Source organism: Chaetodon auriga, chromosome 13, assembly GCF_051107435.1.
Source record: "Chaetodon auriga isolate fChaAug3 chromosome 13, fChaAug3.hap1, whole genome shotgun sequence".
Taxonomy (NCBI): Eukaryota; Metazoa; Chordata; class Actinopteri; order Chaetodontiformes; family Chaetodontidae; genus Chaetodon; species Chaetodon auriga.
In genome coordinates, this window is record NC_135086.1 from 24620200 (window position 1) to 24764378 (window position 144179).

General features: G+C 41.1%; 4 protein-coding genes across 8 annotated transcripts; 1 reads left to right on the forward strand and 3 right to left on the reverse strand.

The window, feature by feature from the left end:
• Positions 1-13991: 13991 nt before the first annotated feature.
• Positions 13992-31265, reverse strand: ndp (norrin cystine knot growth factor NDP). 2 transcript variants are annotated; one of them, XM_076747170.1, is made up of 4 exons: positions 31216-31265; positions 29971-30054; positions 17916-18416; positions 13992-15471 (listed from the first exon to the last, which is right to left on the reverse strand). In XM_076747170.1, exons 3-4 carry the CDS (start codon positions 18120-18122, stop codon positions 15247-15249), a joined length of 432 nt encoding a protein of 143 aa, XP_076603285.1. In that variant the 5' UTR covers positions 18123-18416; positions 29971-30054; positions 31216-31265; the 3' UTR covers positions 13992-15246. The 2 variants fall into 2 exon arrangements, with proteins under 2 accessions (XP_076603285.1, XP_076603284.1); XM_076747169.1 differs by lacking the exons at positions 29971-30054; positions 31216-31265 and adding an exon at positions 29251-29458.
• A 4383-nt stretch (positions 31266-35648) lies between these two features.
• efhc2 (EF-hand domain (C-terminal) containing 2) lies at positions 35649-49924 on the reverse strand. Its single transcript, XM_076747648.1, has 15 exons — positions 49883-49924; positions 47022-47210; positions 46493-46643; positions 46100-46323; positions 45254-45505; positions 44354-44461; positions 41988-42126; positions 40060-40225; positions 39832-39974; positions 39253-39449; positions 38842-38975; positions 38423-38617; positions 37432-37524; positions 37064-37163; positions 35649-36007 (listed from the first exon to the last, which is right to left on the reverse strand). Exons 1-15 carry the CDS (start codon positions 49922-49924, stop codon positions 35882-35884), a joined length of 2259 nt encoding a protein of 752 aa, XP_076603763.1. The 3' UTR covers positions 35649-35881.
• Positions 49925-50334: 410 nt separating this feature from the next.
• fundc1 (FUN14 domain containing 1) lies at positions 50335-53261 on the reverse strand. Its single transcript, XM_076747649.1, has 5 exons — positions 53136-53261; positions 52492-52645; positions 51962-52037; positions 51726-51854; positions 50335-51114 (listed from the first exon to the last, which is right to left on the reverse strand). Exons 1-5 carry the CDS (start codon positions 53209-53211, stop codon positions 51037-51039), a joined length of 513 nt encoding a protein of 170 aa, XP_076603764.1. The 5' UTR covers positions 53212-53261; the 3' UTR covers positions 50335-51036.
• Positions 53262-55009: 1748 nt separating this feature from the next.
• Positions 55010-108935, forward strand: kdm6a (lysine (K)-specific demethylase 6A). 4 transcript variants are annotated; one of them, XM_076746167.1, is made up of 31 exons: positions 55010-55131; positions 55305-55446; positions 55589-55652; positions 59834-59942; positions 61451-61500; positions 65105-65163; positions 76586-76706; positions 81998-82052; positions 82485-82519; positions 86914-87007; positions 89775-89901; positions 94130-94228; positions 94555-94774; positions 95213-95353; positions 96619-96711; positions 98018-98095; positions 98902-99009; positions 99176-99559; positions 99862-100748; positions 104187-104316; positions 104494-104599; positions 105292-105497; positions 105862-105911; positions 106014-106088; positions 106255-106403; positions 106487-106601; positions 106698-106885; positions 107091-107232; positions 107351-107477; positions 107597-107767; positions 107917-108935. In XM_076746167.1, the coding sequence occupies exons 1-31, from the start codon at positions 55116-55118 to the stop codon at positions 107941-107943; spliced, it is 4368 nt and encodes a 1455-aa protein (XP_076602282.1). In that variant the 5' UTR covers positions 55010-55115; the 3' UTR covers positions 107944-108935. The 4 variants fall into 4 exon arrangements, with proteins under 4 accessions (XP_076602282.1, XP_076602281.1, XP_076602283.1 ...); XM_076746166.1 differs by lacking the exon at positions 55010-55131 and having other exon boundaries at positions 55162-55446; XM_076746168.1 differs by lacking the exons at positions 55010-55131; positions 95213-95353 and having other exon boundaries at positions 55162-55446.
• The last annotated feature ends 35244 nt before the right edge of the window (positions 108936-144179 follow it).

Genomic DNA, 144179 nt, shown 5'->3' on the forward strand with positions numbered 1-144179 from the left:
GTTATATAATATGTATTACAATGTATAGTACATATTATATAATATTAAAAGTGATAATAAAAATACAATATAGCTAAGTATATAAACAAGTATTAACAGTAAAAAAATTGTGCAGTTTCAGACGATAAATAAATGTAAAAGGTAGACCATGTGCAATATTGCAGTGGTGCAGATAATAGATAGATAGATAGATACTTAATTCATTCCTGTGGGAAATTCACAAATTCCAGCATATTCCACTAGAATTAAAAGTTAAAAGTAAAAATGTCCAGTGCAAACAGAATGCAAGTTAAGGAACATTGAGAAATGCTGACATTAATGTTTAATGTTTCCCCTCGAGTCGAGTTAAAGAGCCGCATGGCGTGGGGTAGGAACGACCTCCTCAGTCTGTCAGTGGAGCAGGACAGTGACGGCAGCCTGTCACTGAAGCTGCTCCTCTGCCTGGAGATGGCGCTGTGCAGCAGATACAGTGGATGTCCATGATTGACAGGAGCCTGCTCAGTGCCTGCCGCTCTGCCACAGATGTCAGGCTGTCCAGCTCTATGCCCACAACAGAGCCAGCCTTCCTCACCATTTTGTCCAGACGTGTAAGGTCCCTCTTTTTGATATCCAGCATCACTGCTGCATAGAAGAGGGCACTTGCCACCACAGTCTGGTAGAACATCTGCAGCATCTTTTTGTAGATGTTGAAGGATGCCAGCCTTCTGAGGAAGTACAGTCGGCTCTCTCCTCTCCTGCACAGAGCATCTGTGTTGGCAGTCCAGTCCATTTTATCCTTCAGCTGCACTCCCAGGTATTTGTAGGTCCGTACAAACTCCATACAGTCCCCTTTGATGGTCACAGGCTCCGGATGAGATCTGGGCCTCCTGAAGTTCCTGAAGTCCATCACCATCTCCCTGGTCTAGGTGGTGTTGAGGTGCAGGTGGTTGGAGTCGCACCATGTGATAAAGTCCTGGATCAGTGTCCTGAACTCCTCCTCCTGTCCACTCCTGATAAAGCCTATGATAGCAGTGTCGCCTGCGAACTTTTGCACGTGGCAGGACTCTGAGTTGTACTGGAAATCCGTACAGGGTGAACAGCACTGGAGAGAGCACGGTCCCCTGTGGTGCTCCTGTGCTGCGAACCATGCTGTCAGACCTGTAGTCCCCCAGTCTCACATACTGAGGTCTGCCTGTCAGCTTGTTTGTAATCCAGACCGCCAGGTATGAGCCTACTCCTATCTCTGTCAGTTTATTTCTGAGGAGCAGAGGCTGGATGGTGTTGAAGGTGCTGGAGAAGTCCAAAAATGTAATCCTCACCACACCGCTGCTCCTGTCCAAGAGAGGGATCGGTGTAACAAGTAGACAATGGCGTCCTCCACTCCCACCTTCTCCTGGTAAGCAAACTGCAGAGGGTCGAGGACGTGGCACACCTGTGGCCTCAGGTGGTGTAGCAGCAGCCGCTCCTTGGTCTTCATCACGTGTGATGTCAGGGCGACTGGCCTGAAGTCATTCAGCTCCTCAGGGGTCTCTTTGGGACTGGGATGATGCAGGATGTTTTCCGCAGCTGAGGGACCCTCCCCTGCTCCAGGCTCAGGTTGAAGATGCACTGTAGGGGGTCTCCCAGCTCCAACATGCAGGCCTTCAGCAGTCAAGTGGATACTCCATCTGGACCCGCTGCCTTGCTGGGCACCCCACTTCAAACTGCAGCCGGTGATGATCTTCATCCCATCCCATACCTCCTTCATGCTGTTGTTCTGCAACTTCTGCTTCAGCTTCCTTTCGTACTGCTCCTTCGCCTCCCTGAGCTGGACTCTGAATTTCCTCTGCATGCACTTAAGTTCCTGCTGATCACTGTCCATAGAAGGCCCTCGATGTCACTCGTGATCCAGGGCTTGTTGTTAGCATAGCAGCATACAGTCCAATCCACTTCTGAATGAACATGTGGTTGTGGGTAGCCTCCTCACTCTTGGTTTGTAGTGAGGCAGAATCAGGTTGTGGTCTGCTTTCCCCAGTGCAGGCAGTGGGGTGGCGCTGTATGCGGAATATGTCCTGCATGGTTCCTGTTCCTAAGAAGAAATCTCCATCTGGCCCCAATGACTACCGACCCGTTGCCATTACATTGCTCATGATGAAGGTACTGAAGAGGCTGGTCCTGGCCCACCTTCGACCCCAGGTGAAATCATCACTGGACCCTCTACAGTTTGCCTACCAACCTGATCTGGGTGTGGATGACGCCATCATACACCTGCTGCAGCGTGCTCACTCCCACCTGGATTGTAGTGGCAGCACTGTGAGGATGACCCTCTTTGATTTCTCCAGTGCATTTAATACCATCCAGCCGCTGCTCCTGGGAGAGAAGCTGCAAGTGATGGGAGTCAGCGTGCCCACAATCTCCTGGATTACTGACTACCTGACCGATAGCCCGCAGTTTGTCCAACTGGGCAACGTTCTGTTTGAGACTGTGGAAAGTAGTACAGGAGCAGCACAGTGGACTGTTCTGTCTCCTTTTCTCTTCACCTTGTACACCTCAGACTTTTAGTACAACTCTTCATCATGCCACCTACAGAAGTTTTCAAACATCTCAATGGTGGTGGGGTGTATAAAGGATGGACAATAGGAGGAATACAGAGCAGTGGTGGACGATTTTGTGGAATAGTCTGGTAGAAATCACCTGCTGCTTAACGTGGCCAAGACCAAGGAGATGGTTATTGATTTGAGAAGGAACAGGACAACCACACAACCACTGTGCATTCTGGGGGAGAATATCACAGTGGTTGAGGATTACAAATACCTTGGAGTGCACCTTGACAACAGACTGAACTGGAAAACTAACGTCAATGCTGTTTACAAGAAGGGGATGAGCAGACTCTATTTCCTGAGGAGGCTCAGATCATTCAACGTATGCAGCAAGATGTTGGAGATCTTTCACCAGTCTGTTGTTGCCAGTGCACTCTTCTTTGCTGCAGTGTGCTGGGGGAGCAGCATCGGAGCCAGCGACACCAACAGACTGAACAAACTGATAAGGAAGGCCAGCTCCGTTATTGGCTGCAAACTAGACACTGTTGAGGAGGTGGTGGACAGACTGTTATCCATCATGGATAACCCTGAACATCCTCTTCACCACCTCATGGACAGACAGCAGAGCTCCTTCTCCAATGGACTGCTTCAGCTCCGCTGTCACAAGGACCGCTTCAAGAAATCATTCCTGCCACGAGCCATCACACTATACAACAGTAACTTAAACAGTCAATCCACCAACTTCACAACCCCAATACTTTACATTTTTATCTGCACTATTGCAATGTTGCACAACGTTTATATTTACTGTATATTTACATTTACATTTAGTTTTATCTTGTATTCACTGCTGCTTTTTCTATATATATTTTTTTTTTTATCACTTTTTTGTTTACTTTTTTAAATTCTTGTATATATTCTATGGTTGTCTGAATGTTTTAGGATCAATAAAGAAGCAGTCTAAAGTCTAAAGTCCTCACTGTTCTTGTGGACACAGGCTGCCTCTGGACAAGAGGGACATACATACATACAATCACAGCCAGGTGTTAACAACACCAGGCTGTGTTCAGCTCTACCTGGGGGTAGCCGGGTACCTCCACACTCCAGTCTGGGATGTCTGAATGCAGCCACGACTCAGTGAAGGCCATAAGGCTGCACTGTCTGTATTCCCACTGAGTCCTGACCAGCGCTACAAGCTCTTTGGTCTTATTTGCTTAGGAACTAACGTTCCCCGTGATGGTCACCGGAACGGACGGTCTGTATCTCCGTGCCTTCTCCCTCCGTTTAGCTCTGGCTCTGCAGCCCCGACATCGTTTCTTTAGCTCGTCATGGACTACAATCCTCTCTCCGAGCAGCGTGGGTTTACACAACTGCTCGCATTTGTAAACAGTGCCCACACTCTCCTCTGTACGGCTCTGTTACAAAGAGTGTAAAGCGTAGCAGAAAGGCCACCAAGATAGTTGTAAAACTGCGCTCGAATATCATGACACAGTTACCAAAAATGCAGTTAAGAAATAGAAATGAAAAGAAACAGAAAAACACACTAAATGAACAAAAACAAACAAAAACGACAGAGGTACTGCAACAGGCTGCCACCTAACACAGCGCCATCTTGCAAAGCAAGATATCCTCCATATCCTATCTTGGACATGCACTGGCTTCACAGTTGTATTCTTAAGTTTCTGTTGCCCTCTTGTGGTTGGTGACAACCAGCCAATAGCTGATCTTTGCACATGCCCTATGTGCCTATGGCCTGCTCATGTGCTGTCACCTGGCCAGCATCTGGCAGTACAGCTCAGATTGTGAGCTGTCACAGGCATAGTTCATAGTTCCCATGCCACTACACCAACAAAGGCTCCAAAGCCAAAGTTTTTGTGAGGAGATACATTTGCGACATTGCTCGAATTTTAGCCTAAACTGAGAAATAAGAGCCTCAAGTCCAAAGTCATACATGTAGAGGGCCAGCACAGTCTGCATGCTATTGACCTGACTGATCTATTAACCAAAAATGGGTTTGTTCTTTAGTAAAATTATCTGTTTACATTGTAAATGATCAATTGATCACCTGATTGTGAGAATGTGTAAGAATGGATAAGATGTGATTTACAAACATCTTGCCGATTCAAGTTTTCAGGTGGGTTGACATTAAATTAATACCCTCTAATGGGTTAATCTGACTGTGATTGTGGTTAATCCTAATCCTCATTTGATCTAATCTATGGAATAAGCTACTAAAGTCCCACGCTAGCACATCCCTATCCTTACAGGGACTATAGGGCAGTGTGAGACTGAGGAAGAAGGGGGAAGGTTAGGGTGTAAGTGATTACATACACAGAGTTACTAGTTGAAACCTGTACAGTCTAATATCCATTAAAGCAACTCAGCAATACATCCTAGTGTTATCAAGATCTGAGTGTCCGATTTTGGTCATTTATAAGACTTTACTTGTTTTTGTTTTCCAAGTCTAATTAGAAACATATGACAATGCATCCGGTGTAACAGTGTGAGGAACGAGCAAATCTTCATTTTTTTTGACAAAAATCCTGGAATCAGTCCTGAGAGTGTAATATACAATAAGTGATATGTTAAAATTCTGCAGATTTTCTAGTGGAATGTCCCCTGGTAATGTATTAGCCAGTCAAGCAGTTTCAAGCCTTTCCTCTGAATTTGAGGTGTTTTTTTTCCTCCTCAATCCTTCTATTTGTTTCTTTGTTGAGATGCATACTGGAGGCATATCATGTTCTTGTTGATGATCTAAAGCAAGGGTGTAGTTTGCAGTTGGGGGGTACGTATGCCTATCACTTTTCAAAATTCTGTTTTGGACCCCTTTGTTCTTAAGGCTTCAGTTTTATTCACTCACTCTGTTAAGATAGTAGAGGAGTAATAGTAGTCTAAATTTGCTCCACATCCCCCAATTAAATTCTGCTGCAACATGAATGTATCAATACATAAAATGATAAAATAAATAAGAAATAATAGAATACGATATTTAATGATAACATTCTAAAAGGGGACATTATTTGTAATTTTACATTTAATACTCAGGTAGACCCACACTTTGCTGATAATACTTCTGTAAATATAAATACAATTAAATAAAGTAGTTTACTAGGGGCTGTGGGGACATAAAACAAAAACAAATTTCCAATTTTTTCCAAATTTACAAGTTATTGGCAAAAAGAAATTTGACTGATTTTCCCAATATTACTTCAAGGATGTGATTGATGAGGAAGTGAGGGGATGCAGGGGATTAGGTGAAACCAGTGCATGTGTTTTTACATTTTCAATACTGACATCCTTATTAGATTACCATATCTCTATAATGTCTTGCTGCTTCATTATCAAATCACATGTACGGTATGTACTTCCACACACACATGCACACACACACACACACACACACACACACACACAGACACACACACACGATTGAACCATTTACTTGAACTATTTACTTGAACTATTTATTATGCTCGTAATATGTCAGTTTTATGTGCATATCTGTGTCTAACCGTCTCTGTTTCTTGTGCTGTTTGACTGCTTAAATCCACGCCTTGTGGATCAAAACAGAATACACGTGGTTATGAGTGAATAGAGAACCTAATACTGTACATGTCTGGGTTTTTTCTTTGGCAGAGATTGTCCCCTCCTCCTTTTATGTTCATCTTTGTTGTGCGATAGTGAGACCATGATGGAGATAATGAGGTTATACTGTTAAGCATGTTAGTGTTCTAGCACAATTGTCATTATTGTATTCATATTTTCTTAGTAAAGCATGTGCTGACAGCTTGATCACAAATCTTAGCACTATACAAATCTATACAAATGGGAAGTCAGTGAAAAGTAAACCCAGCCACAGGTGTGTAAAGTGTGGGTTGTCAATAGAGGGCAGCAGTAGCCTGAAAGTATTTTATACTTCAAGTTTTCTATGTCTTTACAACTTAAAAAACATGGCCGGAAAAGTTTAAGTTACCTCGACTAGTAAATGATGTGTGTCTGTAGTTATACCAAGATTTTCCTGTCAACATGTACAGTAAAATGAAATAAGTGAATAAGTGATGTAAAATTTTATAGAAACACAGTAACAATGATACACCTTTCTGTACAGTATTTTCATTGTTTGCAGTTTATAACATATATTAAATGGTACTCTGCACTTTCAGTCGTGCATTGTACCTCTGTTTATTTATTTATATGTCTACTTTATTTCACAATTATATGTGTATAAAGTATATATACTGTACATGAAGTTTTATAAATAAATTCAGGAACAAAGACCACGCCCCGAACACATCCCACTTCCGCACAAGCATTGAAGCTCACCTGCTCCATTAATTTCCCCTTCGACTCTGTCTCCCCAAGCCCCTTTTTCTTCTCTCTCTCTCGTCTCTTGCTTGAATACAGGAACAACAGCAGGTTTTTACTGAAAATCTGAGCTCACTCTAGTCGATCATCACACTCCATCAATCCATCCACTGCCCATATCTCTCCCTTCATTCTCTCATCCCTTACCCTTCTTCCCCTACTCCGTCATCCCTGTACCCTCATCCCTCCACCGCTTCATCCCTTGACCCTTATCCCTCCTCCTTTCATCCCTCGACCCTCATCCCTTCATCCCCTCTTCCCTCAGCCCTCATGCCTTCATCCTCTCATCCCTCCATCCCTCACCCCTCAGCCCTCATCCCTTCATCCCTTGACCCTCATCGTGTCTTCCCTCAACCCTAGACCCTCATCTCTTCATCCCTTTATCCCTCACCCCTCACCTTCCCACCCCATTCATTCATCCCTTCATCCCTCCTTCCCTGCACCTTGCCTTCCCCTCGACCCTCATCCTAATGTATTATCATTCATCATCTATGCTCTCCTCCATCCATAATACGCATTAATCCATTATCACTCTGTATCTTATCAGCATGGTCTTTGTTAGTGAACTTTACTAAACTGAGCATCTTTGGCACAAAAAATTCCTTTAGGATAATAAAGGTCAATCTTATCACTTGTCAACAAGGATCAATGATCAACACAACAGCTCTTTGTGCTGAAATATTTTTTAGTCTTAAATGTCCTCAGTTTTCACCTTTTTTCCCAGCTCTCTCTCAAATGGTATATTAGACAATTCAAAAGCAAAATCAAGACTGGCCTAACTGTACAGACAGGTCTATCAGATTGTCAGATCAGACAAAAACTCTTGCTTTCTTGTTCCCTGCTCCACAACAGTGTTGACAAGCAACAAACTAAGCCTCATTCCCCATCTTTACCAGTTGTCATTGACTGTTACCATGGAGACACAACTTTAACCACTTTGATGACAAACATGGTCAGTTTTCATTTGCCTGTAATTCACATTAGACCTATCGAGTAACAAGATTAAGACTGGCCTATCTATCAGACTCTTGTTAAATGAGTCTACAACAGACAACGGCAGTTTTTAATGAATAGACCTTGTGCCTGTTGGCTGAAGGTCATCAGTTGCACAAAGCTTTTTTTTTTTTTTTTTTTTAAATATAATAAGTGGGATTCAGTTGTTGTGAACATTGGGTAAATTAGGATTATTTTAGAATAAAAAAAATGGTAATAAAGCTGCACCTCATGTTAGCATTCTTGCACAATTGTCATTATTATATTATTATAGTATTGTAATGTGTGTAATGTGCTGACAGCTTGATCACAAACCTCAGCATTATACAAATGGGAAGTTAGTAAAAAGTGATACATGAATTTTTCTTTAACAAGGAGGAAACTATAGTGCAGTCCAATAAAATGCCTCTTTTCTGTGACTTCAATTAACTGCTTGGATGGCTATGATAACAATCATGGATGAATAAACATGTGTAATGTCTGTTCACATGAGAGTTCTAAAAAGACCACATCTGCCTGCCTCACACACTCAGAAATTGACTGAGGTGAAAAACTGCATTTGATGGGTGATATATATTTGCTCTTTTAATTAGAAAGTCTGGAACTTTCCAGGCATCTCCTCCATGTTTCTCAGCTAGTGTAACAGATATATATATTTAATTGTAGGAGAGAATAAATCCCCCCACTCCTGGTTGGCAAGAGAGAAGCTGTCCTTGCCTCCTTTCTCATCCCACACAACACAACGCAAGGTTTTTGTTGCAACAGAGTATTAGGCCAGACTGGCTACACTAGGACTCCCATAAAAGAGTGCAGTTAGCATCAGCTTCACAGTCATTATCTTGCCCCCTGTCATTCTGTCATACTGGTACCCCAAAAAATTATACCTCCTACCACATGTCATAAAATGCCTCATCTCCACTAATGTTGTGTGGTGTTGTGTGTGTTGCATTGTGTTGATAAAGGAGAGAAACAGTGAGAGGAGACAGTAGAGAAAGGCCCATTAATCTCCTGAGTCAAAGGGAAATTATTTTATTAGGCTCAGGTGTGAAGCAGCCGGCCATGCTGTCAGTTGTAATTGGGCCTGAAACGTCCACAGAACAGGATATTGTGCTGTTTCACAGAGGAGGGGAAGACATCTGTACAGATCACATACACTTTATGTGTGTATGAAAACCATAAAGAGTCTATGAGTCATAGAGCTCTGTACCCTGGCTGTGCTGAACACTGTCACCCTTTTGCATACATTTAGAAAAGGATTTTCAATAGGATACTTCATTCATCTACACAGAGAGATCCAGGTTGTGGTCAGATTGTCTTTTTGGAAGTTCCTGAATGAGTGATATGATCTGCTTCTTTTTGTGTCCCCTTTATAATAACATACACTGGACCCTCCAGTAGAAAGGGAAAGGAAATAATGCCATCCCACAATTCCTTAAAAAGCAGAAAAGCACAATCTGACCATTCATGAAAATAAATGATCAACATGGCTGACACGCGATGCATATCATAATGTAAATTATCCTTGCTTATTAAGCATTTACCATCTTATGCCATAACCTGATAATATGCTTAAATGTGTTAAACCGATGGGTGATCTATTAACATTATACTACTTTTGTTGCAAAATCATCAAAGTGAAGTTAACATTGCAGTGTAACTTATGCTCAGTTTGCAAGGAAAATCACTCTTAATTTTAATTCAATTCTATTCTATTTATATAACACCAAATCACAACAGAAGTTGTCTCAGGACACTTTCCATATAGAGCTGGTACAGACCAAACTCTTTATCTACAGAGACCCAACAATTCCCTCATGAGCAAGCACTTGGCGACAGTGGCAAGGGAAAAACTTCCTTTTAATAGGCAGAAACCTCAGGCAGAACCAGGCTCTGGGTGGGCGGCCATCTGCCTTGACCGGTTGAGTGAGAGAGAGAGCAAGAGAGACACAGACAGACAAAAAGAGACAGACAGACAGACAGACAGAGAGAGACAGACAGAAATGCAATCACAGTAACAGTGACAGTGGATGTAATAAGAATGGAACTATGACTTGCAGTAGTAACAGTTGCAGTGGATGTCAGGCAGGGCCATGGCAGGAGACGTAGCTGTAATCCACAATCCAGATTCAGCTACTATCCATGGGAACCTGCAAGACAACAAAGCACAAAGACTCTGGGAGGAACGAGTTAACAAGCTAAGTTAGTAAGATGCCTTGGTGGGACATAAAAGTATGCAGAGAGGAAGAGGAGAGGGAGAGAATGACAGAGGAGATCGGTGTATCTTTTGAGGTCCCCCAACAGTCTAATCCTGTAGCAGCATAACTAGGGGCTGGTCCAAGGCAAGTTTGACCCCTAGACTCGAAGATGGTTCCACAGGAGAGGAGCTTGATAGCTAAAGGTTCTGGCTCCCGTTCTGCTTTTGGAGACTTTAGGAACCATAAGTAAGCCTGCATTCTGGGAACGCAGTGTTCTAGTGGGGAAACAAGGTACTATAAGCTGTTTAAGAAAAGATGGTGCCTGAACATTTATGGCTTTGAAAGTAAGAGGATTTTAAATTTTACAGGGAGCCAGTGCAGAGTGGCTAATATCGGAGAAATATGATCTCTCTTCCTCTCTTTTTGTCAGGGCATGTCCTGCACATTCTGGAGCAACTGGAGAATATTGAGCAACAAATATGGACAGCCTGATAGTGAGGAATTGCAATAATCCAACCTGGGAGTTACGAATGCATGGACTAGTTTTTCTTGCAATGTTAGGTAGATGAAAAAAGGCTGTCCTTGAAATTTGTTTTACAGGGAAGTTAAAGGACATATCCTGATCAAAGATAACTCCCAGATTCTTTACAGTGGTGCTGGAGGCCAGCACAATGCCATCCATAACTGCTATATCATCAGAATGTGAGTTTCTGAAGCAATCAGGTCCTATTGCTTTAACATCAGTTTTGTACCGGTAATCCAGGTCTTTATGTCCTGAAGACACACTTGTAATCTAGTTAACTCGTTGGTTTCTTCTGGCTTCATTGATAAATATAGCCGGGTATCATCTGCATAGTAATGGAAATTTATTGAGTGTTTCCTCATAATGTTCCCTAAAGGAAGCATATATAAGGTGAATAGAATTGGTCCAAGCACAGAACCCTGCGGAACTCCGTAGCTAACTTGATGCTATATCCAAAGTGTGTGAAAGAGCGATATCGCAGGTCATTCCTCCCTGCAGCCGTCAGACTGTACAATAAAAACTGCTCCAAGTAATCACTACAATAGTCTGTGCAATAAGCTGTGCAATAAAACATGTACATAACAGTCTGTAAATACTATTTACAATTTCTTACAATTTTCTACAATTTCTTTCTTTTTATTTTTATTTAAAATTCTCACTCTTTTGTATATATACTGAGGTTGTTTTTGCATGCACTTCTTATATTACTCTATCTTCTCTACCGATGCTGCTGTAATCTGGAATTTCCCCTTGCGGGACTTATAAAGGAAAATTGAATTGAATTGAATTGAATTGTATTGAATTGAATTGAATTGAATTGAATTGAATTGAATTGAATTGAATTAAGAACTGTTCCATTATTGGTCAGTGCATTCTTCCCCAACTGTCTTTTCAGTAACATTCTGTTATCTCTGGTGTTAGGAGTTGAAGAAAACCCTCACCCACACAGGCACAGACAGTGGTGAGGCATCAGCAGCCACTTGGCTTGGTTCAATGCCATGCATGAGGCGCTTGAGGAAATGTCATCCAAAGAATAAATGAATAAACTTGTAAGGAGTCCTGTTGTGTTAAATTCAGTCAAATAGTCAAATACAAAGCTCTTCAGTTGTTGAATGGATGTAATAATACTGAGCGACACATTGCTTCAATCCACGAATAAAAAATCTAGCCCACCTGTGTGAACTGTCCCTGACCACTGCTCTCATCCGTGCTTAACTCAATGTACTGCACAAGCTCCTTCCTCACACCTCCTGCAAGATGGCCAGTAGCACCTTTTCAGAACTGTCTCCTCAAACACATGACATTTCTGCTGTACATACAACATGATATAGCCATTTAGTCACTTTGCAAAATGAAAGAATACTGCTTTTACAGAGGTGGGGGTCATTGATTTGTGGCTGTCACTTGTTGCCAATCTGTTCTTGTAACACTGACCTCCATGTTCATCCCCTTGCCCAGGTGGTGGTCGTGGTAGCAAACTGGTGTTGTGAACTGAACCAGGGCAACCAACAAATATGTTTAGAAATTTGCCAGCGCTGTCACAGATTGCCTGAAGCTGGAGAGAGTGGAAGAGTTTTGTGTTGCACATCTGATGTACAACATCGAATACAGTCATCTTTGGCACATTAAAGACCTGTGAGACCCTGCATGTGACAGCCATTAGACCACCAAGAGGACCTCAGTATATTGCTCCCAAGTTGCCCTTTTATAGGCCACAAATTGAAAAATGGCTCATCAGGATATAGACTACTCAGCTGGGGAGATGACCTGTTGGCCATTCACTGAGTGCAGCAGTGTTGGGCCCTTGAATATCTGATAGTAATATCTTGTATTTTGTCACATTACACATCCAGCCTGAGTCAGTCATAACAACTCCAAAGCACAATAAGCCAACATTTCAAGGTGTTCATGGAGTTGGTTCTTAAGCTATTATGTACATAGGTTTATAATCAGGTCATCAGCATGTTAGCCAACACAGAAGTCTGTCTTTCAGGAGAGAAAGATTATGTTTTTAGTTCAACATAGTTGAAACTTGAGAATGATTAAGAATGATGATTTACAGTAGTAGATTTGTAGGCCAAATCTACTACTGTATGTGGGCACTGTGCAAAGTGGGCACTCACATTAAGTTTCTCATTGATTTTTGTTCTACATTCAGTCTTATTTTACCAAGACTAGGGAGTAACAGGCTGGTTTTCAGTGGGCCAAGTTGGTTACAAGTTTCAGTAAGGTTACAAAACAACCACAATTTCGCAAATGAAACCTTCATTAGCAGTGTTGCAGTCATTTAAATGAACTCCACTCATCAATTTTTTTTGTCACCAAAGAGAATTTATAGCTTTTTATTTATAATTTATAGCATTTTTACAGGTACAGTCACAGATTTGTTTGAACTAATTAAAATTGTATGGAAACAAAGATTAATAATTTGAATTTTTAGGAATAACTGTACACCTAATTGTGTGTTTTTACCACTATTGAATATCTAATGTCTAATCCTAAAGACTTAAATGAAATCAAACCCCACTTTGATACTATTTATGGTCCACTATTTAATGTATTTACATTCTGCTTACTGTTTGTTGACTTTTCTACAGCTATTTCAGAGATGTAGCAACTGCTTTTACAAACTCACCATTTCATACTATTGTTGCTGATTCCACTGATTACGCAGAAAAAATAACTTTGAAAACCTGAATTTATATGGTTTGAATTGCCTTCTTATGGAAAGTATTTCTGAAGTGGTGCAATTCCAAACTTCTTTTTTAAGTTCACATTTTTGTCAAATTCGATTGTACATCCTTCATCAGATTGTTTCTTTCTTGGATCATATGACTGAGAGGATGTAGCCTGACAAAGGTCTGATTGACTCCATCAGGCTCAACTCATTATCCTTGTTTTGAAATTTTCATCTTAAATGTTGGTGTGTGGATATAACCAGACCTCACTTGAGTTTTTGATCTGAACTGAATTGAATTTGAGGAATTTTGTTTTTTTTTTTTTAAATATGGGATGTTTGAATTATTTATCTGCAATCAGCTGGCGACCGGTTCAGGGTGTACCCCACCTATCGCCCATTGCTAGCTGGGATAGGCTCCAGCCCCCCGCAACGCCGAAAGGGATACGCAGGTATAGAAGATGAATGAATGAATGAATGAATGAATTATTTATTTGAATTTGTGCACAACGTTAATTGACCTTCTGTAAATTTCAAATGGGGGAATTCAAACCACATAGTCAGAAAGGTGAATTTCAAAGTAAAATATGTCAAGCAATAAACACAGTTGTATCTGAATTTCAACATTAGATATTGGGTTGTGGTAAAATGGTTAAAAAAAAAACAAAACAAAAAAAAATACGTATTCAGTTGCTTATAAAATCTTTTTTTTCCTCATTCTTTTTTCTTTTTTCTTTTTTTTTTTTATACCATTTTTGCTTCTGTAAAGCAGTTATAATTCAAAATGTATGCACTGAAATTTCTGTCGTGTAAGACAATTTTTGTCAATTTTTCTGATAGAAGAAACCACAATTGGTACAACAGGACTTAGTTGTTAATCTTTTAATTCAAATAAACTGACCACAAGTACTAAAGGTCAATGACGTCTTATAGCCTGGCACACACATCGAATTACTTATATGTGAGTTTGAAGTTTAGTATTCATCATGGTGGACTATGAGGAAAATGTATTGAGGCATTACAGACATGCAAAGCAACCACAGCACTTTTGGTTTGGTAGGAGTGTTTCCTCTAAGTCAAAACATTCGGCATGTCATAAGTAACAATATGCAACAGGCAAAAGCAGAAGTTTCATGAATCTGGCATGACAGTAGCTACAATTTCAACAATGTTGATATTAACATCACAAAGATTCATATTGAATAGATTACATTTGAAATGAACACTGATAGCCTTGACAGTCTTTTGACAGTCTGCATAACCACCCATGCTGGCTTAACCTTTATCCTGGGTCATCCTCAGAGCTTGTTTTACATTGTCTGCCATGACTCCTTTATTGTTCACATGACAAGGTCTCATGTCAGCATGGCGTATGTTTTTCACAGCTAGATGAAAGTCTGCAGGGAGTGTGTAAAATGTTATTGGGTGAATAAGCACAGTGCAGGTGCTTCTCTATAGATCCACCACATGTCAGGACTCATGTGGACCCGCTTGTTCTCATCACGCCTCATCCTTTCCCATGCTGCTTTTTCATGAGGCGTGCTGTTTTGTTGTTAAATACATGGTGGGTTTTTTATGGAGTTCTCATACTGTGGCTCATGAGCATGTGTGTTTTGATTTAGGGAGGCCTGTAATGAGCGCAGGGAATCTTCACAGTGGGGGAGGTCTCCATCAAGCCCATGGGAGCTGCAGTTTGTGGTGTCTGGCCATGTGTGCTGGAGAAATATGCTCTGTATGTTTTGTACTAATTGAATGCACATAATGGAGAGGGTATCACCCCAAGGGCTACAGGTCAAATTTTAAGGCCTATGTGATAGTGGTATGATCGTTCCAAACTATCACTCCCAAGGCAACAACAAGCATCTTGAGCTGTTGTCCTCCGATTCAATCCAATAATCAACCAAAATGCTCTGGATAGCTTTAGAGAGAGGCCCAAGGCCAAGAGGGCCCTGTGTCTTGACAGTCTTGAGGGTTTGGGAAGAAGCTGCTCCCTGCTCAGCTGCACTCCTCACAGTTACAGGCTAAGATGTATCTGTAAGTGGCTGTAATGCGAGTCCCGCCAGTGCAGCGCAGCCTCACTGCCTTCAGCTTGGAAGTGTGCGGCCGGCAGCAGAAGCAGGTGCTCTTGAAGGGCTGTTTGAGCACCGAGCTGAAGGAGATGAGAGGGTCAGAGCGAGTCGTGTGGCTGCAGTGGCCTTCGCAGCGTGCCAGCAGCACCATCTGGAACATAGCATGCAGAAACAGTGAAGAAAGTACAGATAAGTAATTCCCACAGTTTTTAATGATGCTCAGGCTCTGTTAGAGAAATGCATTTCTGGGTACAATGAGTGGGCCATCTGTTTGGGCTCAGAATGTCTCCCAAGTCTCGCAGCCTCAGTCTTGTACCTGCAAACTAAGAGATAGTAACGAGAGCAGTCACTCACTCTTACACCTGCTGCAGCTCAGAGCTCAGGGTCACACAACAATCGAACAACGTCTACATTTGAAGTCCATTCTTTTCATCCACAGTGACCTATGTGGCCAACGATCCTGTGCTGATACTTGTAGAGGGAACAAAACCACTGTATCAAGTTTTCCCCATGTCTGACCAGTCAGCTCACAAATACTCACACATGCATGCACATACAAAGCACAGGCCTGATTAGTGTTGTAACCGTCAGACTGGCATTCCTCTGAGGGTCACTACATTCCTGTCACCTCCCTAAACAGACTCCTGTGTCATGTCCTTCTGTCAGCTGCTGTGTGTCGCCACCCATGTACCCACTTCGACAAAAGCCTGTCTGGGGCCATGGCAGGGTGACACACACACACACACACACACACACACACACACACACACACACACACACACACACACACAGGACTGTTGTCGCCACTTTAAGTCCATTTGTCTTTGTCCTAGCTGAGAATCAAGCTGACAAACAGCGACAGTTCCTCTTTTGTAATGCCTCTCTCCTCCTCAACCTGTCAGCACATTTTCTGCTCCTTCTTTCATTCATGACCAGTTAGATTTAAAAAACAAGCTGATGTAGTGAAGGATTATTCACCTCTTTATGTCTTTACTAAGCCAATAGCTAGCGAAAAACTCACTAGTGGTGTTGTGCAAGCAGGATGTGGCAGAGAAAATTAGAGACTCAGGGGAACAGATTGGCATTAGGGTGGAAGGGGGGTCAGAGTTTCTCAGAAATGCACAATGTTAGGTGAGTGAGTCTTTGTTGAATTCATCAGTGCAATTGATTATTTTAGTCAATTACCAAGCTCAAATGCTAAACAGTATCTATTTTGAGCATCTCAAATCTGAGAATTAGCTTTATTTTCTCTGTTTTATGTGGTTTTCAATGTAAATTAAATGTTTTGTTGCCTTAGGCTGGGAAAGTATGAAAGCATTTCCCCCACGATTTTCTGACATTTTATCATTTATTTTTGTCACTTTGACCCATTACTTACTGTCCTACAGACATATCTGTACACAGGTTTGTAAAGACCACTTTTCTTAAGGTTATTAGAGCAAAAGCTATAGAGTTATTTATAACGGGAGACCTATAGAATCATTAAACCTTTAGAAAACCTAAGTGCAAATTTTCATGTCGTGAGAATGCTTGTAAGAAGAACCTACTCTGCACATTGTGAGCAGATGAAAGCACATAGATATCACCTCACCTCATGTACCATACACAGCTACCTCTCCAAACATCCCCTTCCATACACACACACACACACACACACACACACACACACACACACACACACACACAGAAAAATTAAGTCATGGTGCAGGTGACTTCTGTGCGAACTGTACATACTGAAGTGTAAAACAATCACTCAGCCTGGCGGCCGGTCAGTTTTCTGTGTACTGTAATAGAAAGCCCAAATCATGCTGTGAGTGTGTTCAGCCCTTCCTCCCCTGAGCTGAGCTGTGGTCTGGCCACCTGCTCTATGCACTCAGTCAGAATATTAAAAAAAGACCAAAGAATTGACCACTCACGCTAGCTGAACAACTGCAATGGTGACAACAGCATTCACATGTTTAGCATGATTCCATAGATCATCTCTTTACGTAAAGTGCTAACACTTCAGAGAAAGAAATGCCTTCATATCATTTGGTAACTCTCCATTTTTCTTTTTCTGTCTTTAGCCCATCTCTCTCCCTTTCGCCTGTGGCAGAGGCAGGAGAGAGCAGGCTGACAGGAGGATGTCCACTTCAGCCAACACTGAGTCCCAGCTGAGGTGCAGAATATGTCTGCAGTGTGGCCCGTGTCCAGCACCACACACACACACACACACACACACACACACACACACCACACACACTGTCTGAGAAACCAAGCATGACTTGTCAAAATGATGACGAGAGATGGAGATAAAGAAAGAGAAGGAAAGAAAGAGACAATGGAGGAGGCTTACCAGGGGCAATGAGAGTAATAGTAGAGGAAAGAGAAAAAGTTGGTGTCTTAGGATATTTTTTGGCCGGTGCCCTGAGGTTTTCTGTGTCTCCGATGCTTGGCCTGTAACAAACTGTTTGCCTGATATTTGTAACAAATTAGTTCCTTTGTCAGGTGCACTGGCCCTGTTACCTTACACAACTTGTTACCAAAAATGAGCACGTGACCACATTGAAGCATAGTGGCTTACAGTGTGTGTGTCTAGGTCTGGTTCTGCCTTACCTTGGAGTTGCACTTATAAATCGGGTGTGTGATGGTCTCCACAAAGTGGTGCCTCATGCATCTCTCCGGGTCACTCTCTCCCAAGTGTGGGTGTCCATTACTGCTGGCCTTGTTGCTGCTGGCAGACTCGACCAAGGCCAGCAGGGGGCAGCACAACAGGACCAGCAGAAGGCCAGAAGAGGAGCCCACACAGATAGAAGGTTTCATGATAGGACCACGCTAAGGCCCTCGATCCCCCTCAGGATCTCAAACACGTCACGTTGTCACTGTTATTCTGTGTTTCCTTCTATTTCTCTGTCTCACTATCTTTCTTGCAGTTCTTTCCCTCTTTCACCCAAGTTGTCTTCAGGAACTCACAAAGGAGAAGGGAGATGTCTTTGTCTCTGTACTGTTCCTGCTAGTACAGTTGAGATTCGAGGTCAGTAAGTTGTAGTGAGAAAGGTAGTAAGTGGGCTGCTTCGTCAGGCAGCTCCATTCCCCACTGTCTGGATCCACCACAGTCTGGAAGGTGAAGATAAACAGGAAGGCATCAGCAGGAACATGAACTGATAAAGGCAAGAAAAGAAACAATATTGTGTGTAGGCAGTAGAAAAAAAATTACACACTTCTGTTTGTGTGTGTAAGTAGTAGATGGAGCTATCTCCAGACAGCTTCTCTGATATATTTTGGCCAGTATTGCTGATTGACTGTTCAATGAGTGTGTGTGGGTCTCCAAACCTGGCTGCCTACTTTGTCTCCTTTATTCCATGGTCGCCCCTGTACACCCACACACTGCACACACATAAGTCCTGGTGCTTTTATTACAGAGGAGAAACTTAAGTCATGCACAAACAGCCTGCAGCCAGGCCCTTTCCTCTCCTTAGGAATGACTTTTTCATTAAAACAAATCGCTCTCCCAACAAGCCCTCTCTTGACTGCAAGCCTTCTGCCCGTACCACAGCATATTTTCACATGTATTTATGTAGTTGTTTTTTTTCTTTTCCAACTTCATAGTTTTATTGTCCTCCTGACAATAGGGTTCATGTTAAGAGGGATCTTGGTGCTGGCTGAGGCAGGTTTGCTAACAGGCAATGTGTTGTGAATTAGGCAGAGGCGTGTGTACGTGGGGGGTGAAGGAGTGAGAGAGGAGCGTAATGATCTGGGTTTTTGGTTCAACATTTTGTTATATGGTTAGAACTTTTTACCTGGTCTTTTCAGAAATATGAGTTCAAGGCTTTTTGTGCTGTGATGTCTAAAAATGCATCTACCTATCTGGAGTTTGTTTTGTGTAGCTTGAATACTGGACTGGTTTTCCACAAGCTGCTCATAAATGTATGGATTAGTTTGTAAGTTCTTAGGCTTGGCTTATTCTTGTGCTTCAAGAGGTTACAGTGAAACTACAGAACATATACACATGTAGCTGTGCATCAGCTAAAAAATCTACCAAATGTTCGATTCAAATTAGTGATTTAATAATCTGGTTACACCATTGAAACTTAAAAACTAGAAATGTCTTAAGATGTTAAGACTTTAGTAATGTGTAAATTGGTGTATAGGAAACATCTGCAGTAATGTTCAAGCAAAAGAAATGTAGACGTTATTTGGTTTACAAGTCAATACACAGTGAAATGTGTTTCAGAATTGGTATTGATATTGGTATTGTATTGATTCAGTTTAGATGGTATAATGTTTTGTATTTGAGGTATCTGATAATAATAATAATAATGATAAATTTTAGTTGTATTTCACCTGTCATACAAGAAATGCAGCTCAAAATGTGTTTCAACTAAGAAATCTCATGCACAAAGTGCTTCACCTAAAAAGTCCTAGAATGAACATAAAACAGGGATAGAAAATTAATGTAAAATAAGATGAATAAAACCCACTTGATAATAATAGTAAAGAAAAACGAAAGCTAGAATAAGGGTGACAATACAATAAAGACAATGCATTCACATAAATAAGAGTTGTAAAATAAAGTTAAAAATAGAGTACATTGAAAGAGCAGCAGTGCATAAGTGCAAGGCAAAGCGCAAACATTTCAGGCCTTTATCAGGAAAATCATAGCTAGTTAAGGGAAGAGATAAGTTTTTCGCTTTCCTTTAAAACTATTTAGTGAGCTGGCTTCCCTGATATCTATAGGTGATGTGTTCCAGGGCGTTCCATCCCTGATTTTCTTTTGACTGTTGCTGGGACCCTCCAATAGACCAACAGCAGATGATCACAGTGTTCTTGATGGCAAACAGTCAATGAGGGAGTTAGCAAGGAGGAGGACCTTGAAATTCAAATTTCACTCTTATACTGAAGCATTGTCAATGTTTGACACTGCTGGTATTAACAAGTCCAGAATGTTACCATGTTGATGAGTGGCTTAATTCATGTGCTCGTTTTTAATCTATTTACAAGTTCCATAGCTTTGGAGTCATTATTTTTGTTGACATTTGCGATCATTACCCAAAAAGGATTTGTTTGCCAATGATCTGACATAAAAAGAGCTCATTTCAACTGTAGGGTTTCTGTGATAGGAGAGGAAACTGGCTGTGGCTGAACATAGACAGATTTAAGATTATGGAGACAGGTACCAGACGGTCTGGGATTCTCAAAATGTGTTTGTGTTTAAGATCACTGGTATGCTTATGGAAGCAAGATGGGGTCCTGAAATTTAATGTATTTTATTATATATGGTGTTGTTTCTCGGAAAATGTCATTTAAAATCTATCCAGGTTAAATCATTATTAAAGAGCATTTTGATCAGGTGTTGGGCCAGATGTGTTGACTTTTTTCCATATTACTCCTCAGTCTAAATGGATCATACATTAGCATACTAACATTAGTTAGTTAGTTGGTTCAATTAATTATGTGACAGTTACACCTGGCAGTTACTTGGTGTAAATAATTAGTGACACATTTCTTTGTAAGAACTAGTTTGTGAGATGCAACCCGTTCTGGGTGAATGGTCTGGTTGAATACTGGATTTTGATTGGCTGCAAGGCATTTATTATTATTCCTTATTATTCCTGATAATGGACACCTACTAGTAGTTCTAAGTGAATGCACTGGCTGCATAGTATCAGCCTATATCTAAAAGTGAGTGACCATAGCATGTATTGCAACATGTTAACAAGATAAAATCTAATTACAACAAGAGAGATAACATAAGACTTAATTGATCCCACACCAGGGAAATTAAGTTGTTACAGTCAGCAAGTATTAAAAAGACTTCAACATTTCTTTTAACCAATTTGAAGAATACGACAACTTTGATGACTGGGATACAGCAAGAAATAGAATTCGAAAAGAAAAGGGAGAAAAAGCACAAGGAATTAACACTGGGAGAATGACATTAAAAATAAAAATTAAAAAAAAAAAAAAAGAAAAATCTATTTTATTTACAACATTGAATGTAGTCCTTCAGTGGTTCATCCTCTGAACACCTCAGGGTGGTGACTGTAATGCGCAAGCTGCAAGATGTACACTGTCCTTTTGAAATTACCAATACTTTGTATCACATAAGCGATCATCTCACATCCGACTGACTGTTCAACTCTCTACTTTAGACTGTGGCCAACAGTACACATGGCCAATCATTGGTTTGTGAAAATCTTCATATTGATTTAGAGACAATGACATAGCTAGGTAGCTAGCTGGTTACTGTCAATTTACTGTCAGCTGTATGTTATTGACTTTGGATCTTGCAGGTATAACATTAGTTTTCTGGCTCATAGTTTAACCAAAGGGTTCTATGAGCTGAGTGGAGTAGAAATATCTACTGTTGCCAAGTCATATCTAAGGTTTGGTCTATTTGCTGGAGTAGTGAACAACATTTACATTTCATAAGGACCTTATGGAATGGTAATGAATGTTCCAGGTATTCGTCAAACCCTCAAGTGTTGCCATAAAGTTATGGGTTGTGGCTTGTGAAATTGTCTTTTACCATTGTCACCATAGCAAGTGACTATGGTATAAACAAAATAATTCCCTTTGAGGGGTCAATAATCAGGAATTAACTGACTCTGTGGTGGCACCTCTTTGAGCAATATCCCATAGAAAAACTCTTCTGGAGCAGGAGTGTTTGGTGTAGTTAAAGCAGTGGAAATTAATAAAATACTTACAAAGCTACCTCTTTAGCAACTATCTTTATTGCTGCTTGACTCTATACTGATTTATTCATTTCAACTGAAATGACAGAATGCATCAAACTAACCTGAAACCTTTATACACTTCCTCCCGTATGCTTCATCTTCAACCCCCACCATTCCAACCCATGTTTTTCTTTCTAAGGGGAATCATTTAACCTTAATATTCCACTTGAGAGAAATAGAAGTATCATTTGGCCTGTTAAAATAAATACTCCCCGAGATGTTTTGTTGGCCCGTCGTGCATGTGCTGCAGGGTTTACACAGCAGACGGCCCAGTTTTCTCGGAGCAGCAGGCTGCCTTATTCAGCCAGCACCCATCAGCACCTCCAGCCCTGCCAACCATACCTGGCCGAGCATTACAATGGTGACTGTTATCCCCATCTCTGCTGCTGGTATCACTATCAGGATCATTAGTTCACTTGTCTTTGGCATTACACATGCAAGCTATTTAGGATAGAGTGTAGACTATAGGATCATTTAACAGATTAAATCAATGAGAGGTTTTCCATACAAGACAGAATGAAGGAGGACAAGTAGAGGCGTGCTATACAGATTCACCCAAATGAAGATAAGACTACTGGTTTTGGATATAGTTTTTACAAATATCTACATGTTTACCTCCACCTCCAAACTCCACGTGGAAGCATGGCCAGATTAACCTGTGGAGGGGCACTGTTGGGCCAGAGTCCCCCCAGAACCACTACCTACCACCCTCTGTGTTCCCATTAAGTACAGTTCATACAGCATACTACACATGGCAGCTTAATTATATGCCCTGAGACCCAGAGAACAAACATTACCTCTATAATGGAATAATAGTAATTGGCCCCAGGTTTTCTGCATATGCCAGTTTGTTAGTTAGTTTGTGGTACTGTGTGGTTTGTGCCCAACTTTATTAAGAGATACACATATGATGTGTATAAAACATGTGAGCATATTATAAACCAAAGTAATAAAAACAAGCGTTTTGCACAGTGCTCCTCTTCTGTCATTCCCCTCAGTTCCTCAGCTTCAACTTCTTTCAGTTTATTGTTCTGGTTTTGTGGATGAAAATTTTACAGTTTTACTTCACTTTGATTGCTCTCATACTATCATTTTCAGGTGCAGCAGACAGCTGCTTTTGGAAAAAAGTCAAAAACTGCTCAGCACCGAACAGCAGTCAAAGTTAGCAATGAGCTGGTGAACGTAGTGTAGCACTTGGCAACCACTGAGTCACATATTTCCCTCAGGAGTTTGTGGAGACCAAAAACAGAACTAAAAGGGGAGTAACTATTATATGTGCAGATCAAGCATTAACCTCTGCAGCTCAAAAATGAAGCCTAAGCAGAAGTGCCAACAATTGCAGTTCCTTGAATAGCCACTTGAGGTTGGCACTTGAGGTTATGGGTGTCTACCCCTACATTCCCATATCAAAATGTCCAACTTTATAGCAGAAACAAAGCATGATACAAAAAATGGTTTTGGTCTCTATAGCTAATTTCTTGATTCATAACAAATGTACATGGGGGATATTTTTATATAACTCACTTGTTTAAATTACATCAAGGCTTAAAGATATGCATAATTATGGGAATGGCTGCATTGAGTGGCACCTAGCTGCTACTTTTCAGCAACCAGGCATCATTCAGCCCACCTCAGATCCACTCATGCCTCACCTCTGCCAAATTTTGGATTAGCTAGGAGTCAGGCAGTGCTAAGATGGTGAACAACTGTCATTGAGCTTAACAGTGGTTCTTCAGAACCCTATGGGTGACATCACAGAGAATATGGCCATGCATTACACCACCTATGGTGAAGATGCAGTGAATGTAAGTCTGGCACCCAGAGGCAGATGCCCAGATGGTAATCCAGCTTTTAATGGAGGAACAGACAATATGTGTGGTCGTAACATAGTCTACACTCAGTAAAAGGACTTTATAAAGTGAAAACATCTTAAAACAATTCAGATCAAACATGACAATGCAACTATTTATGGTCAGACAAGAAAAACATCCTCCATATTTCCTCGTAAATCCTCCTAGAACATGTGCTTTTCTGACAAAAGGTTGGTGTCCTACAACAAAGATAATGACAGGATGATCCACCTTGCAAATACCTGGACAAGCTAAGTAAACTTTAATTTATCCCAAATATTGTCATTTCGGTCCACAGCCAGCTCTGCTCTCTCTGATTAATTGAGTTGGACATTCATTCTCGCCGTATTCATTTTTTATGTGCAGCAAAGAGATGATTTTCTCTTGATTGTCACTTGCCTGTAATGCTGGCAGCTGAGGCAGCCTTGCTCTAACTGCACTGTTATGTGAATGGGGGTATCCCTCACTACAAGTGACCACAAATTACTGTCTCTTTTGGAGACTCATGCTTAAGCTTTGAAAGCTGGTGATATCAATACATCGTTACAAATGGCAGCTGGCTGAGATAATCAGGCTTTTAGGATAATATGGAGATAGTATCTGTATGAGTGAGTTAATTGTGACTATTACTGCACTGTGTGTGTGTGTCAACTGAGCGCTTATCCCTGTGTGTGATGCCTGGCTGCCTGTTTGTGCTGTAGGTTGAAAAAGAAGTAAAGGGTCAGGAGGTTTTGGGCAGGGTAGGGCTGCACTGTGCCATCCTCTCTCCCAGCTCACCCACATCTGGAATCCTCCTCATATCATCCAAATATGTTGACCAGAGAATCCAAAATGTTACAGTTCTTTCATGGATCTGTTGTTTAGAATCTACCTCATCATCCAGTCAAACCAATCTTTTTACTCTTGATATAATTACAAAAGCAAATCATTAATTCAAAGTGTTCCCTTCTTCCCCTATTAGTATCCTCTCTAAACCTTTCTAGCCATGTTTTTGCTTTCATCACATCATCCTCAAGACAGATCAAGCATTTGTACCCCCCCCCCCCCCCCCTCTATTGTAAGTCTATGATCTACAGTGATTATGTCTGGGAGGAGTGTTGTATCAAAACTCACTATATCACCTTGGGTCCTTACTGCTTTCTTTACAAAAGGCAGCTATGTTGACAGTTGAGCTTAAAAAAATACAACAAGTCATTCATTTTGAATTACCCATGAAATTTTAGCTCAATTAAAGTAAACTTCACTTGATGAAAATTGTAGAGAAACAGCTGTAAGGCCAGGGTCCATCCAGTAAAACATCCATTTGACAAGGCGAGGGATTTTTTGGAATGCAAAACCACCTTATTTCTGTTGAAATGTAGCATAGTTGAGGAATAGTATGGGGTCTGGTACAATAAACTGAGTGAGGTCATTGTCAATGTTTTAGGTACATCAGGCTTAAATGGCTCCAGTCAAGGTTCTCAGTTCTGCCACCTGTACAAGCTTGGTGGAGTGGGAATACTGTGCAACTGGTAAAAGACTAGAAACACCTAAAAAGGTCTTTTAAAGTCACAGGAGAATTAAAAGAACAATCACCAAGATGTTTGGTGTTAATCCAAACACCATCATCAGGTGTAAAGTGACAGGAAGGAACTCTGGCAAGAAACACACACAAAGAAATCACATGATCAGCACATGATTGGAGTACTAGTACCACTAGTCATGAGACTTTTACATCTTAGGGCTAAATACAAAATACACATTTCAACTACAAATGAAAAAGTCCTTATTTCAACAACAACAACAAAAAAAACTGCCCTGTGGGGTCCCAGGAAGCAAACAAAAGCACTCACGCCTGGGAGCCAAGTGGTCCAAGCGTGGCTTACAGGCTGGATCCAGTTTGACCTGCCAATCGGTTCAGATGCAGATCGAGGTCCAGAATTTGAGAAGCCCTGACATACAGTATGTCATACAGCAAATCAAATAAATCAAATCAAGGTAAATTCCACCTCATTTTTGTGGATACAGCTTTAGCAGCATCACAAAGGGGCAGATCATTCAAGAAGGGCCCAGTATCTGCAGAAAGATCTAGCCTGGGTTAAGAATATTCGAGGAGCCAAACCACATAACCACAATACAATCCCTCTTCACATACCACAATCTCTCTGGTTTGAAGCTTTAGGATTTTATGAGACGGTGATGCCAAGGTTAAGGAGTGCAGATATTGTGATGTCTCTTTTAGAGGTTACAGTGGGAAAAATGCCTCCTGCACGCACACCAAAATGCACGTGCATGCACATGGACTGACCCGTGAATGAAAATTGGTCTAATGATCTCATGCCTTCCCTCAGTGTTAAGAAAATACACTGACACACTGAAGCAAGGTCCAAAAGATCTGAGGTGCAAAAAAAAGTCAGAATGAAGACTTTTGTCCAAGATGTAAAACTGAAGCAAGTATTTCAATATCTGTTGTGAAAAGTGACACACCATGAAGCCTCCACACTGTTCTGGCCATATGTTGTGTAGAACAGAATTTCTCAGTCCACATCCACCAAGTTTTGTTCTTAGCAGTGGGGTGCATGTATAAATATCCCCTGCCCACCTCACTTATGGGTTTTGTTGTCACACAGGCAAACTGGCACAAATATCCACATACAGTACATGGGGGCTGTGCAGTGTGGTATTCTCATAGCCATTGTGCTGCTGCTCTGGGGCTCTAAACATTGCTGAGATGCTGGTGTGTGATGGCACATGGGCCTGGCTGAGGAGCCAGATCTTCAGAGGGATCCTCGCTTTATCACCCAGGCCAGCCAGCAGCTGAGCCACTGATGCCATGCACAGAAAACAGGTGCATCAAAGGACACCAGAGGAGGGGGGATTTAGGAAGAAATGACAGGTAGACTTGGGGAGGTGTCATTTTTTGAGCCACCATCCCTCCCTCTCTTCTTGTTTCCAACTACATCATCACACTCCTTTCTGGTTTGCTCCAGTACTGCTTCATCATGCCCACCCCCACTCTTCAACCTCACCTCCCTCCATTGTTTCACCAGCTTTTAATAAACTAAAGGGCAGATTCCTGAGTGGAGCCGGGGGGTGGCAGACCCACAGACCCATAGACCTGTCCTCCAGCCACACATACAGTATATGCACACACACTCACACCCATACACACATACAGTATATGGATACACACACAGTTTGGCATGCAGAGTGCCAAGCTCTTCCACTGTCTACTGACGCCAGCTCCTGAAATGCACACACAAACTTACTCTTTGCCCTCTCTCTCCCTCTCTCACACACACACACCCACCCTCTCTTACCCTCCCCACGTGCCAACCTCCTAAAAGCTAAGCTCCTCACTAAATATATCCCCCCCAGTAAAGATAAGACAAACAGTGTGGATTTGAGAGCAGTGTACAGCCAATGACAGAGAGCCATGTGAGCCGCAGCTAAGCTTTTGTTAGCTTTACAATTTAGGCTTCTCAGAAACAGTGGAGAGACAGAGACAGAGGGAGAAGACACAGAGGACAAGTAGGAATATTCTCAGATTTTTATTTCTTTCTGTTTCATAGTGTGGGAGCCACACTATGAATGTATAGAGTGTGGTTTTAAATTTACTTTGATAGAACAGAACAGATAACAGAACCCCTAATCTTACATGCACCTCAAATCCTACATTTGCCTCCTCTATTCTCTTCCTCTTCATCAGAAAGACAAAACACTGAAAAGTAGTGAGCTGCAGGCTACAAACAGTGCATGAAATTAGATCAATCCTCCATTCAGCTCCAAGGCCCTCTCAAAAAGCGCAAGCAAAGGAGTCAGACGCATGTTTGTTTTATCACGTCAGGCAGCAGAGATCTGCCACATGCTTGTCTGGAAGGGCTGTGTTGAGGATCTTCTCGATGGCCTGCAGTTCATGCAGAACATCAGTTATCAGAAGAGCATTCCTGCGGTCGTGAGACATTGCGAACTGCCTATCAGAGCTTCAACACTGTCCAAATAAATACACTCACAATGGGCTCCTGTGTGTGCATGTATGATTGCATGCATGTATGAGAATATGAAACATGAGCGCACACAAAACCAACCATGCACTGCTCTGTCAGAGCATTGCTGTCTATCTGCACCTGGCTGAATGTAGGATCTCTCAAACACACCTCCTACTCCTCTTTCTTGCCTTTCTCTCCTAATAGTTCAAAGGTGATTTTTAGTTTGAGGCGAGGATGCAGATGCAATCAACGCAGAGAAAAAATGCAGAGATTGTCTAACTATACAAACTGTTTCTCATCTGGTGTCACTGGAAGTGGACAGGGATGTCTGGAGGGATGTTTGCATCACAGTCTCGATCTCTTTCTCTCTTTTTTCCTCTTGTGTCAGACTCTGTCACTCTCACCTCCTCCAGCCCTATTTCTCTCTCCCCCTTGCACACATCTCAGTTTCATTCTGTTTCTCATATTTATTGTCTTTCTCTGGCACTGCCTGTCCTCCAAAGGGTTCACTGTTCCCTTCTTTTTCTAAGATGTTTTTCCTCCTTCTTGGACTTTTTGTCTCTCCCCCTCATTATCCCCCAGACTTTTGTACTCACTTCATTTTTCATTTAAACACCTTCTCCCTCTCTCTTTCTCACACACATGCCTCTACTTCTCAGTTAGATGGAAGTGGTAGTTCGTCTCCACCTCCTCCTCCTCCTACCTACCACAGAGTCTATTATATCTGTCATCATCTCCTTCTAGCATAAGCCAGCAGCCTCGGGGTCCAACAGAGCAGGCCAACTCAATCATACACTCACAGATATTAACACAGACACCTGTAAAACACATATCCATACATATCCAAAGTTATTCACACCACTATTAACCTCATGCTCCATTACACACACTCCCTACAAGCCCTGCGAGGTCCGCTATCCTTCCAGCCTTGCTGTCAGTGCCTGATTAGCAAATACACCAGCGCCAACACAAACATGTTTCCTCCTATTACACATCATGTCACACTGTTTCCTAATCATAACCACTTGCAGTTTCTGGACATATGTGGAGCAGAAAATACCTGCAATAGATGAGAATGTGCACCTGAGCTAAGGGATGTGCAATTGAGAAAAAGTGAACAGAACTTACACTCTGCATGTGCATGGTATCATGTACATACAGCTATGTAACAATGCATACATGTAAAACAAACATGCACATGAACTGTAGTAGTTTATACTGAATTACACATTTACACATCTGTCAAAAAGTAACTCCAGGTTCGGTTTTGATAGAATATATCTTAAGTGGATTGGGTATCAAAAAAACAACAAAAAAAAAAGACGGGAAGACAGGATTTCCATGCAGCTGTTGTTGTGCTGATGCTGAGGTGTGACACACAGGCTGTTGGTCTTACCTTCAGTGCCTGGCAACAGAAAGACAGCAAAGGTATCCAGAGAGACGCTGAGATCCTGCACGCAACACTGGATTTGTTGTTCAACTATTGTTTCCCAGCCAGCACCTCTCTCCTCCTGTTTCTACCTCTCTCTCACACACTGATTGTCTGTGCTCTATTCTCTCCTCCTCCCCCTCTCTCTGTCTCTCTCTCTCTCTCCCTCTCTCTCTCTCTCTCTCTCTCTCTCTCTCTCTCTCTCTCTTTTCTGTCCCACAGTCACACTCTCTTACTCTTTTCTTTAACAGGGAAATCACCAGAAATAGGGAGCTGCCTGGATGCTCTGCCTGTGAGGACGATCATCACATGTGGATCATGACACAGCAATCATATATCATACGCCCTTTCCCTCTTTTTCTCTCTCTCTCTCACACACACAAACACACACACACACCAGCTGACGCACCACCATGCTCCACAGCGGCAAATGGGAATTCCAGTCCTGGACGGTTCTGCTCGCCCCATTAGGAGAGAGCTGACCAAAAGCTGCAGCCAGTTTTACGAGGTCAGGGTTATAAAACTGTTAGCAGATTTAGTTTATTTAAAAACAACTGGCCCCTGTGGCCTTCCTCTTCACACGCTTTCTTCTACCAAGACATGAGGGGTGGGGTGTGCGGGTGGGGTGAGTGAGAGGGAGGAAGTGAGGGAAAGAAGAGGAGTTAAATGGGAGGTGAAATAACTCACCTCAGCAATCTTCTCTTGATGGGAACATCTTTGTTGTAAATGCAGTTAATGCAGTTGAGATTGTGACACTGGGATATCATCCACCTGCAGACAAAATTAAAATGATATATATTTTGAATATGTCATGAGAGAAAACAAACAGCACAAAGCATGTTCATTGTCACTCATCATGAATACTTGTGTATTGTGTATATGTTCAAAATTATAACCAAAGGAAGAGACCATTTCTCAAATACTATACATGAATTTGAGTTAAGAAATAAACAAACAAAGCATTCATCACTCACTTTTTGTAAATACATAGGACCCAGTTGGTCAATTGTTAGTGGTAGGCTTTTGTTAGATATTTCATTTTGGATTACTTGTCTTCATCTGTAAACAATTATATGATGGTGCTGTGCCTGTATGTTTGGAAATGATGAAAACAACAACAATAGAGCCCAGCACAGAGCAGATCCAAACTGTAATGACCTCATCTGTCATTCTCACATGGATCAACATGAAGACAGACACATTGAAGATATAAAGGGGACAAACGGTGATGAATGAAAAGCTAATAAAGAGGGAGGCACCACTATTACCCTGAGACAAGAATGGGCATACCTTCTCTGAGGCTTTGCTCACAACTGCTGCCAAATTATTGCGATATATTTCATCAGTCACTTTGCTTCTCTCGCAGCATTTCTGGAATGTTAGCGGTTGTGGCAGATTATTAAAAACTTTAAGTTACCAAAATGAGCAGTGTGGTATCAAAAACTGGCACTGATGGTGAAGGTATAATCCTCTAATTGGGGTGTGGAAAGAATTCAGAGGAAAAGAAGAACATGGAGCCAAACAAATCAGTCACATCATCCAGTACTCAGGATGCATTCCTTCAGCATGTTTCACACAGACAGAGAGGGAGAGCAGGTTGGGGAGGGCACACATGACAAACAAATGTATTTTTCATAGCCTGATTAAATAAGAAAAGGGCAGTCAAACAGTAGGGGAACAACAAAGAGCGCAATGCCATATGTGAAAAAGAATAACATAGCTGTGTCAGGCTTACAACATATGTTCAGATACTCATTGTATCTCTCACACACAAACACAAACACACACACACACACATCCTGGTATGCAGAGTCAAAACTCTCTGGGGAAATAAGGGGAGCAAGCTGCACCACACTAAGTAGGGCTTAGGGGGTCAAGAGTTTAAGAAGCACAATTACCTGAAAGACCTCAGCTGACCCCCAGATTTCTTACCTTTTGTTCCCTCACACATGCACACAGACCTTCGACAGAGGTAATTTACAGCCAGCAGTAGGAAAGGGTGAAAACTTATATACCACCAACTGGCTCCTAGAGAAAAAAAGAGAGAGAGACCCTCATAAGCACAGTTTGTATTTTGTTTGCACTTTCAGATATTGTAAATGATCACCACTGCGAACAGTGTCAAATTAAATGGTCATAACTCACCTGGGCAAAATCTGACCACCTCTCCATTGGCTTACTCAGCTTGTGTCCACATTGGAAGTGGTGACAAGGAGTGAATGGCTTCAGATAATGTATCATAATATCATATTAACAAAATGTTCAGCAACGCCAAATGTGAATCCCATATGTGGAGAGGCACAGAGCGGGGGGAAAAGCCAGAAGATATATTAAGCAAAAGGAGGGGACACACCAGGATGTGACATCCCGCCGTAAACGCAGCTTTCTGACAACTTGTAAAAACACTTTCACTTTCCATCGCAAAGTTAATGTTATCCCTAAGTGAAAGCTGTTGACAGGTAACTTGGTTTTTAAGATTATGATTAACTCTTTACTCCCTCCACGGTTAACCCAAATCTCGACTTGGATATAAGCCCATCTCACTGATGTGCTATTGCCTTGTTAGCATATTGGACCATACATTGCTCACATTAGTGAGTATGCCGTGGCAGTTGTCCCACCTTGGCTGTAGGCAGTCTGAAATGCTGTCGCCATGAGCACCAGCAACTGAGATGTGACTGGACCTGACTTGACATGAGTCATCTCCTCCATCTCTGCTTATCCCGTTAGCAGGGCAGGGTCACATCACAGCTCAGTCACACCTGAGTCACACATTCACTGGCCTATGGGCATGGTGTCCTAACACCAACCATGTCTATCTTTGTTCCATTGTGTTGTCTGTGAGAGGCACAAAGCTGTAAACTGACTGGTGGTGTGCAGACATATTCGGTATTCATTTGGATGATTGATTTCCAGCCTTTTTTTAAGCTACATGAAAAAAACTGAAAGAGGTTATAATTTTGGGAGATTTATGTGGGCCGGAGTGCAGCAGAAAAACAAGCACATTTGCTTCAAAAATGGTTTCTGCTTGGAGCCAAAAGCCTAACAAAACAGTCCCACAGTTGTAATTTACCGCTGATGTAGAATAATTTTTTCTTTTCTTAACCAGGTCAAGTAATGTCAGAGCAGCTTCCAATGACAACTGATGAATACACCTGGTCTGGGTTTGGAGGTCAGGAGGAAACACAGTTAGACAGTACAAATGCTCAGAATCAAGGAATAATGTCTAGTACAGAATAAAACACTGTTATCAAAGAGTGACTACACTTCTCAGATGGCACTAAGGACACAGTGAGTGCAGACCACAGTGCAGCTCATGATCTAAACACAAATTTACACACAAATACACAAAATCATGTGCATGATGTTGCATGGGGAATGAGAACAGCAGCCCTGGGGTGGGGGTTCATGGGAAAAGATGGAATAAAAGAACGAAAGTGAAAAACTTTGAGACAGAGATAGAGGGAGATATGGAATAATGAGAGAGCAGCCAAGTGTTTCCCCATGTGCACCCGGGGCAGGTGCTGACCCTGTAAAGCAGGGTCTAAGCCTTAGCCCTCTCTCCCTCCACCCCCTCTCTCAGTGCCAATGCCCATAGGCACTGAGGAATCACTGGAATGAGGCAGAGCATCCAGACACAGTCTGCTAAACTCTCTTGATCTCTATAGCAGTGCGGTCCCAGTTTGGTCCAGATTGAGAACACTTAATAGGCTGCTCTGTCTTTTATACAGCCCTCCTTGGAAAGTGATGGGTTGCAGTTCTAACTGACTTCTTTCTGATAACAAGCCAACAGGTAGGTAGGCAACAACTAAATGTTTGTCTACATTGGAAATAACTATGAAACAAACCTATATTATCATTTAAATTAGTAAGTAACACATGATGTATATTTTTAGCTAGTAGCATAGCTTTAGGAATAGCAATGACAGTTCTCAACGACTGGATGGATTGCCATGAAATTTAGGACAATCATTATTGATGGTTTGCAGAAGATGAATCCCACTGACTTTAATGATGTCCTAACTTTTTGTTGAGCACCACTAGGAGGTTGACATTTTTGCCTTTTCGTCTTGACAACTATTGGATGGATTGCTGTGGAATGTTTAACAGATAGTCATTATTCCCAGGCAGTGTATCCTAATGACTTTGGTGATCCCTTAACATTTCATGCAGCACCGTCATCAGGTCAAAATGTCTTTTCCTCCAATACTTTCTGACCAAATATCTGCAAAACTAATAACATTTCCATCAACCACCAATGTACTTTCTGTTTAGTGTCAGTTATCAAATATTAGCATGGTAACATGTTTGTGAACATGGAACTGCTGTGTTTCACAGAGCTGCTAGCATGACGGTAGACTCATAGTCTTGTTCAAACATCAAAGCCTTTGGTTTTCAATGGGGAAATACATAGAATACTAGAATAGGTACTCAAAAACAATCTCAAATTCAATTGTAATTTGAAATTGTGTAAAACAATTGAAGCAAACAAAGTAAACATGAGATTTACACAGTGATATCAATAACTAGAGGCCTATTCAAAGTGAACTGTGGGGCCAGAATTTGCTGCTCTAAGGGAACAGTCTTGAGAAAAACAACATCTGAACGCAGGTTCTCTGTGATGTGTGTGTGTGTGTGGGTGTGTATGTGTATGTGTGTGTCTGTGTGCTTCCAGGTTTAAGATTTGTTGTCATGAGAAAAGAAAGGCACGCAGCCAGTAAACAGAAACTTTTCCCCTCCTGTTCTCAAATGTCTGTTTAGACTTCATAGATTAGCCATGACTCCATCAGACTTGCATTAAGCCCATCATGCACATTCACATGCATGCACACAAACACACATGTACTTGCATGTGCACAAAAACACTACAATCCTCTTAACCCCAGAGACATTTATGTGTATCCTGTGGATCAGTTTTTACAGTGCAGTGCTCCTGAGCAGAACAGCAGTAAAGTGAAAAGAGGACAAAACAAGAGATCCAGATTCTTTACAACAAGCCTCCATGTTCTGTTTCTGCTGAGTGGAGACAGAGACAACAGAAAACACTCACTCAAACCACATCGACAAAACATTGCATGCTCAGAGGAGACATCATGATTCACAATAATTTTATCCCCATGTTTGGTCCAAAGTTCAATTTACAGGTTAATCAATGTGGTGGTTGAGGTTTGGCAAATTGCCTAACATACAACATCTAGAGCAATATCAATTACATTCAATAAAAGCAATGACATGAGCATTTAAATTTATGAAACCACATTAAAATGTTGCATTGCAACCATGCCAGTTTAAGGGCTTCCCTGGCCTCTGTATTTTTTTAGAATATTTATTCATTCTGCCTTAAAAAATCTTTACTGGTAAGAAATAAAGTGGGAATGTCACAATTATATGGTATAAGTCACCCAACAGACAGAGACAGCAAGAGAAGGAGCGGTGGATGAGGAGGACAGAGGTGTTGAAGTTCCTTCTTTACTGTCCTCCCTCTCTCACACCACGCTACAGATGACAAAGAAAGGCCAAGTGTGTACTCAGGAAGCGACCACATCGACGTCACCCTTTGTGTTTTGCTGGTGAGTGACTGGGAAGCTAATATTTTAGTATGTGTGAAAGCTGATGGAGAGGAGCTGATAATACCTGGGGTGATGTAATGCACTGTTTCTGTGCTCATTGTGAAGAGGGTGAGGCAGAAGTGGTGTGTGCATGATGTGTGTGTGTTGGTTACATAGAGGGGATTGGGTGGTTGATTACCTAATGTTTGACTTATCCCCTTACTAGAAATTGCAACGTAGGCTCTGATTACAGTGGCGTCTCAACCTGGACAACCTGTGCCTTTTTATAGTCTAACACTGCCACACAGTCAGCCAAACATATAATGATGGTGTAGTTCCTCTTAACCTCTCCCAGTAGCATTTGCAATATAAGAGAATAAATCCTGTAACTATCATCAACAATAAACCACTGGTACCACAACAAGCCGCAAAGAACCTCAAACAAAAGGACATAAAATAACTCCAGTCTATTTGTCCACTTCGAATGTGAAATGTAGTCCGGATGTTCCAATGAAGTCTTTGTGGGCTGGATACAATATAGTTTTCAAATACTGTGGGCTGACAGTATGGATGGCTTCTGTCTGGTTTGTAGATGTAGCCAGCATACACTCAACTTGTCGCCCACTTATCACCCACTTATCAACTTAAAACAGTGCTGGTGAATACAGTGTAATAGTTAACATAATGTGTGTGAAATGTGATGTGCGTTTTTTACCATGTCTCAGAGGGATTCACACCAACATATGAAAACACACACACACACACACACACACACACACACACACAAGCACATGAAAAAGCATCCGTGGTCTCAGAAATTTCCCCCCTAAAGAATCAATTTCCCAGCTAACAGGATTGTGTTATCTTATTCTTTAACAGACCATTACTGCCAAATTATTCATATACAAGAAAACAAACCTTCAAATTATGCACACACATCACACCCCCTAGGGTTTTACACATCTCCATCATGAAACACGAATGTACCTTTAATTGAGGGTGTGTCCATGTGTTCGTGAGGCTAAATGGTTTCACCTCCCAGTGTGTGTCTATGTTGAGGTGGCAGTTGGGTCACCGTTGTTGGAGGGAAAGCTGAATACATCCCCCAGAAGGGAAGAGTAGTTGACGTTTTTCACTGTAACCCCACCGGCACCAAACCTCGCATTCACATGAAACTGGAGACAACAGGAATTTACAAATCACTTCACAACTCTGACAGCATTAAAATACTTTCTTCTTCAGTGTTAAGACTTAAGTGTCAATAATTGATTATTTTAGTTTCCACTTTGGTTTTACTATCTAAGGCTGTCCTTTTAATATTTTAACTTTGTTATTGGTTCTCTGTGATAGACCTCTCCTTTATTTATTCTTTTATTTGCCTTATTCTATTCTATACTTAATACAACTACAAGCATGTTAAAGTTTCAGTGTGTATCAAAATTTATTTTGTTATTTCTTTAAATCAAGAATTTTTTTAATTGGTCTGAAGGTTGCTAAATTTAATGAGCAGAAAGAAAGAAAGAAAGAAAGAAAGAAAAAAGAAAGAAAAAGAAAGAAATCTAGGTAATAAGAAAATTGGTAATACTAAACAGCATATGGATTGCAGCAAAGATCTGGGTCAGTCAACAAAACACTCCTGTTGTATCCTCACTATGACGCAATAATTGTGACATTTTCAAATGCGCACATGGTTCAGAGGCCATTTTCAGGATTTTTTTGAGCTTTTTAAGGAAGACAGAGTAGTTAAGCAGAGACCGATGGACTTGTTTGGATTTGCAAACGGTGACAGAGGAAAATGGAGAATTAAATGAGCATTGCATGAGCGCACACAAACTCACACCCATGGATTCAGTCCACTCTCACTCTGCCTATGCAAGCCTTTGTTGTCTTGCCATGGTGTATGTCTCTCCTGATCACCTGTTTCTGCTTAGATTTGACTGCATGCTACATCGGCATTACATAGGAAAGATACAAATGCAAGACAGAAGAAAAAAGGAGCTACTTCCCCTTTGACCACCTCTGTCTCTGTCTCTCTTTCAAGTCTCAGTTCTCTCTTTCCAATAAATTACCCTCTTGTCTATTTAGCCATTCCTTCCCACTCACTTGATTCTGTTTTTGGCTCACTTAGGCTATCTACTGAGTCATCACAGGTAAGGCTAAAATCCAGATTGATTTTCCGTTACAACTATTCCAAAATCTGTGCACACACTATTAAATATCCTCTCTCTTACCTTTAAGGAGTCTTCAGGCATTACCGGGGGAGCACAGTGTTCAGTGTTCGTAATGCCAGCCAGGAAGGCAGAGTAGTCAACCTGGTCCCCATCTGCAAACCTACACCAGACATGCATCCAGATTAGAAACAGAAACATACTATTAAGCAACCTCCAAATTACTAACACAACAGCCCCCATTTGACTTAAATTAAGTGACTTTGCTCTTCTTTCGATGCAGAATTATTTAATGGTATTCAGTCTAAATGCTGGTTCAGAGATTTTTCAACCATGCCAAGCAACTTTTCTGGGCAAAGGACAGGGCTGTACTTTACAATGAACATGAACATTCAAAACCACCAAGTGCACTGTGATTAGTGGGCTCTTACTTGCTGAGCAGACCTGCCAGCAGATTCTCAGGCAGGGGAAGCCGGAAGGCCTTACAAATGGTCCTTGTCTCTTTGGTGGAGAGATGGCCGGTTCTGGAGACACAAAGAAAAGCGAGATACAGGTATCCAACCTAAGAAAAAATTATGAAGCCCTAGTTCTGAAGCCAGGTGTTTGGACCCACATCATTGTAGTTTGTTATTAAAAGCTCAAAGAAAATACACATGCACCTTAGAATCCTCCCTCAACTCAAAATAATCCACACTTCAGGATGTTTTTATGACTTCATAAGAACCATGAGCAGGATCACATCATTAGTCAGTGCTGACAAGTTGAACAGACAAGATCAGAGCAAATATGCCATCAGCAGCACCTTTGTTGAAGTACCATTCTTGCATCAATATACTATTTATAGAAAAACCTCTCAAACTGAATTTGTATGACTGAATTTGTGTGTGTGTGTGTGTGTGTGTGTGTGTGTGTGTGTGTGTGTGTTCTATAAAACCACAGCTGTTTTCCAGAGTGATGCCTAATGGTTGAAATGCTGATTCTTGTCATGCCATCCTCATTACAGGGATGCTGATGAACAATCAGACACAAACTGATAGAAACTGATAGCATTAAACATACAGTTTTATGCACAAAAAGAGTAGGAAAATGGCATGCAGGGAGAAAGACACGGAGACAGAAACAGACAAAGCAAGTGTACATCTCTGGTCTGCAAAGCTACATGCTATACAGGTCTTCAGGGTCCATCTGGTTCCAATGCTACCCTCTCACCGTGCTGGAACTAATTGTTGTTCTGAGATATGGAGCCACCGGCTTCACAATAGATGTCTTGTTGTGACGCTGTCTGTCTGTGTGTGTTTTCTGTGTGTTTCTGCTGCAACAGTGTTTTGTCTTAAGTAAATATTTTTGTGTGCATGTGTGTGTGTGTGTGTGTGTGTGTGTGTGTGTGTGTGTGTGCGTGTGTGCATGTGTGCACCCGCTTACTTGTATTGGTCCTGGTGTGTGAAAGCTCTGGCCATTTCAGGAAGCTCTTCAAAGTGCTTCTTCTTGAGGAAGTCCTGGGCCACAGCCAGCATCAGGCCCACATCCATCTCAGGCTGCTCACACTCTGAGAAACGTCGGCCCAGCACCAGCACCTCATGACCCGACAGACCACAGTCCAGGCCCATCAACATGCCCCTGTAGGGCATTCATACATGCAAATACACATGCAGAAAATAACACACAAAAACTGATAGTCCTAACTTTAAGAAAAGTATGTATAGACTTTCTCTCTGCCACCTTTTGTCACTTTATATCCTTTGAATTGGACAGAAAGGACCAGATGTCATTAAGTACATATTATTGCAAGGTGGGCATACTGACAGACTGAACTATATTTATTTTTGCAGCATTTACTGTACCTGAACGACTCATAGGGGATGAAGCCAGTGTTGTTGGGGTCACTGAGAGCCAGAAACTTCCTAATCTCACTCTGTTTCTCATCAGAAACCGAACGTAGTTTACTAAGGATGTTGCCCACGTTGGCTTTGGGGAACTTTAGACAATCACACACAAACATGAAATCTTTAATCAAATATAGCATTCAGTAATACCAAAAGAAAAAATGATGGCTTCATAGTAATACACAGCTAACAGGTGATGGTTTGGAGTTTAGAGCCCCTGAACCAGGATGTGTAGCCATGTTAGCTTTAGCAACATGCTCCAAAGACCATCACTGAGAGCAAGATTGTGATACCAAAAATGTCCAATACACTACCCCACATATTCCTTAGAAAACGAAACAAATATTCTTCCTTCAGTTCTCTCCCTACCTCCTTGGCATGTTGCTCCATGTAGTTGAGGGTATATTCATCAGCATCCAGAAGATGGAAGTGCTTTTTGTTGAGGCATAGGGTAGCTCCAATGTACAGATCCTGAGCTGTGAAGTACTTAGACAGTTCGCTCTTGAACAGCTCCTGGTCTGGCTTCTTTACACGACCACGCTCCAGAAACTTTCCACCGAGCACACCTGGTGCACGATGTGTGAGAGAGGGAAGGATGAAAGGGTCACTAATTCTTAATTTTACTTCACTACTTACTCACTCACTACTTATATTATTTTGTTTCACATTTTTTAACTTTTACCGTACTGAACAGTCCATGAGCCCATTACATAATATTAATCTTGAAATGTAAATAATACTTTTAAATGGTGATTTACTCTGATGGGAATATCTCCATTCCTGAAAAAGTAAGTCTATGCACTAAACATCATCTGTTTCATCTCTTTTCAAAAGATTCTGGAAATGGAAATTTAATCTAACAAACCTAATGTTTAACATGATAGCCATAGATTTCTAGCTCAAGTCCTGAGAGCAGTCCTGGTGCAGCTATGGTCCTAATGCTTTTACCTGAGTTCCTCTGAGGATGTTCAAACACACTGATGGAGTCATCACAGAGGTAGAAGGAGATGATGAATATCCTGTCTCTGTCAACTGGATCAGTGGTCACCATCTTGGCACGGAAATTCAGCACATTACTGTCTAGGCCACATCTAGGGGGACATATGCACAGTAGAGTTGGGGGTTTCCATGAGCACACATTTCGGTGTAATTTGATTGTGTAATTACAGATCCAACCTGTCTTTCTCCATAAATTTGAGGAAATCTTTCTGCGGGGGCTTGGGCAGCAGGCCCTGGCAGGAGCTTAGTGAATCCTCCTCTGAGCCAAAGCCGTTGTAAGGGGGCACGGGCCTCAAGGGCTTAGGGGCTGGTGGAGCTTTGTACAGCGCTGGGGTGAAATTCTCTGAGAGGAAGAAGGAGAAAGAAAAGACAAAACACTTAAAGGAAGAAAGAAACCCAGGAGGAGAGCTGCAATAATCAGAGGGCAGCAGGTAATCCAACCATGCAGGAACACAGCAGACTGGGTCTCACTGTAACCCTGACCTGACCTCTGACTGCTCAGAGGGAGGCAGGACCCTCCATCACAGTAGCCTGTCACTATGGGCTCTCCCTGTTTTACAACTGTGACTAATGCAGTGAGCCCCAGAACCTGCCCAGGGTGACAGCCACATCTAGGACCAGCTTGGGTTTCTCTAGATGGGGAGCGGTGTGCCTCTTGTGGTCCCTGATGCCTTTAAGTGTGGAGGCATGGAGAAATAGCAGCGCTGGCGGGCCAGAGTATCGTATGTCAGGCAGACAGTGGTCCTGAATTGTAATTGACGAAGGAGTAACTGAGAGACCCACAGCCTTATACAAGCTACTGAGTGATCTCAGTCCAGTTTAATACAAAAAAATCATTACTCATAACATTTCTGTATATTATATACTAATACTATACTATAAACTGTATAGATAAAGACATCGGTATCCTCTGCAATTAGTCTCAGGGATCAGTTTTGCAGGAAGGTAATAACTTTTACTGGTGCTTGCTTTTATTGCTACTAAGAGCCTGATTTACTAAAGCTTTGCGTGCGTAAAAACGTGCGCAAAAGCGACAGCACGCGCAAAGAGATGATGATGCTGATCTACCAACCGGGCGCACCAAGGATTGCGTCTGTCAATCGGGCAAAATAACACGCGCTACTCGTTTTGCGCTTCTGCCTTCATAAATATGCAATATAGGCGTGCCAGCCAGAACGCGCAAAAATATTGGGCGGAGTAGATGCAAATAGAATCATTTTGCGCACGCAATGTGATTTACCAAACCTGAAACTAATTGCGCTGATTATTTTTGCGTCCATATTTAGCACGTTTGAACGTCATTTCTTAGGCTACCTGGCACAGCCGTGCGCACAGATGGCTGCGGTCATTGTTGCGAGGAGGCGGCGTAGGCAGGACAGGCAACGGAGAGAACGCATCTTTTCTGATCTTGTCACTCTTTTTGGAATGCCCGAAGAAAAAAATAATAGAGACATATCGGTGATCCGGCGATGCCATTTTGGAGCTTCTCCGTGAAGTAGGAGCTGATTTGGATCCAGTCACAAGGAATTGCGTTCCTCCTTGTCAAATTCCTTTGCTGTAACTCAGCAATGTGCTTGTTTGACTCCTGTACCAGCACCTCCAATTCCATGGGTTCGAATTTGCACGCGCAAAAACTCACGCAAAATCCTCATTTAAATAGGGAGGGCTCAACTACTTTTGCACCTGTAGTCAATTGCGCTGTTAACTTAGTAAATCAGCCGCAAACCCCAAACAGGCAGCGCGCGCAATCTATCCATGTGCGCACGCAATTTGGCGCTCTTTATTTGGGATCTTAGTAAATCAGGCCCTAAGTGTTCAGATTAATGCATCATAGGCATGATTAACAGAAGACTGAAAATCAAATACATTCAAATGTGTGACCGGCTAAAACGTCACACTGCCGCTGGAAAAGGGAGAGCTGGTGTGAATCCACAGATATCACTTAATTAATTTTGTGAAATAAGATCAGGTTTTTGTTGCACAGACGAAACACTTTTGAAATCACATAACTGTAAATCAATCTATCACTTTTGGATTAATAATTGAGTCTCATCAAACCGCATTTGCAGCAATTCAAACATCAATAACACAATAATATTGGTTACCTATGTTGTATCTGGAGCGGTAGTAGTCTTTGGTAAAATCATCACAGTCAGCGATGACCACTCTCCTGCCCCACACATTCACCTCCCCACCCACAGTCAGATCACAGTCCTTATAAAACTCCTCATGGACAGCTCCTGTCTGTACAACAGAGAATGAAGAAGGAGGGGGGAATGAGATGAGTGAAAGATCACCACTATAGAATTGTAACATTTTTTAAAATTCAGCTAAACATACATGAATTGAACCTTTAGCTAAATTTAGATTGCATTGCTGTAAACGAACCCGAGATCAAACTTACAACTGTTAGTTTCAGTCAAAACAGTGTTCAGGTAGAAGCTCACTATTATACTCTAATATGCTTGCTATAACAGCGTGTGATTGCATCAAGTGTATTTTTAAGATGGTGTTGTGGAGCGTCACTTTGGTCTGATCAAGAGCAGTTGTGCTCGAACCATCACCTTGGTCGAACAAATAAGTGGATATTGGAGCCCTGCAGTGTGCGAGCTGTTTATTTGTTTATTTCTTCATATGCTCACTTTTGGCTCAGCACCTGTTATTTTTTATTTGAATGTGCATGCACACTTGTATTTGCTATAATAGACTCCACTCTTCTTGGAAGACTTTGGTAACTTGCAGGGATACACTCCAGTTCAGCCACAAGACCATTAGTAAGGTTGGATACTGATGTTGGGTGTAAGGCTGGGCTCACAGTCAGTGCTCCAGTTCCCAAAGGTGTTGAATGGGGTTTTAATGTTCATCATTTTCATGTTCCTTACTATCAGGCTGCCCAAATTCGTTGCTGAATATTCTCCAGTTGCTCCAAAACGCTGCAGCACGTGTTCTGACAAAAACGAGGAAGAGAGATCATATTTCTCCGATATTAGTCACTCTGCACTGGCTCCCTGTAAAGTTTAGAATAGAATTTAAAATCCTCCTCCTTACTTACAAAGCCATAAATGGTCAGGCACCTTCTTATCTTAAAGAGCTCATAGTACCTTATTACTGTTAGGATCCGCTAACCTGTCTGCTCCCAGTGTTCTTTGTTCCCCTTCTCCCTAGTGTTATGTGTCTGTCTGTCTGTTCCCCTGTCTGTCTCAGCCGAGTGTTTCCCTGCACCCAGCTGGCCACGCCTCTCCAGCAGCACACCTGGAGCGCATGAGCCTAATGAGAGGTCTAGTATATAAGGAAGATGCTGAGCTTGGTTTGTCGCTGGATTATCCTGATCTCTCCGATGAGTTTCCAGAGCCCGTGCCCTTGTGAGTACTTCCAGTCTTTACCAGTTGCTGTCTTGTTACGCATACTTTGTAGTGGCTGTGTTTTCCTCTGCCCTCACGTGCTTTTGTCTTTCTCCAGTGCCAACCTCCCGCGTTCAGCACTTGCTCAGCCTCAACCCACCATGTGGAGAATTGTTTGTTCCACTCCTTATGAGTGTGCCTTTTGTTTTTCTCTCCTCTCCCTATGAGTGTGTTTTTTGTTGTTTCCATTATTGTAAATAAATTTAGTTATCTTTTACTCTTGTCTCTGGTCTGTCCATTGAGTCCAAGTACTACTAAATTTAAGGCACAGCCTAAAAATTAACCTATTTGAACACTGCGTTCCCAGAATGCAGGCTTACTTATGCTTCCTAAAGTCTCCAAAAGCAGAACAGGAGCCAGAACATTTAGCTATCAAGCTCCTCTCCTGTGGAACCATCTTCCAGTCTTTGTCTGGGATGCAGACACTGTCTCTACATTTAAGAGTAGGCTTAAAACTTTCCTTTTTGATAAAGCTTGTAGTTAGGGCTGGCTCAGGCTTGCCCTGGACCAGCCCCTAGTTATGCTCCTCTGTCCTTCTCTCCCTCTCCATCTGCACACTTTCATGTCCTATCACAGCGTGTTACTAGCTTAGCTTCTTCCCGGGAGTCTCTGTGCTTTGTCATCTCGCAGGTTCCCATGGATAGTGACTGAATCTGGATTGTGGATTACAGCTGTGTCTCCTGCCATGGCCCTGCCTGACATCCACTGCAACTGCTACTACTATTATTACATCCACTGTCACTGTTACTGTGATTGCATTTCTGTCTGTCTCACTCTCTCTTTCTCATCCAACGGGTCGAGGCAGATGGCCGCCCACCCAGAGCCTGGTTCTGCCTGAGGTTTCTGACTGTTAAAAGGAAGTTTTTCCCTTGCCACTATCGCCAAGTGCTTGCTCATGAGGGAATTGTTGGGTCTCTGTAGATAAAAGAGTTTGGTCTGTACCAGCTCTATATGGAAAGTGTCCTGAGACAACTTCTGTTGTGATTTGGCGCTATACAAATAAAAGTGAATTGAATTGAATTGAATGTTCAGCATGTTCATAGTGAAGGCACGGCTGAGACAGGACATACTTTGAGGCTGTCCAATATGTAACCTTTTCCCTGACTGCTGGAGTCAAACACATTGAGCACTGTGCGGTCTGTGATCTCTCCAGGCTGCTTCATTTGGGCTGGAGCACTCTACAGAGAAATGACAAACAACCAGAGGCAGGAAAAGACAGAAAATGTTACACATAACACATTATGCACAGAACTGACCACCAGATGCACACAGCACTGAGAGAGAGAACAAAGGATCAAAGGATAGACAGAGACCGATGGATGGATGGATAGATAGATAGATAGATGTTTAATGACAGAATAAATAGACAGAGTAAAGAAGTGATCTATCCTAAGGACAATGTGATTTCCTATTGGATGATAGATTCTGGTCAACCAGGACTGGACTGAAAGCACATGTGGACACACACACACACACACACACACACACACACACATACACACACACACACACACACACACACACACATGATTGAGGCCTGGCTGTCTTTCAAGATGAATTAGACCTCAGTCAGTAACTGGAGGAGGAAGCCAAAATACTTGAGGGAGAATTGATGCAGTCCTGTCAGAATGAACATGGTCTCTGTGAGGGGAGGGATAGTGGGAGAAAGATGGAAAGAAGTCACCCATCCAGAAAGAGAGCCACTGCAAGCCTTTCGGTTTGGAATAACTATCTATTAATGTAAAACGTGCTAATGGACAGGGAAACTGAACCCACAAAATGCATGAGATAACCTGCAAAACCGATTCGGTCACATTCATGTAGTCCTTAAAAGGTTCTTACCACCCTAGAGAATTTAGCAAATTTTCTGTCTTTTCTTGTCAAGCATGTTCCTCTCTCTAAAGTATGAATTTCCATAACCTGGAAAATCTCTGTTTTTTTCTTCCTTCTTCTCCTTGCCAATAAATTACCTTAGGCAGTTTGCTGCGACGTAGGAATTTGGAAATGGTATCTCTCCCAGAGTTTGGTGAGATAACCTCGTGGATTTCTATGGTGTCATCTGCCAGGAAGTAGTGCAGGATGAGCTCCCGAAGATCCCCGAACATGCTCTCTGTGTCGTCCCAGAAACAGTAGAAACACAGGACTTTGCGGTCATGGTCAAGGAATTGCTTCAGTGTGTCATGCCTCTCATAAGGCCGGAGTGGCTTCATACTTTTCTCAATCTGAATGAAAGACCATGTGAAATACAAAGAATCACACATTGATAAAAAACTGAACATTTTTATTTTTACCAATTCTTTTCTTCATTAGTAGATATCAATGCCTTTCGATTTTCGCACTGGTATCATCAGCAGGGATCATTAGATTAAATGATCACTTGATCCAAAATATACCAAATACAAAAAAACAAACATATTTAGATAATAATTACAATGAAAAATGCATAATAATGATAACAATAAGGAGTGTAAACTTAATAGTCTTGGGATTTGGTACAGTACCCCAGACAAAATAGGCAGCTTTAAAACATCAGGTTGAAAGGCATATGTTATTATTATACAATATGTTGATTTAAAGTGTAGGAAATTTGCAATTATTATTGACATTTGATAGACTAAAGTATTAGTAAATTCATGAAACTGCTTGATTTACTAACTGATTGATTTACAGTGAAAAAAATGTATCCATCCATAATCAGAGGAAAGTGAAACTATATTCTGTTGTTGGTGTATTTATGAGAACACTAAAGAACAAGGAAAAATTAAATTGCAAAAAAGGCCAAACCCAAATAAAAAAAAGTTCACTCTGATGTCTACCTGTTCCCGAAGGTTCCTGTAGGGGTCATCAGGAACAGTGGCACAGTCATTTAGGTGTACCCCTAATTTAGTGAGAAAATTCCTTGTAAAGGAGTCACAGTCGGTCACAGTGAATGTGCGTGAGTACAGCACCATCTGTTGGTTGATGTTGAAATGGACAACATTGTAGAACTGGCTGTCGTTTGGGGGAGGCAGTGGGATACGCTGGCGACGAATAAGTGTTCCTGCCACAAGGAACAACAACACAGCAATGGTAAGCAACAGATATTAAACTGCTTATCATATCTCTGGCTAAATGATTCCAACTGGCCGCAATTCAGAAAAAGTACATGAACATAAAATATTTTCATTTGAGCTACTGTCATAAGACATTTTCTGAAATATCACAAACACCTTGAGGGATGCCACTGTTCTTGAACTCTGGCTCCACCACTTGTATGGTATCATCTTCCAGGTAGAAGTAGATCTTGCACTTCCTGATTCTGTATGTCTCATTTTGTGCCTCAGTCACAGTTTCCTGGAAGTATGCTTCAAAACACAGAGCCTAGAGGGGCAAAAGGGCATTTTATCAAATTATGGCTTTTAGTTACCTAAGTGATCATTGGGTTTCAAGATTTCTTGAATGACCTCACAGAAATATGCAAATTTCAATGCTAGTGCAATGTTGGTAAAAAATGATTTAAACTAAACTAATGAACACATAGACCACTGGAAATGTTGTATTGTACTAAGTGACATAATACACAGAGCATTCACTGTACTGTATGCAACATTTGAACATTTAAAGCCAGAGCTAAATATAAGTTTGAATTAAATTAGACATGTCAGTCCATTCTAATTTACTAGTACTCTATACGATGCACAAAAACATGTGAATATAACCAGTGAGGTAAAACTGAACAATTTCAACAAGACAGTTCACCTGTTTGTCAAAGGCAACCCATGATGGGAAGTGACTGCCCTGTCCCTTGGGGTTAACAGAATATTTGGGTTTCATCTTCTGGCCAACTAACAGCTCTCCTCCAATGCCTGGCTTTGCAGATCCCACCAACATAGGAACGCCATTTGAATAGTCAAAATGTTGGGATTTGTGAAATCTCTCCTTCCCCAGCTGTAGTAAAGAAGAGAGAAAGCATCTCTGCTCAACTGTAGGCCTTGATAAAGTTTTCACTTTCTATTAAAAACATAATGTAGTATAAGCTTACTATATTATGCAATCATTAAATCAACTATTTATATATTTAGAATCAGTGCAAACACAACAGTCATGTAGTGACAATTTAAAGTAAAATTATTTACTGCTGCAAGTCATCAAAAACAACCAACATTGGGAGATGAGTATTGGGAGTTCTTAAAATATGAGTTGGGAAAGTTTCTCAGCATATTTGGGGGTGATCAAGACAAGGAAAAAAGGGCAGCTAAATAAGAAGTTTTTGCGGCTAGCTTCTCTTTCTCAACAGGAGGCCCTGTCTGGCAGGTACAGATGTGAATACAAAGTATTATAAATTACCTAAAATATTAGATAAATAGCTGCACTGTGGTACAATTTTATAGCAATTTATACACATCTAAATATTGTGAATCAACAGCCAACCCATTTACAGACTTAATCAATCATTGTAGCTTTATACCATGTGATGATAGGGATGCTTGCATTTCCCATGAAGAAAACTAAAAAATAACTGGAGTCCAGAGTCCAGGGTGTGATGGCATAACTGCTGAGTTGTATAAAGTGTTTGATGAACCACTGTTTCCTTTTTTGGTTGAGGTCTTTTCAGAAAGCATTGAGACAGAAGCTCTTTGAACAAATATGGCTCATTTTGTCATCACTTTGATTTGGAAACAAAACAGACAGGGCCTATCTGGAGAACTGGTGTCCTATCACACTTAAGTTGATGATTATAACATTTTGGCACTCATTTTTGCTGTTAGAATTAAAGAAAGTTTAAATACTATTATAGATTAAGTATGTCACGCATCATTAAATACCACAAAAGAAAAAAAATTCATGGTTACAACGAGACTTATTAACGAGACTTATTATCCTTGAGGCAGAGAATGTTACTGTCAAAAGCTGAGGGCATGTCCAGACTTACTCACTGTATGTGGCTCTCTCTTTTGGATGGTGGCGTATTCTCCATAAGAATCACAATATGTTGTTTACTTTTGCGTGGGAAAACAAAAGTCACCTTGTTAAATAGCCAGTAATAATGATTACGAATCAGTGTTTATATTTTGGGGATTTTGCAACTCTAAACAATGCATTTAAAATTAACTGATTTAAACAATTTATTAATAATCCCATTTTATCCAAAATTATGTGTTTTTCAGAACCGGTGATATGAAGTTTCTTTTATTTTGCAATTACACTACTATCAAAATCCCAAACCAGTTTTCAAATGTCATAAGCAATGCTTTTGGCTTGGTCTTTCCTGTTTAAACATACTGTAACTTCTCACTGCAGAGACATTACATTTGGAATAATAAGGATATTCTCTACAAAAAGAAATCTTGTGTTTTTGAAAACTGGCTCTGAAACAATATCATACTTGGTGGTCAAGGACTTGACTCAAATGGTAGGCTACATCTTCTCAGAGTTTTGAGAAAATACCAAATGTGTGGCGTTGGGTGGATCATGCTTTCCAGCAGAGCATCACAATAGTAATAGAAGAAGTAGGATTTTATTCCAACACATCATCTCAATTCTTTATATAATCCATATGTACATATCTCATATGTGCGTTGCTTTGGATAAAAGAATCTGCCAAATGACTACTTGTAAAAATGACTAATTGTAATAATCCCATTGTGGAATGGTATATTAGAGAATGCCAATTGGAGAGAGGTGAGCTCCTTGCCTCTCAAGTTTTTCTTTACAAATGAAGTGAGAGAAGTTGTGTTTATATTAGTTCACAGGTTGTAATCAGCAACATCTTTTCATTAGAGATATAAACAGGACATTGAAAAATTCAGCCAAAAATGTCTCAAATTTGCTTTGCAATTGCTCTCATACAGAGAAATTTTGGTCAGACTTTCTACAGTTTATCCAAATATACCTTTTTGCTTCTTTTTGTTTAGAGGATGCTTACTTTGGTATGTTTGATTTTAAGATGGAAAATGAAAGAATATATTCCAAATAAAACTTTTTGTCTTGCACGTACCACTTTCACGAATGCAAATCCATTCTTTCCTGTTTTTATGAATGACCTCAATGAATATGTGGATGCGATAAAATATTCAAAGAACACTCAAGCTTTGAGGACTGTGCTATTTTAGGTATTTCAATATGTCTCAATATATAACATGCTGCCGCTACCTGTCATAGGCGAAAATAACAGGCTGCTACTACCTGCCAGCGCCACTAACAGGACCTCAATGTCTGTTGTCATTTACCCGGAAATTACGTCAAATGATACGTTCAGTATCAAACTCATGAAAACTTTTCAGAAGAGAGATGAGAAAGGCGCATCTCTAGTGCAATCAAATCCATTACAATTTGTTTTATGATCACTGAAGGTGCCTGTAAGGTCACCACAAGGTTAACGTTATCTAACGGGTTTGCTACTTCAGCTTGTATCAAAAATGCCTTGGCATCTTTTGTCTACCTATGTAAATAAAGACTTGTCGTTAGATTTAGCTTCGGAGCCGCTAAATTCATATACAAGACTGTAATATTAGCTAGCGTTAGCTGTAGCTAGGTATCTTTTAAGTTACGCTGTGCCAAGCTGATCCAACCTACCGTCAAAACATTACTATGAAATATACCAAGTGTTGTAATCTTACTTGTTTATTGGGAGAATTCCCGGGCAGAATTGGTAAAGCCATGGCTGTAAAACACGTTGATACAACTCAGCTGCTGCTAATGTCCAACGGGCTGTTATTGGTTGCCATGGAAGCGTTTCGTTTATTGTTGTCTCTTGGCAACGTTCGCAACGGAAGGAACTAATTAATATTCGTGTGTATGCGACCAAAGTGAGACTTTAATGCACGCACAAATTTAGCTTTGTATCAAAAACACAAAGGAAAAACCAATAGTTCAGGGCACACTGCATACCTGTATTGAACAAAACAGATCACAGAGCAACAACGTTTAAATAAAACATTACAAAGTCTTTGTATTCTTGTCAGACCTGTAAAGAGGCAGATGTACTTTCATTTACTCTTTATGAACATAAAAAGGAGGAATCCAAGACTCAGGACTAAAAGACATAGTTGTACCACTGTATAAACATAAATGAGAAACAACTCATTATTTTGTTACTTTTATTTGTTCATCAAACTTAGTAGACAAACCAGAACCTTCAGTGCCCAAAACAACAATTTTACTCAACAAAATACATTAAAAAAGATAGAGGGGAGGCTGACATAACCCATAAAACATGAAGAACCTCTAAAAAAGGCGTAATGATCCCACATCTATCTGCACTCACCCTGAAGATGATTATGATGTTTGGAAATGAAAAAATACAACACTGGCACTGACAGAGCCATGCAAAGGTGAATTTAAATCAACTTGCACTTGACTTGACTTACTTGAGCACAAGAAGGCAGTAATAACAGTGCATAATCTTTCATTGTGGTACAATGTCAGTTTGGTAAAAATAAATAAAAAATTGCAACATTCTGATGGCCTTTACAATTTTTCCAATTTTTTCATGATATGTATCATTGTTTGGCCTGAAAAATGGAGTATTTATGGTCATTCTGGTCTAACCAGGAAGTCCCATATCATATCAACAGTGCTTGTCAAGTGGAGGTCCAGTTTTTAAGTTGACAAAAGGATGTGCATCTTATGTAGAAACATAGCCACAGACTAATCTGAAATTGGTTGCTTGCTGTCATTACACACTTAAAAACCATATAGCAATGATTTAGAATTCTTCCCTACAGTTTTTCCTGACATCAAACAAACACAGACTCATCTCATTTGACAGACCCTAAGATGCCAGGCCAAGCAGGAATCCTCCAATGAAACCACTTGTGACAACAATGTTTTTCTTCACAAACTCTGTGGACTGAAAAAGACAGAAAATGTATTTCAGTATATAAAGTAGTTACAATCCATTCTAGATTGGCATTAATTCTGAATGACATGTAACATAACTGAGTTAACTTAATAACTTTTTAAGTTGTGAACAAATTTTCAAAAGCAGGGACAGCTTGACTCACATTAAAGTGCAAATCATTAGAATCTTGTCAGCAGATGTGCTTGCACAGTGACTGCAGTTACCTGCTTCCTTGGCATGTTCGCATTGACAGCTTAAACAAAATCTTTATTAAGGAAAGAATGGCTGAAAAAACGGCATGTTTGACTACCTTATTGTGAATGATTTCCTCTTACTTTGCCTGACAATGAGAACAGACATTTTACAGTCTAAATAGCCACACAATGTAGCCGGTGACAGTGTTGACACTGACAGAAAAAGCAGGTATGACATGCAGTTAGGTCTCAACGTCAAACCAGCGATGTTGCAGTTGTATGTTTAGCGTTTCAACCACAAGGCCACCAGGATGTACCAACTGTCTCCGTTTCAATTATGATGGAAGGATTAAAAATATTCCTCAAGACTGATAACGAAGTTCTGATTACCTTTTGTCAAAACAAATTACAGAAAAAAAATCATACCTTCTCAACAAACGTGTTTAGCTCTGGGCCAGCTTGATTGGTACCCTTCTTTAACTGCCGCTTTGCTTTGTTGACATCTTTCTCTACTCTCTTCCAGTCCACTTGGATATAGCCAGTATTGTTAGCTATCTGGAGAGTCAGGTAAATGAAAAAGATTAGACAGATTCGCCAGAGTGTTTTTAATTCTGTTGAAAGGCTTAATACATACATGTTCATGCCTCATGATGCAAGAATACCTGTAACAGCAGAAGACCTCCCCCTACAGATGTCGCAGCAACTTTTCCAACTTTCTGGAAGAGATAGCCTACACACCTAAAATAATCCAGACAGAACATGAAGGTTAATCTCACATAAATCACTTCAACTGCCTTTAAAATGACCACTTTAAAGTATGGTGTGACATACCAATTGCACAATTGTAATGTTTTACGGTAGAAAGCATGGAATGTGTTTTCATAAGTGATGGATTGGATTTCTTGACATACCAATTGCACAATTATAATGTTTTACGGTGGAAAGCGTGGAATGTGTTTTCATGAGTGATGGATTGGATTTCATAATTGTCTTCCTAAAACATGGAACAAAATGCGAGATCAGAAAATAATCCGGGGCCATGAGTGACATGTTGAATTTAGCACTGGACTATTTCTGGACCATTCGAAATGTTTTCTATAATGCATATCATAAATATCCGTAGAAAACTAAGTGGGACAGTTAACGAGGAGCACCTCAAGGCTACACATTGAATTTCCAAGAGAATACTTACCAGCCACTCACTCCCCCTATGGCTATCTGTGTGGCCACGGAGTACTTCTCTGCAACGGGGCCAGAGTTTTTCCCGAAGAGTCGATTCCACCATCGCTGACGTTTGGCATATTGCGTCAGATCTACGACTTTGTCGTAAATCTCCTCTTCAAGCTCTATTCATACATGGAAAGAAAAATAGTCAGCATGCAATAGCAACGAAAGGATGCCCTTCAATGGTGACTGGCTAAATGCAAGTATTGCCATACTAAGTTCATCTATATACACTACCCCAGTTGCTACAAACACAACATTATGAACACTGTACTGGCGCATCTTAGTGATCAACCTCATCAGTTCAGGCATTTGTGTTACAGAAGTGTCAACATAGCTGACGACAACTCACTTAATAACTTGTCTGGGAACTTAGTAAAGTTCCTAGGTCAGACAATAAGTTAGCATGATCAGACAAGTAAGGCTAAACGACAGCTGAAAAGTTAGCTATTAATGCTACGTCTGAAGACATCGCGGTTTAAGAGGGAGGAGAGTTTTTAGAACACCAAAGTATAAAGTCAAACTTTGCAACATGGCTCGTGTACAATCCAAACGTAGAAGAACTGGGTCCCAGTTCAGCAAGAGATGTAGTGAGTTTGTAGGCCTTCTTACCCTTGTCGCGGTTCGCCATTTTGGAATACACTGGACTGTCCTCAGCTGCCTGCACGCTCAGCGTCATTCGCCTCATTTTATTGGTCAAAGTGAAACAGAAACCCAGTCAGGCACAGGTCTGCCTAAACAATGATATATTGATGTACACGCTGTAATAATAATAACATTATTGTTGTTGTTGTTGTTGTTGTTGTTGTTGTAATAATGTGTTTTGTAAGGTCCATTCAGTGCATGCGTAGCAAGTGGAAGCATAGTTATAACTATTTGAAAAATAAATGAAAATAAGGCCAAGCAAAATCTACTCCTACTCTTAATATACAGCTGTAATTTCATGTAAAAACGGAAAAAAAAAAAAAAAAAACATTACAAAAGTGACTAGACGGTGGGCAGAGTATGCCAGATTGCATACTCGATCATGTGTTGGGTGATCTGCAGTAGACTCACGATGCAGAAATGCTCTGAATGTGGTTAAGACACAGTTATGAACAGCCAAAGGTTTGATATTTAAGCAAAGTTTTTTTTCCCCACTTAAATAAGGCAATGGCCACTGACAGAATACATAAATGTGTGCATGAATTCAATCAACAAAACAAAGGGGTAATTAGAAAAGTAGCAAGAATTGTTACTCGGGTAGGAAATATTTATCAAAACTGACTTTCATATATGCCTACAATCAGGTAGGGATGTCAGCGGGATAGCTCTTGTGAAATAAGCTGTTAAAACTGCATAGCTAAAAAAAGAATAGTAAGAACAAAGGGCATTCGAAGTGTAAAAAGGCCATCAAAATCATGATGCATCAAATGCAAAGAAATAGCACAAAAATGAGTCACCTGTTTTAAGCAGTTATACAGGTTGCTTGTTTTAAAAGATAAGTCCTATCTGACAGAAACACAGGCCTACTTTTATTTACAATATATTTATACCACTGATTGTGAGTCTGATAAAAGTAATTCTGTGGGATTTGAAAGAATGGGTTACTTTTAAGAAAAGCAAATTCATGTTGTTAGTCTGTTTTGATTTTCCAGAATTACCCAGGCTATACTATACTATAGATTTTACAGTCAGTTTTACTTCCTTCCCAACATACTTTGTGGTGATGTACAATTTTGTTGTTTGGTAGTGTACTTTCCTTTTGTTACCTATAACTGAACCAAAGTAATCCTGTGGAGACATTTTATGAGTAGCCACCAAGAATTTTTAAAGCTGATTTTCTTCAGAAGTGAAGTTACAACCGATTAATATCAAAATAATTGCACAGTGTCCCATATGTATGTAATGGACAGTGTGCAGAACTTCTCTGATATTACATAATAATGTAGTTTCGTAGAGTAACAGTGGGAGTGTAAGCTAAACAAAATGATAAATTAACTATAAGAACACAAAGCCACAGAGAGCACCAATACATTTACTGTGGCACTGTCACGTACATACATTTAATAAATGTATGTGTAGTTGATGTAGTTGATTGTTTATCACTTTAGTGTTCATTATCTATCTATCTATCTATCTATCTATCTATCTATCTATCTATCAAAAAGTACTGTATATCTGCAACGTTGCAAGAAGCATCCTTGACAGCCACCCCCAGTAGACAAATATGACAGTTATTATGGCCAATAGGTTGCGTTAAAATACAGTTACGTAATCATAATGTCGCGTGAGAAGCCAATCGCAGAACTGGAGGTGGGTCTTGAAAGGCCGTTTGATGTGTGCGTGAGCGTGTTCGTCCGCGTGTTCGCAACGCGTCAATCGGAGACGTTCACGTGACTGCACACGCCAGCCAGTCATTGGTCAGCGTGAGCAAAGGGCGTGCCGACAGTGGCGGCGTGTGTTTGCCTATGTGACACAATTACAACAACTTTGAGCCGATGGTTGGGGAAGTTTGCGATATTATTAAGTAACACTCACTCCTAAAACCCAACATTACATCAACTTCATGCATAAATTGGCACTGGAATACACGCTGAGTTTCGATGTACAATGAGGAGAGTGGAAGGTAACTTGAAGGGGTCATTTCCTTGAGGATTTGGCAAGAATTACGTTACGCCCCGTTTTAGTCCTGGATAGGTGTGCAACACTTTTCGCTGTTATTGCGTTTTGCCGGAGTAACTCGGTGCCGTCGATCTTGCCATTTCTTTTCCATGAAATCGTGCGGAGTGTCGCTCACAGCCGCTGCCTCTGCTGCTGCTCGGAGACTTGGCGTTGCTGGTAATGACGAGGAGAAAATGGCGTCGGCAACAGCGACTGAAATCGAAGAGGACTTTCCGAAGCTAACAGCGCAAGAAAAAGAGAGCTTGGTCGGAACTGACAGGTCAGATGATCTGTTGCGTAAACACTCTTATCCGCTTATTTTCTGTAATATGTTTTTTCATGGCTCAGTTTGAAACGACAAATGTGATTGCCCCGAAGTAATACGGAACCGCCTGTGTGCGTTGTCTGTCCTCTACTTGCAGTTCACTGTTTGGATTTCATAGGCTTCAAGAAGATGGCGCCAGAACGAAGGCCTTGCTGTTAAAGGTATGCTGCAGAATAGGATCGCAGTCGCCTCACTCAGTTATCTCCTGTGATTAGTGCATATCCCACCTGAAATAAGTGGTACAGACCTCCACACGCCACTCTTGCTACATGGCTAGCCGCGACACACACAAGCCTCAATTTTCCCAACTTTGAAGCTGGTCCACCGTCTGACTGTAAAGCAGCTTTCAAGTATGGACGTCAGTCTTACATTTATTAAACAGCATTTGCACTGCAAAACACAGGCGAAAACTACTCAAGTACATGTCTGTAATGCTTATGATAATAGACAGGTCCAAATTAGCAGACACGACGTTATAAAACTACAGGACGACATGAATCTCCACCCTGTTAGAATCGGTGGTGTCATCGGTTGCTGAGAAAATAGATTCCATGCAAGCGAAGTAATAGTATCTACTGTTGAAAACGTGTTTGTCACAGCGTGACTGTTACACATCAACACAATGATCCTTGAGGAGCAGCAGCAGGCATGTTGTGAAGAAACCACACTGATGTTCAACTGCCGTTACTCCGCGTGTTACATATGCTGTGTAGTCAAGTGAAAACCATGGGGCTCTTCAGGTGAGGTTAACAAATGTAACACCTTGCTACCTAGCTAATTGTAAGTTGCAAAAGTATGGCAACGAGTGTTAGGGAGGGAGGCTGCACACTGCCTTAACGCTTATCGAGAGAAGAGGCATGAAGTTGACCGATATGTTGGATGGAAAGCCTCTAACGTTGTACCATCCGTTCTATCCTCTTTAATGGCAGCTAGAGTTTGGGTTGTGCGTCAGCTCACTCTCGTACCATGTCGCGGCTAATTGTCCACCGGTTTTCTCTCTCCTTCACTGGGACACATAGCGAACATTACTGTGGCGTCATGTAAACATTATCGAGGGGGAAACAAATACACACTGGCAGTTTAGGCTTGCAAAATAATGGCTGCTTGAATTGGTCCAAGATGGCGGGGATGGGAAGAAAATACCCAGCAAACGTTTGCTAGCTAACTAGCAGCAGCAGTGGCTAGGCTAATCACCAGTCGCAAAAACCTTATCACGATGACGGCGTTCAGTGTTTGTAACAAAGATGATTGATCACAAGGCGGAAGCCAGGGGCACCCGCTGAACTGACGGTACAGTGCATGATGCACGGAGTAATCGTGTTCATGCAGTCCGTGTTCCCCCCGTTACGCTGCCTGTGCTTTATTCGTGTCTTCAACATGTGGCCTTTGGATTTCTTGTTCAATGTTTGGCGGTTACCATTGTTTTGCTAAGGTGTACTTTCAGATGGGGCCTAGCCATGCACTCAGTTATTGCCATGGTTTGTGGCTGTCCGTTAGCTGGACACCTGGCCAGCCAGACAGGCCGAGCCACATAATATCATTCGACCTACATGATATTATTGTGGGATCTGTCTTGGTAATAACGCCACGTGTTTAAGGCTGTGTCACATTAAATTGATTTGTATCTCTCTGGTGCGTTAAACCAATATTGATACCAAGTTCCCCTTACAGCCTCTCTTTGGACTCAACCATTTTAAAATGGGGTGGGGGGGCTATTAGTTCAACAAGAGGCACTGTTAAACTGATACAGAGTCAAAGCTAAGCATGAATTCATTTTGGCCCCATCCCACTGTGATTTTCACTATTGCTGGATGCCTGTGTAAGCGTACTGTTGTGTGCTGACTCACACTGTCTCTGCAGGGTGCTCTGCTGGACCTCAGCTAACCTCTGTTACACGAATTCTCAAGTAGAAGAATGGCTTGGCATTAGGCCAACGCTTCCAAAATATATGGAATGATGAAGGTTTTTTTTTTTTTTGCTGTATGACATTGAAGTGTGAAGAAATGGTATACATGTGAATTATTCCTTCTGTGGATGCAATATAGATGCTTTTTCTCACAAGAATCTCAAGGTAAGGTTGTGGTTTAATCACAACATGATTTGATTTTGAAAGTCCCAAACAGTATAACAGTTATATAGATGTAACATCAAGGCACTAGTTCAGACATTTCTGGCAATAAAAATGACCAAATACCACAAACATTTTACATTAATTTAAATAAATCCCCACTTTCTTTATTGGTGTCATTGGCTTTCCAGTTATGAATGGTGCATGGATGTTTTATTACAACCCCACTGAGGTCTGTCTTGTCACTTACAAACACATTGGTCAGTGATAAATACAATCTAGTTTTAGATATAGTCCTATTGAAATTACTGTGTAAAATATGCCACATCACTAATGAAGATTTAGAAAATATTGTTTGTAGTGCACAAAAGGGAAGATGATCATTGGGCTAGCAAATAAAATCTCCACCATCCACCTATGAGGCTGTCCAGTGAAGGAGGTGACTTGCTAGTTTTTCTGCTCAAAAACAATTGTGCAGTTTGGTATAAAGAATTAGCTCTTTAGCACACTTATTGGAAACATGTCCTAGGAATTTCTCGAGTCTTGTATTAACAAGAACTAATTTTCTGAAAAGATGCCATGTCAGAATCCCTGGAAAAATTGTGCTTTTGCCCAGTTGTGAATTGATATTGCCAGTGTGAAGTGTGTGTTGGTTTCACAGAGCTATAGGCTTTGTTCAGACTGCAGGCAGATTTGTTTCTCAAGTCAGATCAGCATAGGTGTCAGTAACTACATACGCTGGTGATATAGCTTTCCAACGCAGAAGCATGAGAATTCCATCATCTTGGGATGTGCCAGCAGCGTTTGTATACAGATAATTGTTCTCTGTGTTGCCCTCCTTACTGCACTGCTAGCAGCAGCATGGATTCTGTTCAGCCACTTCAGTCACTCTGGATTTGATGTTGTTGTGTGTCGCATTGTGAGTAACACAAAAGACACTTTGAGTGGCGTCCAGGTATCTTACCTGGCACTAAGGCTCAATCCTTACCACAATGGCCTGGGGTTGATTCCAGCCTGGGCCCTTTGCTACATGTAATCCCCACTCTCTCTCCCCTGTCTTTCCTGTCTCTCTTCAGCTGTCACTATCTAAAATAAAGCAGAAATGTGAAAAAAAACAACAAACAAAAAATAAAACAGATTTGAGCAGTAAGAACATTCAGCATCCCCCCCAAAAATGGATTTGGGCTAGCAGTCTGATCATGGCCTTAATCTAGGTGATCATATAAAACTTACTTTGGTAGTGTACTTCAAATATGTACTGCAAATTTACATGAGAAATAGTATGTTTACTATGTGTTATTTTATGGTGTTCATACTAAATGGATTCAGAAGGATCAGATGATTCTTGCAAGTTCCCCAAAACAAAGAAGCAAATAGTATGTATTATAATATACATAATGCCTGCTCCTGCAAGCCAGATTACCAATTCTTGTATGAGCATTACTGACTGCTATTGACAGACAACTGAACATGGCCACATTGTAGGTTCCATGTAAGAAATATCCTCATCTTTTTTTTGTTAATACTGAATACCTGAGTGCATCAGTAACCATGTTACAAGTACCAACACAACATTGTTAGTGGTATTTTTAATAGTAAATACAGACAAAAAGGTCCGGGTAGCTTCAGAATGAACTGTGCAAGAACATAATGTTAAAAACTTACCATACTGTGCCAGAATTAGTATCTAACAATACAGCGATTTCATTTCAGTCTTATGACGAATATATTGCTAAATTGTTTGACTATAAGGAGCATGTTGTTGGTATCCATTTTTATTTTAGTGATGGCAAAGCTCAACAGTATTATCTTACGTAGGAGGTGATGCTCTATTCAACACAAAATGACCGCTCTTTATTCATGTATTTAGTGTGTGTGAGTGTCTGTGTTAACAGCTGCATGCGCGCACAGTCATATTCTCTCCTCATTCCTCTTCAGTGGCTGCAGTGTGGGATATCGAGTAATTTGTTTAACCGTTGTTTAAGTACTGAGGCTGATGAGGTCCATATATGGTCCTACGGCTGGTATCATGCAAAACAGCCCTGGAAGACTGGGAAAACACACCCCTTTGGTAGTATATCAGCCAGCTGTGTCATCACCTCTAATAAACCTAAGCTACTGGCATAAGCATTAAAGTCTAAAATTTGCTTGCCAGTTCACCATTTATGACTTGATCTTTTTTTCTAATATGTGTAGGATCTACCAATCATTTTATTTTTTATTGCAGCTCTGTAGCAACCCTTTATTTTAACACTGAATTGTTCTTTCATTCAGGCTGTTAGCTGCTATGATGCCCTCATCTTGAAAACAGAGGGGAAAGTGGACCCTGACATTTTCTGCCAGCTGGGCCACTTCAACCTCCTGCTGGAGGACTATCCAAAAGGTGAGAGTCTAGAAGTTTAAGTATTCCTGCCTGTTATTTTTCCAAATCTGTATCTCAGGATCAGTCATTTTTTGATATTTATACATTTTCTTGTTTTCTTGTTTTTTTTTTCTTGATTTTAAATGGTTTGCTTTTATTATTGTTTTCATGTGGACTCCAGGATGACTAACAACTCCTTTATGGAAGCCAATGGAATTGAAATCACATTTTTCATGAGGAGTCATTCAATGTGTACTGTTGTTGCTTTGATTTCCTCCAGTCATTACTTTGGTTAACACTGCTAAAACATGCCAGAAAAAAATTATTCTGATGAGATATTTTGTGCCTGCTGGAAAGTGTTGAACATGCAACTGAGTTGAATATCTTGAACATTTAAAGACAGAGTAGGTAAAGAATTTTAGAAGTATTTTTGTTAAATTTTGTTGAATTTCTTCTTGCATCCTGATGGCAATCAATAAATGACACTCTCAAAATGCCTATGTTGTGCACCGTTTATGGTTGCTCAGATCGATCAAACCAAGAAACCATGAGGAGCTTTTGTCGAGTGCCAAAAGTTGTTGTTCATAAGGGTGAAAAATGAAGGAAATGACAGAAAATCCACAGGACAATAAAAGCGACACACCTTCATCCCGTAGCACCTTGGTACAGAGGCCGTGGACCCAACAGCTAAAACTCGTATGCCTCCATACTTATCTTTGCTTTCATTTGGTTTCTAGAGAAGACCAACATCTGGAGGACCAGGTAGTTGGTTAGATCTACTGCCTCAATAGCAGCAAATCTTAGTTGAAAAATAACTCCTCTTCATAATGTGAAGGTCACATCCAACATATGTTCTGATTTTCTCTTTACACCTGTCTCTCTTAATTTCACCAAAACTAGCACAGTGAGAACTTCCCTCCATCTCGTCAGTTTTCACTTCCCGCCCTCAATCTGAATTTAATGTCATGTGTCTACAAACAACCTATAGCCATGTTTGTCATTCACTTAAGTTATGATAATGTTAGCAGCTTTCTTACAAATCAATGAGCTATGAGATAGTTTAATATGGTTAGGGATGACAGGGATGCTCTGTGCTCCAGTACAACACCCTCTGAGCCGACAGTCTCATTCAGCAGAGAACCCAGTAGCACAAAGGATGCACCCGCAGCATTGAGTAGTAACTGCCCGGCCGGGTAACTGATTCACACTGAATGGTCTGTTCTTGATGGTTGTTTGCTTCTGTTTACCTATATGATCGTGACATTTAATGAAGTTGTTTATTTATTATTCTCATCCTACAGCCTTAATGAACTAGTGCACATTCATGTGTTTTGCCAGGGTGGCTTTGATGCATGAAGTGAGGGGATGGGGCTTTTTAGTTGGATACTTTCAAAATCTGTCTCAATCTTGCTGGTCTCTCTAATGTTATCAACTCGATCTTCAACATTGTCATTAATGGTTCATAATCCCCTTCTGTGTCTCTCCCTCTTTCTTTGTCATGTTCTTGTACTCATCTCACATTTTCTCAGCATTATCTGCATACCAGAGGTACTTCAGTTTACAGTCGGACTACTGGAAGGTGAGTTTGCACAACTCGTATATGTGTAACATGTCCAATGTTAAATCTGCCTTTGTAACAATTTGACAGGCACTATTTGCTGGGCTGCCACTATTGTCTCTGACATTCTTAACTGTCCTTCATTTAGTATGCTGTTTGGTCCACGTGGTCCTCATTTGAACGTAGACTATTACAGAGAGTCACTCATCTGCAGTCAGAACTCAGAGCAGTCAGAATCATAATCTTATACTCACTGTGTTTAATATTTGATTGCAAATCCCTCATATTCAGTAGCTGAAATCAAAACCCCACAGACATCAGCACTTGGTATCCTCCAGGGTGATGCACCGTTGGGCCTGTACTCCAGCCATCTTCACTTTGGGGCTTTTTGCTTTATATCTGGTCTTTAGCTAGTGAAACACATACTTAAATGGTCAGGTGTCTGGATTTACCAACTAAGAATACAGCACTGTTTGGCAAGAAACACTCCTTATTAAGGATTATTTTTCTGCTGCTTTGCTCTAAAACTGAGACACTTTTCATACAATGTTCACCCAATCTAAATGTGAACATCTTCAGACACTCTTAAAACGGCAACTTGGCTTTCTAATGTTATAGTTCTTTTATCTTAAGTCCAGTGTGCAGACACACAGAGCGAAACAATGAAAAATACATCACTGTCCTAATACTTCGTAAGTGTGCTGTACATGGGCAACACCTGGAATGTAGATTAAATGGGCTGTGGAAGTGTGTTGACTGGGGACGGAAATGGCACTGTGCACAAGACTGGGCTGGTTGTATGTATTCCATTTCTATTGGACATGTGGAAGTAGTATATACAGTGCATGTAAGGCTGACTGTTTAAGACAGTGGTTCTCAACTGGTCTGGCTTCGGGACCCACCATCACCTCTTAATGACAAGCCACGACACAAATAGACGGCACTCCACTGCATAAAAAATCCCCTTCAAAATAAAAGCACAGGATTTTTTTTTGTTAACGTGTGTTTGCCCAGGCAAAGGCCTGCGACCCACTAAAAACAGGTCTGCAATCCACTTTTGGGTTGCGTCCCACCAGTTGAGAATCACTGATTTTTATACACATAAACATGAAGCCAACCTTAGCAACCAGCAACAACCAACATGGGCAAAGACCAAAGTTGATGACATCCACATTCTGCCAGCTGCAGCGCTCTCGCTCAGTAGTGGACCAATTTCAAATATTGTTATCCGCACTAATCACTTAAACACAAAAACATGAGGGAAAAATCGCACCTATTGGAAACTCTGCACATAACGTCCCTTTCATTGATTGAAAACGAAATCTGAGTCAAGCTGAAACAAGCAACATCGCATAGGACATTGTTTATTTTGTAATGTGTAGGTATGTAGAGCTTCCAAAAGCCATGTTTATATTAAAATATACAAGTACTATGTCTCTCGTTGAGATATTTGAATGGTTTGAAGCTATTTGTTTTTTTATAAGAAATAATTGAATGTCATTTTTGGCCAATTTTGACAGCTTTATGATGCACTGATAGAGTAGGCTTCAAGATCTGGTAGGAAGAACTGACGAGACTACTACAAGTGCCTGAGACACTGCAAGAACTGAGGGCAATGGAAGGTCACTTGAGTGGCTAATGGTCAACTCGGTGTGTCAACCTGTTATGTGAGGCACATACTGAATAATCCTCAGGTTGACTATTATCAGTAGACAAGAGCCCCAGTAACCTACTTGTGCCCATGCAGATAAAGTACAATAGTGATTATATGCAGAGTAGCATATATGGACCACAGAACAGTCCGCTTGTAACAGCTTATTTGACTGTGCACAGAGAATGACATTATCTCATACAGACTGGTTTAGTTACATGTCATTTCCTCTGCAATTTTACTTCATTGTGAGAGGTATCAGTCTTTCATATATTGCAATCAAATGTTGCCAGCTAGACATGAGAATCATGCAGCTGAATTGATTTGCGTCTGGAAAATACAACCTGCAAAGTTTTGTGTTGTGCTTGATTTAATGTCCTATTGGGTTTTGGATATCTGTGGAGAAAGGAGTGTGGCTCTGGAAATATTGTGGTAGGATGGTTAAAGACGAATTTGGGCTGTCACAGATGATCATTGTCAGTTGTGACACAAGTGGCAAAATCTTTGGTCCTTAATCCAAAATGGTGGTCCAAAATTGTGAGCCTTGTCCACTGACTGATGTAGAATTTAATCCCGCAATCTGACTGTAGCTGTGGCTGTAGCATGACATTGCTTTTGCTTAACCTAGCTAATGCTATAGCATTTGTCATTCCAGTGAGGTTAGCTTCATAGGACTTTATGGATGGATGTTATGGTCTGGGTATGCACTAACAATGTTTTAGCATTATATGCAGAAATATTTGCCTCAGTTTAGATTGCCTGCAGTTCCAGCTCATGACCTGGATTTAAACTGTGCAGTCAGATGTGATATGATGACTTCCATCCTGCCCTCTGCATGCTCTCTGTGTGGATGAATAGGCTAGTTGGTTTGACGTTTCACTGTTTGGGCTGCCCATTAAACAGAGGTACTGAGAGTTTGATTGTCATCAAACCTGACAGCTCTGGGCTCCTCTGTATTCCAGATCTCCACACTGAAGTGCAGGTGTGAGGTCCCACCCTCGAAAGATAATGGTGTGGGCCAGACTTTTCTTGGTAGCAGTAGTGATGTAAATAGCCTAAGTTTGGAGCCCAGAAGCAAGGCTATTGGCCACGGTGTGGTGTGCTTGACCAAAAAGTGCTCTGACTGGTCTCCTAAGTGGGTACGGGATACTTTTAATGCCGAAAAGATGTGTCAATGTAATTATGTTGATGAAGGAAATGTATTGATTTTTGCTCAGTGTGTCAGTGTGACTCATTGGCTGAATGTCATTGCAACTGTAAAACGCTGTTCACTCTAATTTTTATACTGTATGATGTGTTTTGTCTGTTATTTGGTTGTTCTCTTGAATGAAAGAAAAGTGAGTATAGAAACTTTGAAAGAGAAGAGTTGTTTCAACTACCTGTCTGATACGTGGTACAGTGTGTGACATCACTTGATATGATTAGCTACTGGTTCATATCATCAACTGATGGTGACTTAGATGATAACTTGATCATTTTAGGCCTAATTTCTACATCTAATTTTTTCTCTTATGTTTGTTTCTAACAATTGAAAGAAAAAAAAAAGGTCAAAGTTATTTTGGTCTTGTGATTGATTGATCAGCTACTTGCAAATCTTCAACAGGGCATAAAAAGTTAAAGGTGCACGATACAGCCAAAATTTTTGTTTTATAAAGGTAAAAAAAACGAACAAACAGTTCTCACATTATGTCAAAGATTAATTTATTGTGCTGCAGAAATATATACCAAATAAAGCATGCTAACCATGTAGCCCCTGTCTGTCTTGTCTTGTCTTGTAATACCACTCTGTAACTTAACAGGCAATAGTCCAGTAGTATAGCTCATCTGACACAATGTACCTTTAAATTAAATTGGTTAACTGGCTATCATGGTTAAAGCTTGGTATAACTGTCTTGCTTTTCGCTTCTTATCAAGTCATTACATGATGAGCTTCAGTGTGCTGTTTGTAACAATTTTCCAACATTCTTTTTTCAGAATGCTGCCTTTTTATACGGCCTTGGCATGGTTTACTTCCATTACAATGCATTTCAGTGGTAAGTACTTTTTGAAAAAATCTTTTTTGATGAGATGCATGGCATCAGCTAGTTTTATGATTATGGTTTTTCCTTTTTGATTTGCATATGTGGTGGCCAAACAAAGCATTACATCTTATTCAAGAAATATTGATATTTTGGAAAAAACTCAAATGCTTTTTTCACCTCGAGTAGGATGAAAACACTGAGATTATTGAAATTTATTGAATTAAATGATTATTGAAAATTTGGGTCTCTGACAGCGTTGTATGAAGAACATAACAGTATCGAGTTAATTTGAATGCATCAGTTTTGGACACATTTGTGCAGACGTATACGTAACACTAACCATTCAGGATTGATTCTATTCAGGATTGGTTGTTTTGTGTCGGGTGCGGTGGATTCTTCCAAATCGCAGTAGGAGCAGTAGGTGGGACCAATGGAGCCTTTTTTTTGCACAGATTACATGTTTTGCTGTCTGGGCAAAGGGACAGTTTCACCAACTACAGCAGCTTTGAGCTCACAGTGGGTGTGATCGGCCTCATTAAAGACTCCATTAAATATTACTAGCAAAGAGGCTAAAGTATAGTGTGGTAAACTGACAAGAGTCGGGGCAGTTAATAATACAAAAACACTTAACTAATATATAGGGACGTAAAGTTCAGTGTGGATTTGTGAGGAAGCTGCTATTTGTCTTATTGTTTTTCAGGCTATTCAGTTATTGGTGATCGGGCAGCGATGGTTCATATAGTTGATAAGAAAAAATGCATTCAGGTTGAGTTAATGATAGTGATATATTTTAATTGCATAGCACTTGCAAAATGTAAATCTTCATCCCAGTCTAAGAACCTGAGCACTCTGCAAAAGTTTTTCATTCTTTTTTTCCTGTATCAATCTTTCCCTCTATCCTTACTAGTGTCCCAGTCCCTGTTGCAGAAAAGAGTCCCCACAGCCATGTGCTGCAAAGCCATGTTCGGCTGTAGGGATGGTCTTAATTAGGTAATGCTCTGTGCCTGATTTCCTCCCCATACGTCATTGGGAATTGTGGCCAAATAGTCTAGAGAAGAATTTTGCTTCTGAGTCTGAAAGTCACCCAGGTGCCTTTTGGCAAACTCCCAGAAGGCTGTATGGACCTTTTAGTGAGGAATGGCATCTGTCTGGCCACTCTTACTGTAAAGGCCTGATTTTTACAGTGCTGTACTTATGTCTTTCTGTAAGGTTCACCCATCTACCCAAAGGAACTCAGGATCTCATTCAGTGACCATTGGCTCATTGGTTTCCTGTCTGACTAAGACCCTTTGTCCATGATTGCTCAGTTTGGCTGAATGGCCAGATCTAGGTAGACTGTTGGTGGTCTCAAACTCCCTCCATTTGAGGATTATAGAGGCGACCTTGCACGTGGGCACTTGAAATGCTTTAGAAATGTTCTTATATCCTTCCCCAGATCTGTGCCTTGACACAGTCCTGTCTCGCAGGCCTACAGACAGTTCTCAGAATCTCATGGCTTGCTTTTTACTCTGACTTACAGGCATGTGCCTTTCCTAATTATGTCAATTTCATTAATTTAGGCACAGTTCAAGTCAATCAAGGTCAGTCAAGTTGTTCAAGCATCTCAAGGGCATTGATAGAAGTAGAGCAGGGGTGTCAAACTCAAATACACAGTGGGTAAAAATTAAAAAAAAAATTGTTCCAAGTCGAGGGCCGGACTGGTTCAATGTTTATTGAAAACTGATTGAAATGACCATATTGCACATATTGAACCTGGAACTAACACAGCTAACACAGCCTATAAAACAACATTAATCATTAAATAAATGAAAAATCAGTTGCATTCATTTCTTATGGCTTTATCTGCTGCTTTCCATAGTAATTTCAAATGAAAACATTTTCCCACAGGCCAACAACAGACAAAAAATAATTTCCTTCAAACAAAAACCAAAAATGCCCAAAGAGTGCAAAAAGTCAACATATATTTGTGTGAGTGTGCTGCTCTCTGATGCGCACTACTGTAAGCCAGATACTTGAACCTGGACCTAACACAGTTTATAAGGCCGTTTTTATCTATAAACAACAACATTAAACATTAAGTACAAGAAAAATCAGTTGCATTCATTGTCTTCACACAGAAGACAAACAGCTTTGTGCTTCATATCCGTGAATACATACTCTGCCTCCCACCTGCCTTGAAAACCCCTGTTTTCAAAGTCCACCATCCATTTAGCCATTTTTCGGGGAGAGGGTAGCTGAAAGTTGACCACAGGTAACGAGCTCCATCAGGCTGCTGATGAACGAGTGGGGCAGGGACTCGCTCTTGTGGGGCTTTGATTGACGTGCCAACGCACTGGCAGTGCATTGTGGGACTTGTAGTCCTAGTGGTGTGTGCAATATACCAGCGGGCCAGCTCTAATAATGATTAGATATTATCATGTGGGCCAAAGATAATTCCATCAGCCAAAGCCAGCCCGCGGGCCTTGAGTTTGACATATGTGAAGCAGGGCCATAATGTCATAACAAAGGGCCTTATTTATGCAAATAGGATATTTCAGTCTTTTGTTTTTTAATAAATGAACAAAACACTCCAAAACATGTTTCTCCTTTGTCACTGAGGAGTACTGTGTATAGATTGATGAGATAAAGGGGAATTACAAGAGTAGTCTGAAAGACTAAATGTGGAAAACTTGAAAGTGTCTGACACCTTTCTATAAGCACTGTAAGCTGGTATTCATAAAGAAAGACTGGTGAGAATGTACACACCTCACACAGGCTTCAGACCAGGCGGACACCTTTTTAGTTGTGATGTGGTGAAGAGGACTTCATGTAAGTTGAGAGAACGGTAATATTGTAACATTGTATTTAGGCGGTTTAATCAAGCAATTATGCATGTGTGTGCTTGAGAAGACAGAAAGGAGAATGAAGGTGGAAGATTGACTGTTCTACATAGTGTTTCTAGAAGTTATTAGTAACTAACAGCCCAATTGACCAATGGGCCCTGTCGATTGCGGGTCAACCACCCTGGTGCTCCTAGTTATAGAATGTAGCAGTGCTGCCTCCAAACAATGATCGCAAAGTATGATTCAGTGGTCACAGTCTGGAGCCCTGATCATTCAAAGTTATTTCCACCTCTTCCTTTTCTGCTTTGAGTCAGAATAGCTGCTCTCTACAAATATCTATAACAGCAGCCTTGACTTTCCACTTGTGTGTCAACTTTATGAATCAATTTAAGATATCATGGTGAAGTGGAATCCTTTACATGGATGGTGTAGTAAATGAGCCTGTGTAGTGGACACAATTAGAAAGCTCATTTACTAAAATGTCTGACTACTGTGTTAATTCTGTTTCCTACTGCTGTGGAATTTACGTGAGTGTGGCAGTCCACCACGCAGTAGAGTGGAGGGTGTTGATGTGCAAAGAAGTGAGAAGTTTTGACATCCATTGAATAAGAAATAGTTGTGGAATGTAGTGTAATTAGAAGCAAGGACTTTCCAATATGTAAAACTGTAGCAGCTGGGCTAGCATTATCAGTCTTTGCCTACTACCTTTGTGCCTGTTGAGCTTGTTGTCCTAAACGATTATTTTTCTCTCGATTAATCGATTAGTCAAGCGATTATTTTTTTTGGTTTGACGAAATTAAATTACAAGAACACTTCTAAACACTTTTCTTATTTAAAGTCTTTATTAGTTCATTTATATTTGCAAACCCATCAAAGTTTCAAGTATTGAAAAGCAAAAAAAACCCTTTGAAATTGAAAAAAAAAAAAAACTAGTCTGTTACAAACAGGCATTAAAGTGCAGGAATGTGTGAGCATGTCCAGTAAAAGTAAAAGAATTAACAAGAATAAATAACTCAAAAATAAATAACTCCTAAATCAACAAACATTTCAATGAAGTCAGTTGTGGAAGACATTAACTAACATGCAAGTGAATACAAATTACAAACAGAACTTTCTTTTTTTTGGAGGGGAAAAACTGTGCCACATCAGTTTGCCTTACCCTGAAAAATAGACACATAAAGCAGAGTGCACATTGAAATATTAGGACAACAATTTTGAAAAGGCACATTTTATATATTAGTACAATCACGGACTATACTAAGCAGACCAGTGTTTCCTCTTGGATTTTTTGTAAGCAGCGTTACCGTCAATGTTGCAAAACCAACTCATTCATGCTACCGTGTTCCCGTAAATTTGCGTTAGTTAGTTAGTTAGTTAGTTAGTTAGTTAGTTAGTTAGTTAGTTAGTTGGACTTACGATTCACCAGCCTTTTGCTTTCCGTCGTCCTCCAGCAGCACACCTGGAATTCGCCGCTTCAGGTGCTCATTCATAGCTGTGGTGTTACTGTGGTGCGCCATCTCAGTTTTGCAAATGCTGCAGATGACCAGGTCATTTGTCCTCTCTTTAAAATACGTCCATACTTTTGACTTCTTTGACTGTTTTTTTTTTTTTTTTTGGTGTTTAGTGGTATCACTTCTGCCTTCTCCATCCGAGAGGTTAGAACGTCGAGACTGAGAATGTAAAGCGTGTTTGCGTAAATTGTGTAATTGACGGTATGTTGTATGCATCGACGTATTACATAATCAACGTAATTGATTAGGTCAATTAATATGGACAGTGCTACTGTGGTTATTAAAATTACTTCAGATTGTGTGTGCTAATGCCAAATTCAACAGGCTCACCAGCAAAATAAAAATACAGCTACACAAGAACAGCAAAACTTGCAGGTTCTAAGTTTGACCCTCGACCCTCCATTTTGAAATGAATGCTTCTTTGTGTATTGGCCCCCAAAGTAGTCCAAAGTGAAATGTGATGCAATCTGGGAAAGCCCGTCGGATGATTGATTGAATAATTTAGGCACGCTGTTTGTAGTTATCTCCTACGAATGAAAAATGAACAGCGCATGAAATGCGTCCCTAACGTGTTAGTCTACATAGCCTACGAAGACGGTTTATCTATCATAGTTAAGGTGACCAGATGTCCCGCTTTGTGCAGGACAGCCATGCATTTCCATTACTTTTCACATGTCCCGCAAATTGTGATGTCGCAAATTATTATTGACAGTGTCGGTAACAATTCGTGAGTCCTCTACATGCATGTTATCACAGCCACATTAAAGCACATTATTTTTTAAAATGCCAAAACATTAATCACGGTCATGATGGTATTGGAAAATCCATGTTGTGGCAGAACATGACACTGGTATACCGCCCACCCCTAGACTATGCCACATCAGCCTCCTCAGGTGGGTCCACTACCCACTGTGGCTCAGTTTGTCAGGGGGATTGTACTGTGTAATGTGTGCTTTTACTTATATGAATTTAGAAGCCATTTTGGGACTATGTTGTATGCAGTGAACCCTATCTCTCTCTGTCAGACAGTAAGAATAAATGGCTTAATAAAAGCAAGTTTAACTTGGGTTAAAATGTCAGACCAGGCATGTGAAGTTTCTTTGACCATTTGTCAGTTTGTGTTTTTGGTTGTATACTCTTGTCTGTATGACATGGATCAGAGCTGATAATTGTACTTTTGGAAATTGTATATTGGTATCAGTTATATAGCCTTGGACTGGGTGCAGTCTAAAAATATTCAGGAAATATAGACCTGTTAAATTGACTGACCCTTTCATTTCTCAGTTATGCAGGTGTAATAAGTGAGCAGTCCACAATGCAGTGATACCGAACCACTTTACTTTCCACATTCTGATAGCTCCTTCACCTCTGGTGCTTGTGGTGACTTTTCTCTTCTGTTTTACCTGCCGCTGCCCATCTAACTAATGCATGACCTTGAAGACATCAAATGTTGTTGCCCTTTGAATGTCTGAATGTTCCGATCTCCAAGACATGGAGAATGTGCAAGTGGGGGAAGCAAGGGTGCCATGCTGGGCTCTCGAGGATCATGGATTATGTCACCCAGAGCTCATGACCTAAAGGAATGCTGAGCTATCAAAAGGTAAATGTTACTTCACAGGGCTGAAGTGGTGCTCACTGTGAGAGATACTGGACAACTAATCCAGCCTGTCCATATTAGCTTGTGTTAGTGCTAGAAATGTGTGTGTTAGCCAGTTAGCAGTGAGCTCAGTGCTCTGCTGTTACATCCTGTTATACAGGAGAAGGGCATGCTGACATGCACTTGCTATTGTTGTCATAGCTACACAATGAGTGGGTTCAATTGGACACTTTTGTTTGTTTTGTTGTAGTATGCCCTTGTCTCTGTACTTCTACTAATCTGTTTCAGTATTGTTAAGAGATGAGTTTAAAGTTTATTGCTAACATGATGGCATTTCAGCTCTTGTCTACTCTATACTAGACTTATGAAGCCAACCCTGCAGGCATAGACCAGATACTGGAACCCTTGCAGACACTGGACTATTCATTTTCAGCCAGTGAATGACAGTTCCAGACTTTCCCCAAAACATCACTGTGAAACTTTTTTTCTCTAAAGAAGACAAATATCACTGGGTTGCAAGAATCACAATTTTAGTCGGGCAGTAACGGACATTATTACCTCTTTCTTAGCAACCTGTAAGCTATAAATGATTATCATCTTGCTTGATTTTTGCAGACAGTGATAACTGTCACTCACACATGCTAATTCCAGTTGATCAAATCGTTGGCTCTTGTCTGCGCAACGGGTTCATCTCAAGTTTCTTATTTGATCATTCCTGGCTTAAACTGGAAAATAGTTCAGATCCACCATCTTGCAGCCCATCCCAAAGCTCTTATTTCTGCTCTGAGGAATGAGGAGGGATGTCTGAGGAGCCTTGAGCAAGGATACACAAGAACAGCCTTGACAGAAGTTCTTGTCCGACATGCTCACTTATTGGGTCAGGTATTGATTGGATGCTGCAGCTGATAAGACTGATCTGATACATCACAATGTCACTGGAGTTTCATACCGGAGTGAAGACAGATACCCGATTAAACTCAAGTGTACTTGCAAGTGTATTATTATTTTTGTTTTATGATTCACCATCTAGTTTCAAATCTTTGTTGATTGTATGTCTGAACAACAAAAGGGAACAAATAACTTTCCTCTGTTATGAGAAAGATTTTTCTCTTCATGAACTGTTATCTCCCCTTTAACTTTTATTCTGCATACAGTTAAAGTCAGAGAAAGTAGAAGAGTCTGTCTGGCATCAAGAAACACTATTTGCATTAGTTCTTTCCATTCACAGTAATGCCATGGGGTTGTCAGTCCTGACATCTAGAGCTTAAGCTATCTGCATCTTTGATGCTTCTCCAGCCATGTCCTTTATGTTAGTGGTGTGCCCTTCAGTTTGGAATGAGTGTGTCTTTAACAGTAAATTGCTTATAACACTAACATTTACAGAACTGATTAAACTTCAGAAAACTGTTTTATTTCAATACAGGTTGTTAACTAAAACAGCTTCTGAAATATAGGATGAGCATAATTTACCAACCGCAAGATGCAGTCTGTGCCCAAAGCACTGCAGTTTCGTCCTTTCAGGACGGCAGCCTTCACCATGTCCATTGTAGCTTCATGATATTCCACTTGTAACAGCTGTGAGTCAACTTGTGCCTTGTGTTTCTTGTAAACCTCTGGGTTAGCAGCTTGAGCAAAATAGGTGCGTGATGGTATCACATATTGCTTGTCAACCAACCAGATCATTTTAGTAAACCTTCTGTAGTAACTGTCAGTGCATTAGTTATTTCTCTCTGCCACTTGGAAACTTCATCATATGGTGCAAGTTTGGGAAAGGCATTTGAAAGAGATTTTTTCGGATTATAGTCAGTCTGGCTTTGCACTTGTCATGCAGAGCTTTGTTATGCTGTTTTAAATGATTGAACAAATTAGTTGCATTGCCTCGTGTTATGGGAACCATTGCAAGGCACTTCTGACAAAGTAACTGTTTTTGGTCAACATAAAACATATATCCATACAACTGATGTTGCATTTGTCTTTCTGTCGTTCCTCACTCATCTCACTGCACACAGAGCCTTAATGTCACCCACTCAACAAAAGTGTATCAAAGAACCCTTCAATCAAAGTAAATTGTATACATTTCCTTTTGTATCAAGCAGCAAAAATGGTATGCATGATGTGTTGTTGACATTAACAGACTTGACATTAGTGTTGAGTGGTATGATGGCTTATGTCATGCGATGATATAAATGTGTCCACTGGTAGAGATGTTGCAATAGCAGTTTCCACTGCAGGAGCTATCCCTTATGCTATATTTACACACTTAACCCTGCTACACGCCGAGCCAGTGGGCTAGAATACATAGCAGTAACACTTCATTTCAAAAAGTGTAACTGCTTCATACTCTTTCCTGCTTGTCTGTATATTATTTTCCACTCTTTCTTTAAAATTGCCGGAACGTCCAAATGCATGTAGTATTCATATCAACACAAAAGTAGTCATCATTATGGATGAGTCCTCTGTGTCTGAAATGGATAAATGTGCTACATGTGCTTGCAGCACGATGTTAAATGTGACTTGATTTGGGCAGCACGACAATGGCACGTTCTCATGTGACGAGAAAGTGACAGTTGGTAGTGATAATGCTAGAAAGTGGGGTTTTTTTTGTGTTCTTTTCTTTGGACTTGGACTTCTGGGGAGGGGAAGCAAACTTTCATCGGGATTAATTTATTTATATTAACGAACTGTAGAAAACCCTGATGTTCTAACCGAGTGTGTGTTGATTTTGTTTTGAATTGTTTGTAGGCGACTGCGCTGAGCCGTCCCACAGCGGACGCAATTTAAGTTTGTTTTTCATTAATAAATTCTGGAATCAGAAGTTACTGGATCACCTTTGTTATGTAATATTTTCAACATTAATTTTGGTTGTGGTTTGGTTCGTGTTTGTGCTTTAAATCCATGTGTTTAGTTTGTTTAAATAGTCTCTGGGGGTGACCTAACATCACGCACATCCAATCCACCCGTGACGTAGAGCATAGCAGCCTTTCCCCTTAGGTTTTCTTATGAGTAGGGAGAATTGTTACAATGCAGCCCAAGTTTCTGTACAGGTGGCTGTTCTATTTTTGATCAGTCAACAATGGTTTTACTTAAAACACAACTTCTACATAGAACTTTGATGCTTGGAAAGTGGACTGTGTGATACAACGGGGGGTCTATTTCTACACAATCAAGCTGCTTTCACATCATATAGAGAAGTAAACATGTAGCTCTTTGATTGTGTAGTGTAAATGACTGACAGCTGGTCGATAGGGAACATGATGTTCAATCTTCTTGTTCAATTTTTAAGCACACTAGGGATGGGTACCTTTCACATCTGAATCAATTCGATACCGATACTCGGTACCTGCGAATCGATACCGGTATTTTTCGGTACCTGTTTTCGATACTTTTTTAGGGGGGGATATGTGTTTGGTAATTAAAGTTATTTTGTATATTTAAAAAAAATAGTCAAAACTTCGGAATTTTGAACATTTATTCTTCAATAACATCAAGTTAAATAACTCCAACATAGAACTTGAGAAAAATGTGTGTGGGGATAAAGTAAATAACTTAAAAATAAATAGATTCAAAATAAATAACTGTATAAAATTATGCTAATTGAAGCTGCGTCGTCGTCGTCACCGTCGTCGCCTACCTTTTTAAAAGGGGCGGTTGTTCTCCTTCCTCGAAGCTGGCTGCAAGTGTCGAGCCGCTGGCTGCAGCAGGCTTGCTGGCGGTAACGTTTAATGCTGACGCCAGGCGAGTAGCTGTGGTAACGTTAGCCTGTGTTTTTAAACCCTCAAAAATCGTGCACTCCTCCGCCTTGAGGAATATTTGGTGTTTAACCAAGTGCTTCCTCAAGTTGGATGTGTTTCCCTTGCTGGCTTTGCACTTCGCATCACAAATGTTGCACCGCGCGTTGTTGGCATCCAGCTTGATAAAATGAAGCCAGACTATGGAGCGTTTACGGTCCGCCTCTGAAGATAAAGCAACCACTGACGTAACCGCGTCACCACGTCCTCCGCTCTCACCGACGCATAACGTCAAGGTGCGTACAGGGTAAAAAAAAAAAAAAAAAAAAGTGCGTTCAGGTACTGAAATGTGGTACCGACGGATTTCCCGTGAATCGATACTCGCTACTTCAGCGGGAATTCGGTCGGTACCAAAAATGTACCAAAATTCGGTACCCATCCCTAAAGCACACCATAGAATTGTTGTCAGCTTATAATTTTAGAAGTGCTGAATCGAGACCTCAGGGATTTGGAGTTGTGAAGCGATTGTCATTCAGACTGGGAAACTAATATTATCGCAAGCAGAAAAGGTTCAGAGTCAGTAATCTCTGCTAAAGTAAGTTGACGTTTGGATATGGTCTTCACTTTTTTGTTTGTAGGTCAGTTTGAAACATAAGTGGCTGTTTACAAATGAGCTGCAATCTGATTGGAGTAAACCCCCAGCAGGCTTGTCTGAGCTGGATAAATCTGTTAGACTGCAGTAAAAATACGACTGTTTTTTTTTGCAGGGATAGCAGCAGTCTTTCCTTCTCCAAATACATTAAATTCTGTTTAAATGATTGCTCAAACAAATCTCCTTTGTGCTCTGGCATTTCCAGGATATGAAGTATTGGTTGTCGTCAGGCATTTGGCCATAGAGGCATGTCACTTTCTGTCTCTTGCTGAATGTCTGCTGCTGTAACACCCCACTGAGTTAAAGTCACATATGACAACTGGCATGTCAACAATCCATATCCACAGCTCCCTCAGCTGCATATCTGTAGATGCGTTGCCATTGCTTTATTAATGCATTATGCCAAAACTATAGATGAATGATTAGTCTACAATGATGCAGTGTGCCGACAAGTGGTTTTGATAGTGGACTAATCGGCCATTTTAATATTCTCATAAAACCCTACTCAGTGTTAATATAGGGAGCAAAAAAGTTGGATACGTGCATTCCTAGTCCATCTTGCATGTCACGTGCTATTGTGTTGGCTGTCTCCAGCTCAGAGGTTGGTGGTAATGCACCTGAGGCTATCTGGTAATTACGAGAACACCAGAAGAGGAAGAACTTGTGAGACTTAGCACTTAACCGTTAAGCTAACTACTCAATTTCCCACCAACTGACACTGACACTTTCTGTTTTAGCATGCCGTAACGTTAGCTGAGACTTAGGGAAATGGATACATTTGCACCTTTTCCACTTCTGGCTAGAATGCAACTGTAGCCTTTTTTTTATATCTCATTGTCACAGTCATACCTGAATAATAATAAATTGTTTCAATGTTGATGTATTGAGTCATGTGGTGATACTGAGTTTGTCACTATGGCACAGCTCTGGCGAGCATTTGTGAAACTACCACTGATCGCAGCTGATTAAAAGTCAGATAACCTGGTGGTGGAAGAATGAGAAAAGGGGATGACATTACTGTGACAACACTGATTAGTTTCAGATTTGCAGTTAGTCTTAAATATGTGTATACATTTCCGTTTTTATTAAACATACTCTGTTTCTGTGTTTTTTTTTTCCTCAAGGGCAATTAAGGCGTTCCAGGAGGTGCTTTACATTGACCCCAGTTTCTCAAGAGCTAAAGAGATTCATCTGAGACTGGCGCTCATGTTCAAAGTCAACACAGACTACGAGTCAAGCTTAAAGGTAAATCTCGATGTTTATTTTGGTTCAGGTCAAGCAGGACCTGATAAGGTTTAGAAGCAGTTATAACCCTGCATGTTGTTGCAACCCTCATGTTGCTGAAATAGCTATTAATGTCATTCAAAAAGAATCTGACTTTTTAGTGACTACTCCAGACTTATTTTTACAAAATGTAAAATTTGACTGGCCAAGAAGGAATGTTGGTGGCTTCAAACAGACTGTTCTTCAATGAATGACAGCAACATGGAATCATTTTCAGGAGGTAGAGCGGTCGTCCACTTATCAGAAAGTCTGCAGTCCACATGTTGAAGTATCCTTGGGCAAGTTGCTGCACCCCAAATTGCTCCCGATGCTGTGCCATCGGTGTGTGAATGGTTAAAGCTCGTAATGAGCAGGTGGCCAAGCTATCTTTGTGTGAGTGGGTGAATGCAGACTTGTGTTGTAAAATTGCTTTGAATGGTCAGCGTACTAGAGAAGCGCTATATAAAATACAGTCCATTTTACCATTTAGTCATAGAAGCCTTCTTCCTGGCTTAATAGATGTGATCTTCCTAGTTGTCAGATTAGCAAAGACTGGTGGATCATCTGTCCTGTCTGTCTTAGTTAAACCCTGTGTACTCTCTACTGACACGCGTGAGCTGTAGATGTCCAGGCAGTAACAAAGAGCCTTCTGTCTGGAGCCTATGGATCCCCTGCTGTCTGAGAGTCCTGTTCCCTTTAAGGACAGACTGCAATCTGATCCTGGGCTTTAGACATTCTGTCACAGGAGTTTTTATTGTGCGTTTTGGTGCATTAGCACACTATTGAGCCTTGCAGAGCATTGTTTTTCTTTTAAACTTACAAGCTCTGTGATTAATGGAATAATTCCTGTTCTCTAATTATGGTATTTCTTTAGAGGAGTATGTTATTATTATAATTCAATTTTAATTTTCTGACCCAGTTCCAACAAGAAAACTGAATATTTACAGCTGTACTATTTATTGCAAGGCTGTTACAATTGATTGCAATTAACAAGTGTTCATAGTATGTCTACCATTTTACAGTTACAATCAAGACTGCGCAGTGTCTAGGAGATTATACTCTCTATATGTAGTACATCTGTGTGTGTTGATGCTAGTAGTGTTACAGTATAATATAATGTAGGCTGCACATGTTGCATGTCCTCACTCTGGCTTTGCTGCATCCCTCCCTGCCTGGTGCGCACTGCAAGATCTTCAAATCTTAGCTGATCTTTAAAAGTGGGAGACCACAGACGTAACCACAGATTTAACAAATTTTTATTGTTTTAATCATGAAAATGTACACACCAGACCATTTAGTCAAGACGCAGGAACTTTTATACTAAAAGATATCAGAGTGGCATATTCGGGAAATTCACTTGAGCAAATGGAAAATGGACTTTCGTTGTCAGTTTGTTGCACTTGTTTGTGCTATATTATGAACCAAAAAACATGGCTGAGAAGACGGATTCAATATTGCTTAGACATTTTGCAGTGCAAGCTGGATGTGCCGAACAGCAACATCTGGTTGGTGACACTCCCTGGTTAGCTCGCTCTCACTTGCTATTGCTGTTCCTTTCAAACTACAGGACTGAATTTGAAACTGGGAGACTCCAATCCAGTCCGTATTACTAAGATTATGTCCGTCAACAGGGCTGTCAACCAATATTCTAAATTCAAATTTATATTTGAATTGGAAAAAAAAATCCATACATTCATTTGTGAAATAAATACAGGAATGTGAAAAAAAGCAGCACCACTGCGGCAGCTGCATTGAAAGCACTGTATGACAGACAGGAGTCATGAAAGCACTTTCTATTTGCCATCTTCTCTGGTATCCACACACACTCTCACTCCTTTCCCAATTCCGTGAAATAAGGGTTTATTCCAACCAGTCCAGACTTAGTGATGATTGTTGGAACAGTGAACGAGTAACCAAGAAAGTTTTGTTGAGTTTTATTTTGTTTTGTCATGTTTGAATGAAGTGTGTTTTACGATGATAAAATTACTGCTCTGTGAATGGAGTGTGGTGGCTCTGGTGAGAGTGCATATAACACCTGTTTCTGGTTAACAAAATAACAAAATGGATCTACTCTTTAACAAAAATATATCTCTGCAGGGATTCTTTCCGTAATGATTTAGACACTTATTATAACAATCTGAGCCTGTCGGTGGCAAAAACACTTTTAGTGGACATACATGGATGGTGCACAAACACCAGGAGGGATTAAATTGCAGTGTGTTTCATGGCTGACAGCTGCTGCACTCTCGTTCAATACTGAAAAAATTCTCGAAAATTATCTCTGTTAGTCACTTGGACACAAAAACACAAGAAAATAGGGTCCATAATCAGATAATACCAGAATTCCTCCAGTTTGTCCTGGACCTGTAGACACCGGCACCAACTGGCACACACAACGTCACCGGCATTGATTGAAAATATAATGTAGGTCAAGCTGAAACGAGTGCATGGAATAGGACATAATTGTATTTGTGTGTTTTGTAATGTGTGGGTATGTAGATCTTTTAAGATAAGACAATCATGTTGAAATAATACACAAGTCGCACATCTTGCATTGTAGTGGTTTTCCCTCTTATGGACGTAATGTGCAAAAGTAGATATTTGAATGGTTTGAACCTATGTGGTTTTTTCGGAGGGAATATTCAAATGTCATTTTTGGCCAGTTTTGACAGCCATACTGTAAACCCCTCACATGACAAGATCATTTGGACAGATTTACTGTTCAGACCAGCCTCCAATCAGGAACACCCTTGCGATTGTTAGGAGAGAAGAATTGGACCTGAAACCTGCCCAGTTATTATGTAGTGTGGGGCCAGCAGTAGTCCTGGCTCAATGCCAGCAACAAATGCACACGCGCGCACGCGCGCGCACACACACACACACACACACACACACACACACACACAATTTCAGAAACATACGCACTGCACACACTTGACTGCCCCAGTTATCTACAGGGAGGGGTGGGTGCATGTTTAGAGGAGCAGAGATTAAATAAAGGTAGAGGGGGAACGGAAATGTGAAGGGCAAAAAGAAAATTGTTAGCAGCGACAGTTTACTGCAGATGATGAGTGTGGGGTGGGAGGGGATGTATGTAAGGGAATGTGCAATGAGCCAGATTTTTATAAAGGATGCATGTTTCATGGTGCTTCCTCTTAATTCATCCCCCTTTCCCTTGAGCACATTGGATAAGAGTAACCGATGGAGAGATTTTCTTCTGAGAATATCTTGTAACCTAATTATGTACCTGCCACTGTAGTTTGGCACATAACTGCACCTAGCTCATATTCTTTACCCAGGCTATACGTAGACACTCACATAAGCTTCTTTCCATTATTGGTTGCTAATTTAGCCAATGAGAGGAGGGGAAATTAGATTGCCAGAGTGTTTGTGCACTGTATATTGGTTAGGAGATGAGTTGGCTGTCTCTGTAGAGCCATGTAGGCATAGAGAAGAGCTTTGAGATGCGACAGGGGGTGAGATAGAGGAAGGGGGCAGACAGGGAGAGGTGCTGTGTGCTGCCTATTCCAGCTTTGAGGTATTGTGTGTCATCTCTCCGCACTCTCCACTGCAGCCGTCTGCTGAATAGTAATCAGTGACACCGGGATAGAAAGGGGGAACAAGGGGGAGGGAGGGAGAGGGACAGAAAGGATGATAGCGGAGAGGTGGAGAGAGAGTGAGGAAGGCAAGACATGGGGAGGGAGGTGGAATGCCAAGCTGACAATCCCGCTGCATTATCTGCCTGGTGGTAGTGCAAGTGTGAAAGAGAAGGAAGGGAAGGATAGAAGAGACAGAGGGAGAGATCTACAGGAGAATGCAGTGGGGTTCCAAGACGAGTGTGATGTACCAGAAATCTAGGTAACGCATTTGTGTGTGTGTGTGTCTATTTGAGTACATTCTCTAACATTGAGGTATCTGGCTGTGATGTGTGTCTGATGTTTTGTGCCTCATAGCTCTGCTTATAAGGTGTTTATTCTAAGCAGAATGCTGTGTTTTTGTGTGTGCACATGTGCAAGTGCGTGAAGCTCACTGGCCCAGGGTGAAACACACAAAGACAGATCCTGCTGGACAGTTCTTAATTCTGACATTGACTGTCTATAAAGCTGCAGCTGCAAGGCTACAGTCTTCTCCTTTAAGTCTATGTGTTTGTGGGTAACAGCTATCTTTTTCCTCAGCCTAGATGACAGGCACTGATATTTTGCCTTTAAGGTTACAGCATTTCTGTTTTTCTTGTATGAAATCTGCTATGGTTGACGAGTGGACTACGGCCACACCAGCAGTACAGTCTGTTCCCTAAGTGTCTGCTGTATTCTTGTATGGAGATCCTGGTTTCAGGAGGCTCTCGTTTTCAAGAGCTGTGAGTTTTTACTGACTCACTATAAGAGACACTGATGGTGCCTTTTTAAATGCATGAAGCTCTGCGTGACTGCATTGGGTCATTGTGCAGCCTAGTAACTGCAATGGAACCTCTCAGTTTGAAGCCACCTATTGGCGTTTGAATACTCCCTTTTTAAAACTAGGTTTGCTCTGCACAGTTGTGATACCCTGTATTACTACCCTACATATGACATCCATAAAGTATAAGCTCAAAATAATAGTGGCTTACCAACATGTCAACAGAGAGGGAACTAATAGTGGTGGTTAGGAGAAAGCCAGAAGTGACAGCCCATAGAGTTGCCTTTGTAGATGTATGATGTACTCATGGACTAATCTGTTCAATCCCTCGATGGAGATACTGGCTGGTAGCATGCCACGCCTTGGCAGCCAGGCTAAGGCTCTGCAGACATCTTCCTTATCTAGCCATGTTTTCTTAAGTTCAGATGAATGGAATAGGATGGCATTATAACTCCTGAATATCACTCTCTTTTTGAGGACTCTGTACTCTGGTTGGGCACAAGGAAAGAGGCAAGGTTGGAGCAGCAAGAGTGATCCAGAGACAAGAATATCTCTGGTTCAGCCCCTCCAGCTGTCAGTGTCCTCTCATGTTACGGTCAACAGGGTTCATACATGGTTCGTTGTGGATCTGTTGGGGCTATCAGTAAACAAGATGGGATGGAGGAGAATAAAAATTTCTCAATGATTTCCTTTAAAGCATCAAGACTTATAAGCAACCCAGTGCTTTATGTTGTTAACATTACCAGTTGTAATTATTTGATTTTTATTTCTATCCTGCAGTCACTTCTGGTATTAGTGATTTGAATGTGCAGACCTTTGATGATGTGAAAGTTTATGTATTTCTGTCCTTAATAAAATGACTCTTTCCTTCTTTGCAGCATTTTCAGCTGGCTTTGATCGACTCCAATCTCTGCACTTTGTCGAAAGCTGAAAGTAAGTAGTATTGTTGTAATTACCACAGGCCACATGGAAACCAGCCATAACCTGCTGTGAAATGTAATATTTTATCTGATGTATTAGCTTGTCATTGGTAGAAAACACATATTGAAAGGGCACAGGAATATTTCTACAAAGCAATTTTTCCTCTCTGCTGCCATTTCCCTGCTGACTCTGTCCAAGACTGGGGTTGCCTAGGAGACAGCACACGGAGAGAAAACTGGAAGTGCTTGCAAGCACATTGCACATACACGCTGTGATGTCAGATTACATGTAGACTCTGGGGAAACTGTCCCACTCCCCCTCCTGTCTGTGCTCCATCCTGTTTGCAGTCTGTACCCACTGAAGTCGATGGGGTGAATTTGTGGTATATGGCAGAAATATAATGAAGTAAACCCTTATTCTTCTCTCCTCTGCTTTTTTCCACAGTTCAGTTCCACATTGCTCATTTGTATGAGATCCAGGTAAGCAATCAGTTCAAATTTGTTTTTCAAAATTCTGGTCAGTTTAATGTTGTAGCCCATGTTGGGGTTTTATTATTTAGCTTTCATGGTAACCTCAAAATGCTCATGGCCCTGTGGTTAAATGCTAGAGGAAATGGAAAGGAAAAAGTTGCTTATCATTATCTTGCGTTTTCACACCAATGTGTTTCTTTCCATCCCTTGTGGGGACTTGCATTCATTCCATGCAGACTGACCACTACTTGCCTAACCTTGACCCAAGTCTTTAATGATTTACATTATGGAGTCTGGCATTTTGGTCCTCACAGAGATATCAGACCCCACAACGTGTGTTGGCTTCTGGTGTTTGGACCCCAGAAATACAGAAAAACAAGCGCGCCCTTCCCCATGTTGACCAAGCAGTAGGTAGTCAGTCACTCTGTTGACTGCAGTCACTGGATTAGGCTGCCGCTCTTTGTAATGTACCACAAATGTGTTCACTTATGCTTGAATTGTATCAATTGTGTAGAATTGTAATTTTTTACATCCTGGATGGATCAAGATAGTTCCAAATGCAGAATGGATTATACATACAATTGTCAGAAGATATTTTCCTTCTTGTTTATATCCCATTCAAATAATTTCCCAAAAATGGAAACACTAAAGAAACAGTCTAAGTCTTAATGCCCTATCATTATTAGGTACATGAACATTAGCATCATTAGCATCATTCACAAAAGCTTATGCAGGTCTGTGGTTTTGCCCCTTGACACTCAAATGTCTCTATTTTAACTCAAGCAAGAGGACCTGGGAGCTGCACATTGATCTGTTTACACAAAGGAAGAATAATCCTGTTCTTCGCCTTTTAATGAGGTGTTAATCAAGTGATATATATAGATGATGTGACAGATGTTCTATACATATAGACACACACATATGGAAGTGCTGTGATGCTGTCCATATACCTGATGAAGGTCACACAGACAGAAACATAATCAAAGAAATACCTCAGCAGTAAGAGAGACAGTGTACTGGAGGTCTTCTCTTTGTTTTCAAGTTGCACTTTATCACAAAATCATGTCTTGCAAAATATTTTAATAGTTCTGGTAATCAATCGGCATTTTAAGAGAAGATAAAACTTTGTTGATGTATTACAAAAAGCAAAAACAGTGGCACAGAAGGGTCAAGATAAAAAGTATACAGGATGTAGAATAGAAACTCAACTATGTATATGTACATTATGCACAGATTATAAAAATAGTAAATGCTAGTACTACTGCCCATAAAAGTACTATTGCCAATATTCTTATGATGAAAAGCTACCAATGTCATATGTTGTATTGCACTTGAGAAATTCTGTTTCATAGAAATTTAATTCATTTAATTTCACAAGTCTATGTATGTGCACAATATATACAGTTTAGAAACATATTGTTGCCAATATGGATACTAAATAGTGTTACCGCACAGTTGAGAAAAAAATAGACAACAACTTAAAAATTGCACTAGTTGAAATGGATAATGTGAGCGTATATTAGCATTGATAGCAGTAGTGCAAAAACACTATAGGTTTATGATGTAGAATAGGGAAAGACAGCATCAACACAGCGCTACATTACATGATGCTGGAATTAGACAGATGTCATGAATGCAGCAGTCTGCCACTGAAGGAGCTGCTTAAGCCCCCTAATGTCTCATGCAGGGGGTGGGATGGGTTGTCCATGATCTGGCTAACACCCTGCTTTCACCCATCTCCTCAATGGAGTCCAGACGGCAGTCCAAGACAGAGCCAGCTCTCCTGACCAGTTTGTTGAGTCTTTTCCTGTCCCTCTCAGAGCTTCCACAGCCCCAGCAGACCACTGCATAGCAAACTGCAGATGCCATCACGGAATCATCAAATGTTTTTAACAGTGTCCTAATCATTCCAAAGGACCTTGGTCTTCTTAGCAGGTGCAGGCGACTTTGGCCCTTCCTGTACAGGGCATCTGTGTTGTTTGTCCAGTCCAGTTTGTTGTTTAGGTGAACATCCAGGTATTTGTAATCCCCCACGATCTCAATGTCCAAGGCCTGGATGTTCACCGGTGTAGTCTGTGGAAATCAGTCACCATCTCCATTTGTCTTGCTGGCGTTTATGTGCAGGTGGTTCAGTCCACACCAGTCTGCGAAGTTCTATTGACCTCCCTGTATTCCAGTTCGTTCCACTGTAATACTCATCCAATGTTGGCTGTGTCATCGGAGAACTTCTGGATGTGGCAGCTGTTGGTGTTGTGTCTGAAGTCTCATGTGTAGAGGGTGAAGGGGAAAGCAGAGAGCACTGTCCCCTGTGGAGCCCCCATGCTGCAAACTACCACATTGGACACACTGTCAGACACAACTATATCAACTATCATCTAGTATCAACTACATTTGGATTTTCATATCATAGACAAAACAGCTTTGGTCACGGGGCTATAATGCCCACCACTGGCAAATAGTATGAGCAAGTATTTAGAGTTGTGGCACCAATAAATGCAATAATTATTGCCTCTTTTGGCTCCTGCATTCGGCAATGTTACTACATCAGCCTGCCTGCTGAAACTGTTAGAGTGGATACCACCGCAGAATTCCTGAAGGCGATGCTTGAACTCAACTACTGAAGTACATAATGTAAAAATCAAAACTATGAATGAAACTCAGTTAGCACAAATATACATCATATGGTGCAATCAGGGTGAAAGATCCCTAATTGGTTGGCCGCTGTCCAGTAGGAATATAAATTGGCACACTTCAAACATTGTTACAGTAAACATTTAAAAACACACATACACGTGCACACATACTGCATGGTTGTTGTAGGCTTGTAACTCTTACCAAGCCAGAGCAGTCTGCTCTGCTGAGGAAGGCTGATAGGGAGATGCTGTTGTGATGTTCGGAAACAGGAGCTTTATTTCCTCTGCAGCAACACCAACAACCTGCAACCTGAGTATATCTGGACACTTTAACACTGATTTTTATAACTTGCTACTTGCAACATGGACTTTACAGTGGCAGCAATAACATGCAGGTACTCATCACTCACATGCAAGAGATATCTACTTTTACGTTACACATGCACAGGTTAAGTACAAGGGAAACTATATTTTTTAAGATAGGACAGGTCATTAACTATTGTATAAACTATTCAGGGGTTGTTGTTGTTTTTTTTTGTTTTTTTTTTAGATTTCACTGACCATTCAAAAATTCAAAGTCATGACCCATCCCTAATAAATATATGATTCTGTGTTGGGCGTTATGGGCGTCAAAGGTCTTGAGTGTTCAGTAGTACTGTAGCTGACCAGGTCTGGTGTAGACAGCGATGCAGGCCTGCAGCTGCTGCTGTTGTGCTGCTAAGATGCTGTTTTTACTGCACAGCTGTGTTTAACTTCATACAAAGTAACTTAAAAAAACAAATGACTATTTACACACAGAAAATCATTCTCATAAGTGTAACCTTGGTTTGAAAGTAATAATGCACTCCAGAATGTCCCAGTATGAAAAAATACTGGACACAGCAGGTGTTCTTGGCCCTCCACCTTAACCATTTTGTTCTTATATTGAAAAAAGTGTTGCTCGTTTTTTTTACATTATTCTTACTATTGCACTGGGTTCTAGACTCCTTGGAAAGTAACACTGAGGAATGTTTCAGTCTGAACAAAAAACCCACAACCAACTGATAGATGATTTTCTGCACCAGTAGAATTTTAGCTCTTTGACTCGTTATGTCGGTGAATTTTTAGTTGAATTGAGTATTCTGAATTCATCGCTTGAGTCATTCTGATATTCTGTCATAACGGTGTTGTCTGGCTTGATGACAAACATCAGTGCAAGCAGGAAGGAACCCTGAGGTGTCTTTATTGTGAGCACACAGGAAGAGGTGTGTGCGTCTTTGTGTGTGTATGGACTCAGACACATGTGTGGACATTTGGGGTTTTATTGTCTGTGGGGGTTGGGGTGGGTTGCTCTTAAGAAGAGCTGATAAGAGAACAGTCAGCCCCTGCATATGGGTTCATACTCAAGGTCAATAAGGTCACCATGTCAAAATAAACAGTGAGTTCACGTCATACCAGGCAGCTCTGGTTTCGTTAAATACAATGCATGCACTGCAGCGGACAGAAACGTACACCTAAGCACAGACACACACACACACACACACACACACACACAAACACACTTGAAGCTGCAAGACGTGTTGAGTCTGGCCTTCCTCTTCCACACTGACCCTCCCCCGTGTGTGTGTGTGGGTGTCTGGCTGGTCATTATGAGTGTGAAGAGGTCTTAAGACTCTCTGTGTCTGTCCAGATAGAACCATAAAACACATTTATCCTCCTGTCTGGCTTGAACAACCTATCTGTGTCTCTCTTTCTCTCTTTGTTGTCCTCCCCTTCTCATTCTGCCTGCAGAAGAAATACAGAGCGGCGAAAGAAGCGTATGAAAGTCTGTTGCAGACGGAAAATCTTCCTGCACAGGTGAAGGCGACCACACTGCAACAACTAGGTGAGTGGTCTGGACTGGAAATGTTCTCTCTTTCGGCCATCATTTTGTTCATTGAAATTTATTCCCACAAGTAGTTTTCTGCCACTTTCTAGCTGTTTTTCAAATTGCTGGTTTGAGTTTGTGTGTCACAGTGGAGCATTGTTTTCTCTTGGTCCCTTCCCCCACACAGGGTGTGGACACCCATGAATTCAAATAGAAAATCACATGATTTTCTATTTGAATTCATGGGTGTCCATGAGTGTATTGAGGTGCGTGAGGATTAGAATTAATTTAGGAAACTATTTTGCTAATGAATACCATGCAACAGAAACAAATTCAGCTTCTGTGGTTTTACTGCAATGTTTATTCAGGATCTTGATCAGTGTGATAAATGTGGAAGTATATAACACTACACTAGGACTACACTCTGGAATCTGATTGCGCTGATTATGTGGGTCAGAGTCAGTTTTGTCCATCTTGTCTGTCTATGATGGGATACTTAAATAGTGTAACTAAATAACACTGCAGTAACAGTGAGCCAAACTGAATGGTTTTGCTTTGATTTGTGACATCTTAGTTCACTGAGTCACCTTTAAGCTGTAGGGCTGCAAGGTTAGCTCATTGGGTTGGTCACTATGTTTGAGATCATCTAGAAAAACTTTTCCAGCTGCAGCTTTCAGACACAATGAGGCACTAATTGCACAGTGACCGGTGACGCCACATAAAGTGATGAAGAAAAGCTGAGCAATATTCAGATTACATACAGTCAAGGCAGTTCAGATGAACCAATCTTTTAAATTCAGCTCCTAGAAGTTTTACACTTAGAATTCATTTTTTGATATTACTGGCACAGATTTGTCTTCTGATAGACCCCTACAAACTTCAGTTTGCCAAAACAATCGCACTGAAAGCTGATGTTAGAGCTGCACATGTGGAATCGGGTTTCAAGACATGCCTCAAGACTGATGACAGCCATGTCTGTGTAGTAATAAAGGGATAATGCAACTGATGTTTTTCAGGCTCTGTCTTCTCCCCAGGTGATAAAAGGACTTGATATTTCTTGAGGTATCCTTCACCTGCCCTGATTTTCAGCCTTCACCAGAGCATGATTATACGATGCTTATTGCTGCAGAAAACAAGTCTGTTAGTTAGATCACCAGTCCCCAACTTTTTTAGCGCCACAGACTGGTTTCACCTAAAGCAATATTTTGACAGACCGGCATAGAAACAAATAAAAACAAATTATCACCATTACAATGAATGTAGTTGTTGTAATTAGTAGGAGCCCTGCGCTTGTTTCTCTTCAATGAGAAGGCTTCATTGCCTCATTTGCAAGCCTGTTGCCACATATTATGCAGTGCGTGAGAATCACCTGAAGCGATAAACCCGTGTTTTAAGTAGGACTGCTGATATTGTCTCTTAAATGCATTTTTCTTTTTCTTGAAAGTTGTAGGCTCTTCTTCTTCTGTCTCATCATTTTGCCTTTTCCCCTTTCCGAAGACGCTCTCCAAAGACGTTTGTTTTTTACTCATTTTTGCTAGCTTGTGGGCTTCCTCTTTTACTACTGTATCACGTGACCAAGACGAGCGGTTTGACATGTATACAGAGGCACAGGCACTTCTTTGAGACTCTGATGATCAATAAAATATTTTTTGTTCAGTCTCTCTGTGCGGCCTGGTACCAAATGGTACCGTCTGTATGGTCTGGTCATGTAGTGGATTCCATCTGTGTTTTCTGCACCGGGCCCTGTACAGTGTCTTGCATAAGGGTTACTAAACCTTCTTGGAGTTCTGAACATTCTTGTGCTTGTCTAACAGATGTCTGCTCTTTTTGTCCTAAGTATTGATTGGGTCACAACAAGAAGTATTTTGCACCTTCAAAGCACTATTCATGTCATGTTAATCAAACAGTGAAGAGCCCAATAAAGGCTGTTTGAAATCTAGGTTATAATACTGCAAAATGTGGAAAATTCCCTAGGGGAGGCGAATACTACATTTTGTACAGTTTTGTCAAGTTATGAGAGGTGATTGTTTGTATTTGTAAAAATGACAAAAAAAAGATGGGTTTGCTTTTGTGACTTATTATTGTTAAGCTTTTATATTATCAAGCCTTAAGGTCACCTTCAAAGTAACAGCAGTGAAAATGGCAGTTGGATGGCAAGATCATACATTGTTGTTACATATCCAGAGAGATTTCCATCTTCTTCCCCTGCACAGTGTAGGACCCCCCACCCCTCCCACCCCCCCAATATTCTAGTCTACCCTGCTGAGGTTGTCATGGTGACCTGTGGAGCTTGCCACAGGTGTATGGGAGAGAAACCAGGAAGGTTTGTGCTTGTGTCTGTCTGTTTATTGGAAATTGCCCATCACTTGTGTGTGTGCGCGCGTGTGCATGTATGTGTGTGCACGCGCAGAACGGGTTGTTGAGCAGGGAGGAGTCGTTTCTAAAGTGGGTGGGTGGGTTTGTGTGTCTATCCCTCCCCTCTTTGTCTGTCTGTTTGTGCCCTTCCTCTTTGATTACAGAGCTTTGGAAGGACAAGCCATTTGTTTTGTTGATGTGTGTAATGCCTTTGTACATCAGGCAGTAGTCTTTCCTTTCTGATTGCACATTGTGTCTTTAGATTGAGGTAACCTGTTTTATCTGACTCACTGTGCTTTTGCATGTAATAGCTGCTGATGGGTACCCTAGTGCTACCTTCGGAACAAGAGCAAAGCCAGCTGGCTTTGTTAAAGGTGTTTTAGTTGAATCTTGAAAAGTCACACTTGATGCATTGTGTCTGTTCTTGTAGGCTGGATGCATCACACGGTGGAGCAGCTGGGGGATAAAGGTGCCAAGGATAGCTATGCCATCCAGTGTCTGCAGAAGTCTTTAGAAGCAGACCCAAACTCTGGCCAGTCCTGGTACTTTCTTGGCAGGTAAGACAAACAGGGGTGTGAGTTTTTAAGTTTGAATATTTTGCAAAGATACCCTCTTACCTGTGCCCTCACAGGTTATGTTTTGTGGGTCCTGATTAAAATGTTTGCTTTACCTAGAGGCCATGAGTCAGTTTGCTATGATAATAATCTTTTTTTCTGGTTGAATGTAGTTGGTAGTTACAGTTACAATCAAAATTATTCAACCCCCATTGCGTACTAGGCTTATTGGCAAAATATACAATTTCTCAGCGACTTGCAATAAACACATTACACAAGAACTGTTTAAGTAGTTCAATGAAACTAATATTACAAGGGTTTTGATCCAAATTAAACACAAAATGCTACTTTTAATGACTACTGCAGTCTCAAAATTATTCAACCCTTCATGACAAGCATCTTTAATACTTAGTATAGCACCCTTTTGCTGTTGATGACCTGCTGCAAACGTGATGCATAGCCAGATACCAGCTTCTGGCAGCGTTTCTGAGGAATCTTAACTCATTCCTCATGGGCAATGGCGTCCAGTTCAGTAATATTCTTGGGTGTGCGTTTTGCAACCACCCTCTTCAAATCCCACCAGAGATTTTCTATGGGGTTCAAGTCAGGCGACTGTGACAGCCACTCTAGAATCTTCCATTTCTACTTCTGAAACCAAGCCTTGATGGACTTTTAGGTATGCTTGGGATCATTGTCCTGTTAGAAGGTCCAATGACGCCCGAGCTTCAGCTTCCTCACAGATGGCATGACGTTTTTTCCTAAGATTTCCTCATACTTGATCCATCATGCCATCCACACGCTACAGGTTTCCAGTGCCAGAGGCAGCAAAGCAGCCCCAGAGCATCACTGAGCCACCGCCATGCTTCACTGTAGGCAGGGTGTTCTTTTCAGCATATGTTTCATTCTTCTTCCTCCAGACATACCGCTGTTCCATAGGCCCAAAAACTTCCAGTTTTGTTTCATTGCTCCACAGAATAGAATTCCAAAACTTCTGTGGCTTGTTTATGTGGTTTTGAGCATATTGGAGCTGACTTTTCTTGTGCTTTTGGGTCAGTGGTGGTGTACGTCTTGAGGCGCGGGCATTGAGCCCTTCAGTGTTTAGTATGTGCTTTATTGTGCAAACTGAAACCTCAGTGCCTGCTGCCACCAAGTCTTGCTGCAGGTGTTTTGCAGTCACTCGAGGGTTTTTGACCACTTGCCTCCTCAGGAATCTGGTGGCAGCCGCTGAAAGGTTCCTCTTTCTGCCACGTCCAAGTAGTGTAGCCACTGTTCCTTTAACTTTGAACCCATGAACTATGCTTCCATCTCTATCTCTAGGAACATTCAGAGCTTTTGCTATCTATTGTATCCTTTTCCTTGTTTGTGCAAGGCAATGATCTCTTCTCTGAACTTTTTGGACAATTCTTTTGACTTTGACTGCCATAGTTCTAACATGCAATCAATCATCAATCTCAACAAACTCCTAGCCAGTCCAGCTATTTATGTGTTCTATCTCAAGCACACCTGAACTAATGAAGTCCTTGATTAGTTGCACTAAGTGTGCTTGAAACAGGGGTTTGGGTAATTTTGATTAGTTGAATCAGGTATGCTTGAGACAGGGGGTTGAATAATTTTGAGACTGCAGTCTTCATTAAAAGTAGCATTTTGTGTTGAATTTGGATAAAAACTGTGGTAATATTAGTTTTATTAAACTATTTCAACTGTTCTTGTCTGCTTTGTTTATTGCAAACATCTGAAAAATTGTACATCTTGCCAATAAACCTAATATGCAATGGAGGTTGAATAATTTTGATTGCAACTGTATTAATGCTCCATAGACGCAATGGAAACACACACTTCACACCAAATTCTCTTGTTCCTTTGCTGTGCTGGGTTTGTCCAGCTGGGGGAAACTTAACCGACTGAATGCACATTGGCGTTGGAGTAGATAAGCATACAACTCCACTTAAGGTCCATGCAAGTGTTAGCTAGTAGCTAGCAGTCAGCGCTCGACCCATAACACGATGTGTAAGAATAAACCTTTCTCCAATGAACTACACACTCCAAATTATCCTTCTTACACATTAAGCATTTCTTACTGTTATATCTCTTCACTAGAGAATGTAATCCATAGGTGAGTTACAGATACAGCTTCCAGGATGGCAGCTTGACTCCGTGCACACATATGTTGATGGGGGAAAATATCAATATAATAGTGCACGATTACGCTGAATAAAAATAATAAATGCAGCACTTTTGTTTTTGCTCCCATTTCTCATGACATGATAGAAGATGCAAGGCTGTTTCTGTGCACACGCAAAGGGTTATTTGCACAAATTTTTTAAAATCTGAGTTAGTGAGCACTTCTCCTTTACCAATGTAATCCATCCAACTGACAGGTGTGGTATATCAAAGTGGTGATGAAACAGAATGATTATTGTACAGGTGTGCCTTGGGCTGGTCACAATTATGTGTGCAGCTAAAGATTATTTTATTTTATTATCGATTAATAGGCTGATTTTTTTTAAATGATTATTTGTTAAGTCTCTAAAATGTAAAAAAAAAAAAAAAAAGTGTTAGATGTTCATCACAATTTCCCAAAGCCCAAAATGACATCTTGAATTTTTGTCCAATTGGCAGACCAAAACCCAAAAACTCATCATAAATTACAAAGAAGTAAATCCGTACATGTAGGAAGCTAAAAGTTCCAAATATTTGACATTTTTACCTGAAAAATGATTGAAGCAATCATTCATTCATCAAAATAGTTGGCAATTTTCTTTTGATCCACCAATTCATTAAGTGACTGATTGTTGACACTCAAGTTACAATGAAAGACCACTCTACAATATGCATTTTAACACACAACACAGTGCCACAAATTTCAGAAATTTGATAAGAGTGTGCAGCTGGCATGCTGAATGTCCACCTGAGCTGTTGCACATACACTGAATGTTGATTTCTCTACTATAAACCATCTCCAGAAAAAGTCTTAGATCTTTGAACTAAAAGCAAGGACTGTCTGGATGTCCATTGCCTATATTGAGAACCGTTCAACCATCCACTACACACTTGGGTATAGTTTCGGGGACCCAACGAAGTACAATGACAAGTGTGAAGTAGTTTGGATGAGTGGTTCTCAGAAACACAAAAAGAGAAACATTAAATGACATTTGGTGAGTATGTTAGGGCTGGGGTGACTCATCCACATCATTGGTTATTACCACGGCATGTTGCAAAGATGGCTGCATCTGCTTTAAATTTTGAAAAAAAAACAAAAAAAAAACAAAAAAGATCTAAAAGTGTGGGACTAATTTAGACACAGACCCAACAATGTGATGCTCTGTAAGCTCTGCAAAGTGGAAATGCCTTATCACAGCAGTACAACTGCTCTGCATGAACACTTGAAGCGAGAGTGCTTTGTCAACTCTACAGTGACAGCAAGACACTGCAGTCCCATTCATACTTTTTGTCCCCACCCAAGTGTGATATATTAGGATTATCAACAGAGTGTGCTTCTGTTAGTCACCGAAAATCGATTTTTAAAATGTTTCTTTCTCACCCCCATTTTAAAAGACATTTCTTCACTGCTGCAGTTAGGTTGCACCATCATCCAACATTGTTATTCAGGTATTTTAGATTTTTTTAACTTTGATGGCCATGTATGATTGAGAAAGTGTCACAAACTGTTGTTATTGTCTATAAATTGTTTCAATTATTATCCTTTCCCCACCATGCTGCAAAAATGCATTTACCAGTGATTGTCTAAGTGCAGTTCATCACTTTAACAGGCTTTCAAAATGATCTCCATCTAGATGAGCATCTGAGCACCTTTGCAGCCTGCAGCCTCTCACACACGCATTGCTTGGCTGTATCGTCGTTTCATTCATTGCACAAACTGATTGTGTTCATAGCACATTCAACAATTTTGTGACGCTGTACAGCCCTGCAGTTGCTCATGATGCGTTGCATTGAGTGTTTCATGTTAGTAGCTTTACAAGGTTTTTGTCTTTGGTTATTGTGTATAAGAGTACCAAAAGGAACACAAGGTTTTTCAAGGGTCATAGATTTCAGGGAATGCTGGATGACTGAAATTGTTAGCAAAAGTAGGAATTAGTTTTAATTCAACAAATGTCTGTTTGCTGTACTTGAACTGCTTTGTATTTTACTTACTGAGCAGTTGTTGACCATCTCTTTGTGTTTCATATCTCATGCCTTTTTTCGATTTTTTTGTTCATCTTCTCTCCTCCAGGTGCTACTCCAGTATTGGGAAGGTGCAGGATGCCTTCATCTCTTACCGTCAGTCCATTGATAAGTCAGAGGCCAGTGCTGACACCTGGTGCTCCATAGGGTAAAAACAGAACTTGTAATATAATGATATACTCTAAGTCTCTGCAGGAGGGAAAGGAGTGGTTGGTATATAACAGTTCATCTGTTGGGTGGGTGGTTTATGCTCAGGGCAGCAGCGGCTCTCCAAACGCCTCATGTAGAGGCAGCAACTGCAGTGCAACAGAGGACATAGGGTGAATAAGAGAGCAGGAGGAGATTGAGAAATGATCTATAGATAGATGTATGAAATGTGGGCTATGTCCTCTGGGACCCCCTGAGAGTTGGAATGCTCGGAAAGATAAAGGCCTAAACTCTGGAATCATCTCCCCTCTTTGCCTCTGTCTTCAGGGTGCTCTACCAGCAGCAGAACCAGCCTATGGATGCACTTCAGGCCTATATCTGTGCTGTTCAACTCGACCACAGCCATGCTGCCGCCTGGATGGATCTGGGCACCCTCTATGAATCCTGTGGCCAGCCGCATGATGCTATCAAGTGCTACATCAATGCCACACGCAGCAAGGCCTGCCTCAACACTGCTGCACTCACACAACGCATCAAACTGCTGCAGGTAGGGCTGGCTTGTAGATTGGTAATGCCCATCATCGAACCCTGTTTGTTAGATGTTGTGGTGTATTTTTGTGTGTGTGTGTGCGTGTGCGTGCGTGTGAGTGAGTGAGTGTGCAAGTGAGTGTGCCTGCACGCGTGCGCGCGTACTGAAGTGCTGTCTTTATTACCAGGCGTTGCCAAAGCAATCAGCTTTTAAAAATGCAGATTGTGCTTTTCTCATTTTTATTTCTAACCACTGAGATATGAATAATTATTCATATTGGTGTGTTTAAACACATTTTTCTCACTTGTAATTGTAAAGCATACTTTCATGGCATTGAACATTTCTGTTATATTTCTGTGTAATATGGTTACCTAAAACATCACGTTTAAGTAAGCAGTAGTCTTTACAGTGCCTAAAGTTCAGCACTAAAGTTGTGTCTTACATAATTTCTCCTAGGCTCAGTTGTGTAACCTACAGCCAGGTAGTCTGCAGAATAAGAGTAAAATGCTTCCTAGTATTGAGGAGGCATGGAGCCTACCCATTCCTGCTGAGCTCACGTCCAGGCAGGGGGCCTTGAACACTGCACAGGCGCAGCAGGTGAGATCCAGCTTATACAAGAGACTCCAGCGGCTTGGAAATTACTTAAACAATAAATTTACGAAGATTATTAAAGCTGAGGCCTTGTTCTGATCCTTTCCGATGTTTTATCTATATCAGACGATATTGATGTTTCTAAAATTCTTGTTTGCATCCATGGCCAATTTGGACTTCTGGACCAAAAGAAAAAAGGGGATGCAGTTTGATGGAATTTGAGTGGGGACAATATTTCAATAATGTAATTACTGGAGTGTAGTTGACATTCATAGTGACTCATTGTGCCACGATTACTGCTAAAATTGTGAAGCAAAGCTACAAAGAACTCATTATGTGCCACACCTCTTATCTTTAATGCAAAGATGTACAAATCCTGTGGTCGTTGAAGTACACTTGGCAAAATGCAAGGCTGAAAATGCATGCTTGAATAGACACAGTATATTAAGTAGATGAAAGCATTTATTTTTGTGTCATGTACTTGACACTCATCTGTCTAAAATTTTCTTTTGAAAAGATAGTTAAAATTTGTAAATAGTTTTTGCTTGTCACTTTTTTAGTATGAGACAAATTGCAGCTATGTTCATTCAAGCTGAGGGCTGACCCATCATCAACCCATCAGTTTTATGCTCTTATTTTCCACATCTTATTTTCCATGCAGTTTTGTCTATTATAATCTTTAACATTGACATCATCTTATTTTGGCTATGAATAACATCATTTTCATTATTAGCACAACTTGATTTGCACTATCACCAAACATAGAGGAATGAGAGGAACAGAAAACCTTACTGATGTTGCATCTCCTCACAGAGTTTTAGAAAGTGTCAGCAACCAATGAAAACTCTGAAGAGACCAGAATATATGGTCTGCATGTCCACACAGCCCTCTAATGATGCAACTAATGTTGTCCATTATCCCACATCTTTATCACAGCATGAATACTCTGATTAGGACCTTAATCAACCTCTGTCAGTTAAATTAAGGTCATAACACAAACCATATGTTAATCAGAGTATTGTCATACATTGAATATTTAAATGCTCAAATTGTTGTTCATGTAAATGTAGTATTGACTGTATCTTCTAGTGTTATTGTACAGAAAGGTTTGGATTTATGATCGTTTCCCCTTTTTGAAGCACTACGTTAGGTTTGATTTTTAACTGCTTTAACTGCTGCTAACTTACTTGAAGAAGAGAACTAGGAAGAGATTTTGTTGTATGTTAGTCAAACATGTCCTCACAAGATGTGTCTCTGTGCTGGCTTTCTAGGCCTGTAAGGGGGAAGAAGGCCAGTCTGCCAGCAATCATACAGATCCACAGGCCAGTCCTGCCAAGAGGAAACGCACTGCCAGCCCAGCTAAGGTACAGTGAAAAAAATTAACATTATTATTCTGCTGGACAATTGACCCTTGGCTAAACCCCTCCTCTGAAAAACAACTGTCCAATGATAGCTTAACTAAGCATGACTGTAACTAGACCCTTCAGGCCTGTCAAGCTTTGCATTTCTATACTTCAGTGCGTCTCAAAACATCCAAACCAAGCGGCAAGTCAGTCCAGACCCAATCCTTAACTCAGTGATTGCCAACTGCCAGTCCTCGGGCTGCACCTGTCCCAAAGAATATTAGTGAATTCAGCTCCTGCCTTGCTGTCAGCTCCAGGCTGAACCACGGGAGGTAACTCCTGAGTTGCTGGTTAATCACTAAGCGTGTCCGTTAGAGGCTAGAGGCATCTCTTGGGTTTCTACCTTATTTTGTGTTACGTTAAAAAAACATTTGCTCAGGATTGACGCATCCAGTTTGTGGATGTGTTTATCTGTGAGCCACATTTTATCAGAATGAAGAGTAATGATAGCAGCTCAGTCCTGCTCTTTGTTTGTTTTTGGGTTTTTCAGACTCCAACAACTGCAGCCAAATGTGTGTTAGATACCATTGCATTTGACAGACTCATGGCTTATTCCTCATACCTTCAAATCCTTCTCTCTCATAAATGTGAAGCACACTGTTTGAAAATATGAATAATGAAGCATAGCCTGAATCTAACCGCTGTGTTCTTCATCCAAGTACGTTTATCTCTTCTGAAGTACGCATCCAAACAATTCAAGGGATGTGAGAACAAATAACATTTTAATTATCATAAATTTTATTATTCTTTTTTAATACCATGCTGTAGGGCAAATAGCTCTACACTGAAATACACAAACAAACCGCTCCCTTGTATACATTACGTGAATCTAAAACTGGTGACGATGCTGATGTTATGCCTTGGATGTGTTGCTTTAACCTGAGTCTTTAAAATGTGTCCAGTGGAAGTGTCACCTGAGGCAGACCTCTCAACAGACTCAGAGTTAAAGCCTTAGCATTACCTTACATTACATAGCTCCAATTATAAAATCTGCAAGCGAGAGTCATAATTTTAGCCGACAAAATCCACGGTCATCTGCTGGAAATGAGAAGCCTGCTTTTGTTAACTAGTGAGAGGAATCAACGGAGTCGAATGTTTCAAAATTTTGATGGTAAATCTGCCACTGTTATGGCTCCAAACGCCATATATGCAGTGAGAGAATGGAAAGGTTGACAAGTGTAGCAACAGTAACTAAGGAGGATGAGGCTTAGCAAAAGGTCAGTTGATAAGGTGAGCCATGGTACTCAGTTTTCTGTCTTGTTTACAGGGTGTGGCAGACTCATGGGCAAACAGCCCCAGTCAACAGCAGATCCCCAGCTGGTACCTAACGCCACAGAAATTACAGGTAGGAAATATCTCCAGTTCATACTTTTTGTATGTGTAATCTTAATAGTCTTGATAAAGTCATTGTGCACAGAAACTTTCCTAAAGTCACTTTTTAAATGTTTTTTGAAAAAATTGCTCAATGTGCTCTGTCACACCTGAAGCTGGATTCATACTCCTGAGTTAATAGATTATGACATACACCAAGAACCCCACACTTAAGCCTCCACAGCTGTACTGTAGCTAATGTGAACCTCCTCAAAAGTGCATCTCAATATATTTGCATGTTGATGAGAAAATAAAGGGACTGCAGAGATAGTTTCAGAAGCTGATGCTAGTCATGCTGGATCACTTCAAGGTTTTTCTTTGTATGCCAGGAGCTGAATTTGATAATAAAAATACTTGTAAAGGCACACCTTATTTTTTTAAAATATGTTTTTAGGCATTTTATGCTTTTATTAGGTAGTGCAAGAAATGAGGGAGGGAGATACAATAAAACTTCCAAGCTGGACTTGAGCCGGGGATGTTGATCGGTGTCTTAATCCCTATACACCAAGTTCATTCATACATACAGAATAAACCTTTTTGGTGCTGCTTCACAAATCAGAATCATTAATGACAATGATGATGAACTGAAGTATGAAAACAGTAAACCACATGTGAAGTTTACAAAGATCTGTACGTATTAACGTCTGACATTTTTAGATGAAAACAATTCCTTCTGCAAAGGTCTCTTTCCAAAGCACTATTTTTATTTGCAAAATACTTTTCTAATTACAACTGATTGTGAACTGCTGAATCAATACAACACTCTTGTGAAATGTGCAGCACCTGGATCACTTGCGGACCAACCGAGCAAACCTCAAGCCCCCCCAGGTGCAGATGCTGGAACAGCTCGAGAACCAGTTCTCTCTCATGCAGCAGCATCAGCAGCAGGTATCCACATGCAACCTTTATTATACAGGACTACAATTCTTAACAATTTAGTATCTGCTGTGTAAAATTCCTGTTTGTCTTGATATGTAGTGGCACAGATAGTTGTTGATAACTTGTTGTTTGTCAGCATTGCTGTTAATCTTTGTGCTTCTCTGCTCTGTGTCAGATGAGGCAGCAGGCGTCAGCGGGTGCTCAGCCACGGCCCAGCCTTCCCAATGGTCCTTTGGCTGAGCTCGCTCACCACCATGCAGGCCTCTCCCGTACCTCCCCACTCAATCACACAGCCATCCGGCCCCCATGTGTCACCCAGGCCACAGCCAATGGATCCGGTTCTTCAAGTCCTTCAGGGCTGCTGGGACGCCTGGACAAAAATCATGCCCTGGGACTAGGGGGTGGTGGCGTGAGCAACGGAAACGTGCCTTACCCGCAGCAGAACTCTCTACCTCACAACTGCACAGCCGCCATTCACCCCAGCACCAGCAGCACTACCAGTAGTCCCAGTCACACAGACGAGGCCTGGAGGAGCCAGCAACGCAACACTACCACTCAGGTATCCCTCAGACTTTTTCAATGTTTCCACATTTTTTTTGTCATTCAGATGGCCTCATATTTGCCTCCTTGTGCCCTCACATGCTTTGTTTTTTCTGGCATTCTTTTTATGTTGAAATAGTAGATTCTGTGATGATGATGATGATGATGATGATGATGTCATCTGCATGTGGTTTATTTTCGGATAAAGTGATTGCTTCTTAAACATCTGATGTTGAAGTGTATTGAAAGTATTACTCTATTGATTTTTCCTTCTCTTTTTTTTTTTTCTTTTTTCTTTTTTTTTGGTTTCCCTCTGTTCAGGGGATTCAAAAAGGTCCAGGTTCACATTTGGCAGGTCCCAATGGAGAACCCCCTTTCTCTTCCTCCTCTTCCCCTCAGACCTCATTCTCTTCCTCTGGCATTCTGAATCAGGTTGGACATTGCTCTGGGCCCTGCACTGCCTCCTCCTCAGCCTCCTCTTTATCCCCCACCTCTCCCCAGACCACACCCAACCATTTGTCCTCGCCTCCCCACTCCGCTACTACCTCAGGGGTCCACACCAAAGACACCACGCCTTCAGGGGGCAAAAACGGCGGCAATGGTGTAGCTGCCACTTTGCCATCAGGTCCAGAGACCGCTGTCAGGCATTCCACAGGGACGCCCCTAAGTCCCAGCACCACCCCCGCGCTGGGATTGACTAATCACATCCAGCCGCGGGTGCCGTACAGTTCTGCCAGCCTGTCTCAGCCTGGCTCTCCTGCTCCCGGCATGATCAGTTCAGACAATCCTCAGCTCTCAGCCTTGCTAAAGGGAAAAGCCAATGCTACCAGTAATGATGATAACAATAACTACAGTCACCACGGCGAGCCTTCCTCAGAGAAAATCAACAACGTCCATCCAGGTCTCCATGGTGCCGCCAAGTCAATGTCAGAGCAGTCTGTGGCATCCGAGCCACTTTTAGCCACTGCTACGTCCTCTCCACGCTCTGCAGACCCTCACACCACCAACAGCCTCCCCTGCCTTAACAGCCCATCTAGTACAAACAGCCAGGGACCCACAGTCAATGGGAAGGGGCTGGAGGACTCCCAGAGCCCACTGAAGGTACAGCCTTCTGGAGGAGCTCAGAAATGCACTGTCCCTGCTGGTCTGGCACCTTGGTCCTCAGTTTCTATCTACCCCAGCTCCAGTGACGTGCTCAAAGCATGCAGGTAAGAAACCTGCATGGCACCAGTAAACTCCAGTCAAACTATGACTGATGAAAAAATTAGATTGTGTCTGTTGGTCGTGAGGGAGAGACACTGTGTTAGAATAAATACATTGGGACTCAGTGTTGTGCAACATTTTTGGGTTTTTTTTTGGGCTTCTTAAACATAATTCAGTTTGGCAAATGAAATGAATGTCATACAAAAATTAATTGCAGCATTTTTCACAGTTTTTAAACCACCGAAGTGATTGGTCATTGAAGGTTTTCGAATCCCTGCAGGGCTGTAGTGTTTTTGCAGATGGCACTGGTTGAATGTTTTGTAGCACAGGTCACAAAATTCTAGTATGAGTATAAAACATCTATTACCATTCATAAAAACCACCACAAGTAGTGCAGTTCATCACATGGGTCTGGCAAAGGGCATTAATGTTGAATACAGGCCACCATCCAAACCATAACAAGAAATGTTTTGACAAACATTTTCTTTTTTTGCCCGTTATGGTAAATTGCAGGGACATAACCCCTCAGGTTGTACAGCACATCCATGCATTACGATTCAAATGAGCAATACAAATCACAGTAAATTTCATTCATCATACATGCACTGTCATTTATATTCACACCGATCATACAGTATGGATGTGTAATGTGTGTTTGTTCTCTCGTAAGTGATTCACACAAACAAATGTGAAGCTCTATAACAGCTAAAAACTAGAATCCAGAGATTCCTTTGCTCCTTAACAGAGTGAAAGAGATTCAGTCATTGGCCACAGCTAATGTCTGTGGGCAGACTTGAAGTTCTTCGTTTCTTCCTGTTTGGGGTTTTGGTTTTGATTGACAACTTGAAAATCATCAATCAAAATTCATTTTTTGTCATTTTCATCTAGCTCAATTCACTCATAGATATACAGTAGATGACACATCTGGCTTGTGTGGTGCATCTCTGCTACCACCTGTTAAAACAGTATAAAATGCCAGAGTCTGTGCTGCTTCTGGATGTTCAACCAAGGAACAGGGAATAACATTTCACATGAAGTTGTTTTACGATATGTTACTGTAACAAACTCCTTGAATTTGATATATAGGAGTAAGTTATCCTTATTTTTCCTGATTCTAGCTTAGCCTATATCCAAGGAGAAAAAATCCAGATTTTATTAAAACTATACATCAGTACGATGCTTCTTTGCAGCAACATCCATATTTGAAGCATTGTAGTCCACCATAAGCTCATTTGTTTTGCTGATACTGAGCTTCAGGTGATTGTTGTTGCACCATGTGATGAAGCTTTCTGTCACTGGAAATGATTCACTGGAATCATACATGTCAATATAATGAGTACTTCCATTTCACCAAAAAAGACACTCAATGTCTTTTATTAAATTCCTTCAAAGTTTTCACTACTTGCATGAGTCTGAGCAGACATGGAAACTGCAACTTGACTGGCTGGTGGAGGCATATAACAGTGAGGCGGTGAGGTTTTATTAATTAAGCCTTCAGTTATTTCCAAAACTATTATCAAAATTACTTCATGGCAACCATGCAGTAAAAACACAAAATAATAGATGCTTAGAAACTAAGAAACCATAAGTTTGTTTTAAATATTTTAGAAATATTAGTTACTATCAACTGAAAGTATTTTGTTATGACCTACATTTTTGATTGAACCCAATATCCTCTATCATAAATACATGTCTGGCATTTGTAGAAAACCAAACCACTTAATAATTAGTTGAAAATTCCAGGAGCCGTGATGATATTCATTGTGGATAGAATTGGTGTTGGATGTATGGACACAGCCATGGCCATGATTTTTTTTTTTAGCACATGATAGACTACAAATACAATAGTGATGCACCATCGATTCAAGTCGCACACAAGCAAGCAGCTCTATCTCACACATCACAAAGCTGTAGTGCACTGATGCTCCTGCAGTAGTTTCATTCATTGCACAGATCAATTTTTTCTCAGCATGTGCAACATACATATCCCACTGTACAGACCTGTGCTGGTTGATAAGGTTGAGATTACAGCTAAAAGTGAAAAAGACAGCATTGTGTGGCACTGAATGTTTGTGGCAGTTGTGCATCATGTGTCTCAAAGAAACCGTTACTTTCACTGTATCATCCTGAGCCCTGAGCTGATGTCAGACAAACATTTGAGTCCATCATTGGGTGTGTACGGGTGGTGCTACTTGGATTTTGAATTAGTTTGGAAGCTGTTACATCACTCAAAACTTGCTCTTCTCACTGGCCGTCACTTCCTCTCTGTTTAGGGATGTCCTGACCAGGTTTTCTTTCCTCCAATCCTAATCCGAGCCCTGTTGTTTTAGGCCAGTCCCCATATAGGGCCTTCTCTTATGCCTTATCACATCATTCAGTCCAAATCAGAATGCATTCATTGGCAGAAGTTTATGTCTTTCAAAACACCAGATTCCCAGTTACATATGTATTTACCTAAGGACTATCTTTAACATGACTGCTTTTATAATCAGTTGGTCATTAATGTAAGGACAGAGACAGCGATCTCTGGACATCACGGATTCATTCACAGCTCAGACTATAATCCATGCAGCTGTCAGGTTGTCTCTGCACTGAACCTTTGACTGTGCATTACTGTAGTGATCACTGTGTCAATATAACAAAACTGTATGACATTGCTCAATGAACAAATGATTGATAGCACTGATGGCACACTCCTGTCATGGTATAATGTGGGACATTATGTGATTATTTCTCAATGAGGATGATTGTGGTATAGCTGAATAGACTTAAAGAGTCTAAAACTGATTAAAAGTAGTTTAAAAGTGTGTTTTTGACTACAGGCTGCATATATGTGGTTTTTAAGTGTTTGGACAGCATTTCAGTGACTGTTTTAATGTACACATGTTGAAATGAAGTATATAGTATCTGATTTTTCTTGATGATGGCTTTTTTTCAACGCATTCTGAACTCGGAGTGAATATTCTCGGAGTTGATTGAACTAACCCTGATCAGTTGTTCTTGAACTGAAAACTCAGAATCCCATGTCAGGGTCAGTCACCTAGTTTAGGTTTAATCTCAGTTTGTTAAATTTGCTTTCAGAAACAGGCCTCTGACTTGTTTAGACTTCAGAGACTTTAGACTGCTTCTTTATTGATTCCAATTTGGGAAATTAGTTATCTCAAAGTATGTTATTTCAAATGTCCAGATGTTGAGCCAATATATTGTTGTTTGTTTTGTTGTCAGGTGTGTTTAAGCTCACTTTATTTTGACTTTATTTTATTTGTAATTCAGTGTTGTGTTGAAGGGGTGAGGTTACATGGGGCAAAATGTGCAGTGTAGTTGTCACTTGCAGATGCTCCAGTTTGTTTTGTTCTACATGCTGCATTGCTTTGTTGCTCACAGCTTGCTTTTACCTGAGCTGTTAAACTGACTGATCTCTCTCACCTCCCCTCTGGCTGCAGGAACCTGGGGAAGAATGGCCTGTCGACTAGCAACATCCTCCTGGACAAATGTCCCCCACCAAGACCCCCTCGTGCACCCTCTCCTCCACTGCCAAAGGACAAACTCAATCCCCCGACGCCCAGTATCTATGTACGTGCAGTCACACCATAGAAGGACAAGTATTCATGATGTTGTGTGCAATGTTAGAGCAACAGTGTCTTGGCTACAGCACTAAATACAAACACTCGCAGTTCAGTCCTCTTTAATGTTCTGTAATAATCTGTTCACTTTCCCTGACTGCTCCTGTGTCTCCTCTCTGATATACAGCTCGAAAACAAGAGGGATGCCTTCTTCCCTCCACTCCATCAGTTCTGCAGTAACCCTACCAACCCAGTCACTGTCATCAGAGGACTGGCTGGAGCACTCAAACTAGGTACAAGGCTGTTCCAGAGATGTACAAAATATGTACTCAACACTGCTTAAATTTACTGCAATTTGAATTTTGGATTTTCAGGCATCTAAATTTGTTTGATTTAGCTGTTATTTGATTTTGCATGTGGTAGTGGCAGCAGCTGAGACATGGGCAGCAGGATGTTTCTGTCTTTTCCAGTCTCACATGGCTGAGTGGGTGTGTCTCTCTAATCATAGAAGTGAGTGTGTGGATGAATTTGACACGTATGACAACAGCACCACCTGCAAGTGGAAAATGTTACTGCATGTTTTCCATATAGAAAACTAGATGCCTTTGCCAAGAATTTACAAACATCTGCGCCTCTGTTACAATGACTTGCTGCCTTATCATGTAATATTCTGATATGACAGATTGTTCCCTGCTTATTTTCTTAAGTGTATAGCCCATGTTACAATAACAGTAAAACAGACACAGAACTACACAATCTACACCCCACCTGCCCAGCTCCCTCTAACCCTTCTACACAACTCACCTCTGTGTCACCTCGTTCTGCCTCAGTCAGTAGATAATCATAACAACATTTTGAAAATTATTTTATATATGAATATGAAATAAATCATATCAAAGCTTGAACTGAAAATTTCATTAATTTTTCAAAACAGTACTTGCCTTGATTCCAACTGCTCTTCTTTCTTTTCATTGCACACGCACAGATCTGGGCCTGTTCTCTACTAAGACATTGGTGGAGGCCAACCCAGACCATATGGTGGAGGTGCGAACCCAGTTGGCTCAGCCCACTGATGAGAACTGGGACCCCAGTGGCAGTAAGAAGATGTGGCGCTGTGAGAGCAGCCGATCCCACACCACCATCATCAAATATGCTCAGTACCAGGCCTCTTCCTTCCAGGAGTCTCTACGGGTCAGTGGGAGGTGGATACACACCACAGACACACTAATACTAAAGTGCTGAAAAAGTGATCTGTGCATCAGCCGAATGAAATTTGAACCAGTGTGACTCTCACAAAACCATAAAACTGTGAATGAAATATCTATGATACGATGGACATGTTTGCTAAATATTTTATTGGAAATAGAGTGTGTGAGCACTATCCTTTACCAGTTAACTTTGATGAGTATGTTACCAGCCATCTTCGTTATTGATATAAGAATAGTGTTTGAAATATAGTGTGAATTCCTGTCAAATGTCCAAATTAAACTGTAGTGACTAAATAATTGATGTTATGTTAACGTTGCCAATAGTTTCAATGCTTTTGTTGGGACAGGAGGAGAATGAGAAGAAAAAGGAGATGGACGCAGAAGGTTCTTCAGACAGGTGAGTTATATTTGCCTTTGTGTCTCCTGAGATCTCAATTTTCAACGTTTGTGCATTTTTGTTGTCTAGTACTAACTACGTTGTATTGTCATGCTCTGTTAGTATGATGCGGCGCAGGAAAGGGTCTTTCAAACACATAAAATTTGGCACCAATATCGACCTCTCTGATGAAAAGAAGTGAGTGAAGTGTTGAACACGTTCAACTGCATTCCCCTCAAAATATCTGGTTGCATGAAATATTCCACATCTTCTCATATAATGTTGTGTTTCTCTCCTTAGTAGGGAAAGGGAATAACATGTCCTTTACTGTCACACAGTAACCTGTAACCTTTGCTCTCTACAGGTGGAAACAGCAGCTTCAGGAGTTGTCTAAACTGCCTGCTTTTGCCAGGGTGGTGTCAGCCGGTAACCTGCTCAGTCATGTAGGACACACCATCCTGGGCATGAACACAGTCCAGCTTTACATGAAGGTGCCAGGGAGCAGGACACCAGGTATACATGGACAAAATATATCCAACTGTTGTTTGTCTTGTCATTTTTGTCACTCTGTTCATAATCATGTGCTCCACTTATAGGTCACCAAGAGAACAACAATTTCTGTTCAGTCAACATCAACATTGGTCCTGGAGACTGTGAGTGGTTTGCTGTTCCTGAAACGTACTGGGGTGTCATCAACGACTTCTGTGAAAAGTACGTCACCAGAAATGATAACTTTTAAGTTTCTTAGCTAATTCCCAGAGTTGACTCTGACAGCAATGCATGTTTCTGTTTTACCTCCTCTTACAGGAACAACATCAACTTCCTGATGGGTTCCTGGTGGCCCAACCTGGAGGACCTGTACGAGACCAATGTGCCTGTTTATCGGTTCATCCAGCGTCCAGGGGACTTGGTGTGGCTCAACACAGGCACTATTCACTGGGTTCAGGCCATTGGCTGGTGCAACAACATTGCATGGAATGTTGGACCCCTCACAGGTGAGAAAGGGAACGGAATCAGACATTATGAATGTGTTCATGATGCTCATTATTCTGTTGTCTGATGACATACTTGTAGAGCAGAGCCTCTGGCAAAAATTCTCATCCCTCCAGACTTTCAGTACAGGCTCTAGGTGGAGACAGGTTCAGCTGTCTCAGTTTCCACTGATAAAAATGAAGAGTGCCTCTTGGTTTTTGTCCGCAGCTCATCAGTACAAGCTGGCAGTGGAGCGTTATGAGTGGAACAAACTGCAGAGTGTCAAATCCATCGTTCCCATGATCCACCTGTCCTGGAACATGGCCAGGAACATCAAAGTGTCAGATCACAAGCTCTTTGAGATGATAAAGTGAGAACTCACTGTTTCTCTTAAATTATTAAACCCAATTTGTGGTATGGCTGCCAGGACTAGTGGGTGTGTTTTGTTGTTATCCTGAACTCACCTAACATTTCTTTCTGTATGTTAGGTATTGTTTGTTACGGACCCTGAAGCAGTGTCAGATGCAGCGGGAACTGCTGTTAGCTGCTGGGAAAGAGCTGGCATGGCACGGGAGGACCCAGAACGAGCCGGCACATTACTGCAGCATCTGTGAGGTAAGTGCATGTTTCCTAAACGACACCTAGATCTTTTTTGCTGCATTTGTGTTGTGGCAATGATGCTTTTAAGCTTCGTTTACACTTTTGCAACCTTTCTGTCAACCCCTTGTGCCTAGGTGGAGGTGTTTAACCTACTGTTTGTAACCAGTGAGAGCAACAGCAAGAAAACGTATGTGGTGCACTGCCAGGACTGTGCCCGTAGGGGGAGCACTAACCTGGACAACTTCGTGGTGCTAGAGCAGTACAAGATAGAGGACCTCATGCACGTTTATGACCAGTTCACACTTGTAAGTACCTAGCACAAACACACCAGTAGTGCTCGTCTCATTGAGACCAGAGTGGTCCATTTCAAACATAAATGATGCCCACTTTCATGTCTAAGTTCCATGAGATTTGTCTGCCGAGCTTAGTGTGTTCTTCCTTTATCTCTCTCCAGGCGACTCCCCTGCCTTCCTCCTCTTGATGGTAACATTGTTGTTCTGAGGACAATTATAGCCACAATGGACTTAATCGGAAACTCTCCGGAAAGCTTTTTTTTTTTTCTTTTTTCTTTTTTTTTCTGATATTCAGGAAGTAAGCCGGCAGTCCTCAAACGGCACTCTGTAGCTATCCCATAAGGCAGCTGTGTGAAAGCTGTGTGTCTATGCAATCTGCCAAGAGTGGTGTGCCTGCCCCCAGTGGACTGGAGGGGGGTGGCAGCTCCTCCTGTCATCATGACCAGACTGTTCTACTGCTGGCCCAGCTGGACTTCACTAGAAAATACACAAAATCCCACATAAAAATGATGAATTAAAGTTTTGTACATATTATGTTTCAACTCGCAACATCGTCCCACAAAGACTACTGACTTGATAGTTTTCTTTTTCCATTTTTGTATTCTGTTTGTGAGTTGACACAAGAGCATTGTTCCCTCCCCTCCATGTCATAAGTAATTAGCATAGCTGGTCTTTTATATTAGACACCTCCTTGGTTAGGAAAACAAGATTAAAAAAAAGTTGTAATGTGAAAAGTTGAGTGACACATTCTTTGCGACATTTCCCCCTCTTTTTTAAAATCAGTTTAAATGTTTTATTTTGTTGGAACTATGATGAGTCTTTGGTTACTTTGGTTGGGGGAGAGGAAATCATTTATAGGCAAACAGCCAGTCACAGAGAAAAAGGGTTGCACATAGACAAGAGTGAACTTTAATTTTTTTTTTTTTTATTGTGATGTAAATTTACACTATTTATAAATGCATATTTATTGCTTGAAAATATTTGTCGATGGAATGCTGTAATTTTTTTCCAGAGTACCTGCCATTAAATTTGAAGGAGCCTTGTGATTTTAAACATGGCCCCTCATACGTTTTCTATATAAATAAAACTTAGTAAGCATTGTACAGAGACCTTACCTTGAAATGGGTTTATTGTTTGAAGGATGTTTTATGAGTCAATAAACAAAAACTGTCTTTATTTACATCTGCATCTCTGTTGTGCTTTTTTATTGTTCCTCCAAGTAAAAGCTATGTCATTGTCAAGTGGTGGCCTTCTTGCACAGCCACCTTAGTGTGAGCTGCGTAACTGCACTGAGTAAAGCCTGGAGCTCCTCAAATTTTGAGGACTATATGCATAGAAGTAAACAGGCTGTTCTGGGTTTTACTCAGTCCTGTTATCCATCTTATTCCTTCTTATTCAGTCTTTCTTTGTGAGATGAAGTTAGTAAGTGGAAAAATGTTCATTGCACAAAAAGTTCAAGCAATCTCTATAAACAGAAAATACAGCAACAGGATCATAATCCAATGATAGAAATACAAATACAATTTAAAATTAAAGTATATAATAAGAAAATAAGACTGCCTCAGTGTCAACCTCTAATAAGAACCTGTTAAAATACGGTAGCTAAATGGCCACTGACTGATCGTTTTCTCGTCATGTTGTGGTTTTAAAGCAGCAGCTCTTGAGATGGAAGAACTTGTGACTGGTTCTGCAGCACGGCCTAATAGCTGCTGCAGTCTAACAAGAAATGGGGTTACTAAGGGGGCTACTGCACCCCCTAAAACCAGGCAATGTGAAAACTGCAGATTAAAAAAATAATGCAGAGGGGAAGCATGAGAATATGGACAGAAGTGTTTACATGATAAACATTTTCTTTGATCATGAAGCCTAATTTTACTCCATAATTCTGTGGTTAATCAGTGAAGTGTATTAAGTACACTGCAGATTGGAGTCTCTTAACAGTGACAAACAGACATATCTGCATTGCTAAATGGACTAATTATATAGCTCTTTTCTGGTCTGCAAGTCTGCAAGTCACACACATCACACTCACACACCAATGACGTAGCAGCGGGAGCAAATTGCGGTTCAGTGCCCAAGGATACTTAAACATGTGGACTGCCTAGTCCAGGGACCAAAACTGACCTGATAAGTGGACCTCCTGAGCCACAGCTATCCCAATTGCTTCAACTGCTCCTCTGCAGTGCATTATTCTGAACTATGGTGAACCGGTCATGGGTACATCTGTCACATCTCTAGCCCACATCCAGAGTAAAGCTTAAGCTTTGGAGAGTTCTCATGTATTAGTTCTGTGTTGTTTACTGTACTTGCCATGGCTGCTTTGACATACATTATGTTGGTGTTCAAGTTTGCTGTCTGCTGTTGTGTAAAATGTTCTCACATTGCAATATGTTGTTAATAATTATTAGATATAATATATTCTGGCTATTCAAATTTAACACAAAACATAAATATTGCACACCATTTGATGAATGATGTTGTTGTATAGACTGACCTCTCAGCTCTCCCAACTGGGACTGACTTTCAGTAGCCCTGTCTCACACAGCTCAAATAGTCCAATGGATCAATTGTATGCTTTGGAATAATACATGGTAAATGTACTTTTTGGAAAACATAACACTCACTGCGTAGTTAGTTTTTCACCGAAGAGGCCACACACAGTGTGCCTTCTATTGCCTTCAATTGACTGAAATCTGCACAACTTCGAGCCAAAAGAGTCAAAACTTCATAGAAATTGTGGATTTTGTGTCGTTATCCCCAATACCCCATCCCACTTCCTGTGATGTGAATGGGCATTGGTTCAGCTCTTCAGAGGGGGAGGGCCTGTCAGTATGATGTCTGTTGTTCAAGGCCTTCCCAATCTCCAGGGCTTTTGTGCTCCATTCTTTGGAATTGACATTTTTACCAGTCCAGTTTTCACTAGCCAAATGGTTCGCTCAACCACACTGTTGGCTTAAGGTGTGTAGGGTAGTGAGTAGACCCTCATCACTTCATTCTGTTGACACCACACTTGGGCATTGCGAAATTTGCATTCCATTGTCTGTTTGTAGCTCCTTAGGCACTCCAAGGTTACTGCAGACTTGATCAAGCATGCTCACAACACTGCTGCTATTAGCAGCACTGGTCTAATGACTACATATCCTGACATAAAGTCCACATGTACCAAGATATATTTTTCACCTCTCTTTTCTGTCACCCCCATAGGGCCAACTACATCCATGCATACTGATCCCCAGGGCATGGTGCTTTTGATTCTTCTGGGACTAACCTTCCTATGGGTGTCTTGTCCCAATTCTTGATCCACTTCATCACTGCCTTGCCAGTGCATTCCTTCCATGGTGTGTGCTTTCTGATGCACCACATTCGAGTCCATTTTTAGCCTCAACTTGGCTATCTTCTTCCATAAGTTTTGGGCAGTTCCAACAGTCTTTCTAACTCAGCTGCCACAAAGGTTCACTTAACCAGTGCATAATATAATACATGGTGTCATTATCAACAGATTATGGCACACGCACACACCTTATTATATGAAATGGTTATTCATTTGGCTTTAAGACAGTGAATGCTTATGATTGAGTAAAAGAGATGAATAGTAAGAATTCCCATTACAAGTACTAGCCTTTTCTTAATGTTTTTGAGCTGGCTCTTTCTTGTCTACAGGGTTACTGGTCACATGGGTCAATCATAACCTTTTTGTATCTTCACTGTCGGTGCTGCTCTCAACGAGGGGCCATACCTCCTTCAAGTATTCTTTTGTCTCTTCTCGAGATTTCTTTTCTTGCATCAATGCTTTGAGCTTCTTAAACTCCTGGAACTCCTGTTTGTTTGTATCTTTGTTGGCTCATGGCTTGACTCAGCATGATGGACAGGCAGTGGCTGTCCTTCCTCTGCTGAGGGTAATCATCGTCGTCATTGGAGATGTTCTTGTTAATCTCTTCTTCAGTGCAGTGTGCAAAATTGAAAGCTGTTTTCCTCACCCTTTTCAACATCATGTGTGACCGCCAGGTACGCCATTCTGGACTTGCTGGTCAAATCCTTGAGAGCTGCCAATGTGGAGAGAGTAGGCATCATCAGGAAATTAGCCCACTCTATTTGTGCACACACTTCCAGCTTCTGTATCTCGTCCAGTCTGCTGGCCCATGCCTAAGGAATGTCCTATCCAGTTTGGACAACTTCTAGTGTATGGGCCTGTGTTCCATCTCTGAAAGTCACAGGTGCCAAGTTCAGGTCTCTTGTCAATCTCTGTGTGACTTCCACAGCCTTTTTTCCACCTCTGCGTTACCCCACTCTCAGGTCTTTGTGTCCTGCATCTGAATGCTGACGTTGTTGTCGTTGTCTGCTTCATCCTCCCTTCCATCAAAGTCACTGATATGGTCTGCTTCAACATTACAATTACAATTACAATTTGTCGTTTGGCAGACGCTTTTATGCAAAGCAACGTACATATGAGATTTTCATACATCACAAGCAAGGTTCTGGACAGGAGAGAACAACAAGAGTAAGTGCCCTAACGCAAATTTCTGGTCCAATTACATAGGTGCTACGGAGCAGTGCTACGAAGTAATGTATAGAGTGCATAGAGTGAATAGAGAGGTCACTTTTTCTGTAACTTCAGTTCTGATTATTTATTTGCAATTGGATATGTACATATTAAGCAAGGGCAAGCAAACAGCTCAATCAGATTTAAATTTCTCAATGATAATATAAAGTCAATCAGTATATAATGAACAAATATAGTAAAGGAATCCAAAATATGCTCATCTGATCTAATGGAGAGAGACAGAGAGAGATTGGTCTTCTGGCCAGCGTGGCCTTTCCGTTCCTGCTCAGGTGTGGAACTCACGACTCCTTCCAAAGTCCCCAGGTCTTTTCAAAGTCCCATTCTTGATGTAGCAGAGTGAGTGAGAACTTTTGAATTCATATTACCACACTACCTGCTAGTGGGCAAAAATTCTTGTACCAGACACCTGTCTGATAGTGCTGTGGCTAAATTTAAGGATATGATCCCATCAGCATTTAAATCAATGCCATGTCTCAATACAACAGAGGACTCCTGCGCTAACCTTAGTCCCTCCCAAAATGACTACCTGGTTGATAGTGCTACAGGTTCATTGCATGTGAAACGTGACTCTATTGCCCCTCTAAGAAAGAAGATAATAAAATAGAGGAGGTTAGCTCCATGGTATACCCCTCAAACCTGCAAATTAAAGCAAACTTCACGGAAAATAGAAAAGAAATGGCATTCTACCAATTTGGAAGAATCTCAGTTCGCCTGGCAAGACAGCTAAAATATACAGGAAAGCCCTCTGCACTGCTAGGGCAGCCCATTACTCTGCACTAACAGAGGAAAATAAGAACAATCCCAGGTTTCTCTTCAGCACTGTAGCCAGACTGACAGAGAGCCATAATTCTGTTGAACCATGTACTCCTTTAGCTCTGAACAGTAATGACTTAATGAGCTTCTTTAGTGATAAAATTCTTACTATTAGACAGAATTCATCAGCTCCTGCCTTCAACAGGTAGTGTTTTGTCTTCAAGCACAGAAACCGTAGAAACTGTTATTAAACCGCAGTTTTCAATTGAATTTATATTGAATTGAATTTAGACTGTTTTTCACCTGTCGACCTTCGCCAACTAATTTCAATAATTTCATCATCAAAATCATCAACCTGTATTCTAAACCCCATCCCAACTAAGCTGCTTAAAGAAGTTTTACCTTTAACTGGCTCGTCCTCATTAGACACAATCAACAGGCTATGTACCACAGTCCTCTAAAGTAGCTGTGATAAAACCTCTACATAAAAAGCCTACTCTTGATCCAGGGGTTTTAGCCAACTACAGACCAATATCCAACCTTCCCTTTCTCTCAAAAATTCTTGAGAAAGCAGTTGCTAATCAGCTGTGTGACTTTCTACACAATAATAGTTTATTTGAGGATTTCCAGTCAGGATTTAGAGTGCTTCATAGCACAGAGACAGCACTAGTTAAAGTTACAAATGACCTTCTAATTGCATCAGATAAAGGACTTGTTCTCTGTACTAGTCGTAGTGCTGCATTTGACACCACTGACCATGGTATCCTATTTCAGAGACTGGAACACTTCATTTGCATTAAGGGAACTGCGCTAAACTGGTTTAAATCCTACTTTTCAGATCACTCTGTTTATACATGTTAATGATGACTCCTCTTTCCTCGCTAAAGTCAGCTACTGAGTTCCACAGGGTTCTGTGCTTGGACCAATTCTATTCACCTTATATATGCTTCCTTTAGGGAACATGATCAGGAAGCACTCAATAAATTTTTATGGCTATGCAGATGATACCCAGCTATATTTATCAATGAAGCCAGAAGAAACCAATGAGTCAACTAGACTACAAGCATGTCTTCAGGACATAAAGACCTGGATGACCTGCAATTTTCTAATGCTAAACTCAGACAAAACTTAAGTTATAGTACTAGGCTCTAAACACCTTAGAAACTCACTTTCTGGTGACATAGCAGTATGGATGGCATTGCGCTGGAAAAACTAGTCCATGCATTCGTAACTTCCAGGTTGGATTATTACAATTCTTTACTATCAGGCTGCCCAAATTCATTGCTGAATGTTCTTCAGTTGCTCCAGAACGCTGCAGCACGTGTTCAGACAAAAATGAGGAAGAGAGATCATATTTATCAGATATTACCCACTCTGCACTGGCTCCCTGTAAAATTTAGAATAGAATTTAAAATCCTCCTCCGTGCTTACAAAGCCATAAATGGTCAGGCACCATCTTATCTTAAAGAGTACCTTATTACCCCACTAGAACACTGCGTTCCCAGAATGCAGGCTTACTTATGGTTCCCATGGTTCCAGCAGAACAGGAGCCAGAGCATTTAGCTATCGAGCTCTTCTCCTGTGGAAACATCTTCCAGTATTTGTCTGGGAGGCAGACACTGTCTCTTCATTTAAGAGTAGGCTTAAAACTTCCAGTTCTGATAAATCTTATAGTTAGGGCTGGCTCAGGCTTGCCCTGGACCAGCCCCTAGTTATGCTTTTTTAGCATTAGACTGTCGGGGGACCTCCAAAGATACACCGAGCTCCTCTGTCCCTCCCTCTCCATCTGCACGCTTTCATGTCCTATCACGGTGTGTTACTAACTTAGCGTTTTCCCCAGAGTCTTTGTGCTTTGTCTTCTCCTGGGTTGCCATGGATAGTGGCTGAATCTGGATTGTGGATTACAGCTGCGTCTCCTGCCATGGCCCTGCCTGGCATCCACTGCAACTGCTACTACTATTATTACATCCACTGTCACTGTTACTGTGATTGCATTTCTGTCTGTCTCTCCCTGTCTGTCTCACTCTCTCTCTCTTGCTCTCTCTCTCTCTCACCCAACCGGTCGAGGCACATGGCCGTCCACCCAGAGCCTGTTCTGCCGGAGGTTTCTGCCTGTTAAAAGGAAATTTTTCCTCGCCATTGTCACCAAGTGCTTGCCAAGAGGGAATTGTTGGGTCTCTGTAGATAAAAGAGCTCAGCCTGTACCAGCTCTATATGAAAAGTGTCCTGAGACAACTTCTGTTGTGATTTGGCGCTATAAAAATAAAATTGAATTGAATTGAATTGAATTGAATTGAATTGAATTGAATTGAATTGAATTGAATTGAATTGAGTGAAGAAGAACTTAAACTCCAATTTATAATCCACACTCAGCTGGGAAGTGGTTATTCCTCTGTGCTTCTGTCCTTCTTTGCCATGTTGGGCTTCTCACGTAGTCCTTCCCTTTTTCTGAATCCCTCCTCTCTATTGCACATGTTCTTTTAGACACCAAACTGCCAAATTGGTGCATGTGCAACTTTAAGTGTGTATATCCATTTTTGGTAATTCCCTGGCAAGCTTTGGCCTTTGGCTTAGTTTGGCACAGGCCACTAGCTATGGCCTTACCTGACTTCCTCATCTGGATGTTGTTTATCTCCAGTGGAAAAGTACATGACCTGTCACTTATTAACTTCAGCTCGGCCATATACACTTGAAACTGTTCATACTTGATTCACTTGACAAATTTAGCTCTTCTTATTCCTTATGATGACATTACATCAGTGATATCAAAACCAGCAGCTTACAATAATCATTGTCATAACTTGATATATGGTCTATGGACTAGGTGATAAAAGTTATTACTCACAGTTGTTATATGTAATAGGGAAATGGGGATCTCAGCTCTTTTGACAATTTATATTTTTAATAATATTTATATATTGCAGACAGGTCTTTTCAACTTGGACCCTCACTAGCTGCGCACAAAACATAGAAGATCTTATTTTGCCAAGTGAGGTGTCAATCATAAGGTCAGAGTGCAGTAGCCATTTTGATGCCACCATAGTATGCACACATGTTATCTGGAGTTGAGAATACTTGAAAGATTAGCACATCTGCTAGTTTATTTTTTTTAATTATGCCGCAACTTTCCATGGATTATTTATAGAAATGATTCAACGTTTTGGACCAAATATTTTATATTGGATTGGATTGTCTGGACCGTTGCCAATGTAAAAATATAATTTTTGTCGGAGTGTAATGATCAGTAGATTACTGTGAGGCATCTTAGGTGAGTTGCCTAAATTTAGTAATCGTTTATTTGTTGGTGGCATTGATTGTACCTACTGTTGTGATCACATCTTGAAATGGTTTGCATTAGTTGACTCACGAGAATCTTAGCTTTCCAACAATATGTTGCATGGGTAAAACTTAAACGCAGCACTTGTGGACATAATAGAATAATAGTGTTCTTAACAGTCCATTAGGGCAACGTTTTGCAAGAATTGGTATTTTCTTGCATCTTTATTTGGTGTCCCTACAGTTTCACAGAGCAGCTGGAGGACACAGAAGAACAAGGAGAGGCCACAAGCACTTCTTTGCCTTGTTCTCCGTGCCACTGACCGATCTGCCAGGCCAACCAGCTGGCATACAGTCGTCTTCTTCCCTGCTCTGCTCTCAAAACAAACCACACCGTGCCGCCGCCAAAACCAAGTATCATTACCCTGGTTATTGTTTTTCCAAGGTTGGTGCATGTGGAAGGGCAACCTGGCAGCAGTCCACCCTGCAGCCACCCAGCCTTTCTGTTTTGCCTAGCCCATAGACACAGCTGCAATAGCTGAAGAGGTCTGTGTGTTTACCAGGGAAACTACAGACCCACCTGAATGCAGTTTCTATGGGAACACAGCTGTCATACGCGAGTGGCTGTAATCATCTAAACTGAGTTGAAAAATGGTAGACACTCTAAGGGCACAGAGTGGGAATGACATCAGCACCATTCTCCCTATTACAAGTCAGTGTACCATCACAATGATTTTGAAGCTGCAATTTTAAGGTAAAATAGTTACAAAGTGTTGCTTTAAGTTTTATCAATTTTATAGCTTGGTTGTCTTTATAATGAGTATCATTATTAGGTTTGGGTTAAAAAAAAAAACAACAAAACTATCTGCTGTGAAGAACACCAAAGAGACACTGGCAGATTCATGGCTGCCATTTGTCCATCTCAGTTGGTCGTCTCGTCTACAAACTTGCCAAATGTATCACCAAGAGGACCATTAAAACTGTTTCTCACATATAGTACTGAAGTCTTTCTTCACTTATTGCACGTGGCTATGGAAATATGTTGGTAATGTATTGGTCAGAATATGGCTTTAGATTTACAATTTGTAACCAGGAGCTCACTGAAATTCATGTCCCAAATTTTACAAATTTTGTCTTTTTTGTCTCAAAAATGTAGAAAATCAAAACACTGCTATGTTGGATCTTAACCAAAAGCAAATGAAAGAATAGTTCTGGGCTACTGAGCAAGTGAGAACAATACAGATGGCAGATCACAGATGAAAGATAAGTTATCCAAGCAGTTTTATATGTTTAGAAGTCAGTTGACATTGACAAAAGATTGTGCACTCTGTTAATGTATTGAGGAATTAATAATAACTGTAACACAGTGAGGGAGTGTGTTGAATTGGATGTCCATGAATTGAGTTGTGAAAAAGGACATAGTTTCAGATTCAGACAGCCACTTCGCAATTCAAAGGGCAACAGTCTGATTTCTTGTATTTTTCCTGGAAGCATTGTTTTTTCAATATAGCTGAAGTCTCATTTGGTGCTCACTGGTCTTGTCGGCAGCATTCTGGGGAGCCTGTTATACCTGCAAATTGTGCCCTGAATTTGCACCGTATACGGTCCACTGCAAACATGCCCCAGATCCCTGCACTGTAACAAAGACGTAATGCCTCATTAAATGTCCCCGTGGTGCATCCATTTGACCAGCTCCGGTGGGGAACTCTTTTTATCTGAATGAAGTCTATGAGAGAAGAAGAAAAAAAATGTTGGGGAGAAAATAATGACTCTCTAACTGTGAGACATCAAAAGCTTTTGTGATGTGTCTGTCTGATGTGGAAAAAAAAAAAACTTGTATACTTCTGATCAATCTTCACTTTGATGAACAGAAGAATAAAAACCTCAACTTGTTCTTATGTGAAAATCTAAGTTGGCATGTATACACAGACAATGTCGTAACATTACATTCGCTCAGCAGACAGTGTGTCCTATGTCCTACAGAATACTGCTCAGGTCAACTAACCATGTCACTGCATAAATGTAACATTCCCTCATATCCATTCATTTCTCCCATTGTGATTGATCAAGGTTTTGTGTATTACATTTTTTTTCCCTCACTAGGTTATGGCATGTGCTAACTAAACAGTGTGTTGCTCAGTTTTCATATCTGCTGCATAACATTTACTTCACAGTGTCCTAAAACAGGCCTGATGATGCCATGATTTATGGGAGATGAAAAGAGGAACTTGTCAATTGTTGACAATTGTCAGTTTATAAAAGAGGAACAGAAAGCATTTGCTTCTCTGTGAATGAAGGGATGAAAATGATGCAACAAGCCTAATGAATAATAGTGTGATTTAATTTTTTTTTTAATGATTTCATCTTTCACCTGTGTAAAGTGTTTCAGGGTCTGAATGCAGGAAACAAACAACAGGTGCAGCCTGTATGTTTCAGCACCTGCCTGCCTGTGGACAAAGAGATGAAGAGTCTCCGTTGAGCTGAGAGGGAGAAGAGAGGAAGGTCAACAACATGGATCCCAACATGGCAAATCATCTGTCTGATTCTGGAGATGCCCACCAATCAAACCAAGGCAAATGAAAATACAGAAGTTGTTTTTATTTTTTTCGTCAGTCAGTCTGATAGCAGTCTGAGGTGCCTTAACACTGTTCTGTAATTCTTTCATAATACTGACAGGTTCAAACTTCTGAGTGGTCACCACTATCTTTTTTTATTTTGTTTTCTGGCTGGAAAAAGATTCCAAAATACCAACAAAAAAAAAAAAAAAAAAAAAAAAAAAAAAAAACTTTGGAGTGTAGATTGAGTTGGTGTGACAACCTTTTACATGACCACTTAGTCACCAGGTGCAAAATGTATGAAAGATAAGCTTATAATAACATGAAATAAGGCTTTTTGGTTCTTTTTATGGTGCCAGAATCATTTAACAATAAAACCCTCACCTGAACCTTTTCTCCAAACTTGTATGATGGGGGATGTTAATAGTGCTCACTATTTGACATTCATTGTGCTCCTGTAAGAAAATGAGTCAGTAAGTGTGGGATCATTCATCTGTATCAGAGCCTGCAGGCTTTGTGCGTGACAGTTAAGTCATTATCACAACCACAGGTGGCTCCATTGATCTGATGGACTGACAACCACTTCAACCAGTGGGCTACACCTTAAATTTATTCACGATCCATTTTGAATTTTCTGGTCTAAAAAGTACTGGCAGGCTTTTTTCTTTTCTTTCTTTCTTGTCTTTCTTTTTTTCCTCTCATTTCCATTTATCAAAAGTTAGAATGGAGGAGGTTGACATTTAAGAAAATATCAATGCTGGAAGCTGAGGCATGGCCTTGTACAAATTTCCAGGTTTTAAGTGAAACACAGTTTACATTTCCTAAAATGAAGATGCAATTGGACTCACCTATTTTGATCCTTTGTTTTTTGCAAATGGCTGTATTTCTAAGGTTCAGTTTGCAATAAAAATATGTTGATGTGGCACGTCCCAGAAGCTCGATCGGTAGAAAGTGTACCATGAATCAACACTGAGTCCTCACTCCAGGGTCCGGTTTCGGTTGTAGCTCAGACCCTTTGCTTTTCTCCAGCTGACACTACAAAACAGAAAAATCAAAAGGAAAGAAAAGTGTTAATCCCCCCCCCAAAATAAATAAATAAATAAATAAATAAAAATAAATAAATAAATAAATTTTGTTGTTTAAAAATCTAGTATACTCTCCTTCCAAATGGCAGACAGATAAGGTTTGTACTGAGCAGGGGAACAAACTCAAATGTCTACAAGGTGAAGATCCCGATTATTTTCTCAGGGTTGGTGGAGACTAAAAGCAGAGTGATTATTGCTTGAAATCTTAAGTAGTCTAAGTATCATGAGAGATATACAAACATTCGAAAGGAAGTCAAGAAAATAAGACCTAACAATGACCCTGCGTCTCTTTTTAGCACACCCATCTATCGTATAGGAACTAGACATAGTACCTGGTTCCTTTGGTCAAAACACAGGTTTAGTTGCTGAGTTCCTCAGGAGGTTTAGGTCTCCTGGGTTTTAAGTCTGGCTGTGATCTATATTATCTCCAATCACTGTCTCCCCTCATTTCCCGTTGCTTTCTCTAGTTCTATTATTAGTTGTTTTTACTACTTACTTTTACTCAATTCTGCATAATTGAGCTTTGAGTTCTGAATGTTTTAATCCTACTGTCAACCACAGAAGACAGCAGCCATGATAGCAACATCTCTGGAACCATCAGGAAGAGGATGGAGCAAACCAAAGCAGAATATACAGATTTAAGTCTACAGGTAGGAAGGTAGGCTTGTTAGTAAAAATAAGAGCAAATTATTATTGGGAGAATAAATTATTTAGAGATCCCCTCCAGACATGTGTCTTATATGATTTCCACAATTAAAGTTCAATTACTGAGTCAGAAACTATATCTAGAATCTATGAATCTTAATACTAACTACTGGACGCAAGATGTTTCCCACTTCACTGAAAAGTCCATTATCAGTGTATTTTCAGTACACTGCAGGTTTCAACTTTCCACATGACTTGAACTCTACATCCATCTGCACAGTGAAGGTCAAACATCCAAGTTAAGAAACAGTAAACAAAACATGTTCCTTGAGTAGAGGGGAGACTTAAAGTGATTTTGTTCCACTTGCTGAGTTACACGCACAATGTAGATTTTTTCTGTCTTTCAAAGAAAGAGTGAGTTTAAATGAGACGCCTCACCATCCAGCAAAACTGGTGAAGCCTCTCGAGGTGATACTCATTCAGAAGGGTCTCAAATTATGTGTAGTTACAAATATTTGATGCCTAATAATATATACTATTTCCATCTGTTTCTGACAAGAGGCTCAGAAGACTGACAGCCTTCTTTTCACAACAGCAGAAACAAGAGCCAGTGTAACCTGGAGCCAGCAGATGTCACTGTAGTTATGAAAGAGATGGATGATGCGAACTTATGACTGTAACACATGTATCTCTCTCTCCCCCCCCCCCCCCCCCACACACACACACGCATGCACACACGCACGTACAAGCAACAAGCACACACACTATTAAAGAGGATCAAAGCTGTTGCTAAATTCTGAAGGTGTATTCCAGATGTCTTAGTCACTCATGTGACTCAGCTTATTTGTTCCGTTTGTATTTGTTTTTACTCTTCAACCAAGTGACTCACACTGAAGTTGACAGAGGAAACATATGCAAGTATTTTAGAACAGGAAATGTATGTACAGACGGGCAAAAATTATATTTCTTGGACTGTGCAGATCAAGTGCTTTCAGCAGTCAAGAGGAAATCATAGTCATTTGTGGAAGTGCTGGGTTTGTGAGGAATGTGTCTGAAGGGAGCGCAGGCTACCGTTAATGCAGAAAGCCAAATATCTGAAGTCTGACAAGGCAATGACAGACTGGCTCAGTGAATGCCACCCAACATACTTTCTAATTTTGAGAATAGCCTGTCTTCATTTTTATTCTTTAAGCTTTTTGAAAATTTAAATAAACCAGGCATGTAAACCGAGTTCTTCACTTTGCATCAGCTCACAATCTTCTCATATAATTCTTTTCAGGCTACAGGCCAGTAGAAATTGAAATTGGAATAACATCATATTCTTTGTTACTAACTGTGGGTAGAATCAAACATTCAATGTCACCTCGCAAATCAATTAATCAATAAAAAAAAAATGAATGGAAAGTAGCATATTCAAATGAAACTCTCATTTTAAGAGTGTAAAAGGGGCGTTAAGAAAGAGAAAAAGCTCTTCAATACATTTGAGGAAATGCTATGTGAATATTACGAATACAATAAATATGAAGGGAGACTTTATCCGATACTAATTACATAAATTGTGTAAAGCAGGAAAGGATCCCTATAAATTTCCTATGAAATGAAGATATGAAAAGTAAAGTACACTTTCAAGTGTTTCACCTCATGCCTCAAGTCCACTCCGCTACATTTCACAGATTGTAGCCCAATCCTTTCTCAGCCGTTTGTATTTGACAGCAACAGTTTCAAAGAAATGTATACAAAAAGAATAAAAATATATAATGAGATGAGTTCTTCGCAATGTAACTTTCTGCCAGTGGAAGTAGAGGCACCACCTACGCCAGGTACAGCATTTGAACAATTATTTCCCATTGATGCACAATGACTGAAACATTTTCAGTGGTACAGTTTGCTTCTTTATGTAGCCGCCTTTACGTCGTTGTAATTTGGAATGCAGGCTTATTTCTTTTTTCAACTGACTGGCTGGTTCGGACACATTATTAGTCCCTACACAGAAGACACAGTCTTAACTGGGTGGTGAGAGGCTCGGTTGTGAGGCAGCGCTCCATCCTCAGAAAAAGGCGCAGCCGCGCAGCAGCCGGTGCGGTCCGATGACTCAGCCACGAGTCAGCGCCGCCGCGGTGTGTCGCGTGCGTCTCGCGGAGCGCGAGGAAACTGCAAAGTTTATTATTTGGATGAATAATCTACCGCAAACATTTAAACTAGGAACGACCTCATGAGAAAGACAAACGGAAACTCTGCTGCAAACGTAGGCTGAATATAGAATGCTGACAAAAATGTCCGAAAACATCGAGATGTGACCGGCCGCACATGAACAAAGATATTTGCATTTAAGGCGTCCATTCATAAAATTAAGTGTGAAAAAGTCCCTATGACTACTGACCAAATAGTGACTAATGTCCTGTGGAAGTTGGTTATTTATATAGTCCGTATGATTAATGGGTGGTGGAACAGTTCAATCCTTAGATCAAAGTATAAACAATGGAAGAATACTACATAAAGCACAGACAAATAATTCCTGCCTTTAAAATGTCATTGTTTCCAGTAAATGTACTTAAATATAGAGCTCCATAGAGAAGAATGAGCCCTATCAGAGTGTGTTAAAATGTTAAAATCCCCCAGAGGAATGATGGGAAAAACAGAAATATCTAGTCGAAAACAAAATCTTGTCAAGTTCCCAATAAGTATAGCTGTCAGATCCAAGTAGTGGAGTAAAAAGTATTTCCCAAATTCAGTCTGCTACATTGAAAAGAATCATAGCTTAGTACTTGGGTGAATGTATTTAGTTACTGCCTCTGCACAAATGTCAGCACATGTCATCAGACTGTCCCCTTAGGTTTTCAAATGCAGCTTTCCAATACATTTCAATTCCCAATGGATATTTGTTCTCTCTTCACTGTTATTGGCTACTGATCATCAGTGGTGGAAGAAGTACTCAGCTTCTTAAAGTGAAAATACCACAACATAAAGATACTCTCCTACAAGTAAATGTTCTGCATTCCGAAATATACTCAAGTAAAAGTACAATCAGCAAATATACTTTAAGTATCAAAAGTAAAAGTACTGCTGATACAGAATGTTCTTTCTTCCTGAATGTCATAATTATCTGGTATACATTATATAGTGGGGTGAATAGTATTCATGCTTTTGGGTGTAAGCAGCGTGATGATAGAGGTGCTGGAGTTAAGGCTTACTATAAACTCTGTGTAGTTTAATCTAACACATCATATTTCAGAAAGGTTTGTCATACAATTTGTTTTTGAGATCTTTGTCTGCAATTGTAAATATCAAGCATATGTACCAGGGTGAAAAGTATAGAATATGTACTTTGATACTTCAGACCACTACTGATGATTAAAAATAGTGTTACACCTAAAGGAGGCAATGGAAGGAAGAGGCACATGTAGTCTGCAGGCACTGTGACATCCATCTTAATAAACAGGTGGACTGTATGCTTGTCACATATCACACCCTGTATGCCTGCAGGAGACAGAGGAAGCTCACCTGCCTCGCCTGCCAAGTGCGAGCACGTCCAGCACGCAGCTAACTCTCTATTATGTTTTCAGAAAGCATCCATTTTCTCTGTGCCAAGGCAACAACAAGGTCTCCATGTGGTAGAAGTCCCCCAGATTCCTCTTGGATGAGTCTAAGGGTTTTGGAGCTGTGAGTCACAGGAAGCTTCGGGTTAACTTGATTTTGCACACACACATACACACACTCACTGAGGTGTTGTTTTTAACAGCTATCATACATCTTGATGGGCAATCCAGATCTATATTCAGCTTCGTAAGTGTTTCTTCTGAACATGGCAAAACTGCACTATGTACTCTGGATTTGAATAATTGTAATAATAAGTTAAACTTTTTAAGAGACTGCTCATGACAGGCATTCAAACACCACATTCAAAACATGTGCAAGTGTTCATGCCTCTAAGATCCTTTGTTATCATGCTATATGGTGTGAATCATGTGTTAGCTATTCCACACTGCCAATCCATTTTTGTTCTACAGTACACAGTGCTTTTAAGCAAGCAAGCAAAAAAGCGATAATGTATTTGTGAAAATCTAATTCGGACTAGCAAGAACTGATTTTTTTTGGCCACTGGGGGGCGGCAGAAACAAGCTGTGAACATGACATTGACATATCTTTACCTTTAAAGTCCATATGGTGAATTTATTAACAAGCAGTTATTATTGTTATTGTTGTTATTTACACATCTAGTATTTACAGGACAACATTAGCATTCATTTGGAGTAAGTTCAAAATTCACTCTCTTAGCTTTATCTTTGGTGTCTACCAACTTCTGCGGGACATGTCTATAACTTTTAGATGTTCCACTGTGTTCATCAGCTAGCTGTCTGCTTGGAGTTGAGCAGGTAGTGCATTGTGGATTGTTTTTTGAATTTAAAAAAAACAAAACAAAAGCAGCTGCATGTTGTGGCCAAAAGTGACTTTTTGAGAGCGGTAAGAGTGAACCAGAAGAGTAAAGCTGTGGGCTGGACAGCTTAACTGTGAGCTGAAATTCACGACAAAACTCAGTAAAGCCAGGGAGTGCAGCAGATTCAGGTGATAACTCTCTGTAGGTTCATCACCACAAGCAACCCCTTTCATATTGTCACATTGTTTTCTCATTGTCATTTGATACATCATTATAATAAAGGTGTTGATTGTAGTTTTCAAGTTTCAAGAGGTTTATATACCATACAGAAATGAATGGAAGCAGCTGGCTGCCTCAGTCCAGCATTTGAAAATGATCAGAAAAAAAATGTATCATTTGAAAACACACTGGTAAGGTCTTTTAACGGTGAAAGGCAACTGCTCTACTAATCACTTCTAAAAAGAACAATATGATCCGATGATTTTCTGCTGAAAGAGTAACTCCTCTCTTCTTATCCAAGTTATTCTGGTTGAAACAAGAATTCATCACGTCTCCTCTGCTTTGAATGTTGTTGGACTGCAAGAAGCCCACAGGCATGAAGACAGTTTGATCACTTTGACATCATTACAATGTGTTTTTTTTCTGTTATAACTGATCAGCCATCAGAACACGAGGTTGAATTAATGAGTGTTGAGCCCAGCACTGAATCATGATTTAAAAATGTACAAGGGGAAGTTATTTAGCTGCTCATTCCATTGCCGCTGTGCTTTTCCCAGTCAGAAGGCTGTTAATAGATATTAATCATACTCTGTTAACATTAATAGAATTGGCAGATGATCGTGCTTTCACTGAAGTGAAATGGGGAACAAGTAAATGTCTAAATCTGACGTTATTGTATAAAAATGTAAAAAATTAAAATCATTGTGTGTACTTTTATTATTGAAAATGTCATGACAACGCTGCAGTGCAGCCAGTGTCATGCCAGCTTTGTCTTATCTGATTTGAACTGCGAGTGTTTGAGTTTTAACCTGTCAACATTTACAATATTTGCTTATTTACTTATCAAAACATCATTGCTGTAACTGATTTTAAACACTGTCTTTGTATTTTATTATCATAAATGTCATATCAGAAGGAATTTCCCAACTGTTGATATTTAAGCTTTATCTTACACAGGTGAGTCCTTTGTTGATAGTGAAATGAAGAAGCATGGAATTCCCGCCTCTGCTCACTGTTGGTTGAAATGAAGCTTTCAGGGTGGAAGGGAGCCACATGGGGGCAGTGTCCACAAATACTGTCCGATTGGCTTCGATGTCCTCACGAAAACAACCCCTTCCTTGAAGTTGGCTTCCCCACTTCCAAGATAAGAGTCCTCTAGCTAATTTGTCTCTGTGAGCTGTGAAGTCATGTTCATATATGCAGAATTTGAAAAGAGGCCTCTGCAAAATGCAGATGGAAACGCAACTGGCACTCTGGGCAGGTGTCCAAAATCTTTAAATTCTCTTCCATGTTATACTTGAGTCACCATGACTCCTCTGACAGTCATCAATCAGCAGAGAGGTCAATCAAACAGCCATTTGATAGTTCACATTGCTAATTTGAAGCAGTGGTCAAATCAGCCCACAGTGTTTAGTCATTTTTATCACATTTTGGTGCCATGAATAAATGGATCACATAATGAAAACTAGGGAAAAGGTCAGTGCTCTGAATGTGATAACGATGAGTAATGATGACTTGATTGAGGAGCAGATTCAAAAATAAAAAAACATTTCTTAACAGGCAGCAATGAAAATCAGGTGGATTTGGTGTTGTGTTTGTTTAAGTCATAAAGCAACGTTCTTTCTAACAGGTGCTCCACTACCTGGGCAAAGAGGGGAACTCCACCACTTCAACGGATGTGAATGAAGGAGCTCTTTTTACAGACTGTGTTGACATGAATAATCTCATCACATCATCTCACCTGTCCAAGACACTGAGCTAGAATGCTTCCATTTTCTACCTGTGCTGTCAGGCATCGTTTTTGGGTGACTGACATGCTCCAAGAGGCGATCCAAAGAGGAGAAAAATGAACACAAATATTGGTTTCACATTGACTGGAATGGACAGAACTGATCATTGTCTCTTTTAAAGTAGGACAAGTGTGTTTGTGTGTGTGCATGTGTGTGCATGTGTGAAATGAGCAGATATAGGAAATCCAGTTGAATTTGGGGTTGTGTTGCTTCCTTTTATAAACATACCACAATATTTGGTCATCTGAAGTGTCGTCAGATTATCTGGCTTAGCTGGACAGTACGGTGCTTTCCACCTACTAATGCAGTATAAGTCACTGGCCCTTGACTAACCAGCAGCACTACACCGCTGCCTCTGTGCTGCCTCCAGGCCCTATATGACAGATGTTGTTTAGAGGTTGACCAGCCGGCTCCCAGCTTCGACCTGCTGTTGTCCCGGTGCAGAATGACGCAGGTATTGCACAACATTTTCCTTGGTTATGACTATGTGACATCACCAGCTCCTCTTAGTGCTTGCTGTTTCCCAGTTCCTCTGACGCATGATACACTCTAACGATTGCACTGTTACGCGTAAACACTGCAAACAGCTCAAAGACCACATGCATACACACACACACACACACACACACACACACACACACACACACACACACAAATGCACCTTCACTGCCTCAGGTCCTGCTGTATCTACAGAGGCACCTGTCATATGTGACGTCATATATGAGTCAGGTGAACGCATGCATGCATGAGTGTGGGTGTGTGTACAGAATCCTGCTGGCTGTGGGATGTTTGCATAATCAGCACAGCAGCACACCTTGGTCACAAGGTAAACTTTCCACTGTGCTCAGAGAAAAAGAACTCCGTTTCACACTTGAGTAGTCAGGGAATGGCCTACTTTTACAGATGGGACTGATTGAGGTAAAAGGTAGCAGAGTTCCTAGTCAGGGTCTCATTTTATTCCTATATTATATATATTCCTGTTCTATAGTAGAATCCTGATTCCAAAACAGATGGGACACTGTGTAAAATATTAATAAAAACAGAATGCAATTGTTTGCAACTGTGTTTACCTGTGAACTGTGATTACCAACCACGGTTTACTGTGTAACAGCATATAATATTTAGGTAGGCAGACAAACCTACTGTATGTAATTTTTTCCAGTGAATTCTCAGTATCAGTAATTCTGCTTATACTTGAGAACATTTTGGGAAGTGCTTGTATTTGCTTTCTCGTTGAGAGTTAGATGAGAAGATCATACCACTGACTGTGCTGTAATTATACAGAACTTAGTTTTTCTTAGTTTAGCTTAAAGACTGGAAATGGGGGAAACTGCTAAAGGTCACTCATACTATGTTATCTCTGGTTTGTTTCATCCATACAAAAACTGATGTGTGAAAACAGCAAATTGCAGTTTTATGGAGGGTTATGTTCTATATTATATCTTGGCATAGAACAGTTACTTTAAAGCAGTAATACTACAGGGTTTTGTTTGTACTGAACAAACAGAAGATATAGCTAACGTGTATGCAGATTTCTTACCTTGAGACAGAGCCCGGCTAACTGTTTCCTCCTGTTTCCAGTAATTAGGCTAAGCTAAGCTAAAAGGCTGCTGGCTGTAACATTTCATGTACAGATACGAGAGTAGTCTCAATCCTCTCATCTGCTGTAACTCAAGAAAGTGAATTGCTGTAAGTGCAGTGTTCAACTAGTGGATGAAAGATTTAGCCCACAGAGTAGAACACATTTATACTGTTATGGCCTGATCAAGATGTTCCACATAAATCTGATTTGAGACTTATTTACTTTGTCAAATCACTGAAAACTGTTAAAAGAAAAAATGATGACCACTTTTCAGAACATTGTTGAAGTGCAGAGGAATGGTTTGGTTGGCCATATTTACCTTGAACTGGTTACTGTCAGGATGCTTTGACCTCTACTTGAGTAACATTTAGTGCAGTCAATCAAATAAAGCTGAGCAAAGTAAACCTGCTTGAGCTCAAACTAGATATTTGATTTGACTAATACATAAATAAGAAATACAAGTTTAAAAAAAATTTATGAATATTAAAAACTTAAATAGAATAATAATAACTTGGTTTGCCAAAATGCAGTTTTTTTAATGAATGAGGAATCTTTTGGTTGTCAGTTTTCTTTTCCTCTGACCAATTACCCCATGTGTTCCCTCTGGGGTCTTGTTTTTGACCTTCACTGGCTCCAGAAACGATGAATTTCTGATATCTCTGGGTTTCAAGGATATACACATGGGCACACACTGCTACAAATTTTAATGATAGCAATCAAGAGCTGCTGTTATACCCCAAGACATAAAACAAGTTTTTTAAATCAAAGGGTCACTTCACACAAATTTCGAAAGCGTAACATTTCACGTTTTCTCACTTGGTCTTTGTGGTATCTTGTCATACCAATAGTTCTGGCTACACTGACTAAGTTTTGAGACATCTCTCTTAAAAATTAGTGTCCTTCCAAAAACAATTTCCTGGGTGCACAGACCTCATTGTGAAGGGTTTCATACTTTCGACAGAGGACATAGTCCCTATAAAAGCTGTTCACTCTGTAAAGTGTGTGCTGTGGGTTACAGAGTAAAGTGGGAACACTGTTGAATGTAATTTTTCAGTCTTTTTGAAGACCACAAATAGATTGATATTCATATTCATTGCAGTGGCATGGAGGCAAATGTCTCAAAGCTTTGGACAAATTATGCCAAAACTGTCTGCATGGCTTAATGTCACTATAGGTATATAACATAAACACCTCATTCAAATGTGCGATATAATCCAAATGATTGAACTGTTTTAGAATTTGATTAATCCATTGTTGATAAAGGTCCATACTTGACTATGCTTACAGTTGCTTTATTAAGAGTTGAACTGCAGTTCACCTGCCTAGAAGACATTAATGGTGGACCTGTTAGCTTGAGCGATGCAACAGAGACCCATCTGTTCTGCTCCTATGAATGATCATAAGGCCAGACTGACGCATCTAAATATAGACAGGACAAATTAAATTCAAATTACTCAGATGCTTGATGACTGAGACGAGTGACTTATCCTCAGTGCCCTGCTACAGTCGGTCAATGTTCTGCCTTTTAGCAAACATAAATGAGAGCCCAGCCGGGAGTCACTTATTCCACTCTGGGTTGCCTCTCAAACCTTCAACTGTTACAGGAAGGAGGTTGGGTGGTTGGGGGTGGTGGGAGTGAAAGGAAGATGGGTGGAGGGAGGGAGGAGAGAAAGGTTAAATCAGTTGGCAGAGGAGAGGAAGCTCTGTCATATCCAGGAGGAAGTGTGAGTCAGTGCTCGTACATTCTTGGAGGCTGATTCAGCGCTGCACAGGAAGTGGGAAACGCTTACTGCTGAGCTTTAACACCAGGAGGGAAAGAACCTTGTCTGGAGTGGTGTAACTGTAAAAAGAGTCCCCCAGCAAAAAAACACAGCCAAACAAACACACGGTGTCAAAGGTGCTCATGCGTAACCTTGAAAACAAACATGAAAACAACTCACAGGCTGAATTCAACCTCAGAGGAGCTCTGCTAACACCAAGAAGTGGTTGTCACTCCATAACAAACTCAAGACAGAGAAAACAGAAAGGAGAAGAAAGCCTGTGCTACCGTGAGACAGGCAGAGGGCTGTCAGAGAAGAGGAGGGCAAAGGGTAGCACTCTGGGTCTTCTTCTTTTTCTTTGGTCCCCAGAAATCTCCCCTTCCGTCTCTCTCTCTCCCGTCACTTCTCAGATTTCACAGTTCCAGCTTTGCAACTTAACCCATTCCTTTCCAGTCAAAAAAAGACTTCAGCTAGCTACATCTGAGAGCAGTAAGTCACTCAGAGGAAGGAGGAAATCGTTACAGTAAGGCCTGGCCCAAAAATAAATCCAAAGACTTTGCTTATATATTGTCATTATTACATCAATCTACATTTGTCCCAATTGATATTTAATTTTGTGTGACTGGAGGAAGCTTTCCAGATCATGACCTACATTTTAGCTATAAGCCAGAGTTGGTGGCATCATGGTGGCCATGTGGGTGGTGGTGGTGGTGGGGGCTGGGGTGGGGGTTAGAGGATCTCTCCTATTTATACACCCACGGACAGTGTGTCCCACCCAGACTCTCATGGTCACTGACTCTGTCCTCGTGATTAAACACCAGTTTATCACCAGTTTCCATTCAGCTTCTTAGCGCTTATGTAACGTCAACCCAGGGAGGAAGTGCTGTCCGCTGTGAATGAAGAATGTATCTGTGTGTGTGTGTGTGTATTGGAGGACGGAGGAAGACAAGAGAAGAGTGAGACAACGTGTAGAGTGGAACAGGTTTCCGCATGAGAGTAAATCCACCAAACATGCACGACAGTGGAAAAAGTGTGCTCAGCTGATTAATGCATGGACACACACACACACACACACACACACACACACACACACACACACACACACACACACACACACACACACAATCCATTCCCAAAGTCTCTCACACGTCTTGCACACACATCACTCTCACACTGTGTCTCTGTCTCACACAAAACCATGTTGTATTGTACAGGGTGTTGCTAGGAGACAAACTAATTCCAAACCTCTTGAAACAGAGGGACTTACTCCTCATTTCTAAGCCAGTACGTTGGGAGAGAAAAGGGCGAGTGAAGGAGATGGGAAAGGAGGGACAGGGGTGTGGAAAGGGCTGTAAGAGACAAACAACTCTCCCACGCAGAAAAGCTTTCACTCTCAGCAGGAACAAGTCCACAGACTCACCAGTCTCCTGGTTCAACATCACCTCCACGTCTGGAAAATCATTCAAGTAAATGGTGATACACATTAAAAATCAAATTGTTCGCACAGCAAAATGGCAGTTCAGCACTCCTTGTCACCTCTGAGAAATGCATATACAACTCAGATTCCAAAAAAGCTGGGACACTGTGTATAACCTAAATAAAACAGAAGCCTATGTAGTTGTCTTCTTTATACAATAATGTGTTGACAGTAATGAACCTCCCTCCATTTTTGCTTTTGAGTGACTGAGCCTTTTGAGCGTGCCCCTTTCATACACGTGATACTATCGCCTGTTACCAATGAACCTGTTTACCTGTGGAATGTTCCAAACAGGTGTTTTTGGAGCATTCCACAACTTTCCCAGTCTTTAGTTGCTCCTGCCCCAACTTGTTTGAAATGTGTTGCTGCATCAAATTCAGAATAAGCATGTATTTACAAAAATCAATGAAGGTGATGAAGTCAGACATTAAGTATATTGTCTTTGTACTGTTTTCAGTTGAGTATATGTTGAAAAGGATTAGCTATCACAGTCTGTTTTATCTATGTTGCATACATTGTCAAAACTTCTTTTTTGGAATTGGAAGTTGGAAAACACATTCAGGAATCATATAGGAATACTTTACTGTGCTCTATAGAAGTTTGGACCAATGCCTTAAAGAATCATTGTGTGCTTTCCAACTTAAACCTAAAGGATTGCATTAAATCCAAATATCCTGTTGCACAGCTATGGGGCTTTTATAAAGTTTTGGTATTGTAGTAAGGAAGAAGAAGCTGTAATTTCAAAATTCCAAAAAGTGTTTTCAACGGAAAATATCTGGCACGAAACACGTTCTTTATCCAGAGACAAACGTGATCTGAAAGATACAGTTCAACAATTATTTAGTAGTAGTAGTAATAGTAATGACAAAATTTATTTAATTAGGAAAATCCCATTGAAGATCTCAGGGTTTACCCTAACCTTTTATGGTAAACTCTAGAACATTTAAAAAAACAACAACAACATTTTTAACCACTTAATACAGTATATAATACAAGACTCCATAGCTATGCGAGTGCATCTGTGATCCTCCACTGAGGCACAGTGGTGCATTAAGCTAAATGCTAATAGCAACATGCTGACACGCTCACAATGTGATTTTGGATTTAATATAATTTCATTACACCATCTGTACTTCTGGTACCCTTCTGAAAGAAACAAAAATGCTAATTATTATGTTTGTGTATTTTGCAGTTTGATTTGTTTGTTTATTTCTTCAATTGAAATTTGTGAAATGTAATAAGCAGCCCCTACCTCATTCCCACTGCGGAAGTGCCCTTAAGCAAGGCGCACCCCCCACCCACCCCCCTGTTCTCTGTAATAAAGTCTGCCACTGTGTGCCAATCATAGTGGCAGTCAGGTGTTTGCAATGTCAGTATGAAGGTAAACAGGGCCTTGACATTCTTCAGCAAACAAGCATGTAAATACACACACACACACACACACACACACACACACACACACACACACACACACACACAGAACAAATGGAGCAGAGAGGCTCTTCCAACCTCCTGTCATGTGCTCTTCATTTCCATCATGCCATCTCTGCTATTCTCTGCTGGTTTACTCACTCCCCCTGTAGTCCCTGCATCTTCTCCGCTGCTTCATCTCTCTCTATTCCTCACTTAGTGAAACACTGAAGCTAGGGAGGAAAGAGATATCTCACCCTTATTTCACGATGCTGTCCCCCTGACGGGGTCCATCCCTGACATAGGCTCACCCACCAGCACTTCATGTCACATGCTTTGCTGGTGTGAGGGCAGTTGCCTGTCAGTCCATCTGTGTGACATGACAGAGAATGTGCTGCGTTTTTGCATTGTCAGGGTTTCCCACAGATAGGCTTCAGTGGGATGGAATTCAACCAAAATGCCAATCTCACGCTTGTCTCAGTGTTTCTCTCGGCCTTCTCTGACTGTGCATATGTCAAGCTAAACTTAAGGGCTGATGTGAGAGCAGATACTGTATAAAGACTAGTCGCAGAGTGCTGGTAGCTGACACTTCACCTCTGACCTCTTGTTGCAGCAGAAATACACTGGGGTCACAAGGTGCAGCTGTATGTCTCCCTGTGTGTCACCTGCATGACGAAGGCCAGTGAAGAGGTTATTATTTTTAGGACGGTATCAGTGAACCAAGGCTGATGCAGTCATCAGCATGCATGACTGACTTATTCCATTCATGCTGTAGAGGTCGCAAAGACTGCATGTGTGAGTTGTGGGGGGTTGTCCTGAAATATACAATGCACAGTGTATGTGTACAGTGTCTAGAACTTGCCTGATGTTACACTTGAAATGGTTGCTGTACCAGATGAATAATACATTCAGTAATACACAGGCTGTGGGCCAATGGTGTCTACAGTAACCTTTTTCAGTTTAACCTCCTGACTACCAGAAAAAAGTATATTGTCAAATCACAATCACCCTAACCCTAACCCTTTTTTTTTTAAATTCCCCAATCTTTGTAAGGTCATTGGAATACTAAATTCCAATACTAGAAAACTTTTTTTTTTTTTTTTAAAGATTTTTTGTTTTTAGGACACTTTCTAAACACTTAAATACGATCCTAAAATACAGTTAAAATAATTCAGACAATGTTTTAATGTGTTGTTAAGAGACTTATCTAGAATATGCCAACATTTCAAGCCAAAATTTGCTCAATAAAAAGTATTATGCACTTACTTTTCCTCTTCCCATAAAATGCGCTTGCACTGAAGGATGCCATTTTCCTTAAAGAGAAACAGAAAGGTACCAAAGCCCCACCCCTTCACATTTGGTATCATTGAAAAGCCCTAAATGTTCTCTGTAGATAGCAACCAGAGTTAATTAAGTAGTATGCAGTGGGTTTGAGATATTCAGGTTTAAAGATGTCCTCCACAGAGAACAAATTTGAACTACTGGTAGTCAGGAGGATATAATCTATGGTTTCTTGGATTTCTGCCTTTCGTTTGGTGTGTTTTGTAGTTTTTTTTTTTTTTCGTGTGTGTGTAAAATTTCTCCAAGTCCACAAAGTCCACAGCAAAGGGAACTATTTTCTCTTCAGGATTCCTCCTGAAGCGGAACAGGAGGAATCCACCCTTTTCTACGTCATGTAACACTGCACCAATTCCATCTCAGTGACCATCTTCCACCTAAGTGACCATCCTGCCCATCTCACTGTCTGCCATTGATACATGAAGATATAGAAGGTAACATTCAGAGCAAAGCAGCCAAATTCTCTGTTGTTTGCTGCAAGAATCAACACAAAAGTAATCATCTACTCCCACCATCAGAGGATTGATAGATTAACTTGGAAATGTGAATAGGATACATTCTCAAAGGGACTGAAAAATCTCTTGTGTGTTTGCTAACCATTTTACTTTGGACTGCTCTGAGGGCCAGTACAGCACAAAAAATATGCACATTAACAGCTCTGTTGTTGGCTGCAAAAATCATCATACTTGATCTACTCTCACCATCTGAGGATGTCACTTCATTTTTGAGACAAATGTCCACACAGCAACTGGAAAACTCTGTTTGCATTTTACAGTTACAATCACAATTAGTCATTTGGCAGATGCTTTAATCCAAAGCGACGTACCAATGAATTCACACACCAATGGTAGTTTTGGGCTTCAGTATCTTAAAGGATACCTTGGCATGCTGAGGCCAGGGATCGAACCACGGACCTCCTGATTGGTGGACGACCACTCTACCTCCTGAGCCACAGTTGCTACTGGACTGCTTTGTCAACAAGGGTGAGTAATGGTACAAACCCAAGGATGGGTCATACCGGCTGTCTGTGACCTGACTTCAAACTCGAAAGCTATACGTTTCACTCAAAGGAGTGGTACAAACAAACTGAAGGCGCACTCGAAGGAGTGGAACAAACAATTTCCCCACGTGGGAGGCTGAAGCTGAGCAAGGCTGGACTTGGCTGGTAGGCATGGGCATGGGCTCTGGAAACTCACAGGCAAGATCAAGATAATCCGGGGACAAACCAAGCTCTATTATATACCAAGCCTCTAATTAGGCTCATGCGCTGCAGGTGTGCTGCTGGAGAGGCGGAGCCAGCTTGGTGCAGGGAAACACCCAGTGGAGACAGACAGATAACACTAGGGAAAAGGGAAAACAGAGAACACTAAGGACAGACAGGTTAGAAGATCCTAACAGTACCCCCCCCCCCCGGTGTCAACCAACCGGCTAACCATGAAGACAGGACCCCCCCTCAATGAGTTGGGGGGGTGGAGGGGGTTCGGATGGAGGCAAAGGGTGCTGGTGGATACCGGTTTGAGCTGGGAGACATGGAAGGTGGGGTGGATCCTCATGGAGTCTGGAAGCTTGAGTGTGACAGACTGAGGGTTGATGACCTTGAGCACCAGAAATGGACCGATATATCTAGGAGAGAGTTTACAAGACTTAGTCATAGATATATTCTTGGTAGATAACCAAACGGACTGACCTAGCTGGTAAGGAGCAGCCGGGGTTCTGTGCCGATCTGCTTATTGCTGCTTTACTTTCTGGGTGTGCTCAAGGGCTGCCTTGGCCTCCTTCAAGATCCTCCTGATGTTATTAATGTGGTCGGTGACAGCTGGCACAGCGATCTCCCTCTCCTGGGCTGGGAACGGGGGCGGGGTTGATAACTGAGAGAGACCTTGAAGGGGGAGAGACCACTGGCAGAGAAGGTGAGTGAGTTATGGGAATATTCTATCCAAGGGACGAGGTGGCTCCAGTTAACTGGGTTCTCAGTGGTGAGGCAACGTAGGGTGGTCTCCAGGTCCTGGTTGGTCCTCTCCGTCTGACCGTTGGACTGGGGGTGAAAACCAGAGGTTAAGCTGACCATGGCCCCCAAGACTTTGGTAAAAGCCCTCCAGACTTGGGAGATGAACTGGGGCCACGGTCAGAAACAATGTCAGCCGGTATGCCATGTAGCCGAATCACGTGTTGAGTGAGTAATTCGGTGGTTTCAAGGGTGGACAGGAGTTTTTGGAGAGGAACAAAGTGAGCGGCCTTGGAAAAGCAGTTTACAATGGTGAGGATGACCGTGTTACCTTTTGACGGTGGTAAATCAGTGACTAAGTTCACTGCTATGTTGGACCAGGGTCTCCCAGAAACAGGCAGACGATGCAGGTGGGAGGCTTTGCTCCGTGCCCAGATGGTGCATGCGACAACATACTTCCGGGTATCTGCCTCGAGTGACGGTCACCAGAAGTGTCAGCGGAACAGGGAGATGATGCGGTTGGCTCCGGGGTGACAGGTGAGGCGGGAGGCATGCGACCAGTGGAGGACCTGCGAACGGACTGACTGAGGGACAAAAAGCTTATTGGCAGGCCCGTTACCTGGGTTAGGATGTTGTTGTTGGGCCTCCCGGACAACGCCCTCGATGTCCCAGGTGAGGGCCGATACCACCTCCTCGCGCAGGATGGTGTTGGGAGGAGATTTGACTTGGCTTGGACGGGGAGAATTGCCAAGAAAGCACATTGGGCTTGGTGTTCCAGGATCCTGGCCTGTAGGCCAAAGAGAAATGAAATTTGCTGAAGAACAGCGCCCACCTGGCTTGTCTGGCATTCAGCTGCTTAGTGGATTTAATGTATGCCAGATTGTGATCTGTCCATCTGACGAACGGCTGTTCCGTCCCCTCCAGCCAGTGTCTCCATTCTTCCAGCACCCATTTGACGGCCAGCAATTCCTGGTTCCCCATGTCGTAGAGAGATGAGAGGAAAAGAAAGCACAGGGGTGCAAGCGATTATCCTCCCCCGCCCGCTGGGACAGCATGGCCCCCACCCTGGTATCTGAGGCGTCCACCTCGACAATAAATTGCCTATTGGGGTCAGGCTGTATGAGAACTGGGGCTGTGGTGAAAAGCCCCTTGAGCTTATTGAAAGCTCTGTCTGCCTCATCAGACCAGCTAAACTTCACTTTGGTAGAAGTTAGCTTCGTCAGAGGGGCAGCAATCTCACTATAGTCCCGGACAAACCTCAGGTAGAAGTTAGTGAACCCCAGGAATCGCTGCAACTCCTTGCGGGGCAGGCCGCTCCTCCTCTGCTCTCACCTTTTCCGGGTCGGCTCTCAGGCTTTCTTCCTGAATAACAAAACCAAGGAATGAAACTGACTGAACATGAAAATCACATTTCTCGGCTTTAACAAAGACTTTATTCTCCAGCAGGCGAGTGACCACCTGCCGGACGTGAGTCTCATGTTCTTTGGCTGACCGAGAGAATACCAGAATGTCATCCAGATATACGAAGACGAATCTATTAATAAAATCTCTGAGAACGTTATTAATGAGAGCCTAAAAGATGGCTGGAGCATTGGTGAGACCAAAAGGCATTACCACGTACTCGAAGTGGTCCAGAGGAGTGTTGAATGCTGCTTTCCATTCGTCCCCCTCTTTTATTCGTACCAAGTGGTGTGCATTCCTTAGGTGCAGCTTGGTGAAAATTACTGCTTCCTGGAGAGACTCAAAAGCAGAATTCATTAGTGGCAGAGGATATTTATTCTTAACTGTTATGTCATTCAGCCCCTAGAAATCAGTACAGGGTAGAAGCATCTTATCCTTCTTCGCTACGAAGAAGAAGCCTGCCCCCAGTGTAGAGGAAGAGGGCCTGATGATGCCTGCTGCCAATGAGTCTGTGAGATATTGTTCCATTGCCTCCCTCTCGGGGCACGACAGGTTGTATGGCCAACTGGAAGGGAGTGGGGCGCCCGGGAGGAGGTCAATGGAACACTCATAGGGGTGATGAGGGGGTAGAGACAGAGCTCGCTCCTTGCTGAATACCTCCTGAAGGTTGTGGTAAATGGCAGGAACATGAGAGAAATCGGGAGGTTCAGGGGAAACTGGAATGGACCCAGAAACTCTGCCAGAAGGCGGCAGCAAGAATGACAGTGAGCGCTCCAACCCTATTTCTTCATGATGATTACCCAAAATCTGTATCCTGACAGGAGTGGTGTGGTGCATTACCTCAGAGGGAATCTTGCCGTTGAGTGCGTACGCCTTCATCGGCTTTTCCAGGGTCTCCAACCTGCAGCCAGCCTGTCTCTCCATCCGCTCATCCAGCAGGTTATCCTCTGCTCTGGAATCTATCAGGGTGAGTACAGAAAAAACCTCCCCTCCCACAGTCAGTGAGGCTTCCACTTGAAATTTGTGTGATTTGGCAGAACAGGGATTAGATGAGATAAGGCTCATCAGCGCCCCCATGCCTACTGACGAGCCTTCGCTTTTCGCCGTAGTGGACACTGGGGTAAGAAGTGACCTATCTGGCCACAGTAGATGCAGTCACCTACTCGGATCCTGCAGAGGTGTTCAGCGGATGACAAGCGAGCCCATCCCATCTGCATGGGCTCATCCTCTGCAGGCCGGTTGGCAGGCGGCAGAAGTGGTTCAACTCGAACAGACAACTTGGAGGGAGAGGGATGGTTGAAGCGGAGTGAAGACTGGTGTAAGGAACGGGCAGGTCTTTCCAACCGTCTCTCCCGGATGTGGCTGTCAATCTTTGATCAAGGTCTTTTTATTAACATACTAAGAGAAAGATGAGCATATACATGTTCATTTTACAAATTTTTCCTTTTTTTTCCTCCACCCCCCTCCCCACCCTACAACATCAACATCTGAACACAACGGCCAGACACAAGAAAGGAAAGAGCAGAAAATATATATATATATAAATAAAATAAAGATCTGCTTTAACCTTGCATAGTCTTGCTTTAGACCAGTGAAGGCGGTGTACAATTTTAAATTGAATTACTGAGTGTTTAAGGCATATAGAGGTGGAACAGATTCGGCCAATTATTTTCCCCAAATGTTCTTCTGAGATTTGTTCACCTAGGCCTTCCTCCCATTTATTCTTGAGTGACTCCAATGTTGCCAGCCTTTGTGTATGCAACATCCCGTATATTAAACTCACAGCATGTTTCGTATCTGGTTTACAATTTAAAATCTCATCCAAAAGGGATGGTGAGGGACATGATGGAAAGAGGTCAACATTACAGGCGATAAAGTTTCTGTCGCAGATATCTGTAGAAGTGAGCTCTAGGAATATTGAATTTCTGTACCAATTGTTCAAAAGGACTGAGCACATTGTAGCAAAAAAGGTCATACATTGACATTATTCCATATTTTGACCACATGCTAAATGCCCCATCTGTAATAGATGGAGTAAACATGCAATGTCCTTGAGGTGGTGCAACAAGTGATAGTTCTGAGAGTGCAAAGTGGCTGAACTGGTACCATATTTTTTGTGAATGTATCACAAGTGGGTTCAGGGTGAAACTGGAAATAGGTTGCAACAGTGGTAATTTAGCACAGAGCAGAGAAATCAGCGATACCAGACCAGTAGACGAATTTTCCATGGTTACCCATGGCAGCATGGTATCATCTCTTTTTGCCCAAAATAGAATTGCCTTTATATTTGCAGCCCAGTAGTAAAATAGAAAGTTTGGGAGCGCCAAACCACCTGCTCTTCGAGGTCTTTGTAATATATATTTGATTCAGGGTTGTTTCTGGTTCCAAATGAAAGAAGATATCTGGGTTTTCAGATTGTTAAAAAAGGATTTAGTTAAGAATATTGGAAGACACTGAAAGAGATATAAAAATTTAGGGAAAATATTCATTTTAACAGTATTTATTCTTCCTCCAAGTGAAAGAGGCAACAAATCCCATCTTTCAAGGTCTCGCTTTAATTTAGAGAGTAAGGGTAAATAATTTGCTTTAAATAATTTGTTATGATTTTGTGTGATCCAGATACCTAAATATTTGAATTTTTTATAACTTATTTTGAAAGGAGTCGGATAAGTAAAGGAGATTCACCGGCTGTTTTCCCAATAGGCATGAGTTCACTTTTTTGAAAGTTCACCTTATAGCCAGATATTTCCCCAAATCTTTTCAGTAGGTCCAGAAGTTTCAGGAGGCTATGTAAAGGATCTGATACAAATAGTAACATGTCATCAGCATAAACTTTATGGACCAAGCCCCCTCAATGAATACCTTTGATATCGACACATTACCTTATGGCAATAGCCAGCGGTTCAGCCAAAGGAGAGGAGTACAGTACCCTAATCCAAGTTATAAAATTAGGTCCAAAACCAAATTTTTTAAGCATATGAAAAAGAAAATCCCATTTCACCCGATCAAATGCCTTCTCTGCGTCAAGTGAAATTATTATCTCTGAGGTATCCATTGCAGATTGGCTATAAATTATATTCAGCAGATGCCTGATGTTAAAGAAAGAATATCTATTCTTAATAAAGCCTGTTTGATTGGGTGAGATGATAGATGGCAGAATCTTCTTCAGATGCTGGGCCAGAACTTTAGCAAGAATATTTGTATCTGTATTTAGCAGTGAGATGGGACGATATGAACTACATTCAAGATGGTTACAAGAGATTACAGCTTGTCGCATTGTCGGAGGTAGAGTCTGTGATGTATAAGACTCCTCAAAAACTGACCTTAGAATAGGACTGAGTTGAGTGGAGAATTTTTTATAAAAATCTGAAGGATAGCCATCCGGGTCGGGGGATTTTCCAGATTGCATGCTTTGTAGCGGTTGTCAATCTTGATGGAGAGGTTGATGAGGGTCTGCAGGTCTGTGGGTTCGTCTCGGGAAGCCAGTTTGTCCTTTAACTGTTCGTTTAGCCCCTGGACAAACACACTGTATCTTTCCACCTCACACCTGCGACCAGCGTCTGGAAGCTTACGCTGTAATCGGCAGCGGGGCGGGAGCCCTGCCTGAGACTCAGTAATTGACTGGAAGCATTACCCGAGTGATTGGGATGATCAAAACTAATCTCAGTTGCTTTTCAAAGGTCTCATAAGATAGTGTGCTTACGCTCATATTGGCATTAAATGCCTCAGCCCATGTCAGCGCTTTGCCTCGCAACAACCCCCAAAACAAAGTGAACCTTGGTCTGGTTAGAGGAGAAGGAGCGGGGTCGCTGCTTGAAGACCAAACTGCACTGTAGAAGAAAACCTCTACACTTACCATCAAATGGTTCTGGGTCACTAATATGCGCTTCAGTAATCAGCTGAGATTCAGAAGTGACTAATTACGGCTGCAGGTGGTGATGCAGCATACCAGTCAGGTGCGATGTGTGCCGTGTAAGCTCAGTAACTTGAGCTGCCATGTGCTGGCTAGTCACGCACAAGGCCCGGAGAAGCTGCTCATGTTTGCCGAGGAGCAACCCCTGACTGGTAAAGGTTTTTTGCGCCGGGTCTGCTGAGTCCATACTGGCCAGATTATTCAGAGGACCCAAGATACAGACTGGAGACAAAGAGCAAAACAAAGAAATAATTTAATGATAAAGTAAATTTCAATAGGCACACTCATAAGTAGGGATGAGCGAGTACACCACTATCTGTATCTGTATCTGTATCTGTTCAACCATCTAAATTATCTGTATCCGTATCTGTACTCAGGGTGGGTGGGGCCTAAACTGGACGTGGGCGTGGTAGTAAATCGGAAATCGGAAATGGGTGGGGCTTAAATCAGTACATTATTTTAAGTCTGAAATTGATATCCAATAAAAATATTAATATAGGCTACTTTGTGTGTTCAGCTATATTTGTGTATGTGTGTAAGTGGTCTGTAAGACTGTTTATTTTTTAATGATCTGTGTGAACTTGATTCATGCAAACATCCAGTGATGGCAAACAGGGAAATAATATGTCAGCCTTGTTCACTGTCTTCTCAAAAGCACCGCGTTCAGTACGAGCAAAGTTTTCCAACTGACTTTATATCACCAGCCAAACTAAGAGCAAGCAGACGGTGAAAAAAAAAGAAAAAAAAAACTCGACCGGAGTGGAGGCAGTGACCGACGCGACATGAGCCGTTTTCAGCTCTGTCTTGTCAAATGCACAGCGTACGTTACGAAACAAGTCGTGAGAACAGAGCAGAGTGTGAAGTCAGTCAGTTACCCAGTGAGGATTTTGCTTCAGCACGAGCACGGATATTGACGAGTTTTACTCGTATCATGCTTGTACTCGTCAAAATTGCTTTATCCGTACTGGATACTCGTCTGAAATGAGTATCCGGCTCAACCCTTCTCATAAGGAGTGGAACAAACTAAAGATGCACTCAAAGGAGTGAAACAAACAAACTGAAGGTGCACTTGAAGAAGTGGAACAAACAATTTCTCCACGTGGGACGCTGAAGCTGAACAGGGCTGGACGTGGCTGGTAGGCATGGGCACAGGCTCTGGAAACTCACGGGAGAGATCAGGATAATCCGGCAACAAACCAAGCTCTATTATATATCAAGCCTCTAATTAGGCTCATGGAAACTCACGGGAGAGATCGACAAACCAAGCTAAGCGTCTTCCTTATATACCAGGCCTCTAATTAGGCTCATGCGCTCCAGGTGCGCTGCTGGAGAGGCAGAGCCAGCTAGGTGCAGGGAAACACCCAGCAGAGACAGACAGGGGAACAGACAGACAGAAACATAGCACTAGGGAAAAGGGAACACAGAGAACACTAGGGACAGACAGGTTAGCGGATCCTAACAGAGAGATACAGCATTGGCATAATTGTTAGCATGTAGCAACTGTAGCAAATAGCCTGCTACTGCTGTAGATATCTGCAGCTTAATATTCTTTCTGACTGTCTTAGAACAATGGTAAGACTGTTGATCAGGAGTCTTTCAATGCCCATCTGGAATTACATTGCGTAGACAACACAGTCATGATTCAACATTCAAACATTCAAAACACAATCTTTCTTAGACCCAAAGACTGCTTAACATCCAGTTTTGCCTTTTTAATACAGCTTACAGCTTTACTACCGATGTAGACAAAAAGTTTGCAAAATGTGGAAGTAGTGGCTTCAAAAACTGCCCTTCACCAAGTCCTTCACAGGAACCGTTTCCACAAGCCCCTGCTTCACCTACCCTGCTGACATATCCTGAAGACCTGAAGTGAATCTTTACTGACTCAAGGATTGCTGCCCTGACATTTGACTTTTCAAGGTAGTGTCGGAAAGCAATTGAAGAATGGTCTTACAAAATGTCACATCAATAAAAACTTTAGGTAGAATCTTTATTTATTTATTTATTTTTTAAGCAAAAACACTTAAAGAACAGGTTCACATTTTTTCAAGCCTGTCTTAAAACAATAGTCAGGTACCCATACAAACATTTAAGCAGGTTTCGCTTGCTGTAACCATTTCAAGAGATTTATTCTTAATATACTTTAAGTGTAAGTGATGGGGATTACAACCACAGTTCTCGCTTTGTGCAAAAAATGGGTTCCAAAGTTTGTCTGAGTTAATACAAGCCTTCCACAGTCAAATTAAGTGGATTGTTTCCAAAGAAACAGTCTGTTTAGTGTGAAATTCTTGTGGGAAAAGGTGTTTGTTGAGGGCCATTTGATATTGAACAAACAATAA

Coding starts and splice junctions, on each gene's coding strand:
- ndp (XM_076747170.1), bottom strand. CDS start 18,122: ATGAAACCTTCTATCTGTGTGGGCTCCTCTTCTGGCCTTCTGCTGGTC. Junction 15,472..17,915: donor TTTATAAGTGCAACTCCAAG/GTAAGGCAGAAC, acceptor GCTATGTTCCAG/ATGGTGCTGCTGGCACGCTG.
- efhc2 (XM_076747648.1), bottom strand. CDS start 49,924: ATGGCTTTACCAATTCTGCCCGGGAATTCTCCCAATAAACAA. Junction 46,644..47,021: donor GGGTTGCCTTTGACAAACAG/GTGAACTGTCTT, acceptor TTGCCCCTCTAG/GCTCTGTGTTTTGAAGCATA. Junction 44,462..45,253: donor GTCGCAGCAAACTGCCTAAG/GTAATTTATTGG, acceptor ATTTCTCTGTAG/AGTGCTCCAGCCCAAATGAA.
- fundc1 (XM_076747649.1), bottom strand. CDS start 53,211: ATGAGGCGAATGACGCTGAGCGTGCAGGCAGCTGAGGACAGTCCAGTG. Junction 52,038..52,491: donor ATAGGGGGAGTGAGTGGCTG/GTAAGTATTCTC, acceptor GGATTATTTTAG/GTGTGTAGGCTATCTCTTCC. Junction 51,115..51,725: donor TAAACACGTTTGTTGAGAAG/GTATGATTTTTT, acceptor TGTCTTTTTCAG/TCCACAGAGTTTGTGAAGAA.
- kdm6a (XM_076746166.1), top strand. CDS start 55,277: ATGAAATCGTGCGGAGTGTCGCTCACAGCCGCTGCCTCTGCTGCTGCT. Junction 106,089..106,254: donor GACCTCTCTGATGAAAAGAA/GTGAGTGAAGTG, acceptor TGCTCTCTACAG/GTGGAAACAGCAGCTTCAGG. Junction 106,404..106,486: donor GCCAGGGAGCAGGACACCAG/GTATACATGGAC, acceptor CTCCACTTATAG/GTCACCAAGAGAACAACAAT.